The following is a 123,959-nucleotide window of genomic DNA, read 5'->3' as shown; positions in this document are numbered from 1 at the left end:
TCTTTCTCTGCTCTCTCCAGCAGTACCTGGCATGAGGTAGGCACTCAATACATATTTATGGAAAGAATGAGTAAACACTAGGCACTCAGTATATGGTTACTGAATTTATGCAAATATAATAGAGTTGCTGTTTCTGCAGTCAATTCGGGAATAGTCCTCTGATGGAGAGGATGGTGGAAGAAGGACAAAGAAGGGAGAAACAATGCTCAATAGGGGCAGACCAGAACATAAGCAAAGCCAGTCTTTAACCTTGCACGTTTTGATTCACAGGGAAATGTGTTCTATGCTTTCCTTAGAGTTTGAGGTAGAATTTTTTTTAAACTTTTATGTTGATCTATTTCAACTGTGAGGGTTAAATAGCTATTAGGGTCTTAAAATTTTAGAATGAGGTACATGGTTGAGACAAGAATAAAGATGCAAGGAATAGGGAAAAAGAAAAGTAGTCTTTATTAAATATTTCCATGATTTATCCATGAAAATGAACATAAGTTTTGGGTCCCAGAGACTCAAGCAGAAAGATAAACTTGGAGACTAACATTTTGGGCAATTCATTCTGTCATAAATCTATTATCAAGAATCTTTTCATGTACTATTTATGTGGTTTTTTTTTTTTTTTTAATCCCCACCACGTGGCATGTGGAACTTCCCCACCTAGGGATTGAACACATGCCCCCTGCTTTGGCAGCATAGAGAATTAACCACTGGACCACCAGGGAAGTCCTGTGTTTTCTTTCTTATATATATATTTTTTTCTATTTGCTATATCATATTCCAGTTGTTTGGTTTTGTGTTTTGCTGCAAACAACAACAAAAAGATTTTAAGAAGAGCTATATGTCTTCTGCAAAATTAATCTTGCTTTCCTTTTCTATTACTTGTTTACTTTTTTTCTCTCCTCTTTCCCTATTTATACCTCATATCAACATGGCTATGCTGTCGGTTTTTCCTTTGCAAAGAAAAATTCAAGATATCCTATTACATTGGTGGAGTCACCCAAAGAATCTGCAATAGCTGGGGAAAAAATCCGTAATATTCTGAATGGTATAAATTGAAATTGTTCTTGGAAACTTTCCTCTGTAAAATAATTTCATTAAGAGTGAGTCGGGGGCTTCCCTGGTGGCGCAGTGGTTGAGAGTCCGCCTGCCGATGCAAGGGACACGGGTTCGTGCCCCGGTCCGGGAAGATCCCACATGCCGCGGAGCGGCTGTGCCCGTGAGCCGTGGCCGCTGAGCCTGCGCGTCCGGAGCCTGTGCTCCGCAACGGGAGAGGCCACAACAGTGAGAGGCCCGCGTACCGCAAAAAAAAAAAAAAAAAAAAGAGTGAGTCAGCTTGTGTGCAGACCTGCTTTCCTCACCCAGATCAATAGCCCTGTCCAAAACACAATGAAATATTTGATTAGCATAGAAAAATTTAAAAATTCAGCTTAGAAGAGAGCTGTAAGACTTTTGCCAAAATTATGTCAAAAAACCCAATACTTTGCTTAATAGTAGCTTATTGCAATGACAATATACCCATTTTTTTTTAAGTTTACAAAAATTTATTCATTTCCCACATGCATGGCTTGTATATTTGTAACATCAAAGATACAGAGCTTGTTTTGAGGTATGATATAGTGGGAACATAAATGAATTATTCAAGGGATTTGGGTTCTAGTTCCTCTCAGCATCAGTTTTTTCATTAGTAAAGTCAGGATAAGGTATGCTCTCAGTGATTTGTGAAATTCAGGAAATAATAGTGTTTTCAGTCGTGATCTTTAGAATTAGATAGATCTAAATTGGACCTTTGATTTTAAAACTTACTTTCCCAGGGATCTCTGGCATATAGTTTAGTCTCTCTGAGCCTCATTTTCCTCATATGTAAACCACATCATTAATTATGATAATTAGGTAAGAAATGGTATGGAAAGTTACTTTTAAAATGGCTGACGCATCTTATAATGCTCCTCTCCTTTCCTTCATAGACTTTTTTTTTTAACATCTTTATTGGAGTATAATTACTTTACAACGGTGCATTAGTTGCTGCTGTATAACAGTGAATCAGCTATATGTATACATATATCCCCATATCCCCTCCCTCTTGAGCCTCCCTCCCACCCTCCCTATCCCACCCCTCTAGGTGGTCAAAAAGCACTGAGCTGATGCCCCCGTGCGATGCAGCTGCTTCCCGCTAGCTATCAATTTTATATTTAGTAGTGTATGTATGTCAGTGCTACTCTCTCACTTCGTCCCAGCTTACCCTTCCCCCTCCCCGTGTCCTCAAGTCCATTCTCTATGTCTGCGTCTTTTCCTGTCCTACCCCTAGGTTCTTCAGAACCATTTTTTCTTTTTCTTTTTTTTTTAGATTCCATATATATATTAGCATATGGTATTTGTTTTTCTCTTTCTGACTTACTTCACCCTGTATGACAGACTCTAGGTCCACCCACCTCACTGCAATTAACTCAATTCATTTCTTTTTATGGCTGAGTAATATTCCATTGTATACATGTGCCACATATTCTTATCCAGTCATCTGTCGATGGACGCTTAGGTTGCGTCCATGACCTGGCTATGGTAAATAGTGTTGCAATGAACATTGGGGTGCATGTGTCTCTTTGAATTATGGTTTTCTCTGGGTATATGCCCAGTAATGGGATTGCTGGGTCATATGGTAATTCTATTTTTAGTTTTTTAAGGAACCTCCATACTGTTCTCCATAGCGGTTGTATCAATTTACATTCCCACCAAGAGTGCGAGTGGGTTCCCTTTTCTCTACACCCTCTCCAGCATTTGTTGTTCGTAGATTTTTTGATGATGGTCATTCTGACTGGTGTGAGTCAATACCTCATTGTAGTTTTGATTTGCATTTCTCTAATGATCAGTGATGTTGAGCATTCTTTCATGTGTTTGTTGGCAATCCGTATATCTTCTTTGGAGAAATGTCTATTTAGGTCTTCTGTCCATTTTTGGATTGGGTTGTTTGTTTTTTTGATATTGAGCTGCATGAGCTGCTTGTATATTTTTGAGATTAATCCTTTGTCAGTTCCTTCGTTTGCAAATATTTTCTCCCATTCTCAGGGTTGTTATTTTGTCTTGTTCAGGGTTTCCTTTGCTTTGCAAAAGCTTTTAAGTTTCATTAGGTCCCATTTGTTTATTTTTGTTTTTATTTCCATTTCTCTAGGAGGTGGGTCAAAAAGGATCTTGCTGAGATTTATGTCATAGAGTGTTCTGCCTATGTTTTCCTCTAAGAGGTGTGGCCATACATTTAGGTCTTTAATCCATTTTGAGTTTATTTTTCTGTATGGTGTTAGGAAGTGTTCTAGTTTCATTCTTTTACATGTACCTGTCCAGTTTTCCCAGCACCACTTATTGAAGAAGCTGTTTTTCCCCACTGTATACTCTTGCCTCCTTTATCAAAGATAGGGTAACCATAAGTGCGTGGGTTTATCTCTGGGCTTTCTATCCTGTTCTATTGATCTATATTTCTGTTTTTGTGCCAGTACTATACTGTCTTGATTACTGTAGCTTTGTAGTATACTCTGAAGTCCGGGAGCCTGATTCCTCCAGCTCTGTTCTTCTTTCTCAAGATTGCTTTGGCTGTTCGGGGTCTTTTGTGTTTCCATACTAATTGTGAAATTTTTTGTTCTAGTTCTTGAAAAATGCCATTGGTAGCTTGATAGGGATTGCATTGAATCTGTAGATTGCTTTGGGTAGTATAGTCATTTTCACAATGTTGATTCTTCCAACCCCAAAACATGGTATATCTCTCCATCTATTTGTATCATCTTTAATTTCTTTCATCAGTGTCTTATAGTTTTCTGCATACAGGTCTTTTGTCTCTTTAGGTAAGTTTATTCCTAGGTAATTTATTCTTTTTGTTGCAGTGGTAAATAGGAGTGTTTTCTTGATTTCACTTTCAGATTTTTCATCATTAGTATATAGGAATGCAAGAGATTTCTGTGCATTAGTTTTGTATCCTGCTACATTACCAGATTCATTGATTAGCTCTAGTAGTTTTCTGGTAGCATCTTTAGGATTCTCTATGTATAGTATCATGTCATCTGCAAACAGTGACAGTTTTACTTCTTTTCCAATTTGGATTCCTTTTATTTCTTTTTCTTGTTTGATTGCTGTGCCTAAAACTTCCAAAACTATGTTCAATAATAGTGGAGAGAGTGCGCATCCTTGTCTTGTGCCTATTGTGCTATTAGAGGAAATGGTTTCAGTGTTTCACCATTGAGAATCATGTTGGCTGTGGGTTTGTCATATACGGCCTTTATTATGTTGAGGTAAGTTCCCTCTATGTCTACTTTCTGGAGAGTTTTTATCGTAAATGGGTGTTAAATTTTGTTGAAAGCTTTTTCTGCATCTATTGAGATTATCATATGGTTTTTATCCTTCAGCTTGTTAATATGGTGTATCACATTGATTGATTTGTGTATATTGAAGAATCCTTGAATTCCTGGGATAAACCCCCCTTTATCATGGTGTATGATCCTTTTAATGTGCTGTTGGATTCTGTTTGCTAGTATTTTGTTGAGGATTTTTGCATCTATGTTCAACAGTGATATTGGTCTGTAGGTGTCTTTTCTTTTTACATCTTTGTCTGGTTTAGTAGCAGGGTGATGGTGGCTTCGTGGAATGAGTTTGAGAGTATTCATTCCTCCCTCTGCTATATTTTGGAAGAGTTTGTGAGGGATAGGTGTTAGCTCTCTCTAAATATTTGATAGAATTCACATGTAAAGCCATCTGGTCCTGGGCTTTTGTTTGTGGGAAGATTTCTAATCACAGTTTCAATTTCAGTGCTTGTGATTGGTCTGTTCATATTTTCTATGTCTTCCTGGTTCAGTCTCAGAAGGTTGTGCTTTTCTAAGAATTTGTCCATTTCTTCCAGGTTGTCAATTTTATTGATATATAGGTGCTTGTAGTAATCTCTCATGATTCTTTGTATTTCTTCAGTGTCAGTCATTACTTCTCCTTTTTCATTTCTAATTCTGTTGATTTGAAACTTGTCCCTTTTTATCTTGATGAGCCTGGCTAGTGGTTTATCAATTTTGTTTATCTTCTCAAAGAATCATCTTTTCTTTTATTATTTCTTATATTCTTTTATTCTGCATTGCATCCAAACATTGTGTTACTTTGATCATTATCTCCACAAAATTCTAATTGCTAAATAAAGCCTATTCCCTAGATATCAATTCTCCATACCTAACGAAAATGGCATTTTATAGAGCTCTTAGATACTATATCCCAGGAAGCATATGCAGCATAAAGGTGGCCAATATTCAGAAGCTAGATTTTCTTGTACTGCCCAAGTGATCAGGAATAACCAAAACATTTTAAATGAATGAAAATTATTTATGGTCTAAAAAACACTTGAGGATAAATCTGAGGAATACAAAATATAGGAGAAAAAAATAAGCATGGAACACATTCTGTATCATCCAGTAATTTTGCTACAGTGAGTCCGTTTTCAAGACAGGTTCCTAGGTTTTTACGGCTTATAATGTAAACATTTATGAGAAGACTCTGACTTTGAGAAATGACGTGTGGAATTATGCTGGTTTGTAAAATGAGTGTAATCCGAATCCTCAGCCTCTGTCATGGTAGGTGGTAGTGGCCGTGCTGGCCTGTCATTCTTAGAATGGTGAGGTTCATCACTCTCTTTTGACTTTGAGTGTGCTGATTTAGCTGTCTTGGGCTTCCACTCGGGGTCATGCTTTCTTTTGTCCAAAGATGATTTCTCCCACTCCCTGGCTTTCTTGTAAGCTTTCTTTTCTTCAGCCATTAGAAGTCTAGCGATTTCCTCATCCTGAGCTACCTGAGCTCCTCTCCTGTCCACCTGGGTAGCCAAAATTTCTTCTTCTTGCAGTTTTCTGGCAATTTCAGCATCATACCGTTTCTGACCCCCTGTTGGTCACTCGTGATGGAGCAGAGACGGCTTCCTTCATCAACCTGGGCTTCATTCCTCCATCTTCATAATAGTAACTATCACCATAAGCATTGGCTCCAGGGGACTCTGGAAAGTGTTTTTTCGCTTTTTCTCTTCCTGTAACTCTTTTTCTTGCAAGAGTCGAGCTATGTCCTCATCCTTCTTCTCCTGAATGCGTCGTCTCTCGGCCTCAATAGCCAGCTTCTCCTGAATCTCCTGAGCAATTTCACAGTCTTGTTGTTCACTGAGCTTTTTGGAGACTGAGTAATCAACTTCCATGATTTTCCCATGCAATTCTACTTTACCTCTCCATTGTGCTAATCCGGGCTCCGAAGGCTCCGCTGCGCTCCCCTCCCTGCCCTCTCCTGCCGGTGGCCCTGGTGAGACCTGCCGAAGCCCCCAGGGGTCCGCTTCCACGAGAGCCGAGTCCCTGCCTGCTTCTGGTCACCATGGCCTCGCCGCCGCCCCGCCCCCACCCCGCGCGCCGGTGGGGAAGGGGCTCTGGCCGGGCCGAGGTTGGGGGGGGTGCAAGACGTGGCCTGGGGGCGAGCGTGGCTCCCAAGAATCATCTTTTAGTTTTATTGATCTTTGCTATTGGTTCCTTCTTTCCTTTTTCATTTATTTCTGATATGATATTTATGATTTCTTTCCTTCTGCTAACTTTGGGGTTTTTTTGTTTTTCTTTCTCTAACTGCTTTAGGTGTAGGTTAGGTTGTTTATTTGTGATTTTTCTTGTTTCTTGAGATAAGATTGAATTGCTATAAACTTCCCCCCCAGAACTGCTTTTGCTGCATCCCATAGGTTTTTGGTCATCATGTTTTCATTGTCATTTGTTTCTAGGTATATTTTGATTTCCGCTCTGATTTCTTCAGTGATCTCTCGGTTATTTAGTAGTGTATAGTTTAGCCTCCATGTGTTTGTATATTTTACAATTATTTCCTGTAATTGATATCTAGTCTCATAGCGTTGTGGTCACAAAAGATACTTGATACAATTTCAATTTTCTTAAATTTACCAAGGCATGATTTGTGACCCAAGATGTGATCTATCTTGGAGAATGTTCCATGAGCACTTGAGAAGAAAGTGTATTCTGTTGTTTTTGGATGGAATGTCCTATAAATATCAATTAAGTTCATCTTGTCTAATGTGTCATTTAAAGCTTGTGTTTCCTTATTTATTTTCATTTTGGATGATCTGTCCATTGGTGAAAGTGGGGTGTTAAAGTCCCCTACTATGTTTGTCGATTTCCCCTTTTATGGCTGTTAGCATTTGCCTTATGTATTGAGGTGCTCCTATGTTGGGTGCATAAATATTTACAATTATTATATCTTCTTCTTGGATTGATCCCTAGATCATTATGTAGTGTCCTTCACTGTCTCTTGTAATAGTCTTCATTTTAAAGTCTATTTTGTCTGATATGAGAATTGCTACTCCAGCTTTTTTAAAATTTCCATTTGCATGGAATATCTTTTTCCATCCCCTCACTTTCAGTCTGTATGTGTCTCTAGGTCTGAAGTGGGTCTCTTGTAGACAGCATATATACGGTCTTGTTTTTGTATCCATTCAGCCATTCTATGTCTTTTGGTTGGAGCATTTAATCCATTTACATTTAAGGCAATTATTGATATATATGTTCCTATAACCATTTTCTTAATTGTTTTGGGTTTGTTTTGTAGGTCTTTCCCTTCTCTCGTGTTTCCTGCCTAGAGAAGTTCCTTTAGCATTTGTTGTAAAGCTGGTTTGGTGGTGTTGAATTCTCTTAACTTTTGCTTATCTGTAAATGTTTCATTTTCTCTCTCGAATCTGAATGAAATCCTTGCTTGGTAGAGTAATCTTGGTTGTAGGTTTTTCCCTTTCATCACTTTAAATATGTCCTGTCACTACTTTCTGGCTTGCAGAGTTTCTGCTGAAAGATCAGCTGTTAACATTATGGGGATTCCCTTCTATGTTATTTTTTGCTTTTCCCTTGCTGCTTTTAATATTTTTTCTTTCTATTTAATTTTTGATAGTTTGATTAATATGTGTCTTGGTGTGTTTCTCCTTGGATTCATCCTGTATGGGACTCTCTGTACTTCCTGGACTTGATTGACTATTTCCTTTCCTATATTAGGGAAGTTTTCAACTATAATCTCTTCCAATATTTTCTCAGACCCTTTCTTTTCCTCTTCCTCTTCTTGGACCCCTATAATTTGAATGTTGGTGTGTTTAGTGTTGTCCCAGAGGTCTCTGAGACTGTCCTCAGTTCTTTTCATTCATTTTTCTTTATTCTGCTGTGCAGTAGTTATTTCCACTATTTTATCTTCCAGGTCTCTTATCCGTTTTCTGCCTCAGTTATTCTGCTATTGATTCCTTCTAGAGAATTTTTAGTTTCATTTATTGTGTTGTTCATCATTATTTGTTTCCTCTTTAGTTCTTCTAGGTCCTTGTTAAACATTTCTTGTATTTTCTCCATTCTTTTTCCAAGATTTTGGATATCTTTATTATTACTCTGAATTCTTTTTCAGGTAGACTGCCTATTTCATCTTCATTTGTTTGGTGTGGTGGGTTTTTACCTTGTTCCTTCATCTGCTGCATATTGCTCTATCTTCTCATTTTGCTTAACTTATTTACTGTGTTTTGGGTCTCCTTTTCGCAGGCTGCAGGTTTGTACTTGTTGTTTTTGGTGTCTGCCCCCAGTGGGCAAGGTTGGCTCAGTGGCTTGTGCAGGCTTCCTGGTGGAGGGGACTGCTGCCTGTGTTCTAGTGGGTGGGGCTGGATTTTGTCTTTCTGGTGGGCAGGGCTGCGTCCATTGGTGTGTTTTTGGGTGTCTGTGAACTTAGTATGATTTTAGGCAGCCTCTCCGCTAATGGGTGGGGTTGTGTTCCTGTCTTGCTAGTTGTTTGGCATGGGGCAGCCAGCACTGGAGCTTGCTGGCCGTTAGGTGGAGCTGGCTCTTAGCATTGAGACAGAGATCTCTGGGAGAGATCTCGCCGACTGATATTACGTGGGGCCAGGAGGTCTCTGGTGGTCCAATGTCCTGAACTCAGCTCTCCCACCTCAGAGGCTCAGGTCTGACACCAGGCCGGAGCACCAAGACCCTGTCAGTCACACAGCTGCCTTGAGTCATGTATACTGTGTTTTGGTGGTTTCAACACCACAGTGCTCTCTCAGGGCTGCCTACTTGAAGTAGCTTCCACTGTGGAAACTCCCTTCATAGAATTTTAATGGAGCAATTTGTGTAATTGTTTAAAAATTTGCTCTCCCACTATCTTGTATCCCATCTTGTTGCAAAATACTCTGTACAAAATGCCCTCAGTAGGGCTTCCCTGGTGGCACAGTGGTTAAGAATCCGCCTGCCAGTGCAGGGGACACGGGTTCGAACCCTGGTCCAGGAAGATCCCACATGCCGCGGAGCAACTAAGCCTGTGCTCCACAAGTATTGAGCCTGTGTGCCACAACTACTGAAACGTGTGCACCTAGAGCCTGTGCTCTACAACAAGCACTGCAATGCGAAGCCCAGGCACCACAATGAAGAGTAGCCCCCGCTCACCACAACTAGAGAAAGCCCGCATGCAGCAACGAAGACCCAGTGCAGCCAAAAATAAATAAATTTATTTATTTAAAGAAAAAAAAAGCCCTCAATAAATATCTGTTGTATGGAAGAATGATTGTCAGTTCCCCTCCCTTTCTCTTGCAAGGCACTCAGTAAATGTTTAGTAAATGAATGAAATAATTTTAGAAAATAAAAATTGTAACATATCATTAATAATAATTATATGGCTGGCTCACCTGAGGAAAACAGGCAACACTATTGCAAAACAAAGTGGTATTAATGTAATTTAGAGATAGCATGCCCAGCCCACTGTCTGATTTTCTCTATAAAAGTATAAGCTCTCCCCACTGGAGACATATTTATTTTGAAAAGAAAAACTCAGAAAATTCTCTTTGAAATATTGCTTGTGGAAACTAGAATTCAAACTTAAGTTTACAATCATGAACATCCCAAGAAAAATAGGTCATCATCAATCTCCCAAATGTGAGTGTTACATTACTATTTATTATAAAGTCAGGTTTATTCAAATTTAAGAGATTTTTAAAAACGAATAGATTTTTAAATAGACTTTATTTCTGTAGTTTAGTTTTAGGTTCACAGTGAGAGGAAGATGCAGAGATTTCCTGTATGCTCCCTCCCCCCACACATACACAGCCTCCCTCACTTAGCAACATTCCCCATGAGAGTGGTACATTTGTTACAGTTGGTGAACCTACATTGACATATCATTGTCACCCAAAAACCATAGTTTACATTAGGGTTTGCTTTTGGTGATACCCATTTTATGGGTTTGGACAAATGTATAATGACATGTGTCCACTATTATAGCATCATACAGAGTATTTTCATAGCCCTAAATATCCTTTGTGCTCCACCTATTCATCCCTCCCTCTAACCCCTGGCAACCACTGATCTTTTTACTGAACAGACTTATTTTTTAAAACAATTTAAAATGTACAGGAAAATTGGGTCAATAGTATGAAGAGTGCCCATTTGCCCAACTGCTGCAGTTTCCCCTGTTATTAACATCTGATATTAGTATGGTATATTTATTACATTTAAAAAACCAGTAATGATATGTTATTATTAATTAAATTCCATAGTTTTATTTTTATCTAATGTCCTTTTTCTGTTCCATGATCTTATTTGGATACCTTATTACATTTAGTTATTATTTCTCCTTAGGCTCCCTTTGGCTGTGATAATCTCTCATATTTTCCTTGGTTTTGATGACCTTAAGAGTTTTGAGGAGTACTGGTCAGGTTTATTGAAGGATGCCCTTCTACTGAAACTTGTCAGGTGTTTTTCTCATGATTAGACTAAGGTTTTGGTTTTGGGGGAGGAAGATCATGGAGGTAAAGTACCATTTTCCTCACATCATATCAATGGTACATGCTATCATCCTGACCTCCACTGTTGATGTTGACCTAGATCACCTGACGGAAGTATTGCCAGGTTTCTTTAATGTAAAGTGTTTTGTTTTGTTTTGTTTTTGGCTTTTCCATACCATACTCTTTGGAGGGAAATCACTGTGTGCAGTCATTATTAGCTGATTACATTTATTATAAAAGCTGTACATTTACTTCCAGTACTTTAGACATGGTATCTGTTTTAGTTTCATTACTTGTGAATGAGAAGGTTGAAATTCCAACTGTGTTGCAATAGTAACAGGAGAATGCTTACCAATTGAATCCTAATGAGACACGAATGGCAAGGAACTGAAGTTAGCAGTTAGAAAATTAAGAACCAAAAGAAGTGATCAAGAGAGAGACCAGCAGTTCTCAAAGCTCTTTGTCTCAGGATCGAAATTATTGAGGACCCCCCAAAGAGCTTTTGCTAATTTATTACATTATTAAAAATTAAACCTGAGGAAACTACAAAATCCAGATGAAAGAAATCAACTATATAAATAAGTGGAGAGATATTTCATGTTCATGGAACGGAGCATTCAATTTTTTAAAGATGTCAATTCTTCCCAACTTGATCTATAGAGTGAACACAATACAAATCAAAATTCCAGGAAGCTATTTTGTAGGTATCAACACACTGATTCTAAAATTTATGTGGAGGGACTTCCCTGGTGGTCGAGTGGTTAAGATTCCGAGCTTCCATTGCAGGGGGCGTGTTCAATCCCTGGTCGGGGAACTAAGATCCCGCATGCCGTGCAGTGTGGCTAGATAAATAAATAATAAAAAAATTAAAGTTTATGTGGAAAGGCAAAAGATCCAGAATAGATAACACAACACTGAAAAAGAATAAAGTTGCTACAACCTGATTTCAAAACTCACTATACAACTATAGTAATCAAGAGAGTGTGGTACTGGTGAAAGAATAGACACAGCAATCAATGGAACAGAATATGGAGCCCAGAAATAGACCACACAAATATAGTCAACTGGCATTTGACAAAGGAGCAAAGGCAATTCAATGGAGAAAAGATAATCTTTTCAACAAACGTGCTGAAACGAGTGACATCCACATGCAAAAAAATAAGCCTAGACACAGACCTTACACCTTTCACAAAAGTTAACTCAAAACGGAGGATACATAAAAGTAAAGTGCAAAACTGTAAAACTACTAAAAGAAAACAGAAAATCTAGGTGAGCTTTCATTTGGTGTTGAGGTTTTAAGTATAGCACCAAAAGCATAACCCATGACGGAAAATAATTGATGTTAGATTTTATTAAAATTAAAGTTTCTGCTGTGGGAAAGACATGGTTAAGGGAATCACAAGATAAGCCATAGACTTGCAGAAAATCTTTGCAAAACACATATCTAAAAAAAGACTTGTTTAAAACATGTTGGGTTGGCCAAAAGTTTCGTTCGTTTTTTTCTGCAAGATGGCTCTAGTAGCACTTAGTTGTCTTTAACTTCATTCGAAACAATTTTGTTAGATTGTATTGTGACAGCTGTTGTATCAGTGTGCATTTAAAAAAAACTTATCAAAATTGGTGAATTTTTGTGTAGTCATTTTAATATTGAAGATGGAAGAAAAAAGCAACATTTTTGGCATATTATGCCTTTTGAGAAAGGTAAAAAAGCAACTGAAACACAAAAAAGATTTGTTCAGTGTATGGATAAGGTGCTGTGACTGATCGAACATTTCAAAAGTGATTTGTGAAGTTTCATGCTGGAGATTTCTCGCTGGACAATGCTCCAGGCTCGGTTAGAACAGTTGAAGTTGATAGTGATCAAATTGAGACATTAACTGAGAACAATCAACGTTATACCATGCGGGAGATAGCCGTTATACCCAAAATATCCAAATCAAGCATAGAAAATCATTTGCACCAGCTTGGTTATGTTCATTGCTTTGATGTTTGGGTTCCACATAAGTTAAGCAAAAAAAACCTTCTTGACCATATTTGCACATGCAAGTCTCTACTGAAACATAATGAAAATGTTCCGTTTTTAAAACAAAATGTGACGGGTGATGAAAAGTGGATACTGTACAATAATGTCGAATGGAAAAGATCATGGGGCAAGCGAAATGAACCACCACCAACCACACCAAAAGCCGGTCTTCATCCAAAGAAGGTGATGTTGTGTATATGGTGGGATTGGAAGGGAGTCCTCTATTATGAGCTCCTTCTGGAAAACCAAATGATTAATTCCAACAAGTACTGCTCCCAATTAGACCAACTGAAAGCAGCCCTTGAGGAAAAGCCTCCAGAATTAGTCAACAGAAAGCGAATAATCTTCCATCAGGATAATGGAAGACAGCATGTTTCTTTGATGACCAGGCAAAAATTGTTACAGCTTGGCTGGGAAGTTCTGATTCATCTGCTGTATTCACCAGACATTGCACCTTTGGATTTCCATTTGTTTAGGTCTTTACAAAATTCTCTTAATGCAAAAAAGTTCAATTCCCTGGAAGACTGTAAAAGGTACCTGGAACAGTTCTTTGCTCAAAAAGATAAAAAATTTTGGGAAGATGGAATTATGAAGTTGCCAGAAAAATGGCAGAAGGTAGTGGAACAAAAGGGTGACTATGTTGTTCAATAAAGTTCTTGGTGAAAATGAAAAATGTGTCTTTTGTTTTTACCTAAAAAATGAAGGAACATTTTGGCCAACCCAATACAGCGAACTATCAAGAAAACAAGTGACCCAATTAAAAAATGGGCAAAAGACTGGATAGACACCTTACCAAAGAAGATATACAGATGGCAAATAAGCATATGAAAAGATCCTCAATATCATTTATCATTAGGGAATCACAAATTAAAGCAACAGTAAGATACTATTGCACACATATTAGAATGACCAAAATTCAAAACAAATGCTGCATCAAATGCTGGTGGGAATGCAGAGCACAGGAACTCTTTTTTTTTTTTTTTTTAAATAGTGTGCTTGGGGCACACTATCACCTATTCTGCTCTTTTTAAAATTAATTTTATTTATTTATTTTTGCTGTGTTGGGTCTTTGTTTCTGTGCGAGGGCTTCCTCCAGTTGTGGCAAGCGGGGGCCACTCTTCATCGCGGTGTGCGGGCCTCTCACTATCGTGGCCTCTCTTGTTGCGGAGCACAGGCTCCAGATGCGCAGGCTCAGTAGTTGTGGCTCACGGGCCTAGTTGCTCCGCGGCATGTAGGATCTTCCCAGACCAGGGCTCGAACCCGTGTCCCCTGCATTAGCAGGCAGATTCTCAACCACTGCGCCACCAGGGAAGCCCAGGAACTCTTATTCATTGCTTGTGGGACTGTAAAACGGTACAGCCTGCTTTGGAAGACAGATTGGCAGTTTCTTGTAAAGTTAAACATATTCTTACAATATGATCCAGCAATTACACTCCAAGATATTTACCCAATTGATTTGAAAATATGACCTCACCAAAATTTGCACACAAATATTTGTATTATCTTTATTCATAACTCCAAAAATTGGAAGAACCAAGATGTCCTTTAATAGGTGAGTGAATAAAAAAACTGTTACACCCATACAATGGGATACTATTCATCAACGAAAAAAAATCAAGCCATGAAAACACAGGAATGAATCTTAAGTGCTTATTACTAAGTTGAAAGAAGCCAGTCTGAAAAGGCCACATACTTTATGATTTTAATTATATGACATTCTGGAAAAGACAATATTATAGCAACAGTAAAAATCAGTGGTTGCCAGAGGCTTGGAGAAGAGGAAAGAGGGGTGAATAGGTGAAGAAGTGGGGATTTTTTAGAGTGGTGAAATAATTCTATATGATATTGTAATTGTGGATACTTGACTCTGTGCATTTATCAGTACTCGTAGAACCTTATAGAACATAGAATGAACCGTAATGTATGCAAATTTAAAAAATCAATTAGAAGGTCAGAGGATCCCAGGTTGGAACACAGAATGTGACAAAGTAACTGTATTACAATGTATGCAACAGCTTCACTGAAGAAGGTAGGGAAAACATACTCATTTGAAAATGAGAGGAATCTGTAAGACTGAGGACTAAAGAAAATGTACATAAACACTGTACTCTAGTTGATTAAGTTTTTACCCGCATGGGGGTATGGCTTAAGAATTTTGATACTGGTATACATGTATATTGGAATTAAATAATTATGTAAGTGGATGGCCGATGGCAGGACCCAAGCTTCTTCTTGTTGGAGTGGGAATTTTTCAGATAAGCCCAGGGAGGAGGGTAGAATCATCCATGTGGTAGTGGATTTGAGTTGGAGACATCATCAGGAACTCATGTTTAGCTTAATATAGATAGTTACATATAGAAATATTTATAGACAGGAATATAGATGGATTAGTAAACACATGTATATTTCCTTGCTCATCAGCTGAGAGGGCTTAGAAGCAATGACACCCTAGTAGCAGCAAGCACACCTAACACCCAGATGTTGGTTTTTTTAGTACCATTTTCCAATTAAAAAAAAAGAAGAAACAAGGCTCTTTGGAATAATGTATGTTTCTAGGCCTGGAGCTGATTCTAGGTCTCATATACAAGATGAGCCTGAAACATTTTGTAGTGACAGAAATAAGGAAATGCTACACACACACACACACATACACACACACGCACAAATTATAGGAGTACATCAACTGAAAGAGCACCTAATAGTCAAAGTTGAGACAATGTGAACAACAAAATAAATAAAGTAGTATTAGATTATAACACAAAATATAAAATAAACATCCATGAGTCCATACTGATATAAATAATGACAGAATAAAAAATAAATGAGGGAGAAGAGACAAATCTCCCATGCAAAAAGAATTCCAAAGAATTTATGTAGATACCCAAGGAGATGGAGAATAACTCCCTACTTCTTAGGTGTGGTCTGCACATAACGAGTTTCTTCCAAAGAGTACAGTATGGAAGGGGCAGGGGGAGTAACTTTACAGTGGAGAAAGGGAAATTTTTTTTTTTAAACTCTATTGCACTCTTATTTATTTATTTGGCTGCCCAGGGTCTTATTTGAGGCACGCGGGATCTTCATTGCGGCACACGCGATGTTTTTATTTGCGGCATGCGGGATCTTTTTTCTTTTTTTTAGTCGCGGCATGCGGGATGTAGCTCCCTGACCAGGGATCAAACCCGGGGCCCCTGCATCGGGAGTGCGGAGTCTTAACCGCTGGACCACCAGGGAAGTCCCCAAAGGGGGAATATTTTAATTTTTTTTTTTGGATAATTGTGGTCACTATGCTAAAACTAACCTAAACTAAAACTCAACGATTGGTGCTTTCTTAAAGATTAGTTGTAATGTGGATTATGAAAGCATATCGGTAAACTTTTTATATTCTTTACATTAAAATCTTGCACTTTAAATGGATCTTTTACCCATGCATAATTTTGTAACATTATACATTTGCCATTTGGAAAATAATTGTTCACTGATATACAGATATTCCAAATGTTAATACATTTCATTAAACAATATAAGTATTTTAAAAAGCATATACATCAGAAAATCTTTTAAGTATTAAAAGGTTGTCATGATCACTATGGTGAATAAAAGTTTTCCAAATTCCTAATTATCATTTGGAAACTTGAATTTTATCTTTCGTAACAAATACCGTCACTTGTTTTACTAAAAGTGACAGGCTCACTTTGTTTATTTGATTTTTTGTGAAAATATTTGTCAGATAACCAAGTCTGAATAACTGGTTTGTCAGCTCTTTCAAGTAAAACTGCCATTCCTTGAATCAAGTTGCTAGGTTAGCTCACAACTCAATCACACAAGTGCTTTTCCTGAAGACCACCATTGTACTTCAGTATGTAGGTTTTGCCAGAGAAAATATTAAAAAGATGTACTCAGTGCCTGGGATCTCATAAAGAGTAACTTTTCCTGCTTCATCAAGGACATTCGTAAGTGAAACTGGCAATGAAGAATACAATGAATATTAGTATGGTTTGGTACCACTGCCTTCACGCTATTGTGCCAACCATTTTACCTATCATTGCTTTTGCATCATCGGTTCCAATGTCAAAACATTTTGTAATTTCTTTCTGTTTAATTTCACATATTATGATTGAATTTTTAGAGAAAACAGGTAACATTCACACACAAGTCAAGAAGCATTAGAAGAACTAAGAATGTAATACACAACATGATAAATATAATTAACACTGCTGTATGTTATGTATGAAAGTTGAGTGTAAATTCTAAAGAGTTCTCATCGCAAGGAAAAATATATTTTTGTATTTCTTTAATTTTGTACCTATATGAGATGATGGATGTTCCCTAAACTTATTGTGATAATCACTTCTTGTAAATCAAATCATTATGAGGTATACCTTAAACTTTTGCAGTGTTGTCAAGTATATCTCAATGAAACTGGAAGAAAAAAAGAAGCACTGGAAGAAATTTTGTGATTGGCTAAGGACAGAGAGCACTGAAAATAATATACAGTGAGTATAGAACTTCTTAAGTGAAATATATTTTTCATGAGATTTGTTGACGCAAAGGCTGCTGACATTATTTATTAGCATAAGGAAATAAATCGAATTCAAAGAGAAGGGAGATAAGTAAACTATGTTGTATATCCTCTTTCTCATGCCCCATATTTAATCCATTATTAAGTTTTGTTGATTTTTATCTCCCACTATCTCAAATTTGTCCATTTCTTTTCTCCACACAGCCTCTACTCCTGTCCAAGCCACCATTATCTTACCTCAACATCTGATTGACTTATTCGTTTCCCTGTTCCTATCCAGTCCATCTTCCAATAAGCAACCAGTGATCTGATCTTTAATGTAATCTTACCACTAGTCCAACCGTATAATCCCTTCTTACAAACTTTTTTTTTTCTAAAGATCTGATCTTAAATTAATGTAATCTTACCACTAGTCTAATCGTATAATCCCGTCCTATAAACTTCCTAAGGGCAACCCACTGCATTTAGGATCAAAAATAAATAAAAATCATATATCCTTATTGTAATCTACCAGGCCCTGTGAGATGTGGCCTTTCCCTAACTTACCAACTTCACCTTGTACCCCTTTCACCCTTATATGCTGACTGTCCATAGTGATCTCTTAATTCCTCAAACATGAACACGAGAAAGCTCTTTTCTACATCAGGACTTTTACATATGCCGTTCCCTCAGTTTATAATATTCCCCCTTCCCTCCCTTCTAGATGGGCTAATTCCAACTTATCTCTCAGGTATTAGCTGAAATATTACTACTTTGGAGAGGTCTTACCTGACACCCACTCCTACAGGTCTCTGTGTTATACTCTCATAACACCAGCAGAGAGCACACCTTAATTTGTATAGTTAACTTTTTAATATTTATCTCTTTACGTTTCTCCAAACTCTGTAAAAGCAGAGGCTGTATCTGTTTTGTTCGTCGATGAATCTCTTGAAACCACAGTACCTGACATATAATATACATTCAATAAATATTATAGTAATATATAAGTGAATAATATATAAGTGAATATATAAGTGAATATATATAGTAATATATAAGTGAATATATAAGTGAATATAGTAATATATAAGTGAATATAGTAATATATAAGTGACAAGAATAGATAAGAAATTATGATGGGAGATTTAAAAATATTTCATTCACTGCTTCCTTTAAAAAAACACACACACATTTTAAAGACAAGAAAATTAACTGTCTGTTGTAGTCAGAACTCTTTCAACTGAAAGGAACAAATAACCAATCAAAACCTCTTCAATTAGAAGAGGAATTCAGGGACTTCCCTGGAGGTCCAGTGGTTAAGACTCAACAAAGAGAAGGAATTCATTGGTTCATGTAACTGAAAGTCTAAGGATTAACATTGAACACACGTGGATGCAGGTGCTTAAACAATGTCATCAGGAATCTGCTATTTTAGCTTTGTTTCTTCTTTCTGTTGGTTCCCATGCCTGCCTCCCTGTTTCCCCCAGTCACATATGGAGGGAGAAATGGCCCTAGTAAAGCTAGGCTCATAGGCTTAATCGAACTTTTAATTTCAAAAGACGGAAACTTCTTCCTGATAGAGCCAATAAAAGTTCTGGCAATGCCCATCATGGCCTAGGTTGGTCCACATCTCCATCCCTGAACCAGGAGAATATAATATTCTGATTGGTCACCTGAACCCTATGGGATGAATGGAGCAGAGGGGGCTCTTGAAGGGAAAATCAAGGAGCTATTGCTTCAAAAAGGGGATAGATACTGAGGAGGATAAAAGATACCCACTTTAACTGTACAGAAAAATTATCTGAAGAGGAAGAATACACATTAAAAATAAAACTGCATATAAAATACTTGCCCTTGAGAAAAATCTGAAGAGAAAAGGAAAATTTCTCTACTAAAAAAAAAAAAAATCAGATATTGACTACAGAAAAGCACATGATAATTTGAGCTATGAGACAGTGGAATAATAATATAAATATGCTAATAGGAATGTTATAAAATTTATAGTTGAACTAATCTAAGAACTAATTTCTGCAAATAGACAATTAATACAAGGCTGGGCCCTGTACCAGTCAACAGGCTATTTCAAGCACCTTTAGATGGTTTCGTTCTTAAGCAATTGAAATCATGGTCTCATATCATTGATAATAAATTGGTCTCATTTAGTTGTCAATGTAGATCTCTAAAGACCTAGATTTAGTTTGAATGATTAAAATGTTTACGCTGATTTGAATATTAGCCATTAGTCGCTGCCTCTGGTCTCCTGTGTTTGTTTTTCAAGTTATCAGCATCTGGCCTGGGTCAATCAGCAGCAAGGTTTGTGGCTGTATAGCTGATGTCTCAGCTCCACCACGTGGTAGTGGTTGAAATTAAGTTTGCTTCCCTTTAGGGGCAGGATCTGCTGATTAAAAACAAGTAAGCACAGGATATATAATGAGTGTAAATCAGAGTAAAAAATGGGCGTATAGCTTCCTTCCTACATCTACTTTATTCCAGACAAAGATGAAACTGAAAATTATATACACAGAAATTTTAATCTTTTCTTCCTGTCCCCTAGGATATACTTCCTGGATTCACATGCCCCACTTTGGAGACCACTAACCTAGAGAAATCCTCACACACATGCCCCAAAAGATAAATACAAGAATATTCATTGAGGCAACTGTTTTTAATAATGAAAAAATTGGAAGCAACCTAACTGTCCATTAACAGGTAAGTGAGTAAAGTTTTTAATACTCATTCAATGGAATATATGTACTCAAGGGACTACCTTAGAGCAGGTTAAAATAACTGGATTTAGAGCTACCTGTATCATAATAGATACATCTCAAAAACATTGCTGAGGGACTGGTGGTCCAGTGGTTAAGACTCCACGCTCCCAACACAGGGGGCCCGGATTCGACCCCTGGTCAGGGAACTAGATCCTGCATGCCACAACTAAAGATCCTGCGTGCTGCAACTAAGACCCAGTGCAGCCAAATAAATAAATAAATACATATTAAAAAATTGTTGAGGAAAAAGGAAGTTGTAGCATGATATGTAGTGTATGAGACTACTTTAAAACATGTTAGACAATCCTTTCTATTGTTTATGGATACATAATATACAAAAATGGTATGTACACATGCACGGCAATCAAAAACACTGAAGTCAGAATAATGGTTACTCTGGAGAGGGAAGGAGAAAACTGGGACTGAAGAGGGGTCTGGAGCAAATGTGGTAAAATTCTAAGATTTGACAAAGCTTAGAGAGCAATACTGTGTTTTTATTATATATATATATATATATAATATTCTGAATACCTTTCTATGTGTTTAAATTATCATGTAATATTAAAATATTTAATAAGACAGATTGAAAAGAAGTTACCCCAAAGAAGGTATGGGAGGAAAACTAGAAAGAAAAAGCCAGAATTATTTTATGTCTACTCTGTACCAGAGCAAACCGAGTAGGAAATGGAGTGGTATAGGATTATTTACATGAATACTAAAATGACCAAGGATTATGATAGGCATACCATGGGAGAGAATGAACCAAGAGCTAAAATCTTCAAGAAATGAGGGGGAATGAGTCTGGGCAGTATGTACATGACAGCCACAAGTAGAGATACTATGTGGTATATGCTGATGACAAGCTGGGTTTTTTTGGGGAGGGAATGATCATCTAGAAGGAACAAGGGGGACATGGAACATACCTACTCCATGACAAGGCTCAGTGGGAGTAGGGGTGCAAAGGAAGCAGAGTCCTAGGGGAGAGCAATGTTCCCTTTAGAACAAGAAAGTTAAGGGAACATTTCAGAGAAGAGGTGATGATATAGTAGATTTTGCTGATGACCGACCATGAGTTTTTGAAGGCTTTCAATAAATGAGTGCGTATGGATGGATTAATGAAAAGTGAGATTTAAAATGTATCTAATGATTGTGTAAGCCCTACATGAAATGTAAAGTGCTACATAAATGGAAGGCATCATTCCTATCTATTAATATGCCTCGATTGAGGAAACTTCATTCTGTGTTCATGGTTTTCTTCACATTAATTTGTACTTTCAAAATTGACAACATTCTTTTCCAGCCTTATTCATTTTTTTCCCCTTATGGTTCCTCTTACACTCCCTAGGCATCTTTTCTAAAATCTGTTTGGGGAGAGGAGAGAGAAATTACCCTTTTAAGCAAAACACCATCATGCAACTCTAATTGTATAATCTCCCATTATTTTGTCTGCCTTAAACATAAATATAATGGTGACAGGAATTTTAGAGCTGGAAGATAACTTATTATTTTATTTATTTATTTATTTATATATTTATGGCTGCATTGGGTCTTTGTTTCTGCATGCGGGCTTTCTTTAGTTGAGGCAAGCGGGGGTTACTCTTTGTTGTGGTGCGCGGGCTTCTCATTGCGGTGGCTTCTCTTGTTGTGGAGCAGAGCACAGGCTCTAGGCATGTGGGCTTCAGTAGTTGTGGCTTGCAGCCTCAGTAGTTGCAGCATGCAAGCCCTAGAGCAGGTGGGCTTCAATAGTTGTGGCGTGTGGGCTCAGTAGTTGTGGCGCACAGGCTTAGTTGCTCCAAGGCATGTGGGATCTTCCCGGACCAGGGCTCGAACCCGTTTCCCCTGCATTAGCAGGCGGATTCTTAACCACTGCACCACCAGGGAAGCCCCAGAAGAGAACTTAAAGATAACGTTAATACAAACTTCTCATTTTACAAGTGACCAGAGATCGTGTGATTTGCCAAATTGAATTGTTGATTACTAGCAGAACCAGGGCTAGAATCTATGCCTCCTCTCCAACTTCCTTCTGTTTTCCTTTAAACAGCAGAAACATAGAAAGCACCTGTTACAGGGGCACCGTATACTGGTAGTTGAGTGCAGGCTCTGATGTCAGACTACTCAAATTCAAATCTTAAATCTGCTATTTATTAGCTGTGTGGCCTTGGCCAAGTAACCTAACTGCTCTGAGCTTCAGTTTCCACATCTACAAAATAGAAGGCATAATTTTATATCTACTTCATAGAGTTGTTATAAGGATTAAATGAATTAATGTACTTAAAGCATGTAACAGTGCTTGGCACATAGTGACCAGAAATCTAAGTGATTGTTACTATTTAGCACATACTCTGCTGGCTGCTGATATAACAGAGATTAACAGAGGCCAGGGATTTTATCCACAGCTGTTTTTGTTTGGTCTGGAGTTTAATAAACCAAACCAAACCAAAACAACAGCAAAAAAAAAAAATGCACTTGAGATAATGTTTACAAATCTGGTTATTTCACATAGAGATCTAAATTTCCAGTTTCTCTTGAAAACTGGAAGATTTGACATCTAGGCCAGAATTCTGATGTAGCAACAATTGGCTGGAGCTAAAAGCAGCTGCCCCACTTTAGTCCACACCACTCACATAATGTACGTGCATGTACTCACATGCTTGCCTCCGAAATTGCATCCCAGAATAAGACAGTCCCTGTTCTCAAGGAATTCACAATCCAATAGGTGAGATGCATCTGCTAAACAATTCACAATACAGTTTGACAGAAACAAGTACAAAGTTGCAAAGTACAATGTATAGTAGCAACCTGAAGGAACAGGAGTGTGTACTGAATGGTGGAGGTGCTGCTGGTGATGAACGTAGTCAGGAAAGTGGCTTTGAAAAAAAGGAGTGGAAGAGGGTTGCAGAGAGAATAGGATATGCAAAAACACTGAAATGGGAAACAATTTGTGTGTTTATCAATTGAGGAGTTCAGTTTTGGAGACTACAGTAAGAAGAGTAGGCTGAGAAGTAGGCTGACACTAGATAATAAAAGCCCCATAATTTGGATCTAAGCCAAGAGATGGCTAGCCCTTGAAATGTTTTCTGTCATTAAATTCCAAATCTAACTTTAATAAATTTATGCTTGGATACTCTTATCATTCTCTGTCAAATGTCTTTGGGCCTTGTGTTTGAGAAATGCTGTACAACCCACAATATTCTATGAAATCTCTGTCAATAGCAAATTGCCACTTCAGGAAGAAGCCCTGTCTTTATAATTGATAAAATACCGATTTTAGGTTTGTCTGCAAGTAAAGTTTCCTCATCTGTAAAATGGGTATAATAATAGCAACTACCTCAGGGCTATTAAATTGAGAACTTAACTCAATATAACTCATTTAAAGAACTTACCAGGGTACCTGATATAGAGTGAAAGTGGTCAATTGGTGTGTTATTATGATTATATTTAATGAGTTTTCCTTGTCTATCATCCCTACCATTGATAAAATATAACATTTCATTAAGTCAAATATGTATTTTTCTTTGAAAACTGAAGTTAAGATTGGTAGCATTTTCAGGCTGCAAATGGTAAAAAATAATGCAAAACATACTAGAGAAAAGTGCCAAGATAAAACTTCCTTTCTTTCCATATTATGGATTGCAAAAGTTTCAATAACAATTTAAAGACTTTTGTGCAACATAGAAAGTGCAAGTTGCCTGCAGAAATTAATTAAATAATAGTTTATTAGTAGTAAATAAAAGTGCTTAGGTAAAGAGACATTTCTGCAGTTTCCGTATCCTCAAAGAGGAGGAAAAAACCTCAGGCAAAAGACATTTTCGTCTGACAGAAACATCTTGGATGGCCTGGGAGCTCAATCACTTGGCGGGAAAAGAATCAATACAGACCAAATTCTCACAATCTGTTTCTGTTTAGTTTATAAACTGCGATCGACTCTGGCAGCTTTCATGCCTTGTGGGACTTGAAGTCCAGAGGGGAGAAGTGATCAGGACTGTTGAAGCTTGGAAGCTGGCGGCCCCTGCAGGTCTGAGCAGTAAGGACTACAACTCCCGACACATACCGCGAGGCCGCGCCGTAATTACCGGCAACCAACCGGACCCAAGCAGGACAAGCTCCAGCCCCAGGCTCGGAGGACTGCCTCCACCAATGGCAGAGCTCCCAGCGCAAAGCCTGTGGGTTAGGTTGTGAGGCTCCGGCGGGGGCGGGGAGGAGCCGAGGGGGTTCAGAAAAAGCTCGGCCGCTGGGTGGGTCGGGGCGTTCGGCGCGCCCTTCTCTGAAGCGGCGGTGGCCGGGCTGGGCGCCGGGAGTGGGAAGCGACGGCGCGGCTGGAAAATGCCAGTCCATTCCCGAGGGGATAAGAAGGAGACGAACCATCACGATGAGATGGAGGTGGACTACGCTGAAAACGAGGGGAGCAGCTCCGAGGACGAGGACACCGAGAGCTCGTCGGTCTCCGAGGATGGAGATAGCTCAGGTACGCGACCCAGCGGGCTGGGACCCCGAGTCCTCGCGCCAGGCTAGCGACAGGCCGCTCTCCGCACGCCGGGCAGCTGCGTCCTGCTGGGAGAACGGGGAGGAGAGAGAGGGAAGGGGCGGAGACTGGCTCCCAGCTCTCCCTGGCACCCGGACTGTTCGCTGGGCGCTGCCCGGCTCCTGGCGGGTCCCGGTTGGCGGGGCGGGGCAGGGCCCGGGCCTGGACTCGCCCAGCTCCCGTACGCTGCGCGGTCCTGCTCGCGGTCCGCCCTGCCCTTGGGAATCTCTGGGTAGTGCCCGGGGCTATCCGGAGCGAGGAATGTGCCGCATCTTGTCTGGGAGACCCTGCAAATGCCTCCTCTCCCCAGACCACCGACTTCTTATTTTGCACCTTTGCAACCCTTACTTGTCAACGTGGGTGGGTTGTCGGAGCCGAGGGTAGATTTGTATTGGCTCTTGGCTGGCTTAGAATTTTTAAATCTCAGCTTCCAAGTCAGCGTGTCAGCCCTTGATATTAGTGCTCTTTCGAGGGGCTGACGTGGGAGCTGGACCGTTTACAGCATCTCTCTGCACTTGTCAAGACTAAGAAGAGCCTAACATCAGGGGTGATTGGGGATCTTCATATGCTTATAAATTGGCTGATTTTTGGCAACTTTGAAATTCTCCAAATCTTTTCTTTCCTGCAATCTTTTCTAACTTTGGGCTATTTTAGTTTTGTTTTTTCGGGGGGGAGGTGGGGTGGGGTAGAGGAGGGCAGGTTAACACCACAAGTGAATTTTTGCAAACTTTTAGTAATGGTTATTTAAAAAAAATGGAATTTGTGATTACCTGGATTCTTTTCCTTTTATCCATATGATGGAGATGAGACTTATTTCTTTGTCTTGTCCTGATTTTGGCCATGTGAAGCAAGGATTGATGACAAGTTGATGACAGTCTGTCAGCACGCTGACACCCTCTTTTCAGGTTTCCCTTTCAAAGGAAACCTCCATGGAAGTATGTAATTTCAGTCAATAAATCAACCACCCCAAAATAAGTATTTCTGAGTGACTTCCTTGTGCAGTACTGGGTTCTACTCATTGTGAGCTATAAATAGTTACAATCTGACTGCAATTAAAGAGCTGTCATAGGTCACCACTTGATTAAATTGCCAAACAAATGCTTAACTATAAACAATACTGTAGGAATTGAGGCAGAGGAAATCTTTTCAGTATAGGGTGGTCAGCAAAGGCTAGATGAAGAAGGTGGGGTTGCCTAAATTACCTCGAAGAATGGGTAGAACTTGGATTGGAGTGGTAATGTTCAGGTGTTTCTATAGAACAGCGGTCCCCAAGCTTTTTGGAACCAGGGACTGGTTTCGTGGAAGATAATTTTTCCACAGACCGGGGAGGGGGGCTTAGTTTAGGGATGATTCAAGCCCATTACATTTATTGTGCACTTTATTTCTGTTATTATTACATTGTAATATATAATGAAATAATTATACAATTCACCGTAATGCAGAGTCACTGGGAGCCCTGAGCTTGTTTTCCTGCAACTGGATGGTCCCATCTGGGGGTGATGGGAGACAGTGACACCTGTAGTGTGTTGCTTATGTCCAGTCTACTCCGTGATCTCGTTTTGGCTGCTGTCACTGCAGAAAACCCTGCTTCATGAAGATAAGAGTTGGAAATGGAAGCAGGCTTTTCAGTGCTTTTGTGACAATTTCAGGATATTCCGCCTTGACTTCAATCCAGAACGTATGGAGATTTGAAGTTGTCTCAAACATACTTTTAAGGCCACCGTCATTTGCGATCTCAAGCAGTTGATCCTCTTCTAGCATTGACAAAGTCGATTTCACCTGGCTTATTCACAAATGGGTCGCGGATCCATTTCTTCCCAGTTTTGGGGTCTTTTGTGGTTGGAAAGTAATGTTCAACTCTTTAGAAAGCTGAGATAGGTGATCATGCACCAGCTGGGAGAAAGAAGACCCTGGCTCAGTCTCTTTCAAAATCTCTGCTAATGTTTGAAACATGTCAGAAATCCCAGTGTTCACTTGTCGCCCCCATAATTCCAATTTGGCTCTGAATGCAGCCACTTTATCTGCTGACTCGAACACAGTTGTCGTTCTCCCCTGAAGTGACAGGTTGAGTTCGTTGAGCAGGTTGAATATGTCACACCAAGTAAGTTTTGCGACCCATTCTGTGTCACTGAAATGTGCTGCCATTGGTGAATGTTTTCCTAAAAGAAATCTCTGGAGCGGCTCTCATAACTCAAAACCTCTGGCCAGTGATCTACCTTTAGAAAGCCATCTCACTTCTGTGTATAAGAGAAGACGTGTGTCCGTCTCCTCACAGAGCTGCGTGAAGAGACATGAGTTGAGGACATGTACTTTAATGTGGTTGATAATTTTAATCATATCCTGAAAAATGTTAAGTTCAGGTGACATTTTTCGGCTAGCCAGCATTTCTCTATGGATGACACAGTGCGTAGACTCACATTCAAAAGCAACCTCTTTGACCCGAGTAGTGAAACCAGAAAGCCGTCCAGTCATGGCAGCCGCTCTGTCTATGCATATACTGACACAAAATGACCAATTCAGTTTTCCTGTTATCATTCAAAGACTTAAATAGTTCTGCAGCTGTGGTATTGGTTGGCAACAAAAGTGCACATAACATATCCTCATGCACATCCTCCTGAAAAATGTATCGCACAAAAACAAGCATTGTTGCCTTGTTGTCAATATCGGTAGATTCATCAACTGGATTGTGTACCAAGGTGACTCATTAATCCTCTCTAACAATTGTGCCTTGATATCCTGTGCTATTTCATCAGTTCATCTAGTTACGGTGTTAGCTGGAAGAGGAACACGTGCCACCTTTTGAACTGCATTCTCTCCTAAAAGTTCACGACAAACGTCCTTAGCAGCAAGCAGGATCAACTCTTCATCAATAGTAAAAGGCTTCTTAGTTTTAGCAATACGTTTAGCCACTAAGAATGATGCTCTCAGTGCAGGCACATTTGATGAAGTGGTGGCCTTCAGTAATTGCTTCTGTTCTTCGTGTTCACGTCGTTTTCTTTTGAAAAACTCCAAAGGCTTGTCTTTTAATGCAGGGTGCTTGGTGTCCATGTTGTGAAGCAGTTTTGAAGGTTTTATGGCTTCATTGGATAGCCGGTCGCCACATGTTATACAAAGTGGGCTTGGAAAATGTAAATCACCTGTTGCAACGAACCTGTAATTTAAGTAGGACTCTTGGTATTTTCTTTTAAACCCAGCTTTCTTTTTGTTGGTAGTCTTAGAGTCTTCTGCTGTCTCATCATTGGGTCTTTCCCCCTTTTCAAAGAAGCTCTTCAGCGATATTTGTTTTTTACTCATTTTGGCTAGGGTTAGCTTGTGGGCTTACCAAAACTGTGACTGAGACAAGTGCACAGTGGGGGAAAGAAGCACGGATGGAAGTGGTAAATAAAATAATGGGTGGGCCATGCGCGGACTAAAATAAGTGTCGGATTCTGACTTAAAGCCTGCCAGAAGATGCAGCTGTACAATTGAAGTACATCAACTCACTTGCCACTATAAAGCCTGCCATCAGATGCAGCTTAATTGTCACTTGCCACTCACTGATAGGGTTTTTTAAAAAAAAATTTAAAACTTTACTTATTTTTTGGCTGTGTTGGGTCTTCGTTGCTGCATGCAGGCTTTCTCTAGTTGCGGCAAGTGGGGGCTATTCTTTATTGCAGTGCACGGGCTTCTCATTGCAGTGGCTTCTCTTGTTACTGAGCACGGGTTCCAGGCGTGTGGGCTTCAGTAGTTGCAGCACTCGGCCTCAGTAATTGTGGCATGTGGGACCTAGAGCATGCGGGCTTCAGTAGTTGCGATGTGTGGGCTCAGTAGTTGTGGCGTGCAGGCTCATTAGTTGTGGTGCATGGGCTTAGTTGCTCTGCAGCATGTGGGATCTTCCTGGACCAGGGATAGAACCCATGTCCCCTGCATTGACAGGTGGGTTCTTAACCACTGTGCCACCAGGGAAGTCCCACTGACAGGGTTTTGATATGAGTCTGCAAGCAATTGATTTATTATGGTCTCTGTGCAAACTTATCTGCTAATGATAATCTGTATTTGCAGCTGCTCCCCAGTGCTAGCATCACTGCCTCAGCTCCACCTCAGATCATCAGGCATTAGATTCTCATAAGGAGCGCGCAACCTAGATCCCTTGCATGCGCAGTTCACAGTAGGGTTTGTGGTCCTATGAGAATCTAATGCCGCTGCTGATCTGACAGGAGGTGGAGCTCAGGTGGTAATGCGAGCGATGGGGAGTGGCTATAAAGACAGATGAAGTTCTGTTTGCTCGCCTGCTGCCCACCTCCTGCTGTGGGGACTGGTTCCTAACGTGGTACCAGTCCATGGCCCGGGAGTTGGGGACCCCTGCTATAGAAGGAGGAATATAAGAAAAAGTGCAAAGGCCAGATCTTAAGGCTTATTCAAAAAAGTGAGAAAACCAGTTTGGTTGGGAGAAGGATTTGAGCTAGAAAAGGAAAAGATATAGATATGAAAGATTTCAAAAAAAGCAGAAAGTGGGATTGATCACTACAAGTTTAAGAGTCAAGGTAAGAAGAAAAACCCAGATACAAGGAGAATGGTGGTAGCATGAACAGAAATAGAAAAGTAAAAGATTTGAGATGAAGGTGGAAGATAGAGTATTACAGACATGTTGTTTTTGAGGTCCTGTTGGTGTATTTAAGTCAGAGTGCCCAACTGACAGGTGGAAACGTGGCGTTGGGACCTGCCTGGTATGGGAAGCATAATTTGGAAGTCATCTTCCCAGTCATGAAAATAGGTGAGATTTCAAAAGTGAGGAATACAGAGAAAGAACATCTGTACTATATGTAAATACATTTCCTAGATCTGTAAAACATTTTATCTTCAAGCGTTCTTTGTTTTTTTTTGTAATTTTAATGGGAGCTAGGATCTCGCAATATGACATCTATTTACTAAAATTCTGCCTCTCTAATTTTTATGTTGACCCTTGTGATTTTTCACTGTTTTTTATTCTATCCCAGAAAATAATGAACAACTTAATTTGTGAAAAATGTAATAATAATTTGAACTACAAGTCAAATTTTTTAAGTGCAAAGAAATTATTTAAATAAACTTTGCAGTTTTGCATGTTGTGAAAGCATTTCTTTTCTACCATATGTCTTGCATGTTAAATTTCCACAGTTTTATTCTTCTCCAACCTTGGTACTGGGCCGGTCCTAAGGCTACAGAAAAACTATCCAGAGATATTGGGGAGTGAGTCGTCTTGAGGGACCACGTTTTAAATAGCCAAGGAATAAGCTATTAGGAGCCAGAAATAATTTTAATCTGTTTCAGAAAAGTTAAAAAAAATTGTATACTTCCTCACTATTGGAAGATAACTGAACATAATTTAACTCTTTCTCATAGTTTGACCTTTATTTGATGATGATCAATATGCACATCATTTTGAGCTTCTGTTATTGTCAACTGTATGTGATGTAAAAATAGAAGGTATGAAATATAGGACAGAGCTGGTAACTAACAGTTGCTTTCCTTGAAAAGTTTGCTTGTTTTTCTCCTCATTTTCCTCTTTCGCACTGACTGACAGTAATTTGGGGAGAGGGATCAATGGGAATATAAGAGTAGGAGACCAAGATATTCTGTGGTAAACATAATGAGATTAGTCTTCTTTTTTATTTGAATCGCAAATCATCTTTGTGAGCAGTGCTGAAAGAAGAATTCCAAAAGTGTTTTTGAGCAATATTAACCTTTAAAGGACATAGTCATCTTGGTGCTTAAGTTCTCATGATTTGGTGGAAAACAGACCAAAAGTGGGTTAATTACTTCATAGTCACAGTTTAATGTCGGCCCTTTAAAATGATTTAAAAATGAATAAAAATAAGAAGGTCTAGAGACTGTTATAGTTTTAATTCATCTGTATTTTAGGTTAAAATCTATAGTGAAATTATTTTTGGTAAATATGTATTTTAAGGCTGAATGTAGGCCTTGCATATCTAACTTCATATTTCAGTGTTTTTCTTTTTTACCATTTGAATTAACATTCAGATATATTTGGAACATAAAATTAATTTTATGTTTGATATTTGCCTTTTACTAACAGAAATGGATGATGAAGACTGTGAAAGAAGAAGAATGGAATGTTTAGATGAAATGTCCAATCTTGAAAAACAGTTTACCGATCTCAAGGATCAGTAAGTAGTGACTTCAGAAGGTCATTGTCACCGAATCTTAACCTTGTCACGTGTACAGTAGCATGAGAGAAATTATATTCACTCTAAACTATTTTCCTTTTCGTGTTTTATGGGACCGACTGATCTGAAAAAGGCTTCGGCTATTGTTTGCCTGCTGAAGACCTCATTAACTAATCAAGGGTTTTGAGGCTGTTTTTGGAGGGGATATAATAAGATTTTTATGTGGGGTTGGTCATGAAAATGTTTTCCTGGGTTGTTGCACCCTTGATTCTAATCTGCTTCATTTATTCCTTTGTTAAATAATTGGATAAAGATAGCATTTTAAAATTGTGAGAATAAGAGAGATATTTCCCAAAGATGGCATAGTGATTTTTGTTTATATCTTAACATTGGGTAATATATACATTACGTGTTTTCACACGCATTATTTAGTTTGCTTCTCTGTAAGGTTGGGAGATAGATCGTCTTATCTCTCATTTACCCATGAGAAGATTGATGCTCAGAGAGGTTAAGTGATTTGTTCATAGTTCTTCAGAAAGTGATAAATTAAGCCAGGCTTTCTGCCTCCTAGTGCAGAAAGTGCTATGGTGTCCCTTCCACTAAGGCACACTACTTTGGAGGAACTGTAGTGGAATAGAAAGAGCATAGGCTCTGAATCCAGGCTTTCTGGACAGATTTTAAAGGTATAATAAGAGATTCGTTATTATCTACTGTAAAGATTGAATGAGCAGTCTGTAAAATTCTCAGCCATTTGTCTGGCATGTAGTGCATGTTTATTAGATACTATTTTTCCCCCCTGCTTATAATGCCAGAACTCTTATGTAAAGTTGGTAACGCAAGAATGGGCCCCAGTGATTTGAGAGAACAGAATAGATGCAGATGCAGATTAAAAAAAAAATCTTAAAGGTGAGCTTTCAGTTTGGAACTTGCTGGCAAGGTTATGGGGCAAGCTACATTTTAGGAATTGTAAATGAAAGAGAGAAAGACACCTTAACTTATTCAGAAGCTGGCTCTTCAGTTTATGAATCCTTCGTGATTTTGCTGCTTATTCCTTTTCTCCTACTTCTTCGCTAGAGAGGCCCAAAGAAGAGATGAAAGCCCATTTAATATCTGAAATTGCCAGACTAAAATAAGACAGGTTTGGTTACCATATGAATCCTGCTGGATTTATGCCATTTCTGGTCTTAACTTTCACTGGTATTAGAGATGAATATATAGATAATGTTCCCTGCTAGTGCAACAAATTAATATAAGCAATCCAAAATAATCCAAAGTTTAAAATTGTGGCTTTAAAAAACATGATATTTTCTTATTCTAAAGATTTACATTATTAATTTGAAATTAAAATTAGTTTGGATCCCCAGGAATCCATTATTTGGGCAACACGGAGAGTTCATTCAGTTCATTTGGGATCATTCTGGAAAAGAGGAAGCAAATTTGTATTTTAGCACAAGTAATCCGTGAGTGAATAATTCTTAAACAGTTATTTAAGATACACCTATTGAGCTTTTAAAGTGCCTTTTATGGTTATCCAAGACATGAAAATTGCTGTAAAGCTCTAGTATAATATATTACGTAGGAGAACTTTGCATCTAGTGAGTCATTTGGACTAATCTTGTTCACCTTGGGGCAGGCAATTGTCTTGATTATTACTTTCTCATGGCTCACTATGACCACCAGCCAGTTCCCCCTACCAGCTTTATTCACTTCTGAAAGTGTTAAAAGTAGACCCATTACCACTATTTAATAGGATTCTTTCTCAAGGAATTGGAATCTAGAAATATGTTTTAGAAAAGAAAAATCTTGGCACCAGGTTTATAATTATTTTTTTGTTTTGCCCCGTTGCTTTGTGTTTTATTTTTATTTTGTCACACTGTGTATCTCTGTAAGCTGTCTCAAATCCTCTTTGGCAGAGGTGGGAAATATAATAATAATAATAGTAATAATAATAATAGTAGTAGTAGTAGTAATAAATACCCTGCTTTGCCTGTTCTGCTACTACAGGGCACAGTAGCACTCCATTCCTAAGGCAGAAAATCCACAATTTGCAGTTTGTAAAGTGGTGGAAGGTGAGTTCTTCCACCTTCTTAAAAAGATAGAGGAACTTGTGCCATCCAAGTTTCCATTCATTTCAGTGTTCAACATCCAACAAAGGTTAATTGAGCTTCTATTCTGCAAATAGTATTGTGGTTGCTGCTGAGGGACTCATGATCCTTGCCTTTGATGAGTTTATACTTGGATTCCAAGGCTGTAGAAATTATACTGATTTTGAGGAATCTATTCTTTTAAAAGTGAGCTAATTGAATATCGTTCATTCACATATCCTCTTCATTCAAGATGTTCATCTATTCAGGATACCTTATCAGTATTTTGTATGAGTTTGATTTTCAGGGGCAGTCATCTTTTTTATCAGATTTTTAGCATTTTGCCTAAAGTTGTATTTATAACTTCAAAAACTATAAGTATCATGTTGTACTTTTCTGACTTTACACATTGTATGTTGCGTTTTAGAAAAATTTAACCCAGATGTGATAACGTATTATTTTGGCAGTTAATTCAGATAATTTTTCCCTTTTTGTTTAAAAAAAAGAATAGTTATTGTATTAACACTCAAATTTGCTTTATTCCTATAGAATCATTGTATAAATCTCTATGCTAATTATAATGGCCAATAGTAGACAATTAATATTAGTTGCCTTAATTGTATTGGTTTATATTTTCATGAGGAAAGAGCGGAATTTTATATGAAAGCCAGGTATCATCATGTTTTCAATAGCCAACTGCTATTTATATGAACACCTACAAGCATAAGCAGTGGTTTCTTTTGGAAGTTACTAGATGCCATCCTTGTGATGTATATGACATATTCTTCACCTATGATGAAGTAATAAATGGCAAAAAAATTTTACAAAATGACCTTAAATTGTTTGCTTTGAAATTTTAGGATGCCCTTGAAATGCCACAAAGCCAGGGTTAGAAGTGCCTTTCATAAAGAATGACAATTTAAACATTTTCCTGTTAAAAAAGAGTTAGTTCTGTCCTGCAGGATTATTGCTAAAAATAAACATTGAGTTGTCTCGCATACTGTCTTTGATAATCAAGCTAAAGGTATTGGGATGACAGCTGGTAAATTAGGAGTATTTGTATGTGGACTCATAAATAGAGCAACAGGGATTCCTTGCCCCACTTTTCACTTCCCCATCTATTGAGCAACTCATTGTTATAGCTTCTTCATTTGCAGTCTAGAAGAACTGAGTATGCCAGATCACAAGTTCTCTAGCCATTGGTTTTACCTTCATCACTCTACTTCTTTGTTCTTTTAAAAATCAAGTAGGCTGAATATTGTAATACTGACTGCTTTTCAGGAAACTCGGAGAGGAGACAGGGAATTATTTATTTTTGAAAGCTAGTAATGCCTGTATCTAAATTATTCAAAATGATTTTTTTTTAAACTCAGTGTTTATTTGACCTTTTCTCTTAGAATTGATTTATTCTGCAGTTAAAACAAAAACATCTAGAGTGACCAAAAGTGGTTATTTCAGTTGTATTTTTTGTATTGTAAGTTAACTATTAAAGAGTGATATATCTAAAAAATAGAAAGACATTTCTTTGTGATTATGTGCATAAAGTCAAATAATGTAACTGCATTCTTCACTTGAGAGCAAGGCAAAAATACATTTGGTAGGCTATTAGAATATGAATGATATTAAGAAGAGAATGTATAGAAATGGTAAATTGTTAGCCTTTGTTGGGCTTTTAAAATTAATATCTTAATTTTTGCTTTGTTAAGACTTTATAAAGAACGATTAAGTCAGGTGGATGCAAAACTACAAGAAGTCATAGCTGGAAAAGCACCAGAATATTTGGAACCACTGGCAACTTTACAAGAAAATATGCAAATTCGTACAAAGGTAGCAGGTAGGAAAGTGAAACATCTTTTCCATATAGTAGAAAATGAACTCTTCAATAGACTTAAAAGGTGTTTATCAAGTGAGCGGTTGTTGTTAATGAAAGTACAACTGTATTTACGTTGACCAGAGTATTTCACTGTCAGTCAGCCCACAGTTATTTATTAAATGCCTCATGGTTTTCTCTGCTACTGTAGTGGCTTGAAAAAAGAAAAAAAGCCCTCAAATTGCTCACAGTGTTGTTGAGAGGGTACTTCCACATGTGAAACAATTAGAAACCATGATACTTTCATTAAGAGATACTGTTACTATCGCAGTTTAATTTCCTATTAAGTTTCAATTTAAGTCCTCAGTATTTTTCATCTGTAAGAGTGATAAGGATTTTTTATTTGTAAAAACATTTTTTAAATGTTTGATCAGGATATTAAAGAACAGAGAATTCGCCTTCAAACCTACAGTTTAGACATGAGTTTTTATTTTGATAAGTTTGATGACTCATTTGTGGCTGTGAATAAATGAAGATGTACTATATTTGTGTGGTTAGATTTCAGTCTTCTGTTTGTAACTGGGATCTGGCCTCAGAATTGTGTCCTACCACGCATAACAAGGGATATAGCTATTTGAAGGTCACTTAATGATTTTTCATAGTCAAACTAAAAACTGAAATTTAATTAATGGAGATGCCGATTGTTTTCTTTTTGAGGGACACTAATTGATCCTCATGTACCTGTTATATAATACCTAAGGCATTGTTGATAATAGGTTATCTTTGTACTAAATCCACCTTAAACCAAATTTTATTCTTGAGTGCTTAGTATTAAGTATGTAGGTGATGTGATGCTTAATCTGCTGTCTTTGCATATTGGCTTAGCACACCCTCAAAAGTAAACATGTCCTTAATTTTCCTGGACATTCTAAAAGCACTAAGTGAGACTTAGTGGATGTTTAGGAAATATTACTTCAGTCAATTATTCACGTTTCTGTTAGGCAGCCTCCTTTACTTTTTGATTGTACAAAAAGTAGTGTGTGTGAATGTGTTGCTGATGGCATAGTTCCAGATATCTGTCCCTTGCCTTTTCTATACAAGAAACAGAATTACATTTCTAGGGGCAACTGTGGCATACAGTTAAGCATATACATCTAGACCTCTTTGTTTGCCATTTTTGTGATGGCATGTTTGCATGACCATGGTGCCTATTTTATGCTGTTGTCTTGGTACCTCTAAGTTAAACTCACTTGAGCATCCATTCTCTAGGTAAAGCCCTGTTAGGAGCACTCAAACCTCGTATCAGTTTATAAATTTTGTTATATTAGTTTCTACATTTAATCCTCTTGGAAGCTTTGGACTCTGAAGATAAATAATAGTTAAAAACTAGTGGTTTTGATGGTTATGGTATCCAGTTGTTCCTTTGAGTATATATGATTAAGAAACCAGAGCTTATTGACTCTGTTTCCCTTATGAATCCCAAGAGATTGTTTTTCATAGGTGAAGAGTTTTATTTTCATTTTAATCATTCTCTATCAAACATTTAGGAGTATTCTTTAGAAAAATGGGTAAGAACTAAAAATTGCAGTGTAGTTTTTTTCTAGCACTTAAACGCTTATTAGTTTTCTAGTCTTCTTTGATATATATTTTAACTGAGCCTTTTATTTTTAGTTTTTAAAGGTAAAGTTAGACTCACTTGCCAGTTTCTTCTTGATTCATCTTATAAAATAGTTAGGACAGAATTCCTGTAGGGAAGTGATATTGAAACTCCTTATTGCTAACATAATCAGAGTAATTGTGTTTGGTTGCAGGAATCTATAGAGAGCTCTGCTTAGAATCTGTAAAGAACAAATATGAATGTGAAATTCAAGCTTCTCGCCAGCATTGTGAGGTACTGTTATTTTGCTTAACTTTTAAGCTGATTTCAACTCTTCAAGTCTTATGAGTACAGCAGTTAAAATAGTAAATAAACTAAATGAAACAAAATTAAACAGTACTTTAGCTCAGCACTTGTACTTTTTTTTTTTTTAAATACAGTTGCACTGGTAGCTGTATTGGAAATAGGACACAAACAAGGGACCATAGAAAAGAACTAAGTGATATAATTTTAGAAGTTTTGTAACTGTTACCTTAAAAAGACTTTAATGATTATGTCATCTGGCATTACTGAAGATAGTATAATTAGTATAATATTCAAGGCTCAAAAAATGTATATCCAGTAGTACAGTTAGATTGTTGGGCTATATTAATTTCTCAATCTCTAGATCTGTTTCCACATCTTAGGGCAAAATTCTCTACGGGGAAAAATAAATTCTGTATGTTGTGTTTATTTTGAATAGCGTTTGAAAACATAGTGCTGATTTTGCAGATAACTTTTCATAAAACCTAGACAAGATCATAAATATACTAGAGAAAATAAGAGGACGCGTTCTATGATGATTCTTATCTTACTTTAGTGTACCATATCTTTATAAATCATTAAAATACTAAGAATATATAGGCATAAAAATGATGGAGCTTGTTATTTCATTTTCTTGGTTATAATTGAGGTGAAACATCTTTTGGTGTGTACTGGCTGCTTGGATTTTCTTTCCTAAGAAGTGCCTGTTCATATCTTTTGCCTTTACTTTGGGCTTTTAGTCTTTTCCTCATTGACTGTAGAAGTTCTTTATATACTCTGGATACAAATGCATTGCTGGTTATTCGCTTTGCAAGTATTTTTACCCAGGCAATGGAATATCTTTTCACTTTTTCTGATGACCTTATGAACAAAATTTTACATTTTAATGTAGTTGAATTTATCATCTTTCCTTTATGATAGATGCTTTTTGTGTCTTCCCCACTTTGAGGTAAAATGATGTATTTTCTTTTAAAAGTTGAAATTTTGCTTTTTAACAGATTGCTAAACTGCCTTTAATTTTTATGTGTGGTTAAAGTATGGCTCTAATTTTACTTTTTTGCATATGGATAGGTAATTCTCGACACTATTTATTATATTCTTCATTGTTTTCCCACTGATCCGCAATCCCATCTCTTTTTTTTTTTTTTTTGCGGTACGCGGGCCTCTCACTGTTGTGGCCTCTCCCGTTGCGGAGCACAGGCTCCGGCAGGCTCAGCGGCCATGGCTCACGGGCCCATCCGCTCCGCAGCATGTGGGATCCTCCCAGACCGGGGCACGAACCCGTGTCCCCTGCATCGGCAGGCGGACTCTCAACCACTGCGCCACCAGGGAAGCCCTCCCATCTTTTTTATATCAAATATCCACATATGTGTTGGCTTGTTTTTAGCTTTTTTTCATTTGTTCCATTGGTCTGTTTGGCTCTTTCTGCACCGGTGTCACAGCATCATTTTTTACAGCTTTCAGTCTAGTAAGTCTTAGTAACTCAATACCCTAATAATTTTATCTTGCTCTTTTCCTTCTTACAGTTGTTATTGTTAATTTTTTTTGTTTTTTTTAGTAACAACTTTTAAAAAATTGCTTTTTATTTTCTGCTGCTGCATAGAAAAGTAATTTATATATTGATATTATATCCAATCTTATCTACCTCTCTTAATTCTAATAATTTAATTACAGATTCTTAGATTGTCCATGTAGATAATAATGTCATTTGTGAATAATAGCAACTTTTTTCTTCCTTTCTGATCTCTTTTTTTTTAATTTTATTTATTTTTGGCTGTGTTGGGTCTACGTTGTTGTGCGCGGGCTTTCTCTAGTTGTGGCAAGCGGGGGCTACTCTTTGTTGCAGTGTGCGGGCTTCTCATTGTGGTGGCCTCTCTTGTGGAGCACGGGCTATAGGCATGAAGGCTTCAGTAGTTGCAGCACGGTGGGCTCAGTAGTTGCGACGTGTGGACTCTAGGGCGCACAGGCTGCGGTAGTTGTGGCTCTCGGGCTCTAGAGCGCAGGGCTAGTAGTTATGGCACACAGGCTTAGTTGATCTGGGTCTGGGATCTTCCCAGACCAGGGATCAAACCCATGTCCCCTGCAATGGCAGGTGGATTCTTAACCACTGTGCCACCAGGGAAGTCCTCTGATCTCTTCTTATTTGTTTCACTTGTCTTAATGGCACTGATAGCACCTCTAGTACATGTTGGAATAGAAGCAGTGAAAGCTGGTCATTACTGTGTTCTTGATTTTAAGGGAATGCTTCTAATGGTTTTCCAGTTAGTATGATACTTGATGTTTGGTTTTAATAAATACTCTTTTTATCAAGTTAAGGAAATTTATTTCTTTTTTTCTAAGAATTTTCCCATAAATATTGTTAGAGTTTATTAAATACTTTTGTCTGCATCTGTTGAATTAGTCATTTTTTTTGCACTTAAATTATTAATGTATTTTCTAATGTTAAACTGTCCTTGGATTCCTGGAATGATTATTTTTCTTGTGCATTACAAGATTCAGTTTGCTGATATTTTGTTTAGAAGCTTCATTTCTATGTTAATAAGTGAGATTTAATTTTTAATTCTTATATTATCTTTGTTTGATTCCAAGATGCATAAAATAAGTTAGGAATATTCCATATTTTTCTCTTCTATAGAAGCATGTATTTAACATTGCAATCTTCAGTTCCATGCGTGCTTAGTACATCTTGTCTTTATGATGCATTTTTGAAAACAATCTCATAGTAGGGTTGCAAGAAGGTACAAAAGAACTTGTTTGGTGAACATGAGAATGAGTTGGCAACATGATGCTCCATAACCCCTGAATACTGTAATGAATGTTTCAAACAAATGAGGGATGTTCTCTTACATAACCACACTAAAATCATCAAAATCAGGAAATGTACATTGATATTGTTACTACCATCTAATCTTCTGACTCCATTTAAGTTTTAGCAGTTTTCCCTATAGCAGTCTTTATAGCGAAGAGATGCAGTTCAGAATCACGTTATCTTTGTCATTGCATTTAATTGTCTTGTCTTTTTAGTCTCCTTCAGTGTGGAACAATACCTCAGTCTTCCCTTGGTTTTTTAATGATCTTTACATTTTTGAAAATTTCAGGCCAGTTATATTATAGAATGTTCCTCAGTTTTGAGTTGGTCTGCTGTTTCTTCATGATTAGAACCAGGTTTTGTATCTTTGGTAGGAGTATCACAGCAATGATGCTGTGTTCTTCTCATTGAATTCTAACAGGCAGTGCACAATTTTGATATGTACCATGATAGGTTATGTACACTCTGATCACTTGGTTTAAGTGATGTCTTCTAGGTTTTTCTAAGTATACTTAACTTTTTCTCATTGTGATTAGTAAGTATTTAGTGGAGAAGTACTTTGAAACTGCAAATATCTCATTCCTCATAACACTTTCAATTTATTCATTTATTTATTTATATAAGTATATGCAGTGTTTCCTCACTCTTTTTTTTTTTTGTCTGCTTCATCTTTCAATTACTGAGGGAGGTGAGCAGAATTTCTCTCTGTGATGGTGGATTTGTTAATACCTCCTTGTATTTATTTCTTTTATTTTCTTTTTGATATTAGTTTTCTTTCATTTCCTAAGAAAATTCACATACTGTTCTTTTCAATATAGTAAAGTCATTCATAATTTGAAATCTGGAGGCCAAAGGTGCTAATGATGAGATGCCTCACAATGCATGTCCACTGTCTCAAGTTCCTTTGGTCAAAAAGGATTGTACAGTCCCAGAGACGCTGTAATGCTCATGATTCCAGAGCACCCAGTTGAAACATCTCTCATGGAATTTCTTTCATCTTTTTCTTTGTTTTGTTTTATTTTTTTCCTTTTTTCCTCTGTCTTCCTTCCTCCCTTCCTTCTTTCCTTCCTTCTTCCCTTCCTCCCTTCCTCCCTCCCTCCCTCCCACCTGCTCTCTCTCTTTCTTTCTCTCTCTTTTTTTTTTTTTTTTTGCGGTACGTGGGCCTCTCACTGCTGTGGCCTCTCCCGTTGCGGAACACAGGCTCCGGACGCGCAGGCCCAGCGGCCATGGCTCACGGGCCCAGCCACTCCGCGGCACGTGGGATCCTCCCGGACCGGGGCATGAACCCGCGTTCCCTGCATAGGCAGGCGGACCCTGAACCACTGCGTCACCAGGGAAGCCCTTTTCTCTCTTTTTAAAATTAGGGTAAGAACACTTAACATGAGATCTACCTTCTTAACAAATTTTAATGTGTAATATAGTATTGTTAGCTCTAGGCACATTGTTGTACAACAGATCTCTAGAACTTAACCATCACAGATAACTGAAACTTTATACCCATTGAACAGCAACTCCGTTTCCCCTTCCCCTTAGCCCCTGGCAACCACCATTCTACTCTCTGCTTCTATGTGTTTGACTAGTTTATATATCTCATATAATTGATATCATGCGATCTTTGTCCTTAAGTGACTGGCTTATTTCACTTAGCATAATGTCCTCAAGGTTCTTCCATGTTGTAGCATATGGCAGGGTTTCCTTCTTTTTTTTAAAGAAAGAATAATACTTCATTGTATGTATATATCACATTTTCTTTATCCATTCATCCTCAGTGTACATTTAGGTTGTTTTTCACATTTTGGTTATTGTGAATAATGCTGCAATGAACACAGGAGTGCAAATATCTTTTCAAGACCCTGATTTCAGTTCTTTTAGGTATATACTCAGAAGTAGGATTGCTGGACCATATGGTAGTTCTGTTTTTAGTGTTTTTGGGGAACCTCCGTACTGTTTTTCACAGTGACCACACCATTTTACATTTCCACGAACTGTGCACAAAGGTTCCAATTTTTCTATATCCTCACCAACACTTATTATCTTTTGTTTTTTGAATATAGGCATCCTAACAGGTATTAAGTGATACCTCATTGTCATTTTGATTTGCATTTTCTTATGATTAGTAATGTTGAGCATCTTTTCACGTACCTATCAGCCACTTTTATGTTTTTTTTGCAGAAATGGCTATTCAAATCCTTTGCCCATTTTTTTAAATCAAGTTCCTTACATATTTTGGATATTAACCCCCTATTAGATACATGATTTGCAAATATTTTCTCCCATTCTGTTAGGTTGCTTTTTCACTCTAGTTGTTCCTTTGCTGTGCAGAAGCTTTTTTGTTTTGATGTAGTCCCACTTATCTTTTTGTTTTTGTTCTCTTGTTTGTGCTTTTGGTGTCATATCCAATAAGTCATTGCCAAGACCAATGTCATAAAGCTTATCCTCCTTATTTTCTTCTATTGGTTTTACAGTTTCAGGTCCTACATTTAAATCTTCAATCCATTTTGAGTTGATTTTTGTGTATGGTGTAAGATAAGGGTCAAGTTTTATTCTTTTGCATGTGGCTTTCCAGTTTTCCCAACACCATTTGTTGAAGGTCTATCCTTTCCCCATTATGTAGTCTTGGTACCGTTATTGAAGTTCAGTTGACCATATATGCATGGGTTTATCTCAGGGTTCTTTATTCTGTTCCATTCATCTAAATGTTTATGCCAGTACCATATTTTTAAAATTACAATAGCTTTGTAATATATTTTAAAATTAGGAAATGTGAGGCCTCCAGCTTTGTTCTTTCTCAAGATTGTTTTGGCTGTTTGGGGTCCTTAGTGTTTCCATATGAATTTTAGGATTGTTTTTTCTATTTCTGTAAAAAAAAAAAGTCATTGGAATTTTGATAGAGGTTACATTGAATTTGTAAATTGCTTTGGGTAGTATGGACATTTTAACAATATTAAGTCTTTCAATCCATGAATGTGGGCTTTCCACTTATTTGTGTTTTCTTTCATTTCTTTCATCAACATTTTACGTTGTCAGTATACAAGTCTTTCACTTTAGTTTATTCCTAATTATTCTATTATTTTTGATACTCTTGTAAATGGGATTTTTAATTTTCCATATCTTTCATTCTATCAGTTTTTGCTTTATATATATATATATATATAGAGAGAGAGAGAGAGAGAGAGAGAGGGAGAGAGAGAGTCTGTATTAGCAGACTCACATATTTTAGAATTTTTATTTTTTAATAAATGTAACATTTTATCCTTTTTTTATACCCTTCTATCTCTTTACCTTAAAGTCTATTTTGTCTGATAGTTAAAACAGCTACCCTAGTTTTATTTGGCTTGGAATTTTCCTGATAAAAGGTTTTTTCATCCTTTTTTTTTTCCTCACACTTTTTTCTGACCTTGTATTTTGGGTGTATTACTCATAAATAGCATAAGCCTTGAATTAAAATAAAATCTATTTTAACAATCTCTGTCTTTTAACTGATAAATTTAGTCCAATTATATTAATGGTGATTATTTTGATATTTAATTCCAACCTGTTTTGTGTTTTCAGTTTGTTCTGCTTTATCCTTTTTTTATTCTTTCCTGACCTTTTTTGGGAGGTATGTGTGATTTATTGAGTTTTAAAAATACATCATAAAGTTATACCCTCTATTTCTATTTTAATGATTACCTCCATACCTTCCATTTCTATATTTTAATGATTACCTTAAATTTTTAACATGCATACCTACATTAGTAGAATCTAAATATTAATTAATAACTCTGTCCTCCTCCTTAGAACTCCTATAAAGGACCTTAGAACTCTAACTCCAGTTACTCCCTCTCAAATTACAAGGTATAGTTATTTACTATTTTAGTTCCATCTTGTTTTTCATACTTTAGATGAGACGTTATTTTGATCTTGTAAATTTAGTTCTTTTTAGGTTTATCTACAGTTTACTAGTTTCTTGTTCACTGTTTTCGAATTGCAACCCTTCCTTGCAGGTCTATTTTTTGCTTCTTGAAGAACATCCTAGGCATTCCTTCACTGAGAGTCTGTTAGTGGTAAGCTCAGTTTTTATTTGTTCAAAAATAGCTTTATTTGTAAAAATTGTGAAAGGACAGTTTAGGGGGTTATAACATTCCAGGATGACAGTTATTTCCTGTTAATGTTTTTAGGATCTTACTTTCCATAGTCTGTGCTAGAAGGTTACAGTCATTTGTAGATAACTTTTTTCCTTCCCTTCACTGGCTGCAAAAACTCTTCTCTTTGTTGTTCTTCAGTTTCTCTACTGTGTGTCTCCGTAGAGGTTATTTTTCTCTCCTGACTTGGATTTGTTGTGCTTTCTGAATCTCAGAATTTGTTCTCTGTTAATTCAAGAAATTTCTCAGTTGTTAACTTTTCTGGTATTGTCTGTCTTCCATTTTCTTTCCTTCTGTCTTCTGGAACTGTGATTAGTCATCTGTAAGACCTTATTCGGTTTTCCATATTGCAATAATTAATTCATACTTTTATTCAATAAGTCATTATCTGACATCCTTCAGAGCCTAATTCTGCTGTTTTTTATTTCTGCCAAACCTCACACCTTATTTCCTGATGCTGGAGGTTTTATTGGTAGCAATTCTGTGAGCCTTGGACACAGGCTGTAGCTCTTCAGATAGTGTCTGCTTTTATTTCCGCTGAGTTGTTTCAGCCAGGCATCCTGGTATGCCAGCACCACATGACTGCTTTCTGGCTTTGGATTTTCTGGAAGATGCAGGGTCTATATTTGAATCCCAGAGATGTAGAAATCAGGCCCAAGATGACATATTTTCAGGGAAAACTTTTTTCCCCACTTATTGCCTAGGCTGAGACAGATAGATTTCCCTCAGGTGGAGTTTTTCAGTCGCCCTTTTCACTAAAGGTAGTAACCATTGAGGACCATGCAGGGATCCCAGTTCCCCCCAAGATCTTTCTCTTTTAACCAAATAGCCATTAAAAGTGATGCCTCTCCATTCAATAACCAGCAAATACCCTCAAGGAAACCCCAGCTTTATTTTTATTTATTTATTTATTTTTTAAACATCTTCATTGGAGTATAATTGCTTTACAATGGTGTGTTAGTTTCTGCTTTATAACAAAGTGAATCAGTTATATATATACATATGTTCCCATATCTCTTCCCTCTTGCGTCTCCCTCCCTCCCACACTCCCTATCCCACCCCTCTAGGTGGTCACAGAGCACCAAGCTGATCTCCCTGTGCTATGCGGCTGCTTCCTACTAGCTATCTGTTTTACATTTGGTAGTGTATATATGTCCATGCCACTCTCTCACTTTGTCACAGCTTACCCTTCTCCCTCCCCATATCCTCAAGTCCATTCTCTGATAGGTCTGTGTCTTTATTCCCGTCTTGCCCCTAGGTTCTTCATGACCTTTTTTTTTTTTCCTTAGATTCCATATATATGTGTTAGCATACAGTGTTTGTTTTTCTCTTTCTGACTTACTTTACTCTGTATGACAGACTGTAGGTCCATCCACCCCACTACAAATAACTCAATTTCATTTCTTTTTATGGCTGAGTAATATTCCATTGTATATATGTGCCACATCTTTATCCATTCATCTGTTGATGGACACTTAGGTTGCTTCCATGTCCTGGCTATTGTAAACAGGGCTGCAATGAACATTTTGGTATATGACTCTTTTTGAATTATGGTTTTCTCAGGGTATATGCCCAGTAGTGGGATTGCTGGGTTGTATGGTAGTTCTAGTTTTAGTTTTTTAAGGAACCTCCATACTGCTCTCCATGGTGGCTGTATCAATTTACATTTCCACCAACAGTGCAAGAGGCTTCCCTTTTCTCCGCACCCTCTCCAGCATTTATTGTTTGTAGATTTTTTTGATGATGGCCATTCTGACCGGTTTGAGGTGATATCTCATTATAGTTTTGATTTGCATTTCTCTAATGATTAATGATGTTGAGCATTCTTTCATGTTTTTGTTGGCAATCTGTATATCTTCTTTGGCGAAATGTCTATTTAGGTCTTCCGCCCATTTTTGGATTGGATAGTTTGTTTTCTTGATATTGAGCTGCATGAGCTGCTTATATATTTTGGAGATTAATCCTTTGTCAGTTGTTTCATTTGCAAATATTTTCTCCCATTCTGAGGGTTGTCTTTTGGTCTTGTTTATGGTTTCCTATGCTGCTTAAGTTTCATTAGGTCCCATTTGTTTATTTTTGTTTTTATTTCCATTTCTCTAGGAGATGGGTCAAAAAGGATCTTGCTGTGATTTATGTCATAGAGTGTTCTGCCTATGTTTTCCTCTAAGAGTTTGATAGTGTCTGGCCTTGCATTTAGGTCTTTAATCCATTTTGAGTTTATTTTTGTGTATGGTGTTAGGGAGTGTTCTAATTTCATACTTTTACATGTACCTGTCCAGTTTTCCCAGCACCACTTATTGAAGAGGCTATCTTTTCTCCACTGTATATTCTTGCCTCCTTTGTCAAAGATAAGGTGACCATATGTGTGTGGGTTTATCTCTGGGCTTTTAATCCTGTTCCATTGATCTATATTTCTGTTTTTGTGCCAGTACCATACTGTCTTTTTTTGTTTTGTTTTGTTTTTGTTTTTGTTTTTGTTTTTGCGGTATGCAGGCCTCTCACTGTTGTGGCCTCTCACGTTGCAGAGCACAGGCTCTGGACGCGCAGGCTCAGCAGCCATGGCTCATGGGCCTAGCCTCTCCGCGGCTTGTGGGATCTTCCTGGACCGGGGCACGAACCCATGTCCCCTGCATCGGCAGGCGGACTCTCAACCACTGTGCCACCAAGGAAGCCCCATACTGTCTTGATTACTGTAGCTTTGTAGTATAGTCTGAAGTCAGGGACCCTGATTCCTCCAGCTCCGTTTTTCGTTCTCAAGATTGCTTTGGCTGTTCGGGGTCTTTTGTGTTTTCATACAAATTGTGAAATTTTTTGTTCTAGTTCTGTGAAAAATGCCAGTGGTAGTTTGATAGGGATTGCATTGAATCTGTAGATTGCTTTGGGTAGTAGAGTCATTTTCACAATATTGATTCTTCCAATCCAAGAACATGGTATATCTCTCCATATCTCTCCATCTGTTTGTATCATCTTTAATTTCTTTCATCAGTGTCTTATAATTTTCTGCATACAGGTCTTTTGTCTCCGTAGGTAGGTTTATTCCTAGATATTTTATTCTTTTTGTTGTAATGGTAAATGGGAGTGTTTTCTTAATTTCTCTTTCTGATTTTTCATCATTAGTGTATAGGAATGCCAGAGGTTTCTGTGCATTAATTTTGTATCCTGCTACTTTACCAAATTCATTGATTAGCTCTAATAGTTTTCTGGTAGCATCTTTAGGATTCTCTATGTAGAGTATCATGTCATCTGCAAACAGTGACAGCTTTACTTCTTCTTTTCCAATTTGGATTCCTTTTATTTCTTTTTCTTCTCTGATTGCTGTGGCTAGGATTTCCAAAACTATGTTGAATAATAGTGGTTAGAGTGAGCAACCTTGTCTTGTTCCTGATCTTAGTGGAAATGGTTTCAGTTTTTCACCATTGAGAATGATGTTGACTGTGGGTTTGTCATATATGGCCTTTATTATGTTGAGGAAAGTTCCCTCTATGCCTACTTTCTGCAGGGTTTTTATCATATATCGGTGTTGAATTTTGTCAAAAGCTTTCTCTGCATCGATTGAGATGGTCATATGGTTTTTCTTCTTCAATTTGTTAATTTGGTGTATCACATTGATTGATTGATTTGCATATATTGAAGAATCCTTGCATTCCTGAAATAAACCCCACTTGATCATGGTGTATGATCCTTTTAATTTGCTGTTGAATTCTGTTTGCTAGTATTTTGTTGAGGATTTTTGCATCTGTGTTCAACAGTGCTGTTGGCTTGTAGTTTTCTTTCTTTGTGACATCTTTGTCTGGTTTTGATATCAGGGTGATGGTGGCCTTGTAGAATGAGTTTGGGAGTGTTCCTCTCTCTGCTATATTTTGGAAAACCCCAGCTTTAATATCAGGTTAGCATACTGGTTTTTAACTCCTTGTTTATATTTGGTCTTTGGGGGTAATCTCTTATTTTCTTAAGGGATTAGCTATACCTTATAAAAAGAGTTTTGTGGTATTTTATCTAGAATGTCTGTCTAGGTGTGGTGGAAGTTTTATTTTGTTTTGTTTTTTGTGGATATCTAGTCTACTATATTGCCATAAATAAAAGTCAATAAGATATCTTCAAGTAATGTTTTTTACTTAGACAATTATATTGATATTCTTTCTCTCATCATTTTTCAGCTTTGACAGTCCTCCCTCCTCCATAGAGATGCTAAATATTTACCTAAATTTCTTGTGGTTTAGTTATGGCTTGCTGCTTTGTATGTTTAATACATAATTAATATTATAATTACTCTGTTTAATTATATAATTAATCTGAAAATACTCACTAGTAGTTCAAGGGCATTTTAGATAGGAAATAAAGGCTGAATGGGAACTTACATTTAGAGTGTTATGTGTTTTACATTCTTTCTCTCATTTTAGTACTTACAACAACTTTATAGCATAGGAATTATCTTGATTTTTATGAATGGGTTAACTAAGGCTCAGAGAGTTTAAATAGTTTGCTTGGGGGTCACACAATTACTAAGCAGCAGACCAGGATTGAAATCCTTTGATCTTTCTAGTCATTCATGCAGTTTACCATTAAATCTGAACTTGTTCAGGGCTTTGTATCTGCTTGTTCCTTAGTTCTACATTTGACTCATATAGAAATAACCTGAGAGGCAAGGGAAGTGGGAAGAAGGAAGACACACTGACAGTTGTCAGAATAAAAGTTTGATTAGCAGCAGATAGGAAGGAGGGGCCGGGACCAGAGACTAGACAGGTTCACACAGGTATGCACATAGAGAGTGTGCCAAAAACCACAGAGACAATTAGGCAGCAGATGGTTTGTGTCAAATGAAGGGAGAAAATCATATTTATAGAATACTACAGTGTGCCAGGCACTAAGATGGGTGGAGATGCTTTATTTAGGTTATCTCATTTAAGCCTCCCCACAGAGCTGCAAATGCGTTTTCAGATGCGACAGCAGGTGGTAGCAAGGTCTCAGCCAGGCCCTTAGGGTTCAGGGTTAGGATTTTAGTTCTTGAGAAGATTGGTGAGAGCTCTTCAGAGCTCTGATTTTTTGGTTGTCTATTCATTTAATTATTTTTTGTTTTCTGATTGTAACATTAATAACTGTCTATTGAGAAAACTTGAGAAGTAAGTCTAAAGAAGACAATAGAAGCAACCATAATCTACCAAGCATAAGTAATTACTGTTAATAAGTATGTGTGTTTGTATAATTGTTTTTCACATAGCTGATATGACTCTATGTATAGTATTTTGTATCCTAACTTTTTTATAAGCAGCATTTCATGAGCGTTTCCTTATGGCTCTAAATACTTTTTGGGAGGGGTCATTTTGTGTTTTATTTTTTATTTTGAAAAATTATTTTTTCTTCTAGTTTTATTGAGATATAATTGACATAGTTTAAAGTGTACAGCATAATGATTTAATTTACATACACCGTGAAATGATCATCATAATAAGTTTAATGGGCATTCATCATCTCATATAGATACAAAATTAAAGAAAGAGAAAAAAGTATTTTTCCTCGAGATGAGAACTCTTAGGATTTGCTCTCTTAACAGCTTTCATATATAACATACAGCAGTGTTCATTATATTAATCATGTTGTACATCACATCCCTATTACTTGTTTATCTTATAACTGGAAGTTTGTACCTTTTGATTGTCTTCATCCAATTCCCCCTCCCTAAATACCCTTTTAAAAGTCAGTTTTTACGGGGTAATGTGTGTACATATTTCTGAAGGCACAGGCTTGTAATGAAAAACAGCAGTCCCTCTCCCATCTCCACATTTTACATCCCAGCAGCAATTGTCTATCAAAATCTTTTATCTACTGCTTCTGGAGTTTACCTTCATATTTCTAAATAATATCAGTTTTAGATATTACCTTTTGGTTTCCTATTATGAAAGCTGAGGATTCCATAATAGTTCCCCTCATCTCATTCTTCCAATATTGTTGTGTCACAACTTTTGTTCTTATTGTAACTATAAATATTGTTTACTGATCCAAGAGTTATACTTTGCTTAAACTTCCCTTTTTGTACAACTATTTTTTTAACCTTGGGATTAATTGCTTCATTTATTGTTTGTTAGTTTTCTCTCATTTACCAATTCTTCCCAGAGACTCCAGCAGATTTATGAAAACCCCCAATGCCATTTTCCACGTGATCAAATGCATCAGGTAATCCATGAGACCCACTTCCTTCTGGAGTCCTCCCTCCTGGGCGCAACTTCTCCACCCCGGACCCCTTGTTCACCTGTTCCTTCCTGCTGCATCCTTCAGATGCTTTCTAGGCCAGCTGCATCTGTCTTCAGGGGTATCTCTTCACCATCACCCTGGAAATTCCCTTTACATCTTTCCTGCTAGATCTTGTTTTCTTTTTTCAGTTTCATAGAGTAGCTTCTTGGGAAAAAGTGTACAGAAGTTAGTTGTTTGAGACCTCTTGTATTGGTTATCTATTGCTTTGTAATAAATTACTCCAAAATTTAGTCGCTTAAAACAATAATCAACATTTATTATTTCGCAGTCTCTATTGTCAGGAATTTGGGAGCCACTTAGTTGGGTGGTTCCGACTCAGGGAATCACATGAAGTTGCAGTGAAGAGGTCAGCCAGGGAAGCAGTTGTCTGAAGGCTTGAGGGGGGGGCTGTAGGATCTGCTTCCCAAGTGACTGACTTCCAAGGCTGGCAAACTGTTGCTGGTTGTTGGTTGGAAGCCTTAGTCCCATGGGCCTCTCCACAGGCTGACTGAGGGCCCCCATGACCTGGTGACTGTCTTCTCCCAGAGTGAACGGGTCACGAGAGCAAGACAGAAGTGACAGGGTTTTTAATAACTTAGATTTCTGCCACATTCTGTTCATTAGAGATGAGTCACTAAGTCCTACCCACATTCAAGGGAAGAGGAATTAGACTCTACCTTTTGAAGGGAGGCATGTCAGACATTTATTGGACATGTTTTAAAACCCCTACATCTTTCGTGTCCAAAAACATCTTAACTCCCAATTCAGAGTATGGAATTCTAGATGGTAAGTAATCATGTTTCCTCAGAATTTTGAAGGCATTTTTCCATTGTCTTCTAGCTCCCAGTATTGCTTATGAGAAGCCTCTTATTTTGATTCCTGATCCTTTGTACGTGACCTGTTTTCTTCCTGAATACCTATTTTTCTTTATCCTTGGTGCTGTGGAACAGCAAGATGATGTGCCTTGGTGTGTGTCTCTTTTCATTCATTATGAATACTCAAAGGAACCTTTAAATCAGGAAACTCATATCTTTAGTTCTGGGAAGTTCCTTATATTGTTCTTCTCCATTATTTTCTGTTTTCTCTTTTTGAAACTCTTATTGGTTGGCTGCTGGACCTTCAAGATTGATCTTTGAATTTTCTTATATTTCATATAATTACTACATATTATATAGATCTTATATATTTTTATTGTACCTCCCTCCACCCCTCTCCCTTCATTTTTTTAAAAATTTCTTTATTTTTGGCTGCGTTGGATCTTCATTGCTGTGTGCGGGCTTTCTCTAGTTGCGGCAAGTGAGGGCTACTCTTCGTTGCAGCACGCGGGCTGCTCATTGCAGTGGCTTATCTTGTTGCGGAGCACGGGCTCTAGGTGCGTGGGCTTCAGTAGTTGTGGCACGTGAACTCAGTAGTTGTGGCACATGGACTTAGTTGCTCCACAGCATGTGGGATCTTCCCAGACCAGGGTTTGAACCCGTGTCCCCTGCATTGGCAGGCGGATTCCTAACCGCTATGCCACCAGGGAAGTCCCTACCCCTCCCTCCCTTTATTCTTATTTTATTCTTTCTTAGAGCATATTCAACTTTCTCATCCACTCCTTTTACTCAATATTTTATTTCTATTATGTGTTTAATTTCCAAGAGCACTCATGCCCTCTGATTACTCATTTTTTAATATTTTTTCTAACTCCTGTTCTTTCCTTATGGGTGTAATCGCTTTCCTCTATGGGTATTAAATGTAGTTGTTTTGAATTTTTTTTCTGTGTCTTGACTTGTGTCTGTTTCTTTATACTTCTTTTTTGTTTGTTTGTTTGTCTCTGTGTCTTTCATTTCGATGCTTTTCACAGATAACTAGTCACCTCTGGCCATCATTCTTAGTTAAGAGTGAGTCAGTACAATCTGCCTATGTGCAGAGCTTGTCAGCTGCTGAGCTGTGGAAGTTTTCTTCTCACTGGTGAGCCTACCATGTTGAAGAGGGCTTTCTGTCTCTAGGGCTTTTCATGTATTTTCCCCCATCCAGACCCTCCTTCATTTCTTTCTAGATTTGGAAGTATAACTCAGACTTTTCAGAATATTCCCCCTTCTCTCATTCTTTCTTTATGAAGTGCACGCATGTGTGTAGTGTACATAATGCAGGTCTTGGGGTTCTGTCTCAGTTTAGTCACCACGTTCAGAGATTATGGCATGACATTGTGCCCCTTCCTTTGTCTGATAACTACAAGTGTGGTTTGTTGATTTATTTTGTACATATTTTTGTTTATTTCATTATGTCTTAGGGAAGAGAGAGTTTATGACCTGGGTTCATTTGTAATCTTACTCTAGCAGTTTCTCCCTACTTTTTGAATTCTGAATTTTTGGTGTCTGCAGAGTAGTAGTATGGATGTACAATAATTTATGTAGCCAATACTCTATTACTGGATTTTACTTTGTTCCTAGTTTTTGGCATTACAAGTATTGCTGTTGTGAGCATCCTTTTCCATACAGCATTGGTTGAGGTTGTTATTTCCTTAGGATGGAATCTTCAGTGTAATTACTAGATCAAAGGATACAATCAGTAAAGTCCTCAATACTTGTTTCTAAATTACTTTCCAAATTGTTGAGTTGGTTTATATTCTCAGTATTGGTTGGCATTGTTTATTATACTTGAAAAGAATGAAACAACTTTGTCAAGTGAAAAATAATATCACATAATGCACATTTTAATTTGCAGTTGTGTTTTCTGTCTCTCTTTTTGGCTGATTTTGGCAGTGAGTATAGATAGTATTTAGATTTTTCTTACTGACTTATCCATGCTTGTTTAATTCCATCTTATGGTTATTAGGCCTTTGTCATGTTGTAACTATTTTTTTATTGCCTTCCTCTTACTTTTGTTTGCTTTTTAATGTGTTTTTAATTTCTGTATGCATAGTTTTAAAAAAATAACTTGTCCTTCTAATTTTTGTGCTTTGAAAGACTTCTCTCACCCCAACATCAAATAAAGAGTCTCCATCTTTCCTTTAGTTCTTTGAAGCTGATATTTTTTCTTTCTTTATTTTTTGGCTGCATCAGATCTTGGTTGCGGCACATGGGATCTTCATTGAGGCATGCAGGATCTTTTTGTTGTGCTGCGCGGGCTCTTCGTTGCAGCGTACGGGCTTCTCTCTTGTTGTGGTGGCTGGGTCTTCTCTCTCTAGTTGTGGTGCGTGGGTTCCAGAGTGCGTGGGTTCTGTAGTTTGTGGCACGCGGGCTCTCTCGTCGAGGCACGGGAGCTCAGTCGTTGTGGCCCGTGGGCTTAGTTGCCCCATGGCGTGTGGGATCTTAGTTCCCTGACCAGGGATTGAACCCGCGTCCCCCGCATTAGAAGATGGATTCTTTACCCTTGGACTACCAGGGAAGTCCCTTTCCTTTAGTTCTTTTGGATTTCATTTCGTAAATTTAACTCTTTAGTCCATTAATTTTTTTGTATAACATGAGGCAAAGAACCTGAGTTTCTCTCTATATAGTTAAACTTATTTTTCTGTTGTCATTTATTGTCCTCAGGTTTCCAAATGATTTGAAAAGTCACCCTTTTCATAAAATTTCCCATAACCAATGGGTCTATTTCTTGGCTTTTAAATTCTGTTCTGCTTATCTTTTCATTCCAGTGTATCCCACTTTAAAAAAAAAATGATTGTAGCTTTTTAATATGGTTTGCTCTCTGGTAATGCTAGTCTTTGAAAATCTCCGAGGACTCCATTCCAGGTTGGGAACTGTGAGGTGCCTAAGTCAGGGAACTGCCGAAAGGGAGTTGGTTCTGAACCCAGGCCAGCGGGAGACGAGTACAAACACGGAAACTTGGAGCCACTTTCCTGGGGCTCCCTGGCATTGCCCTGATGAGAAGGAGCATAGGTGTCAGCCTGCAAAAGGGCTCAGTGAGCAGGTTCACTAAGTATAGGTGTGGAGATTGGAGGGTTGTGGGATTTTGAAGCCAAACATGTAATTATAATTAGTAATACTCTAAAAAAGCTAAGTTACCTATTGACTGTAGAGGCCTCTACAGGCACCAAAGCAAGGGAGTTTGGATGCCTCTTTCTTTTCTAGGTGTCTTTTAGCTGCTTCATTATGACTTTCCTTCTCAGGGAAAGTTGTTGAGGGGTTGGGGATAAGGGAGAGAAGATCAAAGAAATAACAGTGAGGATAGAATCAAGATACTTCTATTTGTATACTTTAAAATATACCTATTATATTTTTAGAGATAGCTTCAAACATTTTAGTCCCATTGTGGCTTTTTTTTTTTTAAATTGTAAAGAATGATCGGTAGATTTATTTTAGAATTTCTGCTTGGCCTAGGGCAAATTTATCAATGGAAAGCAAAGAGAATGCAGCAGTTAAACTTCCATATTCTTTTTTTTAATGTTAATTTTTATTTTTACTTAAAAGTTTTTTTTAAATTGAAATATTCTTAAAAGCAAAAGCTTTATCACTCCTGCTTAGCATTCGGAGTCATCTTTGGTTGGAGAATCCGGCTCTATTTATAGCTGTCACACGATCTTGACTGTGGCCACAGCCTGCTCTCCCTTTTTCTCTGCTACATAACATTTCCCAATTCTTGTAATACAATGTAGATAAGGCTAGAATATCTGTTAGACTTTGCTAAAGGCAGAGGGGTAAGTAAAAGGAAGTAAGCATAGAGAGTAGCATGTAATGAGGTAGTTTTTCATATGAGATCTAGTTTTAGTCTTCTTCAGCTTTGCTTTCTCTCTAGCTCCTGGCTTGCTTCAACCTGACAAAAGCCATCTTTTCTCTACCACTCAGGAGAACCTTCAAGCATGTGTAGACTCTAAATTTCAAACCCAAAAGGGAGGACTTCATAAGTGACACTGGGAATGCTGAAAATGGGCATGGCTAATGCCATCCACAAGAAATCATAACTAACTGCATTCCAGTGGCCTCTATGAGACAGTCATATCTAGCTATATATCTGGCCCAATAGGCTAATATCCTTACTAGAGATAAGGGTGTGGTGGATGGGTGGGAATCTGTCATAGCTTTTTATATAATAAATCTATATATTATACTGATGTGCGTTCTATGGCTTTTAAAATAAGGGATACAGTGGGCTAGAAGTAGTAGACCTGGATTCTAGTCTGATTTACTAGTGAACAGTCTTGTCTCTTAGCAAGTGACTCAATCTTTCTGTAGGTTTGTTGAAAGATTTGGATATAATTAATCTGTAATTTTAGGATTTTGACTATAATTGAATTGTTTAAAATAATTGTAAAGTTTAGATTTGAATTTTTCTCCTGGTGATATATTAGTCTATTTTAATATGATTCTGCGATATTAACAGGGAATTGTTCTGATGAGAAAAAGTGATCCATTTTATAATGATACACTTTATAGGACAAGGTCTCCATTGTGGTACAGGTGGGACCTGCTTATATTTAAAAGGGGCCATGGGAGCTTACTATGAATTTTTTTGTAAAGTAAATATTTGCCTCTTTATTTATCACATATAAATTTAGATGTTCTTAAACAATTTAATTGTATATAGTTCTCCCTATATTTAGATTCTATATTTTCTAGTGTTTATTCATATATTTGACATTTTATCATTAAAATTTTTAAGTTGAAATTAAACAAAAGCGCCATATGTTAAAATACTTTAAGAGTGAGTTATTTGGTACTTTTAGTTAAGATAGACTGATTTGTTCTTTCTACTTATGTGTGATCTGCTTTCTTTTTTTTTTTTCAGAGTGAAAAGCTTTTGTTATATGATACAGTGCAGAGTGAACTAGAGGAGAAGATAAGAAGGCTTGAAGAGGACAGGCATAGCATTGATATTACCTCAGGTGAGGGGAATGCTGTGAATGTCATGTTTAAGTGACACTAAACCTTTGGTTTACTGAGGTGTCTCGCTGTATGTAGTCTCCTTTACATATGTTATGTAAATGAAGTGTCCTAATGAGAGAGGAAGGGGCAAGACTGCTAAAGAATCTGATATGATTGTGATCGTTGCTTTGATTTGGACTCACACTTCAGAAAGACGTAGAAAATGGAGCACATGAAAGGGAACAAAACAGAAGTGAGACAGGAACTATAGGCATAAGATAGTATACTACAAGAATAGTAAGAATATTATTAAAACATAAGAATAGTATTGGAAGACAGCTGTAGTATATGTTCTTTCCTCTAAGCCTTGAAAGATTGTCATGTGGAAGAAGGAATAAAACCCTTTTCTCTTTGGTCCCACACAAACTAGGACAAATGGATGGACTTTCCAGGGAGGCAGATTTTTGTCTCAGGAAAAGGAAATACTTACTACTAATTAGATCAGTCCAAAGTGAAATGGCTTTTTCAGAGGTACTGTGGAAAGGCTTTCTACACTGGATGGAAGATTTACTGGGTTATCCTGTTGTTCTTGCATATGTATTTTACTTGTTATAAATTCTGTTTCTCTGATATGGAGTAGACAGAGTGGACAAGCTGAGCTCTAATGTTGCATTACTTGTAGTTGGGTGACTACAAGTGACAGTCACTTTAGCTTTTCTAAATCAGTCTCCTCCTATAATTGAAGTAATGAGACTATCTGCCTCAGAGGTAGCTTTGAGGATTAGTCGAGACCATTCATGCGATGTATATTTACCACAGTGCCTGACATATGTTTATCAGTTATTAGTCGCAAAGTGCCAAGTTGAATTTTGCTCTAATAAAAGCAGAGGAAAATTCAAAATATATAACTGCTCATGAAATCATATATATATGTATAGTATACACATGCAGTATATAAACATAGACACCAATGAAATTTTGCTACTATGAAATTATATAGTCTTTCTTTCCTCCTTTGATCTCTAGAAATCAGCTAATACTTAATTTTTATTTACTTGCCAGAGCTGTGGAACGATGAGCTTCAGTCAAGAAAAAAGAGGAAGGACCCTTTCAGTCCTGACAAAAAGAAGCCAGTTGTGGTTTCAGATATCCTTTTTCAAATTCTCTGGGTTTTTTTGTTTTGTTTTGTTTTAATGTACATTTTTGCATTGTGCATATCTTTGGAACTTTTGTTAGTATACATTGTCTTTATTTGCAAGATCCTGTAATAAGCGAAAGATGATTTATAAAACCGATTGAAGGCACAAGGGTATAGTTTAGGTTAAGAGGAGTACGGAAGGAGTAGAAATTTAGTAACGATCTCAACTTTGAAATTAATATGGCTTTGTAGATCACAAGGGCTTTGATATGAAGCAGCTGTTTAGTATGTAGCATGATTGCTTAATTCTCATGTGTACTTTTTTTTTTTTTTTTTTGCGGTACGCGGGCCTCTCACTGTTGCGGCCTCTTCCGTTGCAGAGCACAGGCTCTGGACGTGCAGGCTCAGCGGCCATGGCTCACGGGCCCAGCCGCTCTGCGGCATGTGGGATCTTCCCGGACCGGGGCACGAACCCGTGTCCCCTGCATCGGCAGGCGGACTCTCAACCACTGTGCCACCAGGGAAGCCCTCATGTGTACTTTTTAACATTTTTAATGTCTCTGAAAGTGGAGTGTCTTTAAATTAAATTAGTATGTGCATTCAGTCTTGGCATTCCCTTTGGTACCCTCCTCTCGCTCCTGCCTTTTTCCCCCCACCTCAAACCAGTGATTAGGTTGGTGGTATATCTTGCTATCCTTGATACCATAGGACTAAGGGAATATGGTTATAACATCTGAAGTACTGGAACATATTTATCCTGGTACTAAGTTTTTTGAAGAATAATTTGAAGTCAGAATTCAGCATGCTGAAGGTTTTTGTCCAGAGGTCATTGTTCCATTCTCTGAAAAACAGAAGTTTGGAAGTATAATTCAAAATGTGAAATTCTTACAGCTAAATTGACCTTGACTTTTCAACGTCCGTATATAGTTTATATGCTACAAGATCTTGATATTCTTGAAGACTGGACAACAATAAGGAAGGTATGATTAAAGAGCAATGGAATGCAAGTATATTTTTTATAGTCTACTTTTTAAGAGTCTATGATTTTTCACTAATACATCAAAATATTATTGTAAATATGCTTTACTTTGCAACAGTCTCTCTAAGACAGTTAATACTAATACAGATAATAGTGGATTGCAAGAGTTTTTAAAATAAATTTATTTATTTATTTGTTTGTTTATTTTTGGCTGCGTTAGGTGCTCGTTGCTGCGCGTGGGCTTTCCCTAGTTATGGCGAGCAGGGGGCTACTCTTTGTTGCGGTGCACAAGCTTCTCACTGCATTGGCTTCTCTTGTTGCGGAGCATGGGCTCTAGGCGCACGGGCTTCAGTAGTTGTGGCATGCAGGCTCAGTAGTTGTGGTGCACGGGCTTAGTTGCTCCGCGGCATGTGGGATCTTCCCAGACCAGGGCTCAAATCTGTGTCCCCTGCATTGGCAGGAGGATTCTTAACCACTGAGCCACCAGGGAAGTCCCTGCAAGAGTATCTTAAGAGATGCATGTCAGCTGTTTGACTGTATTTTCCTGTGATAATGTAATTAATAATTCATGCAAAAGTGCAGAAAAGCATTTATTTAGGTTACCCCAAAATAATAATAAATTACCATTCTGTGCCTAGTTCTTAGCCTGATAATGGCTCATGGAATACACTCAATAAATATTTGTTGAATAAACGAAAGTGAATATTTGAACCCTTATCATATGTCTTGCATCCTGTCTTTAAACATTCAAGCATTATGGGATTTTCTGTGCTTGTTTGAAAGTGGAGACTTGTTTTCTTATTAAATTTTTCTATTTTCAGAAGCTTCTTAGTTGAGAATTTGAGATTATTTCGGATATTGATAACACCTCTAGGAGAAATTGTTATTCTTTTTATATATTCCTATGGTCTTAGATATTACCAATTTATTGAAGCAGCTAAAGATTGTATTTCACTGTTTTTGTTATTGGGCTTATCAGTAGTGTTGTATATATTAAATAGAAACTAAAATATACTTTGCCTATGAACTCAGACATCTTTCTTCTTCTTTTTTTTTTTTTAAATTAAGGCAATGGCTACACTGGGTCCACACAGAGTGAAAACAGAACGTAAGTCATTTAGTCTGAGTTCAGAAATCTTCGCTATGGAGACTTTTTTTTTTTTTTTTGCCGTACGCGGGCCTCTCACTGTTGCAGCCTCTCCCATTGTGGAGCACAGGCTCCGGATGCGCAGCCTCAGTGGCCATGGCTCACAGGCCCAGCCGCTCTGCGGCATGTGGGATCTTCCCGGACCGGGGCACGAACCCGTGTCCCCTGCATCAGCAGGCGGACTCTCAACCACTGCGCCACCAGGGAAGCCCTGTGGAGACTTTTTAAGTCAGTCCCCTATCACTGGTTTCATTTCATCAGTGAACACTATCCCCAGAATTATGAGGAATTCTTCTGGAGTCTTTGTCTCATGTAAAAGTTTCAAGATTTCTGAATGGAATGTATTTCTTCTTTTAGTGTTTCAACTACATTTCAATTGCTGATAATGGATCAGTAATTTTAAAAGTATGTACTTAGTGTTTTTTATGGGTTCAGTAATTCTGTAGGGGAGGTTTTAGGAGTCCATGGATGGCCTTCAGGGAGCCTGTGAATCCTCTGGAATTGTGGGCAAAATTTCTTCTGTGCCTGTGTTTTCTAGGCGAGAGATTAGAGTGCTGGCAGTGGGATTCATCAAGAAAATTTACACACCACTAAGATTTACACATTCTGATATGCCTTAGTAAAATTTATATCAAATTATACTATTCACAATTTTTTGGAAAGTCTGAAATCACTGCCAAGGTAATGATGGGCATTATTGTCTAGGGTAACTTTCTCTGTTTCTGCCTACTTTCACTGTATATGAGGTTTCCTAATCCTAAGAACAATGAAGCAAGAATTTTAAATAAAACATGTTTTAAATACGAAGAGTCGTATCCCAACAGATAATCTATAAGAGATCAATTTCTATTTTATATTTAACCCAAGGATTCTTTTAAACGTTATATGATGTCAGGAAATTGTTAGCAATATTGTACTAAACTGTTTCCCTTAGGAATTAGGTGGAAGGGTAACTACCTATATTCTGAACATTTTTGAGTCATGGATTCCTCTAAGAGTCTCACTACACTGTTGAGTGGGTCTCCTCCCCGACCCCTGTTATGTTATCTTTAGCATGTGTACTATTTGTTTTCTTCATGGCACTTAACACAATTTGTAATTTTTATTGATTGTTTACATGTTTACCTGTCTCCTGAGAGAATCGTAAGCTCCACAAAGGTCAGAAACATCTCTCTTTTAGTCGCAGTGCTCAGAAAACATTTGTAGAACGAATGAATGAGTGAATACTTATTGAACACCTTCTATATAGTAGGCACTCTTTGAGGTTCTGGGAATACAATGGTGCAACAGATGGACCTCCTAGAACTTCCTTGGGGGGAAGCAGAATAATAATGTATATGTAAATAGATAACTAACAGATACTGACAAATTGTAATAATTGCTATGAAGGAAATATAAAGCTGTGATGAAGATTAACTGAGGAGTGGGTAGAGTGGTTGGGGAAGACCTTTATGAGGTGGTGACATTTGAATGATGCAGAGGTGTGTATTTCATGGTATGCGTTTGACAGTGTGTTTCTATAAAGAACATTTTTTTTCTCTGCATGAGTTTATCTGGTGAATCTCAAACCATTTCTAGGATTTCAAAATGCAAGTTCTTGAGGACATTTCCTTTTTAGAATCAAAGTCCTGGGGAACTCTTGGAATATTTATTAAACTTTGCTTTTTTGGAAGTGTCAGCTGCAGGGGAGAAAATATGAAAAATATAATTTTCAGTAGAAATATGACAATTCAGATTTTAAATCCCACTTAAAGTTGGCACTAGTAATTGATAATATATCTGCTTCTCCTTCTTACACTTGTCTAGTTAATTGATTTATTATATATTGTTTAGCTTTATTAAATAGCTATATTAAAAACTGAATGAATTATATAAAAATGTAAGAAATGAAATTCTCTTGTTTTTATTAGATTTAGGTTTGTTATCTAAGAAATATTGTTAGTGTTTTTTCACATATATGAATGGGTTGGTGTTAATACTTAATGTTCTGCACTTTTCTTCTGACAATATCTTATTAATATAACAGTTTTTGAACTGATCCCTTTAGCACCTGTGAAACTGGAAAAACACCTGCACAGTGCTAGATCCGAAGAGGGAAGATTGTATTATGATGGTGAATGGTATATACGTGGACAGACAATATGTATTGACAAAAAAGATGAATGTCCTACAAGGTAAAAAGCCTTTATCATTTCAGTGCTACTCAGTATTAGAGTTTACCACATTGTTGTCAGTAAATATTTGCTGCTTCCATAGTGCATTCATAATACATTATTAATTCCCTATGGATTCTTTTTTTCTCTTGACATATGATTTGATTAGCATGTTTACACACCAGTATTAATTTTATACACCAGAGTTACATATTAAGTTCATGGACACAAGCATTAACACAAATGGAAATGTTGGAATTATTTAGCCAGGTAAGAAATCCCATTTATTAATTCTTATAATAGATGACTTGCTATGATCCTAATATTATGACCTTTAATCCAGACTGTTATGAATTTGACAGTATGCTGCCACAGTGTGGCTCTATTAATCCTTAACTTTTTGGGGTATATTACGGTATTTTAGATTAAAAATTTGCTTCAATTAGAATGGGAAAGGAATTGAAAATTAACAAAAACTTAGAGTAGTGGGAATTAAAAGTATAACTTGAAAACTGAAAATTGCCTTTAAAAAAACTCAATCTGTCTAGGCTTAAATAAAGTTTTTATAATTATTTATAGAGCCTTATAAGTTTTATCTGGTGTGGCCTTTGGAAAATATTATTGCCCATTGCTGCTTTAATTCCTTTAGTAGTTTAGGATTTAATCCTCAGAGTAGTAACCTTCTACAGTAAGAAACTATCTTTTTCTAGGCATCAGTAGTAAATAAAGTGTTTGCGTTTAGTATAGAATACTCATTTCAGGATCAGTGTGTATAGTAACTTTTCTCATAGAAGCTCATTGAGCTAATTGATTACTAGGTTATACATGATACCCATGGATTCTTTGCTTTATCTTATTGCTTTTGAGACATTTAACTACTACTACTTAGCATAAATGTGGTTAAAAAGGAGATGAAATAGCATAAAAGAGGATTAAACACATATTTTTAGAAAGATGTCTATGTAAAGATTAGTAGTGTTAAAAAAAATCTGTACAAGTACCACAGATGCTTGACACTGGGAATTAAGTTTGGCATTTGAAAGATTTCCTACTGCCAAGGCTGATATGAGTTGGAGGTGTAATACTACATAAGGAGTGGTGTTAGCTCCACTTTTCCTTCTTTTGGAGGTGGGGTGGGAATGGAGTTAGGGACAATGTGCTTTTAATAGTTCTAGTAGTAAGTTTTACCAACTCTATTAAGAAAAGAAAGGAGATTATCTATTAAGTGTTGCTGAATGTGATATTTTTGACAGCATGCCCTGCTGATAGCATTCCAGTAAATGACAATTACATACCTGAATCTACTCTTATAGTCCAGCTATTTTGGTTTTATAGTTTGTGCTCTAAAATGAGTGGAGAAGGCATATTGTAATTCATTCATTCGTATTTTTTTTCTTTTTAGTGCTGTAATTACAACAATTAACCATGATGAAGTTTGGTTTAAGAGGCCTGATGGAAGCAAATCTAAGCTTTACATTTCACAGCTACAGAAAGGAAAATATTCAATTAAACATTCGTAATCATGATTTAAGTGTTATCTAAATCTACCTTATTAGTGTTACCAAGTATGATGTGCCATGGGAATAAAAAAATATATTCAGTAACTTAATATTCTCGTCGAATCATGAGAGACTGTGTATTTGTAGGTAGTACTCTAAATAGACCTCATGTTGATATGTTATTGAAAGAGACAGTGATAAAAGTTTAATCATGATCATTACATTTATTTGCCTTTTTGGCCCAGTGACCAATAGGTATATATGGTAGGGGTTTCTTACTAAACTTTTTTCTTTGGTTTTTATGTAAATCTGTCTTACCTTTAGTGAACTATGTTAGCAATGGCTACATTTATCTGCAGTTTTCTTGATTTTCAGTGTCTTTGTCACTGATCATATATTTGTAAATAAGCCCTATAAAATGTTTCCTATAAATGGTTTGTAATAGTACATTTGTGTCAAATCAGAATTGAAATTTAAACATATATACGTGAGTATGTATAGATGGCATCATCAGCTTATTTAGAACTGATGGCCTTACTTTGCAATCTTGTTTTACCCGAAATTAAGCTATTGGGTTTGAAAGCTAAAAGGAGCACTTTTGTAGACTAGCAGCTTTCCTTCTCCTTTTCCTTGATTGTATGGAGGTGACCTATTTTTACAAATTATACTTCATGTTGATTAGAAATATTAGTGTCAAGTAATAACATGCTTCTACCTTTATTTCTTGTGAACCTTTCGAGGGCAGGTATATATGCCTGGTATTTATGATGCAGTATGTAAGTGGTGGACAGTAACTGACAGTATTGTGGTGCTTGCTGTACATGTCTGATCTTTTGAAACAGATTTTTAGTAAGCATTTTCCGGAGGTAAAACTAGGTTCGTATCCTAATTTTATTCCTAGGGCAAAATAGACAGGGATGATCTCCTTGAATCTATTCCCAAATTAATATTTTTATCTTTGGTGTTTCTACACTTTAAGGCCACTTGGTGCAATTTAGAAAGTATTGGCCTCTCTTCCCCTAGTCACATTCAAAATTAACTTCTAAAACCTCAGGAACAGTACAGGGAATTGAAACCCTCAATATGGCAGCACAATTGGCTGTAGTATATATTAGGGTACAACCAAATCAGGTATTCCTGGTGGTCTTGTGCACTTTAATTTCTGTTATATTGAGACTTAAGAGGATGAGGAAGAGATCTACTTATTAACACTTAGGGCAGGAATATCTGCGTTTTTCCATTTGTTTTCTCGCTATTTTACCTCTGCAAACATCTTCCTGTGCAGATCACTACTTCACAGTTGCCAAATGTTAAAATATTTGACTTCTGAAATTAATTATCAGCAGTTATGTACGTTGTTCTGTTTCTAATTAAACTTAGCAAATGTACATAATGTCATAATCTGATAGTATTTGACAGTACTTATGTATACAATGTTTCATAAGCATTTTTAATAATATTTGGATTTTTAAATTTAGTATATAATAAAAAGATGTGTTTGCGTGTCATTCGTAGTGTCTTGAATGACTTGTGCACTTTTATTATTTATAACCTGTCTACTTCTAAGAAGGATTTAAGGCAATTTACATTAATAGATATGGAGTGTTGGAGTGTTGAACAAATGTTTCTGCATCCCTAAACCACAATTCAACCTCTATTAGCGTATATTTAGATATTTAAGGCAGCTAAGTTATATTTAATTTAAATATATGCATATATGTTCTACTTTAATAAAACTGTACCGTGTAAGTTCTGAAATTTTAAGTAGAAAGTCTTTATTTTAAAAACTGACTATGATTTAGTACATTTACTTTCAGAACTTCAATGTTTATATCATATGTAACTTTTCCATAATATTGATAATGATTCAGGTAAGTGTATGCTTGTCTATGATTGAAATACTATAAAATATATTTCGTTGTTGGCAGTTTGCCATTTGACTTCTGGTCAAAAACGGTCTAGTTTAGGGGAACTGTTAGAATCTGCAAAATGTGATCTAGCAGCTGCTGGTACTTTGTTTACGATCAGACTCTGTCTTAGTATCAATATATGGACCTTAACTGTCACAGCTTCCAGGATTTCATGTTTGGTCTATCCCTTCTTGACATTTCCCATTAAAAGAATCTAATCATCAGTAATCCAATTCATCACTAATAATTATTAGCAAACACTAATGTACATTCCTCATTCTGTCCCTTCTTCTCAGTGGACACTGAGTACTTTTCATTGCAAACTTCTTCACGTAAAAGTTGTTTTGATATGTGTGTTGTTACTCAGAACTCAAACACCACTGACAGAACCATGTACAATCTTAAATACTTGATAATTATTTAAAAAGAAGAACAGGGACGTTGGTTATTTCTGATTTTGTTTTTGGATCCAGTAAGTCCAGTACACTAAAACTGAACTAAAATGAATTGATAAGGAAAATGGTTGTAGGATGAAGGAATACACTAGTTAGGATTTATGTAGTCTCTTACCAAGTTGGAATAGAAATGATTTTAATTGCTAAATGTAAGGAAATGTAAAATATTTTTCAAAGAACACAAAAGCTCAGAATGAGGTTAGGGAAAATGTATGTTCCTTATATTGTCTTCATAGATGAACTACTGGAAGTGTGCCTGATATGTCAGGTGGGATTAATTGAGGCGGTTTCCCTCATTGGTCACTGTGGCTCAGAGTCTTGCCCCTTACTTCATAGGCCCAGAAACTTAAACTTTATTCATATGCCCTGTTGTGGGCTGAATTGTATCTCCCCCGCCCCTCCAATGCATATTTTGAAGCCATCACACCCGTTACCTCAGAATGTGACTGTATTTGGAGATGGGGCATTTAAAGAGGTGATTAAGTTAAAATGGGTGTTAGGTTGGGCCCTCGTCCAGTCTGACTGATGTCCTTATAAAAGGAAATTTGGACACAGAGAAATTTGGACAGCAGATATGTGAACACAGAGGAAGGACCATGTGAAGACAGTGAGAAGTCCACCACCTGCAAGCCAAGGAGAGAGGCTTCAGGAGAAACCGAACCTGCCAACACCTCAATCTTGGACTTTTAACCTCCAGAACTGTGAGAAAATACACTTCTGTTGTTTAAGCCACCCAGTCTGTGGTATTTTGTTATGGCAGCTCTATCAAACTAATAACGTGCCTGAGTTGACAGCTCTGGGGGAGTTAGACCGACCCATTCACAGTGGATTGAAGTGACAGCCGAGTGTCAGTTTAATAATTTTCACTGAGAAGGAGACCAGACTCCTCAAGTCAACTACTTGGCATATTTTTTCCTTCTAGGAAAATCTGTGTGAAAGCAAACTTGGAATCAAAAGATGGTTTTGTCGAAACTTGAAGGGGTCACCTGTCCTCTTGTGAGATAGCTCCTTCCTGGTATTGTGCCGGACACATTGTTATAATCTTATTTTAAAAAAAATTTTATTGAAGTATAGTTGATTTACAGTGTCATATTAATTTCTGATGTACAGCAAAATGATTGTTATACATATATATATTCTTATTCTTTTCCATTATGTGTTATCACAGGATATTGTATATAGTTGCCTGTACTATACAGTAGGACCTTGTTGTTTATCCATTCTATATATAATAGTTTGCATCTGCTAGTCCCAAACTTTGAACGCATGCTTCCCCAGCCCCACTTCCCCCGTGGCAACCCCAAGTCTGTTTTCTGTGTCTGTGAGTCTGTTTCTGGTTTGTAGATATGTTCATTTGTGTCATATTTTAGATTTCACATATAAGTGATATCATATGGTATCTGTATTTCTCTCTCTGACTTACTTCGCTTAGTATGTTAATCTCTAGGTCCATCCACGTTGCTGCAAATGGCATTATTTCATTCTTTTTTATGGTTAATATTCCATTGTATACATATGCCATATCTTCTTTATCCATTCATCTGTCGATGTACATTTAGGTTGTTTCCATGCCTTGGCTATTGTGAATAGTGCTGCTATGAACATAGGGGTGCATGTATCTTTTTGAATTATAGTTTTGTCTGGATATATGCCCAGGAGTGGGATTGCTGGATCATGGCAACTCTATTTTTAGTATCTTATTTTTGATTTTATTTTTTCCTGGTGCTCTGCTGACCAGGATCTCGCTGTGCAGGCCTGGCCCACAGCTCACCTCTAAGTTCTTTCTATATTATGTACTTTGCTACTCTGCCCAGTTTATTGGACCAGTGTGGCCCCTGGTTCATGGGCAGCCAGTGATAATAACACTGGTAATTTGAATGCCTGCCATGTGCCAGGAACTATGTTTAGTATATAAACAGAAAGTCATTATTTAATATTTTTCATGTTTGAAACAAAATGAACATAAATGTCAGAATTTTGATATGCTTACTTTATAAATTTACCATATATTAGGAATTTCTGGGGTTTTTTTCCTCAAGGTATGCAAGGCAAAAGATTGTGGCAGAACTTATATTTTGAATGGTCTTAAACTTAGTTGATTATCTCAAGTTGCTGATCTTCCTGAAAAATGTATATATGTTATATACGTTATCTATCATCTATCTTCTTTCTGTCTATCATCTATCTATAACTAGAAAGCAACTATAAGTCTAAAATTTCTTTGTTCCTAAACTTGAAGTTAACATATTCTCTTTCAAAGACACAATTTATTAAAGAAGGTCAAGGGGAAAAGTTATGTAGTAACAGTCTTTAGAGTTCATTTTTCCTTTCCTTTTCCATTTTTCTGTATCTAATAGAAATCTGAAGTGGGTGAACTTGCCAGGAGACTGTTGCATTCTCTTGAAGAGAGAAGAGCCATAATTCTAGTCCAGAAGCAGGCCACATGGTAGCATTTCATCTCTGCTAGTAAAGATTATAATTTATGTTAAACGGCTTAGGAAACCAGATCCTCAGGCAGAGACTAAATGATACCTGCTATTAGTGGGATGTTGAAAGAAATATATTTCGCTTATTATTGAGCAAATATGAAAATGTTATTGGTAATGGCAAAGATAGTGAAGTGTTTTCACTTCTTTGAAGATAAATTTATGATTTCAGTGTATTATGTTTAAGTACATTTATGGGTAATTGCACTTATTAAAGAAAGACGATTTTAAAAAAACTTCAGGTACTGTTTAAATTATTCATTGGCCACAGCAATTTTTTTTTAGATTTATTTTTATTGGGGTATAGTTGTTTGGCAATGTTGTGTTAGTTTCTACTGTACAGCGAAGTGGAGTTCCCTGTGCTATACAGCAGGTTCTCATTAGTTCTCTATTTTGTACATAGCAGTGTGTATATGTCAGTCCCAATCTCCCAGTTCTTCCCCCCGCAACTCCCCCACCACTATAGCAGTTTTTGATTTGAAGCTTACCCTCCATGGTGTTAGCCTATACGTATTTTATCAATATACTTATATATGTATAAGTAATAACAGTACCCACTATGTCAGGGCCAAATTGGTTTGGGCCTTTCCTATACACCCTTGAGCTGTACCGTCCCTCATGCCCAAGGGTCTGTTGGGAGGTTTCAGGCTTCTCATAGTCAGGGGAGCCCAAGGGTTGTGTCTGCTCGTTCCCCTTCCCCTCCTGTAGAGCTCTCCTCTCCCTCCTCCTGGTGTGACTGCTCAAGGGAGTTCTTAGCACCAGTCATGGTCATGGCCCAAGTCCACTCTCTGCGAGGCTGCCGAGGTGAGGGGAGACCAAAGAAGGAGAGGATGCTGGTCTGTCCACTGCCTGCAAGATGCCTCCTGTGTCCTCTCCTAGTTCTCTGGACTTCCTCTTTTTCTCTCTCCATTTTGAGCTTTAGAAGATTCCATGACTTATATTGGTTGTTTTTCTGCTAGGTAAATAAAACAGGGCAAAGCAGGACCCATATTTACATTAAAGGAATATTATACGTACTCTTCTGTGCTTCTCTTTTTCTTTCTTTTAATGTCAAGACTTTTTATTAATCACCTTTAAAAATTAAAAAATATATATATATTCTTTTTCAGATTCTTTTCCATTACGGGTTATTACAAGATACTGAGTATTGTTCTCTGTGCTATACAGTAGGTCCTTGTTGTTTATTTTATACATAGTAGTGTGTATCTGTTAATCCCAAACTCCTAATTTATCCCCCTCCCCCCATTTTCCCCTTTGGTAACCATAAGTTTGTTTTCTATGTCTGTGAGTCTATTTCTGTTTTGTAAATGAGTTCATTTGTATCATTTTTTTTTAAGATTTCACATATAAGTGATATATGTGTCTTTCTCAGTCTTACTTCACTTAGTATGATACTCTCTGGGTCCATCCATGTTGCTGCAAATGGCATTATTTTGTTCTTTTTTATGGCTGAGTAATATTCCATTGTATATATGTACCATATCTTCTTTATACAGTCATCTGTCGATGGACATTTAGGTTGCTTCCATGTCTTGACTATTGTGAAGAGTACTGCCTATAGCAGGTATTTTATTTCTAAAACCCAGAACTGATTTTTTCACTCCTGGCTGAACTTCAGTTCTTTTGCCCAGCACTCCAGTTCTACTTTTTCCAGAAACTGTTTCTTCCCCAACCATGTGGTTCCAATGGGAGCATCCATCTCTCTCATGCTCTGCCGTTCTTGGTCACAGTTGTTTAGATTAAGTGGGTCTGTAACTCAGGCTGCCCCAGCTGGAACCCTCCCCTGGGATCTTTCAAATTATATCTGTGGAAAGAGAGTCAGTCTCCCTTTTTAAATGTAAGTGGGAAGACAATTAAGCAATAGGCAGTTAAGTTTCCTGCCCTGTGGAGAAAGATGACATGGAGAGCTGAAGAGATGAGAGACTGTTCTTGGCATTTAACTTCCTGCTTCCAGCTAACCCACAATCCACCTGCGCCCAATCTTCCTCATGTTACATGAGTCTTCTAATAAATACCCTCCTTCTATTTTTTTTTTTTTTTAGCTTACAACATGTATCATGAACACCAGGGCTTCAAATTCTATTGATTTCCATCTTAAAAAAACATAATGAACTTTTATGGTTTCACCACAAATTCAAGGAATAACACTAAAGGTATTGGTAGAACTGCAAACGTTCCCCTGAGAAAGAAAAGCAGTCCCTGACAACTGGCACTGGCCTTTGTGTTCTGTTGAGCATAAACAATCGCATAGAACATCAACATCAAACAAGGCCACTCTGTGCCCGCGATGAAGTGAGACGAAAAAACCAAGACCCCGCTCCCCCTCATAATCTTGTCTAAGTATAGACAAAACCAAGGTCAGCCTGCCAACCACAAAAATCTGAAAAAGCTTCCCCTAGCCTGGCTAATATGAACAGCTGCTGCTGTTTTATCCATGGTGGCTTTGCCTTGTTTCCTTCCTCCTGCCTTATAAATAAGATTTATTAAAGTGCCCAATCACAGAAGTGCCCCCACTTCCTGACAGTATCCCATCCAGAGCCAAGCCCCACTTCCATGAACACAACCCCAAATCTCCCACTGTAAGTCCAAATCTTCTGAGTCCTTTCTCACACCTTCTTTCTCAGACACCCACTGCCCCCATGGTGTGTGCGCTCCCTCGTTGCAGTGAGCAAGAAACGCGACTTGTTTAACTATAGGTGTGTTCCTGGTCGTCTTTGGCTGGAGGGCACTGACACATGGAACCTTTAAAACTGTTTTGCTTGAAGAGCTTTTTAAATTAGATTTAGTCTGAAGATACCTAGGTATATTCTGGACAGTGTTCTGGGAGCTCCCTGTATGTAATTATAGTGACTGATAAAATACTGTAGGCTTTGATTTTCAATTACATTGTAGAAGAATCATGAAAGACAAGGTGAAAGGGTATTCCATGAAAGACATTTGTACTGCAGTCTAACCTAGATAGCACTTTGCTTCCCAAACCAGAAAATAATGTTAGTATTTTAACTACATTAACCAGGGACTGTCTCCTGGAAATGTAAAAGCTGTACTACGATTGCATTTTCATTAAAACCTGAAGGTGGCAGTAAATTCTTACAAGACTTAGGTGCTTAGTTTGGAATTTGTATTTTTTCTTTTAATTATTCAAACTCGTATAGTGAGACTGCAGTCACATTTAATTCTGTTGCGTACTAATTAAGGGATATTCAGGAAGAAGATAAAGTTCGAAACAAGCATTATATTGTTATTACTGTTTATTGACTGAAAAGAATTCACCATGTAAAAGGCTTAGGAACATTGCAACGGATTATATGCTTTAGAGTTACTACAGAAACAGAGTGTGGAATTAAAAAAAGGAAACAGAACTTTTTGTACAGATTGAAGTGCTCTGAAGGGATGTGGCAGTAAATAGTTTAATTTGTCTATTAAATCAATAACCCTGTTGTAAGCTTTGCTCCCCACTTCTCCAATTTTATCCTCAGCATTCTTAAAATAGTTTTGTATGGTTGTGTTTTACCCAATAATCTACTTATAATCAATAGAATCTCTAGACTGTTATTAATCAGGAATGGCCTAGCTGATAATTTAATAAAGAATATTTATAAATAGCAAATTAATAAATATTAATTCACACTGGAAAATGAATTACTTCACTGATCTTTTATATAAAGGTCTAGAACTAGATTGTTTCATAGTTCCTTCTCTTAGGGTATAAACATTGTCATTGAAACATTGAGTTATACCCAAGGTTAGGGTGATGTTTTAGTGACCTCAGTATATAGGCATACGATTATTAGAGCTTTGAAAATTGGGAAGCATAGACTTTCTATAATCTTTCTAGATTAAAGTTAAAATAAACAGGTACTGTATGTATTAGTGGGTAAATACACAAAATAGTTAAGTTTTTTGAGCAAGATAAATGATATTTTAAATATCTTCCAATACCATCCTGACACAGGAGTAATTATCAGTTTAGAAATTATTAATATGGATGATCTGAATTTTAAGATATAATTTTATCTCTCCACTTAATTTTATTAACTATTTTAAACTATTCAACTCTATTTTTAAGATTGTAGTATACTAATAAACGACTTTATCAACCACAGTAAATACAACTTTAATTTTCATAATTACATAGAATTTATTTTTATCATTTTTTATGGCCATCTCTCTTAGGCACTCAGAAATTTTACATGAAGAATGAAAGAGGTTAGTCATGGGTTGTTTATTTTTGACCAGGGAAAAATGTAAAGTTAGAAGCACAGATTTCTGACATATACATTTATTCCTGATATATTGATAGCTGTTCATAATAGAGAATTTCAAAAATAGTCATTTTTAACTAACAATTATTCTCAATAATTTTAGATGACTAGTTCATTTCATTTTCAAGTAGCATTTAGATTTGTTTGTAATACTTGAAAACTTCTAAAGAAAAAAATGTCTCTTTTTTGCACTTCCATTATAGAATATATCTAACTTAGATAGTGAGATACCTGTAACCTTACCCCTCAGAGAGGCACTAATTGTGCTCTGTGTGTGTGTGTGTATATGTGTGTGTGTGTGTGTGTGTGTGTGTGTGTATTGTCTTTAAGGACATTATTTTTAAGGATCTATCTGTGTCATTCAAAAAGAATGTCTTTTAACTGTAGATTCTGTATAAGTTAGAGCTATTTTAGCTTATGTGCTTGAATTCCATTTTGTCAGTTGGAGAACATCATAGTAAATATAAATATAACTCCCTATATGTGATCACGAGCTTAAAATGTAGTTATGTACAAGTAAAGTCTGCATTAGTAATTATTTGTAATTATTGACTCTAGCGGTGATTAATACTGGCTGCCAGCAGAGGGCGCTTTGAGGTGTCCCTGTTAGAATTCCAAGATTTGGGCGGCCCAAGAGTTCAGACTGTTTGTCTTCAAACTGTTTTCCTAAGAGTAAAGACATTACTAACATTTCTTTATTTCCTTTGATTTCCTGTCTCAATTTAAAAACTCCCAGACTGTCTGGCAAGGGATAAGAAGGCCATCAACACCTAATGGAAAAGAGGAAGCCTGAGCGGGAACCAGTGCCAAGGTAACCTTCTGGATGACCCAGGGCAGTGGCTTTCCTTTTGACAGGGACACATGTCCTAATACATACACGTGTATGCACACACATACCACACACACGCACCTAAAACAAAAGTATCTTGAAGCAACATTTACCCTTATAATGTATGAAAGAGGCATTTACATTTTTAAATACTTAAATGAAATGTAGAAAAATAACAGGGTTTTTCAAGGAACCTGACAAACTTGATTTGGAAATGTATATGGAAGAACAAAGGACAATAGCACCCAAAACACTTCCAAAGAAGAATAAGCTGAGATATCTTCTCACCAGATACTAGAATTTTAATAAAGATTTTGTCATTAAACAGTGAGGTATCAGCACAGGAATAGACGATGAGATCAGTGGAACAAAACGCAGAGTGCAGGAGCACACTCATCCCACTTGGACATCTACGGATGCTTAATACACGACTGAGGGAGGATTGAGAGCCATGAAGAAAGAGTGGACTTTTCAATAGTGGAAAAATAGTTACCCATATGGGAAAATATGGAAGTTGAACTTCTACATTAATACAAAAATTAATTTTAGATGGAAAATTCTGGAGAGATGATGATGACAGCAGCATGGTTTTTCAATGTCTTTTATTCTCCACATAAAAGCAGTCAGAGGAACCAGATAGCAAAACTAAAAACTCATGGACTCCATTTACGACAAAACTAAATGGAGAAGTTTCCTTACGGACCCCAAACTATAGGTAGGTGAGGCCAAACCACCATCAGCCACAAAACGCAAACAGCATCTGTGTAGGAGGAAGAAGGAAGCAACAGGGAAGAGGAGACCCTTGAAGTAGCCAACAGGTATTCACTGGAAAGCAACGTGGGCCACTTTGAGGAGAGCAGTTGACACTTGCTGAGGTTCTGCTCTCTCCAATACCAAGGGCCCTGAAGGAAGATGGACTGAAGGAGCTGGAGAAGCCCTGCCCCATGAACTCTCCAAACAGACCTGACAGGAGCCCTTTTGGGTCAGGGATCCCACTGAGGAGAAACTTCTGGGAATATAATCAAAGATGAGCAGCATGGAAATGATAGAGATGAAGGAAAGAGAAGGTTCAGACCGAGGTGGTGTGTGTTAACAAAACCAAGAAAATCTCAGAAAACAAGCCACCATATTTTTGAGCATCACATGGAAACAACTCAAGAGGGAACTCTGTAAAATTTTATATTAAGGAGTAAGACAAATGTGAAACAATGAAGATGTGTATCATGAGTTCACTCATTTGTCAATGATGCAAGTGACCTCTTTGATGAACTGGATAATAGTTTTCAAGTATTTTCTCAATTTGGGGGTGCTATTCAAAAACGTAATGGCTATAGACGCAATACCCTTTTAAGTTTAATTTGCATTATTACCATTTCCTCCTTCAGTTTCTTAAGTCTAGACAATTGTAAAAAACAATAAAGCCCTAGTTTATAGGATTTGTCAATTTCTGTGACATACATACTCCCGCCATGGTCGACTTCAGGCTACCAAATGTGATGTCACTGAAGGCGGGGTTGAGAAGAGTTGTGCAGCCTCTCACCATGATAGAGTAATATGGTGTTTCCACCATGCAGATGTAATCCATGTAAATAACCTTAAAAGCATAGGTAGTAATGACATGAAGTAAAATAATTAGGAGATGATGAGTTTTATTTTCTACCTTTTCTCTCAGTATTATTTAATTGTAAGTTTATATAGTTTAATTTTTAATAATGGATGTGTTTAACATCCAGCTTACAAAGTTCCTGAAAATTTAACAACTGGCTCTCCTGAGCTGATATGAGGTGTCCCCAGCACTGGATAGGAGGGAGAGAGTGTGTGTAGTATGTAATGGCCTGACAAAGTAGAGTATAACTGTTTTAAGAATAGGAAGAGTATATGAATTTTTTAAATGTTTTCAGTAGTTATATTGGTGGTAATATTAATATTATTATTCTGAGACTGTTGTGTGTGTAGTATGAGATAAACTGAGTAATTGGGGAATATATTAATTCTATCATCCTCTGCATTCTTGAGAACCAGAATTCTCATCTGGAAGAAAGGAGATACAATAGGAAAGAGGTTACATAAAACCTTGAGGTGGAATTGGAATTATCAATATGGATGCAACAAATATTTCACATATATTTCCTAGTTCTGTCCACCGAACAGCCTAATAACAATGATCAACCCAGAAACGGTGCATCCTTTGTGCTTAGATTGTGATACAATGTATAATTCTCATTACAGTTTCTCATTAAAAGAAACCAGGGCTTTTGGGAGAAATGGTCAAATCGAGGACTTGGGCAAGAAATAAACAAGAGAAGCCTAGAACATCCTATATTACCAGAGAGAGAAAACTATCAAATACTGCTAGAGTCACATCAAAAGGATTCAGGGGCTGGCTTTAAAGGGCTCCTAGTGGTAAAAAATGGGACAATTTGAGCTCAAATATGATAATAATTACAATGGACTGAAGCCCATAAAAATGTTTACATTGAAAAGCTCATAATGATTTTGTGTGTGCATGTGTGTGTTTAACCTTTGGAGAATAAGGAAGCAATTCATTATCTTGAAAACTGGTGAATAAAGAGAAAGACAACAACATTTACCTTGCCTTTCCTATATGAACTGCACTACTTGGTAACAACAGAGTAGATTATTATAAAGGTAATCTAACAAATAAAATAAAGTAATAGAATTTGAATATTGCCATTTGGCAATTTCTAATGAATGGCTATAAGCATTAAACATCATTGGCTGCTAAGATCACAAAATAATGAGATAATCAGAAATCACATGCCTCTTATAGTCTTGAACCTGAGTCTGATCCAGTTTCTGGATGCAACTGACAATTTGCAGAAATTCAGAGAACAGAAGAAAATTTTGGACTGTACCAAGAATATGCAATCAGCAAAATCCAGTCTGTGGGAGACTCTCCAGCCAAATGGCCCAGTTTCTTCACTGAAAAAGTGTAAGGAAATGAAAGGGATAGAGGGAGAACTTATCGAATAAGACATACTTAAAAGACATATAATTTTATTAAAACTAGGCAAGAATAACTGATGGTGTGTTGACAAAACTATATTTAAAAAGCAAAGAAGTGATTATTATAAAAGCTAAATGGTCGTTATTCATGTGGGATGAAGAAGAGTGGTGACTGGGATGGGACACGTGGAAGAAGCTTCTGGAGCTGCTGGAAAGATTCTACTTCTCGACTAAGGTATGTTTGCCTTATAATAATTTCTTGAGTTATATATGTGTATTGTGTATTGTGTATATGTGCTTTTTCTGTCTTCACATTTTACTTTACAATAAAAAAGATTTAAACCTGGGTGGTGGAGGGGCATGCAGGAAAAAGAGGAGAAGTCAGAAAACAGTATTTTATGATTTCTGAAATTGGAATTTAGAGCCGATGTTTGAATTGTTGTCCAGCTAGCAACTTGGTGGCTTTGGGTATAGCTTCATCGCACAGTACTAAGTGGTATGAATACAATAGAATTGAAGAGGTTAATTTTCTTTCTGCAAGAATGTTTTGGTAGAGTGTTAGTGAGTGGGTGAGATAATGGGCATTTGGGCTTCTTGTATGCTGCATGGGCAGGTGAATATCATTATGGCCTGTATGATGGACTATTTGGTAATATCAAAAGCCTTAAATATGCACATACCCTTTGTCCCAGAAATACTGCTGCTAAGAATGTATCTTAGGATAATAAAGGGTCAAGATATATGTAAGTACATAGATATTTATTGCATCAATGTTCAGATAGAAAAATGGAAACAATGTAAAATTTGAATAATAGTAATTCATATAGATTTTGATAGAGCTATACTGTCACTGGCGAATTATGCAGGTATTTTATAAAAACATGAATGTGTATTTGTATGTGTGTGTTTGTATATAATTGATACCTAAAAACCTGGACAGGGGTTTTAGTTAAGGTAGCAGCAGGACACAGATGGCACACTGAATTTGAGTAATTTGAGCAGAGTTCAATATAGGGGTTATTTACAAGGTGTAGGCAGAACATAGAGAAACAATGAACAATAGTACAGAACCTGGAACTTATAAGGGTATGGAGGGTGGGATGTTCTTACCACCTCCAGGCCTGCCTAAAGGAGCCAGAGAAAGGGGCTGTTCGGTGGAGATGGCCTTTTGACAGGATTTGTGACTTTTCCTAAAGGGGTGTAGTCTTCCCATAGCAACTCAACAGTGTGGTTGCTGGAAAATGAATATCTTGGCCTCTCTTTCCTTCCTCCCTCTACTCTCTTACTAGTGTCCTTCATTCACTGAGCTCAACCAGAAGTCAGACTGCAAAGGGGTCCTTTGATGCAGTCCATGTAGATCAGCCTATATAGCACAGAGCAGGGTGGGCAGGATTGAGAATGGATCCTGAGGGGCAATCAGAAAATACCCAGATCAACAGGTGTACAGCAATGTGTTAACAGAGGTTATCCTGGACAGTGGGACTATGGGTTCATATTCTTGTCTATTTCTTTTAATTTTTTGAAAATGAACACATGTGACATGTGAGTTTTTTTTTTTTTTTTTTTTTTTACGGTACGCAGGCCTCTCACTGCTGTGGCCTCTCCCATTGCGGACACAGGCTCCGGACACGCAGGCTCAGCGGCCATGGCTCACGGGCCCAGCCGCTCTGCGGCATGTGGGATCTTCCCGGACCGGGGCACGAACCCGTGTCCCCTGCCTCGGCAGGCGGACTCTCAACCACTGCGCCACCAGGGAAGCCCGACATGTGAGTTTTTAAAAGTTTAAAAAGTTGTGTGTGTTTTTTGTGGAAATAGTTTACCTTAAATTATCTGGAAATTATGAACTTCCCCTGCCAAAATTCAGTTGTTTTATATCTACACAGCTGAACACCCTCTCTTAACCTTTAAACCTTATTTACTTAAAAAATATCCACAGGGTTTCTTTAGTTACAAAACAAGGAGTTTGCCCGATTCCAGTAGATGTTAACATTTGGGGGCGGGGGGTGGGGAATTGGCTTTATTTGGGAATACTACGGTCTTTTGATGAAATTTATGGGACCATTGTGACATTTAAAGCCATTATATATAAAAGCAGTCTGAGGTGATTTCCCAGGTGGTGCAGTGGTTAAGAATCTGCCTGTCAACGCAGGGGACATGGGTTAGAGCCCTGGTCCGGGAAGATCCCACATGCCGTGGAGCAACTCAGCCCTTGCACCACAACCCCACGCGCCACAATTACTGAAGTCTGCATGCCTAGAGACCATGCCTTGCAACAAAAAAAAGCCACCGCAGTGAGAAGCTCGCACACCACAACGAAGAGTATCCCCTGTTCGGTGCAACTAGGGAAGCCCATGTGCGGCAACAAAGACCCAACGCAGCCACAAATAAATAATAAATAAATTAATAAATTTATTTTTTATAAAAAAAGCAGTCTGAGTTTCTCAGCAGAAAGGAGCTTTAAAAGCCCAATATAATTCTTTAACCCTGATAGACTATAGAATTTAGTTGGATTAGTAGGTAGCATTATTAAAGCATTATCCTGTTTTTTTAAACATCATTATTGGAGTATAATTGCTTTACAATGGTGTGTTAGTTTCTGCTTTATATCAAAGTGAATCAACTATACATATACATATGTCCCCATATCTCTTCCCTCTTGCATCTCCCTCCCACTCACCCTATCCCACCGCTGTAGGTGGACACAAAGCACCGAACTGATCTCCCTGTGCTGTGTGGCTGCTTCCCACTAGCTATCTATTTTACATTTGGTAGTGTATATATGTCCATGCCACTCTCTCACTTCTTCCCAGCTTACCCTTCCCACCCCTTGTGTCCTCAAGTCCATTCTGTACGTCTGCGTCTTTATTCCTGTCCTGCCCCTAGGTTCTTCAGAACCATTTTTTTTTTTAGATTCCATATATATGTATTAGCATCCATTATTTGTTTTTCTCTTTCTGACTTCACTCTGTATGACAGACTCTAGGTCCATCCTCCTCACTACAAATAACTCAATTTCATTTCTTTTTATGGCTGAGTAATATTCCACTGTATATATGTGCCACATATCTTTATCCATTCATCTGTCGATGGACACTTAGGTTGTTTCCATGTCCTGGTTATTGTAAATAGAACTGCAATGAACATTGTGGTACATGACTCTTTTTGAATTATGGTTTTCTCAGGGTATATGCCCAGTAGTAGGATTGCTGGGTCATATGGTAGTTCTATTTTTAGTTTTTTAAGGAACCTCCATACGGTTCTCCATAGTGGCTGTATCAATTTACGTTCCCACCAGCAGTGCAAGAGGGTTTCTTTTCTACACACCCTCTCCAGCATTAATTGTTCATAGATTTTTTGATGATGGCAATTCTGACTGGTGTGAGGTGATACCTCATTGTTGTTTTGATTTAAATTTCTCTAATGATTAGTGATGTTGAGCATCCTTTCATGTGTTTGTTGGCAATCTGTATATCTTCTTTGGAGAAATGTCTATTTAGGTCTTCTGCCCATTTTTGGATTCGGTTGTGTTTTTTTTGATATTGAGCTGCATGAGCTGCTTGTAAATTTTGGAGATTAATCCTTTGTCAGTTGCTTCATTTGCAAATATTTTCTCCCATTCTGAGGGTTGTCTTTTGGTCTTGTTTATGTTTTCCTTTGCTGTGCAAAAGCTTTTTAAGTTTCATTAGGTCCCATTTGTTTATTTTTGTTTTCATTTCCATTTCTCTAGGAGGTGGGTCAAAAAGGATCTTGCTTTGATTTATGTCAAAGAGTGTTCTGCCTATGTTTTCCTCTAAGAGTTTTATAGTGTCTGCTGTACATTTAGGTCTCTAATCCATTTTGAGTTTATTTTTGTGTGTATGGTGTTAGGGAGTGTTCTAATTTCATTCTTTTACACATAGCTGTCCAGTTTTCCCAGCACCACTTATTGAAGAGGCTGTCTTTTCTCCATTGCATATTCTTGCCTCCTTTATCAAAAATAGGGTGACGATATGTGTGTGGGTTTATCTCTGGGCTTTCTATCCTGTTGCATTGATCAATATTTCTGTTTTTGTGCCAGTACGGTACTGTCATGGTTACTATAGCTTTGTAGTATAGTTTGAAGTCAGGGAGCCTGATTCCTCCAGCTCCGTTTTTCGTTCTCAAGATTGCTTTGACTATTCGGAGTCTTTTGTGTTTCCATGGAAATTGTGAAATTTTTTGTTCTAGTTCTGTGTAAAATGCCAGTGGTAGTTTGATAGGGATTGCATTGAATCTGTAGATTGCTTTGGGTAGTAGAGTCATTTTCGCAATGTTGATTCTTCCAGTCCATGAACATGGTATATCTCTCCATCTGTTTGTATCATCTGTAATTTCTTTCATCAGTGTCTTATAGTTTTCTGCATACAGGTCTTTTGTCTCCTTAGGTAGGTTTATTCCTTGGTATTTTATTCTTTTTGTTGCAATGGTAAATGGGAGTGTTTCCTTAATTTCTCTTTCAGATTTATCATCATTAGTGTATAGGAATGCAAGAGATTTCTGTGCATTAATTTTGTATCCTGCAACTTTACCAAATGCATTGATTAGCTCTAGTAGTTTTCTAGTAGCATCTTTAGGATTCTCTATGTATAGTATCATGTCAGCTGCAAACAGTGACATCTTTACTTCTTCTTTTCTGATTTGGATTCCTTTTATTTCTTTTTCTTCTCTGATTGCTGTGGTTAAAACTTCCAAAAGTATGTTGAATAATAGTGGTGAGAGTGGAAAACCTTGTCTTGTTCCTGATCTTAGGGAAAATGGTTTCAGTTTTTCACCATTAAGAACGATGTTTGCTGTGGGTTTGTCATATATGACCTTTATTATGTTGTGGTAAGTTCCCTTGATGCCTACTCTCTGGAGGGTTTTTATCATAAATGGGTGTTGAATTTTGTCAGAACCTTTTTCTGCATCTCTTGAGATGATCATATGCTTTTTCTCTTTCAATTTGTTATGTGGTTTATCACATTGATTGATTTGTGTATATTGAAGAATGCTTGCATTACTGAGATAAACCCCCCTTTATCATGGTGCATGATCCTTTTAATGTGCTGTTGGATTCTGTTTGGTAGTATTTTGTTGAGGATTTTTTCATCTATGTTCATCAGTGATATTGGCTTGTAGTTTTCTTTCTTTGTGACATCTTTGTCTACTTTTGTTATAAGGGTGAAGGTGGTCTTGTAGAATGAGTTTGGGAGTGTTCCTCCCTCTGCTATATTTTGGAAGAGTTTGAGAAGCACAGGTGTTAGCTCTTCTCTAAGTGTTTGATAGAATTTGCCTGTGAAGCCATCTGGTCCTGGGCTTTTGTTGGTTGGAAGATTTTTAATCACAGTCTCAATTTCAGTGCTTGTGATTGGTCTGTTCATATTTTCTATTTCTTCCTCGTTCAGTCTTGGAAGATTGTGCTTTGCTAAGAATGTGTCCATTTCTACCAGGTTGTCCCTTTTACTGGCATATAATTGCTTGTAGTAATCTCTCTTGATCCTTTGTATTTCTGCAGTCTCAGCTGTTACTTCTTTTTCATTTCTAATTCTATTGATTTGAGTCTTCACACTGTTTTTCTTGATGAGTCTGGCTAATGGTTTATCAATTTTGTTTACCTTCTCAAAGAACCAGCTTTTAGTTTTATTGATCTTTGCTATTTTTTCCTTCTTTCTTTTTCATTTATTTCTGATCTGATCTTTATGATTTCTTTCCTTCTGCTACCTTTGGGGATTTTTTGTTCTTCTTTCTCTAACTGCTTTAGGTGTAAGGTTAGGTGGTTTATTTTAGCTGTTTCTTGTTTCTTGAGGTAGGATTGTATTGCTATAAACTTCCCTCTTAGAACTGTAAAGCATTATTCTTGAAATGAATTTAATAGACCAGATTAAGATAAAATAGCCTACTTTATGTCCTTCAGTGGTACATATAGAAACATTTATATTATTGATGTTTGAGCACTGCTCCCCCCCCCATGGAGGAGCCTTCATGTTTACTTCTTTTTCTTTATTTATTTTGAGGTCTTAGGACTTTGATCATAATGTATAATCATTCTAAAAATCTTGTTGATATCACCTGCAGTTTACTAAGATAGGAGCAATTTTTTTTTTTTTTTTTTTTTTTTTTTGCGTTACACGGGCCTCTCACTGTTGTGGCCTCTCCTGTTGTGAGGCACAGGCTCCGGACGCGCAGGCTCAGCAGCCATGGCTCACGGGCCCATCTGCTCCGCGGCATGTGGGATCTTCCCAGACGGGGGAACGAACCTGCGTCCCCTGCATCGGCAGGCGGACTCTCAACAACTGCACCACCAGGGAAGCCCAGAAGCAATGTTTTTTAAGGTAAACTTTCAATAGAAAATTTTGTATAAGTAAGACAATCATACATTGTTCTATTTTTTCTTCCTCTTTTTACCAGCTATTGCTTTTTGCTTTAACAGCACAGAAACGTTTTTAAAATTGCATTTTCTATTAATGTCTTTTCTGGGGGGAAACTGAGAATATGTGTATGGCATTTAAAAATGCTATCTATCAAACCAGTGATAAAAAGAAAATCTTAAATGCAGCCAGAGAAGAAAAAGGGTATTATATTAGTTTCCTATAGCTGATGTAACAAATTACCTCAAGCTTAGAGGCTTAAAACAACCCAAATTTACTATCTTACAGTACTGTGGTCAGCAGTCTGACATGAGTCTCACTGGGCTAAAATCAAGTTATCAACAGGGCTGCCTTCCTTTCTAGAAGTTCTAAGAAAGAATGCTTCCTTGTGTCTTCTAGCTTCTAGAGGCCACCCACATTTCTTGGCTCGTGGCTCCTTCTACCATCTTCAAAACCAGCAAATAGCATCTCTTTGATTCTGCTTCCACAATTATGTTTCTTTTTCTAACTCTCTTCTACTTCTCTCTTTCACTTTTAGAGACACTTGTGATTAAATTGGATCCATCCAGATAATCCAGGGTAATCTCCCTATTATTCTGTCTGCAACCTTAATTACCCTTTGATGTAATATAACATATTCATAAGTTCCAGGAATTAGAACATGAACATGTCTGGGAGTCATTATTAGGCCTAGCATAGTCTATCTCCTGGACCCTAAGTATACATGGGTCCTATGACTATACATGTCCCACATGTAAAATACATTCACCTCATCCCAAGAGCTCCAATTATGTCATCAAGACAAAATAAAAAAATTCATCTAAATCTCATTAGGTCAAAAATCCCAGTCTCATCCATCATCTAAATCAGTGATTTTTCTGCCTACTACATACCTGTTACATACAGAGGCATAAAGATAAGTAGATTAAGATAAGTAAATGACAGTAGATTTCTTATCTGAAGCAATACAAGTGAGAAAACCATCGAGCAACCTCTTTCAAGTACTGAGGGAAAAATCTGTTAATCTAGAATTCTATACCCATCAAAAATATATGTATTTTACTCAATCTAAAAGAAGGCAGAAAAAGAGAAGAAAAAAGAGCAGATGGGATATACAGAAAACATATTAATATGATAGACTTTAAACTAACTATACCAATGATGGCATGAAATGTAAATGGTTTGAACACCCTAATTACAAGGCATAGATGACCAGATTGGATTAAAAAAGCAAAAGTCAATTATATGCTGCTTATAAGAAACACAGTTTAAATATAAAGACACAAATAGGTTAAAAAGTAACAGATGGGAAAAGGTATTCCATACTAATACTAACCATATAAAAGCTGGACTGGTTATTAATAGCAAACAAAGTTTTCAGAACAATCACTATCAGCAGGGATGAAGAATGCTATTTTGTAATGATGAGTCAATTCATCAAGAGGACACAACAATCCAAAACATTTATGCACCTAACAAAATTCAAAATACACGAACATCAAAGAGTACAGAAATCCACAATTACAGTCAGAAATTTAAAAATCTTTCTCTCAATAATTGATAGACTACTAGACAAAAAATAAGCAAGGATATAAAAGACTTGAACAATAAATAACATTAACAAACTAGAACTAATTGACATATTTAGAAAACTATCCAACAACCACAGAATGCACATTCTTTTCACATGCACAGAGAACATTTAACAAGATTGATCATATCTTGGGGCACAGAACATGTCTCAGTAAGTTTAAAGGTACTCACATCATCAAAACACATTTTCTCTGGTCACTATGGAATTAAATTAGAAATCAATAAAAAAAAATGATTGCTGAAAGTTCCCAAATATTTGGAAACTAAAGAACACACTTGTTAATTCTAAGTAGCCCATGGGACAAAGAACAAATCAAAAGAAAAATTACAAAGTATTTTAAACTGAATTAAAAAGAAAACACAACACATCAAAACTTATAGGATATTGCTACTAAAGCAGTACTTAGTGGGACATTTATCGTGCTAAAGTGCATATATTAGAAAAGAAGAAAAGTTTCAAATAAATTATTTCAGCTTCCATCTTAGGAAACTAGAAAAAGGAGAGCAGATGATACCTACTGTAAACAGGAGGAAAGAAATAATAAAGAGAAGTATAGAAATCAATGAAATTATAAAACAGGAACAATGAAGTCAATGAAACACAAATCTGGAAACACAGACATTAAAAGATGCTCAACATCATTATTCATTAAAGAAATGAAAATTTAAAACCTTAATGAATACCACCAAACAATTTAGAATGGTAAAATGAAAAAGTCTGACCATATCAAAAATTTATAAGGATGTGGAGGATTCTTACACACAAAATGGGAATGTAAATCAGAACAGCTGGCAGTTGTTAGTTTCTGAAAATGTTACACATACTCTTAATATATGACCTGGTCATTTTGCTCCTAGAGAAAGGAAGGCTTATCTCTATACAGAAACTTGTACATCACAGGGGTGTTCATAGCAGCTTTATCTATAACAGCCCAAAACTGAAAATAACCTAGATATCCCTCAACAGGTGAATAAAGAAATTGTATTATATCTATGCAATGGAATACTACTCGGAAATAAAAAGGAATGATACATACAACAACACAGGTGAACCTCAAAATAATTATGCTGAGTGAAAGAAGCAAGACACCAATAGCACCACTTACATAAAATTCTAGGAAATGCAAATTAATTAAAGTGATGCGATGCAGGTCCATGGTTGCCTAGAGGAGGGGGAGAGAGTGCTGGGGAGGGACAGGAGGCAGGAATACAAACAGGAATGATGAAAGATTGTGGTGGTGATTGCATAGCTATCAACATATGTTAAAACTTGCCAAATTGTACACTTATGTATAATCTGTTTATTGTATGTCAATTCTACCTCAATAAAATTTTTAAAAGATGCTATATTCATTGTTTAGCTAGTAATGGGTTGTGATTGTGATGAAAAATTCTATATACAAAAAAATACATTTTTATAACCCTTATTTTGTCTTAGTCTACCAGAAAAGTACATATTTACTATGCATGACTAAATCCTTACACTGATGTCTTCAGGTTCTTCTGGTTATCTGAAGCTTACTCTCTTCTAGATATTTTTCTCTCCTTTCCCCCACCCTTGTCTCTCTCTCTCTCTCTCTCTCTCCTATCTTTAGTATTTGGTTTGGCTAAATTCTTAGAATATATTTTTGAGCTAAATTTTATATGTAAAATGTTACTTTGGGAGACACAAAAGTTCATGAAGCCATTGTTTTTCAATGATTCCTTTTAAGAATCAGTGTTACTGCATACTGTGTACATGCTGCAATGTTACTATGCAGTTACCTTCTGATTATTATCCATGGAGTGTTAGTCGAATGTTAGTCAAGTGTTCTAGACCAACAACAAATTTCAAAATCTTTTTTCTTTCAATGTTATATAAATAATAGTGATAAACACTTTCCAGTGTTCACTTTCATAGAATGTGAAGACATCTGAAATTGGCTCGTTATCTTCTGAATTGTCTCCTTTCACATCCTCGGCAGGCAGCAGGCATGTCCCAGAAATCTAAAAAGCAAGCACATCGACATGGTATCTGAGCTCGTTAGGTTCCTGGCAATCCCATGAAGTTTTCATTCAAACACAAAGGGGGCTTTCAGAGAGAGGAAACTGCATATTTGTTTTCTGTGAAATAATTTGTTTTCTTTAGAGCAAATAACATGACATTTTTCAAAGCTCAAGATGCGAAACTCATTTCTGAACAGTAAGTGTTTGGGATTTCTGGAAATTCTGGATAGCAGAGATTCCTCGTGAAATTTCTCTTTGAAGCAGATTGAAAATTTGGGAGTTTTTCCCCCCCTGGTTCTACTCTTGGGTTAAAGACTAGTCCAGAGATAGAGTCTTCACTTAAAGATTATTCCACAACTTTCTTAAATAGTGCTTTTCAGTCCTAAATGAGTGAAATCTACCTCTTTATAATGTGTATTGCATGCATTCTCAACTGGTCTCCCTCAATTGCTGGTTGTCTCTAATTTCAGCTAAACTATATGGTACTCGACATAGACTCTAAAATAATTGAATTGATCATTTTTGTTGCATTTCAAAAATGCAAGCATTAAAGAGGTCTCTAAAGGTGAAACAGGGTAGTGGATACATAGACATCAATGGACATTACCAGTCTTTTTCTCTCCCTTTAGTCAGTTATGTATATTTATGGCTCAAAATGAGCAGACATGGCTGATGTTTCTAGTTAGAGCCAGTTAAAGTAGGTGGTTTGTCACTTTCTAAGGTAGCTTTTAAATGTCTCTGTATTTCAGCCCTGAATGCAATGCCTTTGGCTCAGCTGACACCTTTTAATTTGTTTGACTTTCATTTTTTTCCAAAATTGTAATTCAGGTTATATAAGTTAAGATTTTGCACACTACTCATTAAATTAGTTTACCCTTTAAAAACAATACAAATACGAGTAACAAGCTAGCCCATATATATATATATATATATATATACACATATATATTTAAACAATTGTTTTGATAGGAGGCTACAAAAATGCTACATAAATTTTATCATATTTTTCAAGTCATAAAATGACATATATATGATATATTGGGTTGGCCAAAAAAGTTCGTTTGGGTTTTTCCCGAACGAACTTTTTGGCCAACCCCGTAAATGCCCTATTGGTGTTAATATGAGCTAATTAATAGTTTTCATGTGTGAGTTGTGGTATAGGACTCAATGCTTGGTAATATGATATTTATATATTGTGTTTTACTTTTGCTCTTGGCTAGAATGATCCAGATATTTGAAATATATGTGGCTTTTTCTTTTAAAGGTCAAACTATTTAAAAAAATTTACTTTAGGAATTATCAGAGTTCAGTTCTACAGATAAGAGAAAAAGGATCAAACTGATAATTAACTAAAGTTTAATAAAAAGTTAAATTATATTTAAGGTATATGTGTATCTTCTAAATATTTTTGACTCTTAGTCTGGGATCTTATACTTTTCACCTGGAGTCTTGAAATATCCTTTCAAGGTCCCAAATCAATTGACTTCAAAATCAATAGATCATCAAGATTATCCTGAGTGGGCCTGGCTTAATAAGGTGAAACCTTTAAAAGCTGGTCTGGGCCCTCTCTGAGGTGAGAAACTCTCTTGCTGTCTTTGAATAAATAAAGCTGTCACAAAATAAGTGGTCACCTGGAGAAGCCCATGTGGCAAAGAACTTTGAGTGACTCTTAAGGAGCTGAGGGTGGCCTTCAGGAAGAAACTAAAACCCTTCTATACTGCAAGGAAGTGAATTCTGCTGACAATATGAGGGAGCTTGGAAGTGGAGCTTTCCCTAGTCAAGCCTCTGATGACCCAGCTGACACTTGGATTGCAGCTTGGTGAGGAATGAAAGCAGAGAACTCAGCTCAGCTCAGCTTTGGTCCTACAGAAACTGTGAGGGGTGTTGTATTTAGCTGCTAAGTCTGTGGAAACTTGTGGTAACACAGCAATAGAAACCTCATGCAGTCCCCATATCGCTAATCACTTCTAATTTTTTCTTTCACCCTTGAGCTAGCATGGTTTTTCTGAATGAAAATTTTCTTTTTTTGAATTTTATTTAATTTATTTTTTATATACCAGGTTCTTATTAGTTATCCATTTTATACATACATAGTAGTGTATACATGTCAATCCCAATCTCCCAAACATCCTACCACCCCACCCGCCGCCACTTTCCCCACTTGGCGTCCATACGTTTGTTCTCTACATCTGTGCCTCTATTTCTGCCCTACAAACTGGTTCATCTGTACCGTTTTCCTAGGTTCCACATATATGTGGTAATATACAATATTTGTTTTTCTCTTTCTGACTTACTTCACTCTGTATGACAGTCTCTAGATCCATCCACGTCTCTACAAATGACCCAGTTTCATTCCTTTTTATGGCTGAGTAATATTCCATTGTATATATGTACCATATCTTCTTTATCCATTCGTCTGTCAATGGGCATTTAGGTTGCGTCCATGACGAGGCTATGGTAAATAGTGTTGCAATGAACATTGGGGTGCATGTGTCTTTTTGAATGACGGTTTTCTCTGGGTATATGCCCAGTAGTGAGATTGCTGGGTCATATGGTAATTCTATTTTTAGTTTTTTAAGGAACCTCCATACTGTTCTCCGTAGTGGCTATATCAATTTACATCCCCACCAACAGTGCAAGAGGGTTCCGTTTTCTCCACACCCTCTCCAGCATTTGTTCTTTGTAGATTTTCTGATGATGCCCATACTAACTGGTGTGAGGTGATACCTCGTTGTAGTTTTGATTTGCATTTCTCTAATAATTAGTGATGTTGAGCATCTTTCATGTGTTTGTTGGCAGTCTGTATGTCTTCTTTGGAGAAATATCTATTTAGGTCTTCTGCCCAAGTTTTGATTGGCTTTTTGTTTTTTTTAATATTGAGCTGCATGAACTGTTTACATATTTTGAAGATTAATCCTTTGTCCAGTGATTCATTTGTAAGTATTTTCTCACATTCTGAGGGTTACCTTTTCGTCTTGTTTATGGTTTCCTTTGCTCTGCAAAAGCTTTTAAGTTTCATTACGTCCCATTTGTTTATTTTTGTTTTTATTTCCATTACTCTAGGAGGTGGATCAAAAAAGATCTTGCTGTGATTTATGTCAAAGAGTGTTCTTCCTATGTTTTCCTCTAAGAGTTTTACAGTGTCTGTCTTACATTTAGGTCTCTAATCCATTTTGAGCTTATTTTTGTGTATGGTGTTAGGGAGTGTTCTAATTTCATTCTTTTACATTTAGCTGTCCAGTTTTCCCAGCACCACTTATTGAAGAGGCTGTCTTTTCTCCGTTGTATATCCTTGCTGCCTTTGTCATACATTAGTTGATCATAGGTGCGTGGGTTTATCTCTGGGCTTTCTATCCTGTTCCATTGATCTATATTTCTGTTTTTGTGCCAGTACCATATTGTCTTGATTACTGTAGCTTTGAAGTATAGTCTGAAGTCAGGGAGTCTGATTCCTCCAGCTCCATTTTTTTCCCTCAAGACTGCTTTGGCTATTCGGGGTCTTTTGTGTCTTCATACAAATTTTAAGATTTTTTGTTCTAGTTCCGTAAAAAATGCCATTGGTAATTTGATAGGGATTGCATTGAATCTATAGATTGCTTTGGGTAATTATAGTCACTTTCACAATATTGATTCTTCCAATCCAAGAACATGGTATATCTCTCGATCTGTTTGTATCATCTTTAATTTCTTTCATCAGTGTACTGTAGTTTTCTGCATACAGGTCTTTTGTCTCCCTAGGTAGGTTTATTCCTAAGTAGTTTATTCTTTTTGTTGCAATGATAAATGGGAGTGTTTCCTTAATTTCTCTTGCAGATTTTTTATCATTAGTTTATAGGAATGCAAGAGATTTCTGTGCATTAATTTTGTATCCTGCAACTTTACCAAATGCATTAATTAGCTCTCATAGTTTTCTGGTGGCATCTTTAGGATTCTCTATGTATAGTATCATGTCATCTGCAAACAGTGACAGTTTCACTTCTTCTTTTGCGATTTGTGTTCCTTTTATTTCTTTTTCTTCTCTGATTGCCGTGACTAGGACTTCCAAAACTATGTTGAATAAGATTGCGAGAGTGGACATCCTTGTCTTGTTCCTGATCTTAGCGGAAATGCTTTTAGTTTTTCCCCATTGAAAATGATGTTTGCTGTGGGTTTGTCATATATGGCCTTTATTATGTTGAAGTAGGTTCCCTCTATGCCCACTATCTGGAGAGTTTTTATCATAAATGGGTGTTTAATTTTGTCAAAAGCTTTTTCTGCATCTATTGAGATGAATAACCAATGTAGTCTTAAGGGAAAAAAATGGAACTGGAAGAATAAGGCTCCCTGACTTCAGACTATACTACAAAGCTACAGTAATCAAGACAGTATGGTACTGGCACAAAAACAGAAATATAGATCAATGGAACAGGATAGAAAGCCCAGAGATAAACCCACATACCTATGGTCAAGTAATCTATGACAAAGGAGGCAAGGATATACAATGGAGAAAAGACAGTCTCTTCAATAAATGGTGCTGGGGAAACTGGACAGCTACGTGTAAAAGAATGAAATTAGAACACTCCCTAACACCATACACAAAAATAAACTCAAAATAAATTAGAGACGTAAATGTAAGACTGGACACTATAAAACTCTTAGAGGGAAACATAGGAAGAACACTCTTTGAGGTAAATCACAGCAAGATCTTTTTTGATCCACCTCATAGAGTATTGGAAAGAAAAGCAAAAATAAACAAATGGGACCTAATGAAACTTAAAAGCTTTTGCAAAGCAAAGGAAACTACAAAAGATGAAAAGACAACCCTCAGAATGGGAGAAAATATTTGCCAATGAAGCAATGGATAAGGGCTTAATCTCTGAAATATTTAGACAGCTCATGTCGCTCAATATTAAAAAAAACAAACAACCCAATCAAAGAATGGGCAGAAGACCTAAATAGACATTTCTCCAAAGAAGACATACAGACTGCCAACAAACACATGAAAAGCTGCTCAATATAACTAATTATTAGAGAAATGCAAATCAAAACTACAATGAGGTATCACCTCACACCAGTTAGAATGGGCATCATCAGAAAATCTACAAACAACAAATGCTGGAAAGGGTGTGGAGAAAAGGGAACCCTCTTGCTCTGTTGGCGGGAATGTAAATTGATAGAGCCACTATGGAGAACAGTATGGAGGTTTGTTAAAAAACTAAAAATAGAATTACCATATGACCCAGCAATCCCACTACTGGGCATATACCCAGAGAAAACCATAATTCAAAAAGACACACGCACCCCAATGTTCATTGCAACACTATTTACAATAGCCAGGTCATGGAAGCAACCTAAATGCCCATTGACAGACGAATGGATGAAGAAGATATGGTACATATATACAATGGAGTATTACTCAGCCATAAAAAGGAATGAAATTGTGTCATTTGTATAGACGTGGTTGGATCTAGAGACTGTCATGCAGAGTGAAGTATGTCAGAAAGAGAAAAACAAATATTGTATTTTAACGTGTATGTGTGGAACCTAGAAAAATGGTACAGATGAATCGGTTTGCAGGGCAGAAATAGAGGCACAGATGTAGAGAACAAACGTATGGACACCAAGGGGGGAAAGTGGTGAAGGGTGGGGGGTGGTGGTGGTGTGATGAATTGGGAGATTGGGATTGACATCAGTGTATAAAATGTATGACTAATAAGAACTTGCTGTATAAAACAATAAATAGAAGTCAAAAAAATGATTTTTACCACATGCGTTGAGTTTCATACTCTCATTGTAAGTAACATGAAATAATATTGTGTATATCTAACTATTTGAATTAAAAACAATACCAGACGTTTCTGTTGTCATTGTATGAGAAATTCACTAATGTATTTATCATTCTCAGTATTATAAAATTCTACAAAGAACACTGTGCTCATCCAAAGAGATATTAGAAGTGAAAAGTACATCTTATATATCTTTCCTGCCAATATCATAATTACATTGTTTCTATCTCAAAGAACCAAATATTATCTGTATTAAATCTAGATGTACCATTGTTTACAGATCCTTGCATTTTTAAAGGTAGCTGTCAAAAATACTCTCAATGGGTAATCTTTAACTCATTCTAGAAACCCTGTTCAATTCTTTTCAAATGAAATTGCAATCTAGTTAAAACTAAGTATCCCTTTAGAAACAGATTAGAAGAGTGAAGAAGATTAAAAAAGAAAACAGTCTAAAATGTGACTCATTCCTCTGGTTTGAGGTTTTAAAGAGACATGCAAGGAAGAGTGGAATATAGATTTTGATTTCATGGTGAGTAAAAAATTACCTTAGTAGTAAAGTGGATACCATTTTACATGAAATACTGCAATTTCTTGAAAGAGTAATCTAAAAATCTAAAGTAATCTAAAAACTTATTTGGATCATTGCTAGCAAAGTTCACACCAAATTACTTGAAAACATATTTCCTAATGTTTCCCCAAACTTTTCATAGATCTCTAAAGGTAGAATAAGGAAAATATTTTGATATTAGAAGGTATTTCTTCTGCATTTTAATGAAACTCCCAATTATCACAATTCACTATTTTAGCAAGATTTATATTACTGTAGATGAACTTTTAGTCCTATTTTCTTTCATATACCATGTACCAAAATTAATTACAGTACTCTGAAATATAAATTGTGGTGAATGAGTACTTGGAATTGATTTTTTCTTGTAAAATATTTTAAAAGTTAGAAGTAGGCTTAAATGGTTGCGCCAGTTTTAGATGTACATGACTTTTAGAAGAAACTAAAATACTTTGTTTCTACTATTATATTTCTATTTCTATGTATCTCTATTTCTACTATTATAACTTTGTTTCTACTATTATAACTTTTCTTTGTCACAGTTTCTCCTGTTGTAAAGTGGGCATACAGTTTGTTGCTATCATAATCAAAAGTGATAGGAAGGATATTTGAAAAATATGATTCTTATAAACTGTTAACTAAAATGACTTAGGGAAATACTGTTGGAGCCATTATTTTCAATACCACCCTGCCAGGAAATTTTCAGATTAGAAAATTCATGTGTAGAATTGGCAATTATATATTTATTTGACTACACAGTGACATTTTATTATAGTGCTGCTGTCAGCAATAGTTTCTCGTACCATAATAGTTACCACCAAATATTTAAAAATCTAACTGTTAACAAGTAATGGTGTGATTGGTTTGTGTTTCTAGCACTTATTGTACTCATATGAAAAACAAAATGAGAACAAAAGCAATTTCTTCCGGGGTACATTATTAATTTAGAAAAAGTCTTTTATGAACAAAACATGCCATGTTTCAACTTTGTAACTCATAACAACATCTGCATTTTCAGAGGTATAAATTGTCAGTCATGATGAAGCCACTGAATTCTAATATGGAGAAAAGGTAAACATCATTGCCATAGAACTCCCGTACATAGTATGGGGTGTATGATGTGCTGGGGTTTGGAAATAGGACAGACCATGGCTTTTTCCCTGGTTTCTCCCTCTTGCTGTGTGGAATAGGCAAGTGACTCAGTGTCCCTCAGTCTTGGGTGTATCATTTTTTAAATGGTGATAAAAAGTATTTATCTCCCGAGGTTGCTGTGAGGGTTAAATAAACCCTTGTAGAACATACTGCTTGGTACCGGGTAAGCACTGAATACCTATTACTATTATTAATATTTACAAGTGTAGTACTTTACATTTTTTACACTTTATACTTTAAACATTTTACAGAGTATTTTTACATACAGTCTCTCCTTTGAGATAGTTAGCTCCAGGATGACAGCACAGCTTTTATCACAGAACTATGTATAAGTATTTAATAAGCATGATTGCTACTGGATTCGTTCAGATGAAAAAGCAGCAGATTACATTCCCCTTGCTTTGATGTTAAGATCACAATGTGTGAAAAGTACTAGTTTTTTATTTAAATTGTACCTGACTTTAAACCATTTAAAGGCATAATTTCATTCATTCACCCTTGTCAAGCTTTATCCTACAAAACTACCTTTTATCTCCATTATGGATGGGGAAGAGAAATGCGAAATAGCTTCCCTAAGGTCAGAGGGCAATGAGCTCTGTAACCGAACTTCACTTGATGATGAAATGCTTGGAATATGCTATCTTCTGGTCTGGCTCTTGATGAATCCTGAAATTTTCAAACCTAGTTCAGAAGCATTTGAATGCACAGAAGTGAAAAGCCGGCTAAGAGAGTGATGGTGTCAAGCCTTTGGTAGGGGCCCCGCCATCCAGTCTTGGCCGTTTCTGCCTTTAATCTTCTCAGTGATCAGCAAGTGTTAAATCCATTTTAAAAAGTACGCTGTAACTTCCAACCTTAAGAAGATGAAGAATGGTTTGGGGAGCAGTTAAAAGCCCCATTATATGTTGAGAATTTTTTTTTTTTTTTTTTTTTTTTACGAGAGTTGCTGAAAGCCCACATTTCACCCAAAGGTTGAGAGGTGTTTTTTTTCCCTCTCGATCTGTATAGAGTTAGGTTCTCGCCAGAAGGAAGCAGGGTGGTATTGGTAGTAGTCTCGGAATGGCCTAGGAGGGCACCCTGCTTTAAGGAGTGTTTCTAGAGGCTGTTGCTGCCATTCTTTTACACCCAAACACGCTAGTGACAGTGGAGGCCAATTTGAATATTCAGCAAAGATGTCTGGGTGGCAACTGTGCTAATTGACAAATTTCGGTTTTTTCCCGGGGACAAAAAAATGTTCTAAGAGTCTTGTGGGAAAAGGGGACAGACGTGGAGCTACTATTATTTCATTCCGATTTATGCACATTGGTATTTATGAATGTTTTCTTTTAATTAGGTGTTTAATTGAAAACAGAACTTGTGATTCTAATAACCCCCAAAGTGCAAACTTGGAACATTAACCATTTGCGGGGGGGGGGGGGGGGGTAGAATTCAAAGTCTTTCAATAACAAGGCTGTAATTGATTGTATAGGAAATGAAAGAATTCTTTATTATTTTACAGGATAATTATGAAAACATGAAAAACAGCTTCCACTGCTAAGTAAAACCTAACTTTCATTTTTCAGAATTACAATTTTTGTTGTAAAAATTTTTAACTCAATGAACATATTTCTTTTAAATTTATGATTAAGGTAAGTTAGAAGGGGGTCTTTCATTTGGCGGTTTAACCAGAGAACTTATTCTGAAAAGGCAAAAATAAAAGTAATTTTAAATTTCTTGTTCCTTTGCAGATAGTTTCCAAACCTGAAGGCATGACTTAGGACAAAAGAGTAGCATGGACATATATACACTATCAAATGTAAAATAGATAGCTAGTGGGAAGCAGCCACATAGCACAGGGAGATCAGCTCGGTGCTTTGTGACCACCTAGAGGGGTGGGATAGGGAGGGTGGGAGGGAGACGCAGGAGGGAGGGGATATGGGGATGTATGTATGTATATGGCTGATACACTTTGTTGTGCAACAGAGGCTAGCGCAGTATTGTGAAGCAGTTATACTCCAATAAAGATATATTAAAAAAGAAAAAGTAAATGGAAAGGGACATTAAGTAATTAATGGTCATAGGAAAGAGAAATTACTATAACCCCAAGACTCTAACACCCCCTTTTTTTGGAAAATGTCATCATTTGTTTTATTTTGGATAAAAGTTAAAAATGAATATCCTGGGTTTTTTTCAGTTGGGGTATAGCTGTTTTACAATGTTGTGTTAGTTTCTGCTGTACAACAAAGTGAATCAGCTATACGTATACATATATCCCCTCCCTCTTGGACCTCCTTCCCCCCATTTTTTTTAACACCCTTGGAGAAAAAAAGTGCATGGCAAATAATGCTTTATGGATATACTTGGCAGTTTTCTCCCCAGATAAAAACTAAAACCAGTGTTTCATGGAGTCATTCTGAGATAATCTTTGAAATAGCAAAAAGGAACTGGTCTGTTTTATACTTTGGGGGGAAAATGTTCACACTTTAGAATAGCATTCTGTGATTATTTTTAATGGGAAAATAAAATATAGGTGACTTCTCCAGGAATCAATATCCTCTTTTCTCCATTCTTGGTGTTTTGCAGGCTGATTAATTTGCAGAGCTTGAGTTTGACTGCTGCTGAAGCAGAAATCATTATAGATTCTCTGTTATTCTTCAAGCCACTTGGCTGAGGTCTATGGCTCTATCTCTATGTATTTATCTACCTTTCCACATGGTGCTTAGCGCGGGAGCTCTGGGCCTCACCTAACATATTGTGAAAATCTATTGTGCTGAACTCTCAAGTCTCTTGCTGTGAATAGGTAACTACCCACCCCCACCTACACAGCCCCACCCGCAAGAGAGCTGTTCTGTGAGGTAAAGGTAAATGAACCAAACAGAAACAGGCATTTAGAAAACAGCATTGTGTGTATATGAAGGGTGTAACCAGCTAAAGTTTGAAAGCAAGAAGGGGAGGCACTGAAGGTCATAAAAGTTATAGAAGTCATCTAGCAACTGAAGAAATAATGACTGAAGGAAAACTTGCTCAGCGTCTAATGTGTAGTATTCTTAAATGGTTGAATGGAAGAATCAGTACTTCCAATCTTTCACACCCATGATATACTGTCTTGGTTATGGTTGTTGGTTATTAATCAATCCTGGATAACTATTTTTTTCAGTTTCTGATAAACAATTAATTGAATGAGCTATATCATAATCTTCTCTAAATCAACTCTTTTCAAATGTTTGAAGTAGAAATAAAGCATAAAGTGTTGGCGTTTTTGGTTCTGTCTAGCTAGAAATGTTTTTGATAGATCAATTCTTTAATCAAATATTTCTCTATATTTGAAAGATTTCAGCATTAGATAGTGGAATTATTGTAAGTTCTCTGACTAAGCGTAGGTATACCTGAAGTTGTACAAATGTGTGTGTTGGAAGGAACTAGGTAATGTTTGTATAGCTCCGGAGGCTAACTTGGTTTAAATACAAACTGAGTCATATTATAATATAAAAGCCTTTCAGTGTATTTGATCTATGTTTTAGTCATTTGATGATAATTTATTGTACAGCTTGTTAGAGTGACTGTCAAAAACACATTAAAAATACAAATGACATAAAGTCGTGCCCTTTAGAAGGATAACTCATTTATAAGCTAAATATATTTCTATAAAATAACCTGAAATCTTTCCCAGAAGCAAATCTAGAATCATACTCGTGAATAAACACCATTATTGCCACTGCAAACAGCTACTTAAGAAATCTGCTCCCAATTAACCTTATAGACAAATGAAAAACCGTCTTCTAAAAACGGACACATTTATTTCTGTAATATGTAAATTCCTCAGCATTTGTACAATGTTGGAATAAACTGTTTTCAATCTGTATTTATAGATCAGAGTTGGGAGCAATTTCTCTATCCTTTACAAACAGCCTTGACTGCCTACTCTGAGTTCAAAACTGCCTTAAATGTGTAATTTTTTGTATACAAAAGGCATTCTAAAATTGTATTACGCAGTTATTGTGCTAAAAGAATGACCCTTACCATGCTTTGTTTACTGAATGTCAAATTTTCATTTGTATTACAGCTGTGTACCACAGCAGTTTCGGTTTTGTATGAAGGGCAACTAATGCACAAAACAGTCAAACCACAGAGCAGTAATTAGTCTGGAAAAGATCAAAGTGTGCTCTTCTAAATCCAGCCAATTTGCTCTGGGTGTGCAAAACCAATAGTCTTTCTTTTGCTAAGGTCTCTTATTAATTTTTGCTTTCGTTTGCTACAGAGCAGCTGCTTTACTGTCAATCCAACATCCTGCTTAAAAAAAAAAAAATCCATTTTGATGCCACAAATGCAATTTCAATGGGTTTAGGAATAATAACCAGCTTTTTTTCCCACCCCACTTCTAGGAGATAGAAACTTGAAAGTTTTCAGCATCTGTAAAGTGAAAGAAAGCAACAGAAGGCATAGCACTGTTTGGATTTGTTGCTCTAGGAAAAGCTGAAGAGTGATCTGTAAATATTTCGGCTTTTAGTGCTTTTAACCAGCTCTGTTCTTATTGCTGTATGTCTGCTGCTCTCCTCTCCTTTTAATATGAGTTCTTTTTATCCTTATAGTCGCATTGTGGTTTTTCATGGAAATATTGAATGATCCAAATTATTAATTAAATTGATTATGGCAGAAAAAAATTTAATGAATAGTTTACACCTTTCTGGATGAAAACACTAAAATCAGTAGTATCACTTGCTATTTTCTTGATGTAATTATTATTATTATTTTTTTTTGCGTACGCGGGCCTCTCACTGTTGTGACCTCTCCCGCAGCGGAGCACAGGCTCCGGACGCGCAGGCCCAGCGGCCATGGCCCACGGGCCCAGCCGCTCCGCGGCACGTGGGATCCTCGCGGACCGGGGCACGAACCCGCGTCCCCCGCATCGGCAGGCGGACCCTCAACCACTGCGCCACCAGGGAAGCCCTGTAATTATTATTATCTTTGACTGAGTATGGAAGTGGTAGGTGAGGATAATAAATAAACTTTATCACAGAAGGTGGTGAATAAAACTTGTGAAGGAGAAGAGAGTACAATACCATCACTTAAAAAATGAACTATGATCTTGTAGAATACACTTTAAGTGTAGCGTATGCATTTCTCCCCTTCTCCATTTCTGTCATTTTGCCTATCAGTGCTCTCTCTGGCAGAAAGTAGAGAGAGAAAAAAGCTGCTGAGTTTATTGATTCCTATTAATATGGCAGTTTTTCTGTAATTGTTACCTTGAACTCTGCTCAAATTTTTTTTAATATATTTTTTTCTTAGTAAATTTCTTTACTCAAGCGATGGATAGTAACATGTGTTTCCCTGACTTCACAACAAACCATTTACATTTGATTCTGAGTTATAGTTCACTTCAAATATGTGCCAAATATTTGTTTTACTGTCAATATCACCAGCTTACTAGACACTAAAATACAGCCAAGAAAAGCAAAAAGTGTAATGATACACAGAATTTGCATAATGAAAAGAAGCACATGCAGTCATTTACAATAACTGATTCATAAACAAATGCATAATGTCCATGAAACGACCAAATAGGTTTATTCTGGAAATGTTTTCAACCGAACAGAAATTTAGTGCTTTTGAAAAGTAACAAAATGACCATATAGTTAAGATATCTCAACAGGTACAAATCAGGCACTAAATACTAACCATGACATACTAAATTAACTTCAGCTTCAGAGCTCTTCATCCTTTTATAAAATTATTTGGTGTCTTATTAAAATTTGTGGTTACCTCTATAGCCTTTATGATACATTCCATTCTTTTTCACTCATTTTTGGAGGGACCAACTCTGAAGATGATGGTGTGATAGGAATACATCTTTGTTAGAAATGAATTAAATATATTTAACCTACATTTACAGCTGCTATTAGATAAAGTCTTGAGGTTCAAATAATACCTCACTAGTTACCTTTCCCGAGAATCTTGCAGGACCTTACCTGAATCTCTCTTATAAGACAAGTTGAAACATGGCATTTAGCAGGTAAAATGGCCTCATCTGGACTGAGACTTTTTTTTGTTGAGGTATGATTGGTACACAACATTGTATTAGTTTCAGATGTACAACATAATGATTCGATATTTGTATATATTGTGAAATGATCACCACAATATATCTATTTAACATCTGTCACCATATTTAATTACAGAATTTTTTTTCTTGTGATGAGAATTCTTAAGACATACTCTCTTAGCAACTTTCACATATGCAGTACAATATGGACTGAGATTTTTAAAAAAGCTATTGGGGAGGGACCTCCCGGGGGCGCAGTGGTTAAGAATCTGCCTGCCAATGCAGGGCACACCGGTTCGAGCCCTGTTGCGGGAAGATCCCACAACAACAACAAAATAAAATAAACTAGTTAGCCTTGCAAATACCGATGATGTTAGGATACCATGAACCAATCAACTCAGTAACGGGTGCCTGAGAGCCAGGAAAGGCAAAATGGAATGACAAAATTTTCAGTTAACAGAAGATAGCAAGTGATGAAATAAAGTTGGAGACTGGCAGATGGGCTTGTTATCCATGTTAGCTCATCCAAGGAGAGCTAAGCACAGGAGAAAGTCTTGTTCTTGTCTAAAGACTCAATGGCAAAAACACAGTATAAGAGAAATGACTTAACAGTACCACATGTACAAGATTTAAGAGTTCAGTTAATTTTAAGCTCAGTATGATGTAACTGACACTTCTCCTCCCCCAAATAAAGAAAAACAATCATTTTTAGGCTGTATTAATCAAGTAATAAAGTGTAATCATATAAGCTGATGACTCTTAACTCTGTGAGCCCAGCCTTCTGAGATCAATACTTATCTCTCATAGCATTTCAGATTCAGCAGGTATATTAGCTTTCTCTCTTAAATCTGCTGTTCTCCTGGTATTTCTTGTCTGGAAGGTCCTGTCTTGGTAAGTACTTTACTACCAATGGAGTTATTTATGCCCCAAACTAGGGAATCAAGTCATCCTTATTTCAGGTCTTTCCCTGATCCTTACATACATTTGGTTTTCCATGTTTTTTTTTTTCACGTTAGCCATTGTTCATCCCTCTCCATTGCTATTGTGTTGTTTTAGGCCTAACTACTCTACTCAACTGTCAAATAGTTTCCTAGATTGTCTGTCTCCAAACTTGCATGACTATCTAGACATTTCTAGAGTATGCATTCTAAAACTCAAATCTGATCTTGTTATTTCCCAACTCTAAACCTTTCAATAGGTTTTCATTCAGTCTTCCTGCTATCTATGTGCCCTATCCATAAGAATATTTAGAGCATGTATATCCAATATAAATGTAAATGTATATACATATAAATATTTATTTATTTTGTACATGATAAAACATACACAAAACAGAAATTTAAAAGCAATGAGGTACAATAAGAATTTAACTCATTCAAAATATCAATCATTAATAGAACATCTAATCTATTTTTGTGATGTGGTTAAATAGGCTTCATTACTTTTTAAAAGTTTGACTTAACATTGTTTTGATATAGTGATTCATAGTTCAGTTTATTTTGATACTTGCTTTTGATTGCTGCAGTGGCTAAACACAGGATACTTCAAAAACAAACAGAAGTGCATCACTGGCCATAATTAAAACACAGTTTTTATTTTTCAATCCCATCCAACAACTATCCAATCTTTTTTTCTGAAATTCATGTAATACATTTCCATCTTCCATAATTTCAATCAGTTGTTCTTGTGCACTAACTAAATGCATTACATTTTAATATTTTTTTAACAAAAAGAGCCCCACTGAAACCCTTTATTTACAAAATTTGATAATGTTAGAAAATCATTTTTGTGCTTTTAAGTGTGCAGGTGTGAGAACGACACTTTCACATTGTTTTTTGGTGATGAAATTGCATAATAATGGAAACAGTGCCATTTCAAATATGCTCTGTCCATGCATGTTTCTTTCGAAAAACAGTTGCTTTCTCACTCATGGTTAAACTCTCATCTTTATTCTGAAAGGACAGATTAAGTCTATTTATTAAAGACAATTTTTCTGCATCAGTTTTAGGTTTATAACAAAATTGAGAGGAAGGTATAGCGAGTCCCCATATACCCTCTATGCGTGCTGCCTTCATTATCAACATCACTCTCCAGACGGTACACTTTTTACCAAAAACAAACCTACACTGATACATCATCATCCCCCAAAGTCCATTGTTTACCTTATGGTTCCCTCTTGATGCTGTACAGTCTATGGGTTTTGACAAATGTATAATAACATATATCCATCATTCTAATGTCATACAGAGTATTTTCACTGCTCTAAAAATCCTCTTTGTTCTGCCCATCCTCCATCCCGGGCAAACACTGATCCTTTTATTGTCTCCACAGTTTTATCTTTTCCAGAATGTCATGTAGTTGGAATCATATAGTATGTAGCTTTTTCAGTTTGGCTTCTTTCACTTTGTAATATGCATTTAAGTTTCCTCCATATCTTTTCATGGCTTGATAGCTCATTTCTTTTTAGCAATGAATAATATTCCATTGTCTGGATGTGCCACCGTGTATTGGTGAATGGATATTCACCTACTGAATGACATCTTGGTTTTTCCAAGTTTTGGCAATTATGAATAAAGCTGATGTAAATATCCCTGTGCAGATTTTTGTGTGGACATAAGTTTTCAACTCCTTTGGGTAAATACCAAGGAGCACGATTGCTGGGTTGTATGGTAAGAGGATGTTTAGTTTTATAGGAAACCACTAAACTATCTTCCAAAGTGGGTGTACCATTTTGCCTTCCCACCAGCAATGAATGAGAGTTCCTATTACCCCCACATTCTCGCCAGCATTTGGTGTTGTCAGTGTTTCAAATTTTGGCCATTCTAATAGGTGTATAGTGTTATCTTATTGTTGTTTTAATTTGCATTTTGTGATGACATATGATGGGGAACATCTTTTCATATGTTAATTTTCCATCTATATATCTTCTTTGGTGAGGTGTGTGTTCAGATCTTTTGCCCATTTTTCTCTTTCTTTTTTTTTTTTTTTTTTTTGGCGGTAGGCGGGCCTCTCACTATTGTGGCCTCTCCCGTTGCAGAGCACAGTCTCCGGACGCGCAAGCCCAGCGGCTATGGCTCATGGGCCCAGCCGCTCCGTGGCATGTGGGACCTTCCCGGACCAGGGCACGAACCTATGTCCCCTGCATCGGCAGGCAGACTCTCAACCACTGCGCCACCAGGGAAGCCCTGCCCATTTTTCGATCGAGTTGTTTGTTTTCTTCTTGGTGAGTTTTAAAAGTTCTTTGTATATTTTGGATAACGGTCCTTTATCAGATTGTGTCTTTGGTAAGTATTTTCTCCCAGTCTGTGGCTTGTTTTCTAATTCTCTTGATGTTTTTTTGCAGAGCAGAAGTTTCAGATTTTAAAGAAGTCCAGCTTATCAGTTATTTCTTTCATGGATCATGTCTCTGGTGTTGTATTTGAAAAGGCATCACCATACCCAAGGTCATCTAGATTTTCTCCTGTTATCTTCTAGGAGTTTTATAGTTTTGTGTTTTACATTTAGGTCTATGATCTATTTTGAGTTACTTTTTGTGAAAGGTATAGGTCTGTGTCTAGGTTACTCTTTTTGCGTTCAGATGTCCAGTTGTTACAGCACAATTGGTTTAAAAGATTGTCTTTACTCCATTGTGTTGCCTTTGCTCCTTTGTCAAAGATCAGTTGCCTATATATATGTGGGTCTATTTCTGGGTTCTCTATTGTTCACTCATCTGTTTGTTTATTCTTTTGCCAGTACCACACTGTCTTGATTACTGTAGTTTTATAGCAAGTCTTGAAGGCGAGTATCATCAGTCCTTCAACTCTGTTCTTCTCCTTCAATATTGTGTTGGCTATTCTGTGTCTTTTGCCTCTCCATAAAAACTTTAGAATTAGTTTGTCAATATCCATGAAATAACTTGCTGGGATTTTGATTGGTGTTTATTTACTTAAAAAAATCTTCTAGGTAGTATGCTAATGACAAGCTATTCTCATTATAGAAAAGGTAAGCAAATTTTGGACATTTGTCTATTTGTAAAATAAAAATATGCTACTCATTTTATATATGAAAGTTCTTTTTAAGTTCTTTGCTGTGAGATAACAAATTTCTGCAATACCGCAGATTTGCATGATATTTTTTCACCTCATTAAAAGGTGATTTAAAAATATTATAAAGATATGGACTACATTTTAAAGGCTTTGTTTTTGTAAAATCAATGCCATCAGGAAAATGTTCACCTGGAGTCACCATTTTTGCACCCAAATTTGCCTTTAATGATGCAGGTAATGAATTTTACTATGGTGCTAACCTTTTCCCTTTATCTTAGGATATCTTTTCTTTTCTTTTAGTCAAGTTTGTATTTATACTTAGTATTTCCTTAACATAGTGTTTTGTGTTTTTTTTTTTTTTTTTTTTTTTGCGGTACGTGGGCCTCTCACTGTTGTGGCCTCTCCCGTTGCGGAGCACAGGCTCTGGATGCGCAGGCCCAGCGGCCATGGCTCATGGGCCCAGTCGCTCCGCGGCATGTGGGATCCTCCCAGACCGGGGCATGAACCCCTGTCCCCTGCATCGACAGGCGGACTCTCAACCACTGCGCCACCAGGTAAGCCCTGATGAGATCTTTTAAAAGTCACCTTTCTATTTTATGAGGGTTATTTACTTTAAAGTAGCTAATATATGCAGCATTTTAAATAAAAAATGGTGATGGCCAACTGTCCAGGTCGCCACATTGTGGGATTCCCATCTTTCCTTCAAGATGCTTTGCTTACACGTCACTGTATGTGACAGGTGACAGTTTGACGTTTAAACCTATTGAGGGTGCCAGTGTCAATACGAATGAAATATTAGTAAAGCTTAATATTTGACTAGTTCTTGAGGTAAAAATCAAATAAAATGGAAGTTCTCATATTTTATCCCAGAGGATCATCTGGTGCATCCTTTTTGGTATCTGCACCCCAGTTTGGAGATCACTAGACCAGAGGACAGTGTTCAGATGCCTTAGCATGGCATACACAGCCCTCTACCATTTGACCCTTGCCTACTACTCCAACCTGAGCTCTTGCCTTGTCATACTTCATACCCAGCATTTCAATTATAATGAACTTTTTGGAGTACCCTGACTTTATCATGTTGAGTCTTATGTCAGAGCTTTTCCTTATACTATTGCTTCTTCCCAGAATGCTCTTTCTCTTTGGATTCCCTGGTAACATCTCTTCTATGAAACTTTTCCTGGCCCTTTCCCACTCCCCAGGGAACACTGAAAACATACTTTTTTGGAACACTACTGTATTCTCAACCTTAGCCTTCATCCCTTCTGGTGAATATATTTGCTAACATTCTTGGCTTTTCCTATAGACCATTGTCTCTCTGAAATCACAGACGTGTAATTTATGTTTGTATCTCGAGCACATAGCCCCAAACAGGCACATAATCATGCTTGTTGATTTAACCTCTGAAGGTGATGGTCCTATTATATACACTGTATTCGTCAGTCAGCCTAGAGGATCGTGTGTAGCTCTGGGTGTCTCTGCAAGAAGGCCTTGGAAAACTGATATGTACTCAGAGGAAAAGAATTTCACACAATGTCATGAGAACAATTCTAGCCTGGGATGAATGTATAGAATAACAGGGAAGAGGGATTTGGTTTTAACTTAAGGAAGAATTATCTAACAATTAGAGCTGCTTGAACATGGGATGAATGGCTTTGGGACCTGGTGAATTTCTTGCTATTGGAGGTGTTGAAATAAAGCCTGAATGGATAGCCTCCTTGAGCAGGCTCAACAAGGGCTTAAAGCATCTGGAGTGATCATAGTGAGTGGAGAAGAATTTAGATAATCTTTGGATTGTAAACAATCAAGCTGAGATTTGAAATCATTTGATATGTCTAGTGGTAGGTCTACACTTTAGTAGATACTGCTTCAAAAAAAAAACGAACAGCGAGGCTATTTTAAGTAAACAATTTCTCTGTTTTTCAGAATGCCTGGATCTAGATGCTACAACAGTAATGCAGCTTTGCCTCTCTTGAGTCAGGCTAAGCAAGGTTCTGAGCATGTACTGATGCTGTTATTTTTCTTTGTGAATATAATGAGACATCTAATCTCCTTCCTCTTTTCATCTTAGAAGTAGGGCACCTTCACTCCATCCAAACATGGATTTAAAATTTACAGTCTAAGAGTCCATAACAAAGAGATAGTGCCTCTTGAGTACTGGAGAAGAGGCAGTTATCTATATATTTAGGGTTGCCTGGGACAGAATTTTAAAATAAAATATTGTCAGTTAAACTTAATTCAGGAAATAAATAGTATATCATAGGCATAACACTGTAGACAGTAAAAAATAATCTATAACACCCTTAAATGGCATGAATCTTATAATATAGAGACTGAGGGATTAGCAGATGTAAACTATTATATATAGGATGAATAAACAACAAGGTCCTACTGTATAGCACAGGGAACTATATTCAATATCCTGTGATAAACCATAATGGAAAAGAATGTGAAAAAGAATGCATATATATGTATAACTGAATCACTGTGCTGTACAGTAGAAAGTAACACAACACTGGAAATCAACTATACTTCAATAAAATAAATTTTAAAAGAAATAAAAGAAACCAAGACTCAGTGAAGTTAAAGGGACATGGCTAAATGTTGCACAATATATTGGTTTCAGAACCTAGACCACAACCCATCACATCTAATTCCACGTCCATGGTTTCTCCATTTTACTACACTGCCTTAAAAGTTTAAGATGTGGTCCCTACCATGAAGGACTTTTGTAATCTCATAAAGGCATACGACATATTCATAAAACAATTAGAGAATAACAAAAGTAAAATCAAGTGCAATACGCGTGTTATAGCTAAAGAGTAGTTTAGAAGGTCAACAAGGTGAGAAATCACAGGCTGGAGGATATGGACATTTTTATTAAGAGCAATTTTGAAAATAGCTCTGAAAGATAATTAGGCTTACAAATATTTTCTTTGGTTCCCAAAGTGCATGTTGGCTTTGTCCACATTCATCAGGGAGGGCCTTTCCCTCTCTTCTATTTCTTTTTAGTTTTACTACTACTCATACTGGCCAATAGGATGCAAGCATCTAATTGCAGCAAATTCTTATACATTCCAAGTGACCCCCACAAAACAGGTTGCCGTGGTAACCAAACAAAAAGGGACTGGAAAACAGAAGCAAAGTATTTACTTAATGTCTGATGGGCTCTCTGCACGATTTTCATGAGACCTGTTGCTGGCTTTCTTTTAGGTTTGGATGCCAGTCTCCGCTTATTTTTTAAGCCGTTAAAAGATTAAAAACTTTATTTGGCCTTTTTATATAGAAAATTGTAGTGAGCAGTGAAGTCACAAATATTGATTTTATAAGTATATAAATCTTATTTAGAAATGTTGATTTATTACACAGAACTAACCCAGGAGCTTGCAACTCTTGCCAATGGAATTAAAGGGAACACAAGGCTCATTAGATGATGGTAAAGTCTTTTAAGAATGCTACAAGAAAGGGAGGTGACTGTAGATTTGAAATAATTTTGTTAAAGACCCTCACGTTTATTTTGCCACATCAGTAATAAAGGTGTTCACTAACCAGTTGGGATAGAGACTTCCTTGCTAATTATTTTATGTACAAAGTCTTTCATAGACTACATAATTAGTACAATCTACTGTCTTCTAGCTAGTTTTAATCCTTTGGTGAAGGAAGATTTTGACAATGAAATAGAAAGTCATTTAGGCTTATAAAATATGTCTAACATTTTCTGAATTGGGGAATAGGACCCACTCTCGTCATTCCTAATATTGTCTTGGTACCGCTTTGAAGTACAGAAACATTAGAACTTCAAAGGCAGTCCAGAAAGATGGCATCTGCAGCTTATGGCCAGCTCTGGAAGTGTAGACAAATATACAACATGTCACTATGTGGTAGTTTTGCTTGGGATGTTGGCATAATTGACTCTTCTTTTTTTAAAGAGACAATTAAAATCTACATACAATAAATTGCTTTATCTGACACTTGCTTTTAGAAATCACACTCTTTGTATCTTGCAAAAAAGTGATTTTACAACATAAATGGCATTAGTAGGAGCAGAAGACAAAGCTGGATGTTTGTTTGGAAACTTGGTCAGCGGGAAGGAAAACGTTTATTTTATAGAGGAATAGATCTTCTATGGAATGTTGCTGGTCTGTGATGTAGACCCACCCACATGCATATTTGGAATTTGCTGTATTGAACTAAAATACCTACTTTGCATCTTTCTAGGCTAGTTCTCTTAATTTAGCAGCTGAGCGTGGGATTCTTGGAGGAAGATTTTCTTTCAATGAAGGGATTTGTCTCTTAGGAGTAGAGTCAACACAGGGCCAAGCTAATTCTGCCCTAGGGTCACAAGGAAAAAAAGGTAAAAAAAGAAATACAATATTTTCCCATATAAAGACCACTTGCTCGTAACAACAGTAACAATAACAAAACACACAGAAGAATGTTCATTATGTATCTGTATTAACACCTTAAATCTGATCTAGGCTATTTTTGTACTTTAGGATGAATATCTAATCCCTCTGCCTTCTGAACTGGGCTGTTTATGTGAAGGATGGTAATGCATGCAGCCTTCACCAGTATCAACAACATCTGGCTACCATGTAGCCATAGAGCAAGAATTAGAGCCAATGTGAAGTCTAATTCCTATTTGGAATGTTTCTGTATTGCAACCTCAATTCAGTCATTCTTTGGAAAGGAGGTGGCAGATTTGAGGGAATTTTTGGAGTTAAGGTCCAATAAGAACGATCGTCACTGAGCTCCAGCCTAAAGGTTAATAATGGAAGCAGATTTTGCTCTGAGGAGGTGGGTTGGTAGATACATTCCCATGTTAAAGTTCCTGCATATGATATCTAGTACATGCAAGAAAAGGCCAGGCTTTAACATCAAAAGAATGTTGTAAAGAGCTCTTTACTGAAGTTAGGGAGATTGGGAGAGTAACTACGTCCTTTGTCTATCTCCAGTGAAAAATGTAGACTCGTGGAAAAAAAGAAAGGATTTATGCTAAATCTTTTCTGACTTGTCCTGCAGCGGCATTTAAATACTTGGTTTTCTAACTTATGAAATGAGTGATACTGACTTTTCCTCACTTAACCAGAATTCATTCACTGTTCCATTTCTGTCCAGTGAGCAAAACGCTAACCGCTGTTCCTGGGTGTAGCCTTAATTAATAGTCTCAGTTATGTGAAACATTTATTTAGAGTCTTCAATAAGTGGCCTAAGGATAATTTAAAAAATTGCTCTCCCCCAAAACAACAACTTGCCCCTCTCCCCACCCCCCTCCCCCACCCCGCAGCCTCTCCTTGAGAGCATAAAGGGTCTAGTGGAACGACCTCAGCGGCTTTCCATTTGTTAACCCGAGTCTGGTGAGCCTTGTCAGTAATTCCCTTAAGTGTCCAAAGGAATCTCTCTCTTTGGCTTCCTCTCTCCCACAGGGCCCATTATCTCTATTAGCCTGCCTTAGAGAAAGAAAAGACATCCGAGACATGGTCTAACTTCTCTGAAGTCAAGGATGCCTTCAAAAGCAAAGTTTGGGCAGTTGGGGGAGGGGAAGCAGAGGAAGGGACAACGGGGAGGAGGGAAGGAATTGTAAGCAAAGGGACAGCTGGGGATTGGCCCATTCTTCCCAGGCATTCTGTGGAGCCTCTTTAGAGGCAGTGAAGAAAGTAAAATCCAGAGGCGTCTTTTTAAAAATGCTGTAAAGGTTCTGACTTCTTAAGCTGATCTACATTAGGAATAAAGATAAGAGGAATAATGCCAGCCAGCTGGCCAGGTATGAACCCAGCCCAATTTTCACTTACATTCGTTATTTTGTAAAGGGACCATTACATCCTCTATTTGGCAATATACCAGAGGAACCAAAATGGGAAAGCTACAGCATCACATGGTTGTGGTCCTGGACCAAGATCTAAATAGGTACTCTCAAAGGCCATCCCAATTGAAGGAGTGTGGGCTCTATGGACATCCGTTCTGACAAGAAGCCATAGATTTTTAAAAATATTTAAGTTTACACCTTAAATAGCTTTGGGTTAAATGTGATTAAGAAGGAGGGAAATTTTGAAGAGAGAAGGCAGAAAATTTTTTCTTAGTGGACTAATTTGTATTTCATTCCTAAAACTCAGCCAGCTGCTTCTCTTACTAACATGTCATGCAAATATTTTGTTTTCTTAGGGAATTGAGGACAAAATTCCACTTTGAGGAAGAGAAGACTGAGGATTAAGTAACTTTACTATTCAAAAAATAACTTTTCCAAGTATAAAAATAATCCATGTCCATTATAAGAAATTAGGGAAAAGATGTGATGGTGAGATATCCTATTCATTTTTTAGGAGTGGAAAATGGTTTTGAGGGAGCTGAAGAACTGAAGTAGTTTTTATAAATGTTTGACTCCTAGTGAGGGGCCAAGCAGAATGTTGGGCCTTCCTGGAGGATTGAGGTTGACTTGATCATGACCTGGCTCAGCAGACTGTCATAAGTATTTAAGGATTAGGAATCTGGGAGGCAGTGGTGTTACCATTATTAGGTTCATCTGGCCCACGGGCACCAAATTAAAAGCTGAGATGCTGAGGTTTACAGCTGAGAAGGAGTTTATTGACAAGGCAGCCAAGCGAGGAGACTGGAAAACAAGTCTGAGATCTGCCTGCGGGAAGGGTGGGGGGCTGGAATATTCATGGAAGGAGTAGGGTGGTCTTAGGGGTGGGGAAAGGTGAGGTAAAGGGTGTTCTGCACAGGTGCATCCGGTTACGTGTTTGTGCGTAGTCAAAATGGAGGCGCTGAGCGTGATTGGAGGGTGGAGTTTTCTGGTCCTCTGACGTCACCAGGCCAGTCGGGGGACGCCTGCACAGGCCCAGTTTCAGGGTCGGTGGTTCTAACCTGTCCCAGCCGGCCTGCACTGGACAAGAGCTGACTCCAAGTTTCTGTATACCGACTGAGCTGTGTGAAGATAAGAAGGTATGCAATTAAAGAGAAAGAAAGAAAGAAAAGCAACCTAACTAAAGCGAGCTTAATCCATGAAGGTAGTTTATAAGCAAAGAGGTTTTAACAGGCTGTTCCCTTATCTGCTGTTCTGTAAGACAAGCTCAAGAATTTCTATAGCTATCAGTTTCTGATAACTCTATTGGGCACCGTTACAGTGGTAATGGTTCATCTTGGTGTCAAGTTTGAGTGATAGGGGGACTATAATTTTGGACTATTCTTTTGGTTAATGGGTGGGGATCCTGTATATTTGTGAGTAATTCAGAAATCCGGGAGTTTTCAAGTGAATATAAAAAAATTGTGGGGGCTTCCCTGGTGGCGCAGTGGTTGAGAGTCCGCCTGCCGATGCAGGGCACATGGGTTCGTGCCCCGGTCCGGGAGGATCCCACATGCCGCGGAGCGGCTGGGCCCGTGAGGCATGGCCGCTGAGCCTGCGCGTCCAGAGCCAGTGCTCCGCAACGGGAGAGGCCACAACAGTGAGAGGCACGCGTACCGCAAAAAAAAAAAAAAAAAAAAAAAAATCCTGACTTGTTGGTTTCCTTTATGTTTCTTCTCAGACATATCTAGTTACAAGGAAAAATTGAGAGCTACTCCAACTTTTTTTCCCCTCTTTCATTTGCCCTGATTAGGGGAGGAAGAGCTGCAGAATTGGTTTGGTCATCATACCTTCAAAATTTAGTTGTAATTCAGGATGTTCTGAGAATGAGTACCATAGGACCATAATGTAGCATCTATTTTGCATAATCAAAATATTCCTTTGCTGAGCTGAAATGCCCTTTTAGTGCTTTGGGGGTGATCCCTGAGCAATGCTTTATCTGCTTCTGTACATCTATGAGAAAATAAAAGGCCTTTAAGAAAGCTTCTCAAACGAAGGTGTAAACCTCAGAACAATTGGAAACAAACAGTACCCATTTCCTCTCCCACCCGGAATGTCTTCTGTGAGCTTGCCCCAGAACCAGAAAGGGAAGGAGGCCTAACTACACTTTTATCTGGAGGTTGGAAGCTGGAGAGAGGATTGAATTGCCAGTGAACTTTGCACTGTGATTTCGTATTGAAGTGGCTGCATCTGTGCCACCTGTCGATGGCATGATTGGAGCATTAGTCCTGGCTCAGCCTCAGCACCATTGATAACTCTGCTTAACATCACCCCGGGGGAGGCTTTATTGGAAGCCCAGTCACTTTGCCTCGGCAATGGTGTACATTGGTGCCCCATTCAACCCTTTTTTCTGACATTAGCACATTTGAATGGGCCACCAGTGAAGCCATTCAGCGACAACATACAACCAGGGATTCTGGGTGGCCTAGGGCTGAGCTGAGAATTCTCGTTAATGGACTGTGAGACTTAGCCTATTGAGGTACATGAACTCGGTGACCAAAGAAAAGTGAGACAAAGATGTCCCTCACAGGAACATGTAGGTCAGAAGTGGACAAAGGCAGACATGGACCAGTCACAGCTGTTTGATTACTGAGCTGAAAAGGGAACACGGATCCCTGTGGGGGGCCCGCACGACTGATTTGACAGAAATCTCAGAAATGCCCGCACTCTCTGAGAGGAAGGCGTTTACCAAAATTACAGGCGGTGTGTGAAGTTATTTTAAAAATATTTTTTCCTTCTACTTGTCTTTGTGGTAATCTCCTATTTGGCAGTACTTAGAAAAGGCCTCCAATAACTAGAATGAAAAGAAAGGGTCGCAAAATTGAACTGGAAAAAGTATGCTTAAAAATGAAAGGTGATCTTGGGCAGCATTGCCCATGTCGCTGGTGCTCAGAGTTATTTTCAGGCTCTGAAGGGACCAGAAAATGTACTTTGGGAACCAGAACTTGTGCATGTTTAGGATTATAATTTTAGTACATGAGTATAATTTCAAGACCTTTTTACTGTAAGATATAGGATAAAAAAATACAGGTTTTCAAAACTTTGCAAAAAGATAAAGGAAAAGAATAACTGAAAAAGGTTAAAGAATCATTTTGGATCTATCAACATTGTTAATTATGATAATAACATGCTTAATTCTGATTAACCCTGCACTGTAGCTTCTCTCTGTAATAAGTTTCTGTGGGAGAGACATTGGTCCCTTACTCTTAGATATGTGATCTATGTAAATGTGTAGAGAGCTAATACTCAGATGCACATGAAGTTTGAAAAGTGTTCTGTGATTTTTCAAAATGGCATTTTAATAACTATATGAACACTTAATTCCAAACCAACTTTATTTAGTAAAACTTGATTAAAAATTTTACAACTTTTTGAGATAGCAATATATATATATATATATTTTGTGGTACGTGGGCCTCTCACTGCTGTGGCCTCTCCCGTTGCGGAGCACAAGCTCCGGACGCGCAGGCTCAGCGGCCATGGCTCACGGGCCCAGCCGCTCCGCGGCATGTGGCATCTTCCCGGACCGGGGCACGAACCCGTGTCCCCTGCGTCGGCAGGCGGACTCTCAACCACTGCGCCACCAGGGAAGCCCAACAATATATTTTAAAATATTCAGAATTTTGGTTTTATGAGATTTGGGGAACCCAAAAATACCTGTAATCTTGTTCCATAAAAGGAACTGAGAAGAAAGTGTTTTTGTTTTGTTTTGTTTAATCCTATCATAAGTAACGCAACTATTTTTATGAGGAAAGTATTCAATATTAAAAAGTGTGACTGAAGGAAAAGGAAGAGTCATATCTTGAGAAGAGTCATATCCATTTATACTGAAACAGAATTTTATGAGGGAGGGGACTTCGGGGTCCATTTAGTCTATTGTATCCATAGTATGATTGAGACCTACAGAGGTTTAGTAGTTTGCCAAAGACCCATGTAGTACCTGGACTTAAAAGCAGCACTTTATCTCATTATGGGAATTGTTTCCTTAGGACAGTAATAAATCTTTCTTTGTTAAGGACTAGAATCCTTAAATTTAGGAGATGTTTTACCTCCTGTTGAGTTTACTAAAGGTAAAATTCATTTACATGCTGTCTATGTATCTGTGTTGGTTATGATATTCCATTACATGTTTCCCAAACTTTTTAAAGCTCTAGAAAAAGATAACAAGAACAATATAAAAACCTGACTCCCCCCAAAGAAAACTTTTGAAACAGTCTAGTTTTGCTTTTTTTTTTTTTTAGCATTTCTAAAATCAATTCCCTTTCTTTCCACCTTCCTCTTAAGAAGTCTTTAACTTCCTTTTTAAGTATATCCTGTCTAGTCTACTTCTACTGTTTCTCCTTTAGGCTACTTCAAAATGTGTGGTAAAATAGTGTTATCTATCTGTGTTATTCAGAACAACTTGCCTCTGGAAACTCTTCAATTTGAGTCCTCAGTTGCTTTCTAGAGAGGGGTCCAGAATACGCCACCCCCAAATATGCATATTTATGCATAAATATGCATAAATCATCTTTGGCATAAAGAGTATTTTGAGGCAATTGAGAAAGTCACAGAAAAAGTTCTGTGCCATGTCCCTTTCTGCCTAAAAACAGGGCATACATTTCCCTTTGTAAAGGTGACATAAATTTCCATTTGAAGAGGTGTCCTCTCTCCTGTGCCAGGAAGACCTGGGAAACAGCACTGGGATGGGTCTTCACAATAAACCTTATTAAACAGCCACCTTCCACAACTTACCACTCTTAGCAGCCCCAACCCCCTTTTCTGTGTCTAGTCACTCCTCCACAATTTATCATTCTTTGTTAAAATGATGGATAAGGACCCCTCCCCTGAGGATACTCCTTTCAGTTTTCACTTTTCTGTGAAGCCCCCATGCATGTAAAATATTAACATCAATAAAGTTTGTATGCCTTTTCTCCTGTTACCTGTATTTTTTTCTGTTTAATTCACAGGCCCCCATGTTCAGAATCTGAAAGGATGGAGGAAAAGCTTTTTCTTCCCGTACGCTAGGTAATCACTAAATTTTCTCTCCTTCTGCTCCAATCAAGCCTGTTATATTGCTTTTTCTCCTCCAGTTTCCCACTCTTTAGTGCATTGTTCTTCCATGTTGTCTTTCCTAACATGTTTTTTCTCTCATTTGCATCATCCTTTTCAGTTAAAAATTTAAAGTCTCAAATGCCTTTCTGTTAGTTAGAAATGTCCTGGCAATGAATGGAAATGGTCCCACTATCACATCACCTTTATTATTATTTTTGGAGGGCATGTCTTAGGGTTAAAAGAGATGGGAATTTGTTTGTAAAATTTGAAGCTATCTTTTTGACAAGTAATTAAGTCTTTGGGTTCTATTTTAAAGGACAATGATTTTAAATATCTAAATTTTGTTTGAAGATACTGTCAAAGCATAAATCAGTTGATTACTGTCTGTGGAAATATCAAAGCTTTCTCGTATATAAATTAATGGGAATAGGGGTTAATTTCGGTTTCCATATCTTTATTTTTTCACACAAGAAACTGAGGGGTTTGGATTTATTACAATATTAATAATATAATAATTTCCAGTTAACCAGTGATACTATCTATGAAGAACAGTGTTAAGCATTTGACATGCATTCTTCAATGCATTGAATCCTCATAACAATCCTATAAAGTAAGCACTTTATTATCCCTGTTTGACAGACAAGGAAACTTGAGCTTTGAGAGGGTAAGTGACTTGCCCATGGTTACCTGGCTATTCAGTGGGGCACTGGATAGTTTTTGGAAGTGGTCTAGAGCTGGTTCCTTTGAAGAAACAAGAGCATCATTAGTAATTGTATCTTATTATGCACTGTGAGCGTCCTTTCCTTTTATACTTTATTAATGACACAAGGTGTTTTCCCAGCAGTTTAAGGTCTGTAAGAGCACAGCCAAGGGCAGGGAAATGGTACTTGGATGAGTCAGATTACCAGGGTTGTAGCTAAGACCCATAGCCACAGGGGCCATCGTGGCTGGAGGATTGTGGGAAGCGGCGTACTCATCATTCTAACCAATGCCTGGGTACATTTTTATGTGAATTTGTTCTTCAACATGGGCAGCTGGCTAGATGAATGTGCTAACATGCTCTTATTCTCGTATTCTGATACTTGCTGATTCTGATTTCTGGTCCCACACCTCTCCATTTCTTTTATCATTCAAGTGGTCTGCTTTCTGATTCAGTTTCTCTAGGAAACAAATGAAAATATTTTCTGAATTGTGAAAGTCCAAATTATCAAATAATGTATTGTAACGGTTACATTTCTGCTGTTTGGATAAATATTCTGCTGTGAAACCTCACCCAAACTTCTGGTTTAGGAAGAGTCACCTTTACAGTTTTCATCAACTGAAAAAAGAGCAGCATTAGGTGTAATTATAAATTTTGATAAAGTGAAGCACAAATATGCCACATTTCATGTTAACAACAGATGGGGGTCAGGACACATTTCCCCCAAATACGGTTTTTGGCATGTTGAATATTTTAAGCTGAAGGAATTTGATAGACAGTATGTGCAAGAAGGACTTTCTGACCTTCCCCTGAAGCAGATATAAAACCCTCATGTGAGAGATGCCCTCGCTATACCCTGAGGAAAGGAGCATCCTTATCTCTGCAGACACAGGGACACAGAGAAGATTCTGAATGAACAGGCATTGCTAAGTTTCCCTGTTTACTCCACTTATTTCACGCCCTTTGTCCTTTCGTATTTTCTCATGACTTTCTACTCTTCAGGAAACCTAATGTAAAAGTTCTCAGGTTTAACCATTTCTGAGGGTCTTCCTTATGAAGGTTCCCATGACACGTGAAAAGTATATTAAATACATTTGTATGCTTTTCTCTTGTTAATCTGTCTTTGGTTGCGGGAGTGCAGTCAAGAACTTAGAAGGGTAGAAGGGAAAGATGCTTTTCCTCCCCTCTACAGCCTACATGAAAGTCTTACGAATTGTCTGAAATTGGCTTCTACCCTCTCTCAAGAGATAGGAGGACAACCACTGCCCATAGAAGGCTGTCATGTCAAAATGCAAACCCACCTACACCTTACACTCCAGCTTACTCCAAAGCGGGTAGAAGGGTGGCAGCAACAGCTGGTGCCATTTTTCTAAGGAGAAACACAAACCAGACACTTTGACAATCACCTTGGGAATTTAAACAAATCTGCAGGCTAGGGTCCTACCCCAGAACAACTAAATAAAAATATTCTGGGGTGGAGTCCAGGCATCAGACTTTTTAAAAAGCTCCCTGGGTGATTCCAATATGTGACCAGGGTTGAGAAGGACTGGTCTATCACAGCATACGGGTGAAATATTACCACGTATAACATTGTACAAGGTTCTTTGGGAGATAGAGAAATTAGAGTTAAGACATGGTCCTTGCCTTTTAATTTGGTTCAAAACATTCTTGCCACAAAAATGGTTACTAATCATGTAATGCAGTCACTCATTGTTAGTAAGTGATGTCATAGTTTCAGTGGAGAGAGCTTACCAGAGAGCGGGAAGCATGTAATGGTGACTAAAGAACCTCCATGGGCTTCCCTGGTGGCGCAGTGGTTGAGAGTCCGCCTGCCGATGCAGGGGATGCAGGTTCGTGCCCTGGTCTGGGAGGATCCTACGTGCCGCGGAGCGGCTGGGCCCATGAGCCATGGCCGCTGAGCCTGCGCGTCCGGAGCCTGTGCTCCGCAACGGGAGAGGCCACAACAGTGAGAGGCCTGCATACCGCCAAAAAAAAAAAAAAGAACCTCCAATTCCTATCTTCATCCTGCCAAGTAATAATAGTCGCTGCCTCCTGTGTGCTAGAGAGTTTATCTACCTCACTTAATCTTCTCGACTGCTTATCAGTTAGATAGTAATCTTATTTTACCGCAGAAAGCCAAAGCTTGGTGATACTGTTACTTGTGGAAGTTCCGAGAAATAGGCTTTGAACATAGGTCTTTGGGAACCAGTGTCTATGCTCTCTAATCGTTAAGTTGTGTTGTTTGGTCTTGGTAGGTACATGGTCAGTAGCAGTTAGGGTGAGCTGCGTGCCATAAAATGTTTAACATTTTATACGTTTACATTTCTTATTTTTTAAACTGCATATTTTGAAAAATTCCAAACCACAGAAAAGTTGAAAGAATAGTACACTGAATGCTGTATACCCTTTATCTACATTAATCAACTGTTAACATTTTACTAATATACGTCCTTTATTTTGCTATTTACATACGTATATATGTATCGTTGTTGTCACTGAACCATTTGAAATGCAGACATCACTATAGTTCGCCCATGAATACCTCAGTAAGAATTGTTAAAGGATAAGGACAATCTCCTATATAACAACTATACTAGTCACATCTAAGAAAATTAACACTAATTCCGTTTTGTCATTCCTCAATTACACCCAATAGGTCTATTTAGCTGTTTTGTTGACCCAAGATCTAATCAAGGTTTATGAATTTTGTTTGGTGGTAATATTTAGAGGCTTTTACTCTAGAAGGGGTCTCTTCTTTTCATGACATTGACTTTATTTTGAAGATGTAGGTAATTGCCTTGCCAGTGTTTCCCTTTCTGGGTTTTATTTGATTGTTTTCTCATGATTAGATTCAGGTTAAATATTCTTAGCAAGGATACTGGATAGCGGATATTTTATTTCTTATATACTTATTTATTTCTTATATACTTATCTTATATATTTATTTCTTATATATTTCTAATATACTAGCGGATAGTATATTTCTTATTGGATCCATCAAGAGGTGCATATCAGATTGTCCCACTATTGGTGATGTTAAGTTTGATCACCTGGTTAAGGTGATGATGTCATGCCTAAATTTCCCATTGTAAAGTTAACCTGTGTGGTGATATTTTAAAACCAATAGTTTTTTACCCATTGGTTTTAGCATCCATTGATGATTTTTACATTGTGGGTTGAAAATAGTGATTTTTGAATTCTGTCATTTTCTTGACATTTATTAGTTGGTGTGTTAGTTGCCTCAGGCTGCCACAACAAAACACCACAGACTGGGTGGCTTAAACAACAGAAATGTATTTTTGCATAGTTCTGGAGGCTAGAAGCCCAAGACCAAATTGTTGTCAGGGTTTGTTTCTGGTGAATCCTCTCTTCCTGGCTTGTAGGCAGCTGCCTTCTCATGGTGTCCTCCCTGGACTCTTCTCTGTGGCTGGAGAGGGAGAGAACCCTTTGGTATCTTTTCCTCTTCTTATAAGGACCCTAGTCTTATAGGATTTAAGCTCTACCCTTATGACCTCATTTAACCTTAATTACCTCCCTCTAGGTCCCATCTCCAAATTCAGTCACATTGGGATTAGGGCTTCAACATATGGACTTTAGGTGGGACACAATTCAATTCATAACAGCTGGTGTTCTTCTGTAAAGTTGAGCTTTCCTCTTCTTTCCCCCACTTTCTTTCCTCTTCTTTCTTCTCCACCCCTGCCACCTTTTCTCCTTCTTCTGAGTTTTACTATGGACTCATGGATTTATTTTTCATTGAATGTATTATGACCTATTCTGTCACTATTCATGTTGATGGTCAAATTGCCCAAGATGTGGCAGTGGGAGCTCCTTCAAACCAGCTCCAGTATTCTTTTGATATGACTCTATCAGTGTTTAAGCACTTCCTTCCTTTCTTGAACAAGATGTTCTAGTCTACCTTGTGTTTTCCCTATCCCAACCGTTTCTGGAATCAGTCATTTCTCCAAGGAAACCTGGTTCCTTTTGGTGGGAGATGGTATTTAGAAACACTGTCTTTGAGCTTGTTATTGCTAGCTATGATTACCTTGAGAATCTGTTATTTTTAATAGATTTGTCCATGTTATAGCTATAAAAACTGTACCAATGAAGACTTTATTGAATTAGAGATTAACTCTTCAAGAGTACAATCAGGCATTTAGTAAGCATTTGAAAAGCTTTTGAGTGGCTTGGAATGTAACATGTACCTAGTAAATATTGATAAACGAATGAATAAATGGCCTTGATTATGGGGTTTGCTTGGTTTGCTAGGAGGAGAATTTGCCCAGGTTGTAGTGAGTGGGGGAGATTGGGGTCAGTCCTTATATGTGTATTTATATATGTATTTTATCTACATTTTCAGTCTGTAGCTCTCTCTCCTGTTAATGAGAAAAATCCAGATTCCCACCTCCAGACCTTCTATAAACTCTTATGGCTGTTTTCCCAGGAAGTGATTCCATGGAGCCTTTAACTTCTCATTTGTGGTTCTCAGTGCATCCCTTCAGACTTGGGGAATGAGATAACTTATCCTGAAAAGAATACTTGAAAAAGAAATATTTTTCCTGGTTTTACAAAACAGCTAGCTAAGGAATATAATTTTTTCACAGATGAAGAGAATCCAGTTAAAACGAAGCTAGCAATACAGATTTCAGAGCTCTTGAGATTCTCATATATTTAATATCTATTCTGAGGAACAAGGATTCAGTCACAACCACTCTTTGAGGATCTATTTACTGTCAAAGTGTAATTGGATTTTGATATAGCAGTTCATTTTGGTGGGGGTGGGGAAGGGAAGGTGATTACAAAATAACAAACAAAATGTAAGCAATGGTACCTTTGATTTTGTTTCCTCCTCCTGGATCTTTACAGATACTGGGAATAAACCCCTTATCCCCGACAGTGGTCTTAGAAAACAAGGCATACACTTCAACTACTTCTGCTGTGAATAATCCATTGAAGCCAAACAGTATTATACTAGATTCATCAGTGTTCACACAAAGGTCATATCCTTACATATCTCTTTGAATTTGTGGGACGCATATGGTGTACCACTTCTATAGAAGAAATATTTTCATTTTAGAATTCAACTTTTGTAACCTTTGGCAACATGTAGTATCAATGGCTCTTTGTTGTTTAAAAAAAAAGTAAAACTGTAAGCTATCCCCAAGGATGTGCAGGGTGTTGCTATAGCAACAAAATCTGCCTCCCAGCACCACAAGAGAAGCTATGAATAAAAGATGGTGCTCTAAGGACAACAGAATAGAAGAGGCTGTTTCGATCCTTCTAATACCTGAAATTTGCTGTTATTTTGTTAAATGCAAAATAAAACTCTTGGGAAAAGGCCCAGTTCACTAGAGGGATGAATTTCTATATTGTACTTAAGATGTCATGGGGAAAAATACACACTTTCTGAATAGAGTCAGCCCACGGTAGGAAGACCAGGGAGGGACCAAAATATTTGATTTATGGGGTTTTTTTGTTGTTTAGTTTTTTTAATTTGGATGAAAGAATTCGAAAACAAGCATGTTACTCAGACACAGAAAATGGGACTATTTTAAATTTGACCCAACATAGTCTTCTGGTTCTATATTTAAATATAAGCACACTTTACATAAAATATATGGCAAAACAAAGTGCTGTAATTTCAGCTTGCATTGTCTATTCTGTATCCAATTATTTTCATGTGTACCCACTTTGGTCATTGAGTTCCAGCTCCTAGTGGCTTTACCATAGCTGCCTATCTACCTACCAACCTAGCTATGTTTTATGATACTGGGTATTTTAGGACCCAAATCTTAGGGTGATGGCTAAAGGTTTCAGATGACGCAGAAATGAGTGAACTTTGAATCTCTCTCTCTACACACACACACACACACACACACACACACACACACACACACACACTCTCACACTCACAATATACATGTGTATATATGTATATCTTTTCACATCTATCTTTATATCATACTTAGTTTTTAAGAAACATATTTTTTATTGTGTAAAGTTATTGGTGGGTGAACTGTTATTCTGAAAAGAGGTAAAGAACTCACCCCTCTGTAAGTGCTTATTTTCAATATGTTAAGAGCTAAATTAAACTGTTGCCAGAGATATGACTATCAGAGCAAAGGGATAGCTATGGACTAAATTCTGTCCCCCCAACCCCCAAATTCATATCTTGAAGCCCTAACCCTGAATGTGACTCTATTTGGAGACAAGGCCTTTATGGAAGTGGTTAAGGTTAAATGAGGTCATAATGGTAGGACCTTGATCCAATAGGATTAGTGTCCTTGTAAGAAGAGAAGGAGAGACAAGAGCTTTCTATCTCTCTGTACACGCACTGAGGAAAGGCCGTGTGATCACACAGTGAGAAAGCAGCCCTCTAAGAGTCAGGAAAAGAGGCCTCACCAGGAACTGACCATGTTGGCACCCTGATATCAGACTTCCCACCTCTAGAACTGTGACAAAATAAATGTAAGCTACTTAGTCTATGGCATTTTGTTATGGAAGCCCAAGCTGACAGATACAGGTTTTAAAACATTCGGTATGATTACTTAATTTTCTTTCAGAGTCAAAGTTTAAGGGGGAACAGGTATGCACATGATTCTCAAAGTTTTTCTAGGACTGGTTTTTTGATACTGTCACCTTGGCAACTTTACACAATTGGGGATATGAAAGTTTCTAATACAGTTATTAACTGTGTGTTTAAAAAACACTATTTTGGCTATGAAACCTAGAAAATAAGACTTTTTGTTTTAGTTGAAATGATTTTCCCACTGATTTTATGAATAGATACAATTGTAGAGCTTAACAAAAAGGTAGCATTTTGTTTTTCAACTCTATCTTAATTTAGGTATGGATAGACTGCATTTGGGAAGGATGGATTAATAGACTCTATATCAGTACTAATGAGAGTAAATTCTGGATAACCATTGTCAAAATTTCGGAGATCTTTATTCTTGTTCAGTGTTTTCTTCTCCTTGGATCTCCCCATAATTCAAAAGCTCCAGGAATTTTTTTTTTTTTTTGATTAGCAAGGAGTCTATTCGATTGACCTGGTTATATGACTTGGTGGTTTCTCCTAGTATTAAAGCTAAGCAGTGTGCTAAAATGTTAATAATGGGTGGTGAGAACACAGATGATTTTTTTTTCTCCTTAACTTTCCCACTTATTTTCTAAATTTTGTATATTAAGCACTCATTACTTTCATCATGGAAAATAATAAAGTTGAAAAATACTAGGTGTTAGAAGAGCTTGTAAAAATCCTGTCCTCTTTCAAGAAGAATTTTAGGTGGTTTACAATAAAAGACATTTATACAATAAAGCTAAACAAACTGGGAATTAGAAATCTAAAAGCACGAAAAGAAGAAGGAAGTAAATACTCTAGCCGTGAGATTTAGTATAGTTACGGTAACTGAACATTAAATTTAGCTCTGAGCTTCCTTACAGCCAAGAGAAAAATAGTGGATTAGAAAATTCTCATTATCTGATCAAAAGAAAGTGTACCAGCTAAGTATACTTAGTAAAAGAACATTTTTTTCCTTGTTAAACTCCTAAAAGGAACTTTTCATAGTATGTTCTATTTGTATAAAACATAAAAATAATATTTTTATATGCTTGTAAATATAGAGAAAATGTCTGGAAGATACGCAGGAAACTATTGATGGTAATATAAAGTTGTCAGACACTTTTGCTGCCTAGCACACTTTCCCCTTATTTTGATAACAGTGTCCCTCTTCCTTAAGGGAACTGTTCCTCTTCTATTTCAGTCATGAGTTTCTGGGTGCTACCAACCGCAGTACTCACTTGACCCAAACCAAGCTAATCAGAGCATGTCCCTGGGATTTTTCTAAGGGAGAAAAAAAAATCCCTTTTCCTGTTGGATGACTGGGATGCAAGGCTATGTTCCCCCAGTCACCCGAAGCTCTGTCCTCCACCACTCGAGAAAACTAAGAGAATAACTCTAACATCCATGCAGAAGCAGAGACTAGAAGTTCACACACCAGGTTCATTCCCTGGGGCCCTTGGTACCACCCTGGTTTCAGCAGTGGTTGCTTTGATTCCTTGCCCTACCCTAGTGGCCTTCAGTTCCTCTCCCGCATTTAACTTCCTTCAAACTACAGGTCTGTCGCTTGCAATGGAAAGAATCTTGACTACTTGAGCTGGAATTGTGTGGGCAGAAAAAGAAGGATATGGGAGCCTTTATATTGCTTGAAAAAAGATTTTTTTAAACAATAAGCACATACTATATTTATAATAAAAATACAAATAGAAATAAAAACAAGAAAAATGTTATCATGAAAAAATTCATATAAGGGACATTATACAATACAGAGGACAATATCTCCAGAAAAGCAAATGCACTGGGCCTTTATTCATGTGTATTTCTTACGTTGAGCTTTGCTGCAGGCTGAGAATAACACTGAAGTGGTACTCGGTGAAGGAACTAAGCTAATGTGGTGCTCTCCATTAATACTAGAATAGCCTGTAAAAAAGCATTCTACACTCCTAAGCTGAGGAGTGGACAGAGAACAAATCTCAGGCCGTCAGCCTATCAACCTAAGGGCCTTTGACTATTCCAGGTGAACTTCTGTGATGAGAAGTTAAGTGTGCATATACTGTCGAAGACACAGTGATATGCTTTGGATTGTAGAGGAGCAGATGGCGGGGGTGACATTATTTTATGAAAGACGAAGATAATGCTCAATTGTGTTTTTACCTAAATGAAAGGTCACCTCACTTGCAAATGGAGGTGGGTCACAGAGGTCCCTGAAGGTGAGGCCAAATTTTCTTCAAGAGGCAACTTCAGATCTGCTCGAATCCTTGTAAGTACTTTACTGAGCTCTTAGGGTAGCTTAAGATGGATGCAGCACGTCACAGGGGAAAGAGACTTGAACTAGTTTACACTTGCCCAGTATGACTCACTGACACGTACAACCTTAGCAACATCCTAGTTCTGGGTTCCCCTCGAGCAGCTGTACATACAGAGATCCACCTGCTTTTTGGACTAATCTGTCTGGAAGTACTTCAAAGTCAATATGTCTGTAATTGAACTCAGTATATATTCCTGATAACGTGTCTGTATTTCTTTATTACCGCTCTAGCTTTAGGGTACCTCTATCTATCTAGTCACCCAAGCTGGTAATCTGGGAGCCATTCTAGATTTTTCCCTGTCACTGCCAATATACAATTGCCCGTCTCTTAGATATTTATAGATTTTGTCTTCTCCTCTGCATCTCCACAACCTCTGTTTTTGGTTCTGTGCTAATTATTTCTCATAGGATTGATTGATTAATTAATTCGACTAGTATTTATTGAGCATATGTCACGTGTCAAGCATGTGCTAGGCTCTGAGGATTCAGTGGTGAGCAAAACCAACAGTTCCTGCTCTCATGAAGCTTATAGTGTAGGGAGTTACTGCAATATATCTCAACTGGTGTCCCTGCCTTTAGAATACACGCTCAGTCCATGAGCTTGAGCTCTTTTCTAAAATTCAAATGCAAAAATGCAAATCCGATTTAAATTAATTGCTTTGGGGATAAAATACACACTCCTCAGCTTGGCACACAAGTCACTCATGACCTGGCTCCTGCCTCTGTCTTCAGGATCATTTTTTCACTAGAGT

At 37.2% G+C, this 123,959-nt stretch overlaps 1 protein-coding gene and 1 pseudogene across 2 annotated transcripts; one reads left to right on the top strand and one right to left on the bottom strand.

The window, feature by feature from the left end:
• Positions 1-5,470: 5,470 nt before the first annotated feature.
• On the bottom strand, positions 5,471-6,187 carry LOC309968671 (coiled-coil domain-containing protein 50-like; annotated as a pseudogene). Its single transcript has one exon. The product of its transcript is annotated as a coiled-coil domain-containing protein 50-like (transcript).
• An 18,104-nt stretch (positions 6,188-24,291) lies between these two features.
• BRMS1L (BRMS1 like transcriptional repressor) lies at positions 24,292-63,799 on the top strand. Its single transcript, XM_082835278.1, has 10 exons — positions 24,292-24,525; positions 30,638-30,728; positions 34,519-34,646; positions 36,434-36,513; positions 55,396-55,492; positions 56,535-56,618; positions 57,526-57,590; positions 58,658-58,697; positions 60,784-60,910; positions 62,292-63,799. The coding sequence occupies exons 1-10, from the start codon at positions 24,384-24,386 to the stop codon at positions 62,407-62,409; spliced, it is 972 nt and encodes a 323-aa protein (XP_082691404.1). The 5' UTR covers positions 24,292-24,383; the 3' UTR covers positions 62,410-63,799.
• Positions 63,800-123,959: the final 60,160 nt, after the last annotated feature.

Source organism: Leucopleurus acutus (assembly GCF_964270905.1).
Source record: "Leucopleurus acutus genome assembly, chromosome: 1".
Classification (NCBI taxonomy): Eukaryota; Metazoa; Chordata; class Mammalia; order Artiodactyla; family Delphinidae; genus Leucopleurus; species Leucopleurus acutus.
Note: the sequence above shows the minus strand (reverse complement) of the source record. Positions and strands in the feature narration are given on the sequence as shown.

Coding starts and splice junctions, on each gene's coding strand:
- BRMS1L (XM_082835278.1), top strand. CDS start 24,384: ATGCCAGTCCATTCCCGAGGGGATAAGAAGGAGACGAACCATCACGAT. Junction 58,698..60,783: donor ACACAGAGTGAAAACAGAAC/GTAAGTCATTTA, acceptor TGATCCCTTTAG/CACCTGTGAAACTGGAAAAA. Junction 60,911..62,291: donor AAAGATGAATGTCCTACAAG/GTAAAAAGCCTT, acceptor TTTTCTTTTTAG/TGCTGTAATTACAACAATTA.